At 41.0% G+C, this 116,185-nt stretch overlaps 1 protein-coding gene across 6 annotated transcripts; it reads left to right on the forward strand.

Annotated features, from left to right (window-relative positions):
• The first annotated feature begins 17,131 nt into the window (after window positions 1-17,131).
• Window positions 17,132-105,368, forward strand: Eea1 (early endosome antigen 1). Of its 6 annotated transcripts, none has more exons than XM_050135475.1 (31): window positions 17,132-17,413; window positions 42,588-42,671; window positions 47,166-47,291; window positions 50,926-51,053; window positions 51,952-52,006; window positions 52,095-52,160; window positions 55,582-55,621; window positions 56,543-56,656; window positions 57,217-57,338; window positions 58,518-58,673; window positions 63,894-63,949; window positions 64,073-64,139; window positions 67,723-68,061; window positions 68,790-68,939; window positions 69,964-70,083; window positions 75,205-75,408; window positions 76,342-76,542; window positions 77,767-77,880; window positions 80,818-80,973; window positions 82,854-82,993; window positions 84,770-85,100; window positions 85,258-85,359; window positions 86,241-86,435; window positions 92,869-93,051; window positions 96,068-96,253; window positions 96,998-97,129; window positions 98,422-98,607; window positions 99,422-99,660; window positions 100,102-100,222; window positions 100,956-101,054; window positions 102,071-105,368. In XM_050135475.1, the coding sequence occupies exons 1-31, from the start codon at window positions 17,390-17,392 to the stop codon at window positions 102,191-102,193; spliced, it is 4,359 nt and encodes a 1,452-aa protein (XP_049991432.1). In that variant the 5' UTR covers window positions 17,132-17,389; the 3' UTR covers window positions 102,194-105,368. The 6 variants fall into 6 exon arrangements, with proteins under 6 accessions (XP_049991432.1, XP_049991434.1, XP_049991433.1 ...); XM_050135477.1 differs by having other exon boundaries at window positions 47,166-47,252; XM_050135476.1 differs by lacking the exon at window positions 64,073-64,139 and having other exon boundaries at window positions 63,894-64,010.
• The last annotated feature ends 10,817 nt before the right edge of the window (window positions 105,369-116,185 follow it).

A 116,185-nucleotide genomic window follows, 5' to 3' on the forward strand; every position in this document is an offset into this window, starting at 1 on the left:
ATCTATCATCTATCATCTATCTATCTATCTATCTATCTATCTATCTATCTATCTATCTATCTATCTATCATCTATCTATACTCCCTAATAGCTCAGGCTGACCTCAATCATGATCTTCTATCCTTAGCCTCCCAAATGCTGGGAGTAGGTATATGTACTGCCATGCCTGGCTTGGTTAAATTTGGAGTAAAAGGAACTGCTTTGACTATTAGGGAAGAGACTGAGAATACCATTCCCTATAGTCTCATTCCACTTGAACTGCTGTTTGAAAGGTGATAGGAAACTCCTGAACAACGAAAGGGGCTGCGTGATGTGGAGAACACGCCAAACCTGGTTTCTCCAAGATACTGCTAGTCCTAGGGCAGTAGATGGGGGCAGTGTTCCGAAGAGACATTGCTATCAATTGGATGTGGAATGTCCGCCAGTATCTACATGTTAAAGATTTGATCCCCACAGTGGCACTAGTAGGAGGTGGGATCTGGTAGAAAATCCTTAGGTCAAGGTGAGCTTGAAGGGGATTGTGGGACCCCAGGTCCTTCCTGACTTTCTAGCTTCCAGTGAGAAAATTTGCTGTCCCAAGTCTTCTCTACGCATACCATCCATCAAGCCCAATGGATCTACCAGATTTTGTAACCAGAACCTTAACGTGAGCTTTATCAGTTAATTATTTCTTCTCAAGTTATTTATTACAGCAATGGAAAGCTGGGTAACTCTGGGGTCATCATTTGGGCATAAGAGGTACAGAGAGAGCAAAGAGAGAAAACACTTGGTAGATCAAGTGGGGTCTTGGAGAGCTTATTTCCGAGCTCAGACTTGCTCATTGCTATTATATGATAAAATTCATGCAGTCTCAAAGGACAGAGTGATAGAGCAATGCTAGATACATCATAGCTGACTAACAAATGACGAACTAAGATGACGGAAGCAAAGGGAGCTGGAAATAGTCTCTGAGTCATTTTAGGCCACGCGTCCCGATTTCCAAAGGGTGTTTTGAAGTCATGCTTTAATGTTCATCAAAGTAAGAGCATAGTAGTGGTTTGAAACTGTGTTCCCAGGGGGCAGAGAGCTACTTCTGAGGCCCAGAAAGCATCTTCAAAGCAGCATCTATGCCTGGAAGGTGTTTCGGTATTTTTCCATACTTCACAACACATTTTTGAGATTATTTTTATCTGAGGATTTCTTCAACTTCTGGTGATGAAATTCCAAATTCACCCCTGACCTCATGTGAATCAGTATAATAGCTGATTATTCCTAATGACTAATAAATTCTATGCTGTAGAACAAACTATCATAATACTTAACTACAGTACCAAAATTATCTATTATCTATCTATCTATCTATCTATCTATCTATCTATCTATCATCTGTCTATTTTTTTTAATCTATCGACCTACCCTTCTTTCTAGTCCTTGACTTCACTGATCAGGTATGCTTCCCTGATTTGATTATTCTGCTTTTGTACAATCTTTTCCTGAGCATATTTGATCTGTATTTGTATTTTTCCAGCAGCTGAACTGAACCCTGGTTGTCCAGAGTGTTAATATTCATATGGAGACCATATTATTGCTGACTATATGAAAAATATAGGTAGGAATTGCCACCATGGCAAATTGGCATATCTTAAAATTGGTTATCCCTTATAGACTAAACAGAGGCTTTGGTAGTATTTATTTATTTGTTTGTTGTTGTTTATTGGTTCTGGAGATTGAATTTAGGGCCTTGCCTGTGCTAGGCAACCTATTAGAGTTACAACCCTAACTATTCAGTGGTAATTTAATAGTAAAGAGAACAAACCATGCCATTGAGTCATCTAAAAATGTTCTTACTTGTCATTTTTTATTTACAATTTGCTTAAAATTGAATTTCTTTTTGCTTTTTTAATTTTTATTCACATCTGCATATTTTATTTTAATTTATTTATTTATTAAAGATTTCTGTCTCTTCCCCACCACCGCCACCCACTTCCCTCCCCCTCCCCCAATCAAGTCCCCCTCCCTCGTCAGCCCAAAGAGCAATCAGGGTTCCCTGCCCTGTGGGAAGTCCAAGGACCAACCACCTCCATCCAGGTCTAGTAAGGTGAGCATCCAAACTGCCTAGGCTCCCACAAAGCCAATAAATGCAGTAGGATCAAAAACCCATTGCCATTGTTCTTGAGTTCTCAGTAGTCCTCATTGTCCGCTATGTTCAGCAAGACCGGCTTTATCCCAGGCTTTTTCAGACCCAGGTCAGCTGGCCTTGGTGAGTTCCCGATAGAACATCCCCATTGTCTCAGTGTGTGGGTGCACCCCTCGCAGTCCTGAGTTCCTTGCTTGTGCTCTCTCTCCTTCTGCTCCTGATTTGGACCTTGAGATTTCAGTCCGGTGCTCCAATGTGGGTCTCTGTCTCTGTCTCCTTTCATCGCCTGATGAAGGTTAATATTCAGGAGGATGCCTATATGTTTTTCTTTGGGTTCTCCTTCTTATTTAGCTTCTCTAAGATCACGAATTATAGGCTCAATGTCCTTTGTTTATGGCTAGAAACCAAATATGAGTGAGTACATCCCATGTTCCTCTTTTTGGGTCTGGCTTACCTCACTCAGGATAGTGTTTTCTATTTCCATCCATTTGCCTACAAACTTCAAGAAGTCCTTGTTTTTTTACTGCTGAGTAGTACTCTAATATGTATATATTCCATACTTTCTTCATCCATTCTTCAATTGAAGGGCATATAGGTTGTTTCCAGGTTCTGGCTATTACAAATAATGCTGCTATGAACATAGTAGAGCATATACTTTTGTTGTAAGACAGAAAGGCAACCCACTGACTGGGAGAAGATCTTCAACAACCCCACAACTGACAAAGGTCTGATCTCCAAAATATATAAAGAACTCAAGAAACTAGACCGTAAAAGGCTAATCAACCTGATTATAAAATGGGGCACTGTGCTGAACAGAGAACTCTCAACAGAAGAAGTTCAAATGGCCAAAAGACACTTAAGGTCATGCTCAACTTCCTTAGCGATCAGGGAAATGCAAATCAAGACAACTTTAAGATACCATCTTAGACCTGTCAGAATGGCGAAAATCAAAAACACCAATGATAGCCTTTGCTGGAGAGGTGGTGGAGAAAGGGGTACACTCATCCATTGCTGGTGGGAATGCAAACTTGTGCAACCACTTTGGAAAGCAGTGTGGAGGTTTCTCAGGAAATTCGGGATCAACCTACCCCTGGACCCAGCAATACCACTAACTTGGGAATATACCCAAGAGAGGCCTTATCATACAATTGAATTTCTAGATACAATAAAATACTAAATACCCAGTTGAATTTTAATTTCCAAAGAAAAATATATGACGTATATTCATACAAAAACATTTACTTATTGTTCACTGAATTAAATGTTATCCAGTTGAGAGTATGCTGTCCATGATTTCTAACCTAGCAATTCTACCTTAAAAACAATCGGTTATTGAGGTCAGTGAGGCGATTCAATGGGTAAAGACCCTTGCCACCATGTCCAATGACCTGAGTTGGCCAACAAGTTGTGTTCTTACTCCTGCATACACCATGGCACACCTGTGCCCTTCTCTCCACATACACAAAATAAACAAATTAATTCATAACGCCAACATTAAAGACAAAACCCAGACATGGCCCTCTGCAACAGTCCCGGAATGGACAACACCATGGCCCCAGGTGACAGTGGAGGTCATTCAGATCCGCTTGGTCTTGGTGGAGGCATGGCTCTCAGGCACCAACATAGCTATTGGTTGTGGCCTACATCCCTGGCATCCATGTGGCCATGGTAACAACATAGGCCACAGACATCATTACAAATCCCCACTGTGGTAGGACCACGGACCCGACATGGTCTTGGAAGCAGCCTGGGCTCTGTTGTCACCGTGGCTCCAGGTGACAGTGCTGGCTATTCACATCGGCATGGTACCAGCAGCACAACCCCCTGACACCACCACGTTCACAGATTGAGGACTGGATCCCTGGCTTCCATGGGGCCTTCAGCGGCAACATGGGGCACTGGACATCAACACAGAACCCCACTGTGACAGGACCATGAACCCAGACATGGTCCTCGATAGCTGCCCAGGCCCGGATGTCATCATGGCCCAGGTGTCAGTGCATGCCACTCAAATTGGCATGGTCCCCATGGCAGCGTGGCCCTTGAACACCAACATGGCTCCAGGTGGTAACCCAGATTACAGGTCTTTGCTTGGTCCTCAGTGGTAACAGAGGCCATAGACTTCATCTCAGGCCCCCTTGGTTGCTTCATGGCCTTGGGCCAAGACTTGGCTCTTGGCTATAATCACCTTGGACTTGGGCAGCAAGCAGGCCGTGCATGTTGGCCCACACCTCTTCAGATCTGTCTCTCACCGGAGCCCATGAAATACTCTCTCTTCCTCCTCTCAACTCTGTACTCACTCACCATAACGGGGGCCTATAGCCTGCTCACAAACCCGGGGTAGCAAGTGTTCTTAACCACTGAGCCAACTCTCTAGTCCTCCACGCATTCTTACATTCTCTCCTTGGGTTCAGTTTACTATAATAATCTCCACTCCCCATCCAGATCTCTGGTCATTTATCCAAGCATATTGTTTCATCCCCTGTAGCTATTGCCGTATTGTCTCCTCCCTCTCTGGCTGAGGCCCGAATAAATTTTTTTTTTTTCTGACAGCTCTTCAGTAAGCCCGTAGAGCCTCCTTTCATTTCCCTTACTCTGGTTCTCCTTAAGGCCCCAGCAAGCAGATCTTTACTCAGTAATTTTAGTTAAAGCCATTAATTAGAGAACACACACCGAGATCTTAACACATCAATTACAATTCTGAGGTTGTAGCCAATAAGTCACAGAAGCAAACAAGTTTGCAGTCTTACTCACAGATCCAGAGTGTTAAAGAATGCAGCGATCTTCTCGTTTCATCCACGTTTGGAAGACATCAGTTGCTATGTCACGGTGGCCTGCTTCTTTATCTTGTTTTGGGAAGTGTTTTCTGTTCCTTGCTTCCGTTGGTGGTAGAATTTGCTGGGCCAGATAGGCGTCTTGAGGAAGAACAGAAGATGAGAATCTGTTAGCTGAAATCCCACTGACTACCTGGCAAAGCCTCCCAGGGAGTCTTGTGCCAGTTGGACCTTCTCTAAGCTCTTCACTTGAAAACCAACCAGGAACTTTTGTATAATTTTCCAAACTGAGGGGTGAAGTCACTGTTGTTTGGGGTGCTGAGGATTGAAAGCAGGGCCTTGCCCATGCTAGGTAATCATTCTATTCCAATCATTCTCCCTCAGCTACGAGAGGCCCCAGGTCTTTCTTACTAGACTTATGCGGATATAGATGAGGGTTTTCCCGTCTTCCAAGAGTTTAGACTCCACTCCGGTCATGACAACAATGTGCAAGAATTAACCAGTGTTTCAAAGAGGAGGGATACCTCCTGGGCTGCATTTGGATTACGACAGGAGGCAAGAGAGTCTGGGGAAGAAGTGGGAAAGGATTCCCTGGACTTTAAAAGGCTCTAGAGAAACTTGAAGAGCAGGTTGGAGCTTCTGCTGCTGGGGTGGGACAAGGAGGTAGTAGTCATGCTGCTACCTCCAGGCGGAACAGATGCAGTGGGTTCTGTGGCTCAAGAAGACGTCATAGGGACTGCTGGAATAAATACAGGCAGTTCCTTTCCTCCACTCTGACCCCTGCCTATGAGCTGCAGTAGAACAGGGAGGGAGGGCAATGTGAGTTGGGTGAGAAGTTAAAGCTTAATTTGGACAGAACGGAAGCGTTCCTCAGCTGAAAGCAAGAGTCTTCTTACAGTGGAGAGCTATACCGCAGTGGAAGGATGGGTCTGAAACACCATCCAGGAGTTCTAAAGGGAGCCCTGCTTGTTAGAAGGCAGACAGGGAGAGGAGAAGCGGTAGGCTTTGACATTTCAAAAGACTGCCAGTCCCAGTTGACTCTCTTAACATCTTGCTTGTGGTTCAAGATGTGGCTAGCTGCCTCAAGCTATTGCCACCCCTTCGGGGAGGGCAATTTAGGACTAGGGTTGGTATAACAGCAAGTTTTTGTTTTTTGTTTTTGGTTTTTGGTTTTTTTTTTTTTGTTTGTTTGTTTGGTTTTGGTTTTTTGAGACAGGGTTTCTCTGTAACTTTAAAGCCCATCCTGGAACTAGCTTTTGTAGACCAGGCTGGCCTTGAACTCACAGAGATCCACCTAACTCTGCCTTCCGAGTGCTGGGATTAAAGGTGTGCGCCACCACAGCCCAGTTTAACAGCTTAGTTGTGTTGGTTTGTTAGACATGCCAAACCTGAGCAGACAGTCCAGGACGGAAAGGGTTACCCAGAGAAACCTTGTCTCTGAAAAACAAAAGAGGGAGGGTCTATAATGCAAGTTTGCTCCACAGAGTTGGCTATTGACCTCATGCGCTCCCCCATATTGTGCACATACGTCGCGTATGCGTGTGTGTGTGTGCACAAATTCAGAACAATTTAAGTTTATTCCTATAAGATTCCCCCCCCCCTTTTTTTTTCTTGAGACAGGGTTTAAGAGGCTGACCTTGAACTCCTGATCCTCCTGCCTTCACTACTCCGGGGGATTACAGGTGTGCATTAGCATACCTGTTTTTTTTTTCACCATATTATAACACAGTAACAGGTTTCTCAATCCTTCCCTACTTAAGCACTATTAAACAGTTTCATCCAGGGTGAACACTGATTCTCTTGACTGGTGAATACTGGAAAAATAGTAGGACATAGGATTGTCGACTTTCAAATTTAAATAATGATATTATGCCTGGAGGCCACTACCAAGTTCACATTTCATGTAGAGACACAGCATTAAGGGTGAGTTACTATTCTATTTATGTATTAATCAGAATCACACTTAAAACTTTTTTGCCGTCATTGTTGTACTCTTTGTTCTTACTCTTTTGGGGGTCCGCCACCCAGCTCCCACATAAATCACACATGGAGTCTTTTCCTTCTTATAAATTTCCAGCCTTAGTTTGTCCTGTTTCTTGCCAGCTTTTCTTAACTTAAACTATCCTATCTATCTTTTACCTCTGGGCTTTTTCCTTTTCTTACTTCTGCAATCTTACTTTCACTCTTCCTCCATGGTTGGTTGGGTGGCTGGCCCCTTCTTTTCTGGCTCCTTGAACTTTCTGGTTCTTACTCTTTCTCCTCCTCGTTCCTCCTTCTATTTATACCTTTGCTCACCAGCCCCACCTAATCCTTTCTCCTGCCTCACTATTGGCCATTCAGCTCTTTATTAGACCAGCAGGTGTTTTAGACAAGCAAAGAATCACAGATTTAGAGTTAAACAAATATAACATAAACAAAAGCAAGACATTTTTACATCATTAAACAAATACTCCACAGCATAAACAAATGTAACACATCTTAAAATAATATTCCACAGCATTCCCCACATTTGGTTTAAGTAAAAAGAAAGGTTTTGACTTTAACATAGTAAAACTATATACAACAAAACAGTTACCACAATAATATTCCACAACACTTTCTAGCATAAGGTAAGGCTTTACAAAGTGCAGCGTGTTAATGGTATCAATTTATGAAATATGGTTAGGGCTCCAAAGTGTTGAGCATAGAGACCCAAAGACCACCCAGCATGACCAAAGTCTGAATTGAGAGTCTGTGTTAAGACAGTCTGTGACTTCCTGGAGAGAAACACTGCTCAAAGAGTCACCTTAAATGTATATTACAAGGAGTTTTTAGAGATAAAGAACACAGAAAAACTACATCACGGTTGGCAGTTATGTGGGGGGGGGGGAGCAATCAAGCAGTTTAACAGAAGCCAGGAACACACAGTTAGGTTGAGCATTTCAATCCCTAGTTTCCGACTGGAACAAGATGGAGAAACCTTTGCCCTGTCACAAATCCCAGTGTGTCAGGAGCTATAGATCTCTGGCCCCTTGACTTTCTTTACCTGCAGCTGCTCTGAGCACAAGACCTCGATGGTTCTGATGAGACCTGCACCTGAAAGATCCCGAGAGCTGGGCGTGGTTAAGGATCCCTATATAAGCTTTCCCTGAGCACTATAAAGGGGCATTGGCATTCTTGTATCAAGGATGACCTGTGTCCACGTGTCTCTGTCTCTGTGTGTCTGTCTCTGTGTTTTAAGTCTCCAGCTTAGTACCTGGCTCACCCATGGTCTTGTAGCGGCACGGACGCTACAGGACAGTACAGGACTATTCAGCTTTTTACACTATTGATCTTATCAATGACTCAAATTACGAACTTATCCTACTCCAAAGAGGTATAGTTGATCCTAAGGATCATTGATTGACTGTATTAACATTTATTTTACATAATTGACCATGAAATTTAAAATTCAGGGCCCTGCTCAATCCAATCAAAATGAGATTTAGAGGCCCAGACAGTGCTGGTAAAAGAATAGTTAGCCAGCGAGACCAAGAAAATAGAGACTAATACCAATTACCTGATTCATATCTTTCTGTCTCTAAGTTTTCCTCAACCATGGCAAGATTTTCTCTAAGTACTCCTGATTGGTTAGCACAGAAACAAGAGGTTTCTCTCAAAACCATACATAGTCCTCTTTGTCTCCTGAGAAGGCCAAACATCTTGAACCTTGTAGGACTTCTGCAGTGAGTCTGTTGTTCAGCTTCAGAAATGGAAACTTTTAATACCTCTAGGTTCTGATCAGTTTGTTTACTTAGTTCCTTAAAGTGTTAATTTCCCATGATCAAGGCTGATGTGCCTATGGCTGTTGAGCCAGCTTTGCTTGCTCTGACCAAGAGTGGGTGAGCACTGGTGATGTTCTCTCTTCTCTCTTTATAGTTCAGAGACCGTATTAAAATACATTATCCCTTCTTCCCCATCTTATAGGAGTACCCAGGGCAGAATGTGTACAGAGGTGCATTCAAGGAATTTCTCAGTTCGGAAAGCATTCGAAGGGCCACATTCAGTCAGACCATTAGTACATGTCCTCCAACAGGTCTCAGGGGCTCAGTAACATTGCTGTTTTCCAGATGAATGAACCTGGAGGGCAGAATAGCAGGCATAAGTGCCTAGGTTAAAGGTTTTGGATATTAGACAAGTTCCATTCCCTCCTAAGCCCTCTAATATTAATCCGGGCTATCTCCAGTCACAATGGATTTTATAAATCAAAGGACTGTTTTTCTGGTTAGTTCTTGTCCCTTTGTAGTGTGGGGGCTAGGGATCTAAGCATAACCAGAAATCATTGCCAATTTCGGGCCGGAAAAGATTTAATAAGTGGCCGATATTGTTGAAAGCAGGAAATAGGGATGGGGATCTCCAATTTCCTGGAAGCAGGAGGTGGGACTCTGGTCCTGGGTTCGAGCTGTCCATGCCGTCTCTTTGTATGCTCTATTTCCTCTTGGTTGTACATTGGAATCTCACCAGAATATCAGTAGGCCCCACTGATCTTAGGGCCTCTTGTTGGACAGCCAGGGTAGCAGTTCAGTTATCTCTTGCTTCCAGGGCAGTAATCTTTTTGATGTCCTCGGCAGGTGAGGATAGCAACTTCTAGGGGAAGCCAAATAGCCTCTAGGAGAGGACCAAGACTTCCTGTTTTGAATGTTTTAATGTCCTTTTCCCTAGCAGTGAGGAGCCCTCTCTTCCTAGGGATCATACCGTCATACCGTACATATGTGTGGTAGCGAACGCATAGTAACTGTTTATGTAGAAAGCCACAGACTTTCCTTTCCCCCATCTGAAAGCCTGGGTTAGAATGGTCAATTCTGCTTTCTAGGCTGAGGTATCTGATCCTAAGGCTTGGGCCCAAATCATTTCAATTGAAGTAACTGCTGCAGCTCCCGAGTACCTGGTTCCATCTTTAATGAAATTGCTCCCACCCGTGCAGAGTTTCTCATCAGGATCTTTTAGGAGGGGGTCCTTTGGGTATGGGTGGATCCCTGAGACCCCTGGTTACCTCAAGACAGTCATGTATGAGCACCTGCAGGCTGCCATGAGGCAAGAGGGTAGCGGGAGGTCGGGGTGGGGGGATTTTCAAATTGGACTTGAGGGTCCAGGAGCAGGGCTTGTTAGTTTCATGGCAAGACAGCTAGTAGCCTGGTGTTATTTGGAGAAGGGTCTCACCTTCGGGAGGTGCTGTGAGCTTAATTCTCATTGGACTGAAATGTCTTGCTTCTTTCATTAGAATAGCAGTGGGCACAGTTGCTCTTAGACAAGTGGGCCATCCCGAGGCCTCAGGGTCCAATCATTTGGGCTGGTATGCCACGGAGAGTTTCCATGCCCCAAGTTTGGGTTAAAGTTCCTTTTGCAATACCTTCTGTTTTGTGGACAAGCAGACAAAAAGGTCTGAAGACATCCGGAAGTGCTAGGGCTGGAGCCAAAGTCAGTGTTCTTTTCAAAGCCTTAAATGCTTTTCATTCAATCTCAGTCCAGGTTAGGGGCATAGTGCCTCCCTCTGTGCTGGTGTGTGGGGGCTTTGCTCTTTCTGCAAACTCTGGTATTCAGAGGTGGCAATACCTCACTACACCTAAGAATTCTCGAACCTCTCTCTTTGTCTTTTGGAGCTGGGATCGGAAGAATGGCCGCAATCCTACTCTTGGACAGGTTCTTTTGGCCTCCCCTCAGCTAGTAGCCAAGCTAAGTGGCTTCTGAAGCACAAAGTCGGGCTTTTCTAGTGGACCCTCTGTAGCTGAAGGTCTGTCACCCTTGCAGCGGTCCCTCAGTGGCCCCTTTACAATATATTTCCGTTTCCGAGGCTTAGAGGAGGTCATGCACATACTGTAAAATTATAGTCCCAGGAAACTTCTGACGGGAAGATACGAGCTCAGCACTTAGCTTAGCACATCAAACAGGTTGGAGAGTTTGTAAACCTGTGTGGCAAGTTGTTCCAGATGAGTTCCCCACTGTAACCCCTCACGAGGTCTGTCCATTCCAAAGCCAAGGTGGACCGACTCACGTCTCATTTTCCAGGTCCAGGATAGCATATACCTCTTTCTCTGAAGGACTCAGACTCATGAGAGAGTGTGGGTCTGGGACTGGGACCCATTCACTTCCTCCAGATCCTGGACTGGTATAGAATCAGAGGTCCCAGGTTAAGCCACAGGCCGGAGAAGTGTATTCTAGGGTGGCCGATGACACCAGCATGCCTGTCTCTCTAAGTTGGGCAAAATAGCCCCCAATTCCCCTTTGTGTTTCTTGATCTGGGTATGACTTGATCTGGATGGGGGTAGCCGAACTAATGAACAATTATGGGAACTTGGTGTTGGGTCAGTCCCAGGAGTGGGTTTTTTTTTTTTTACCCCCCAAGCCCCAGGAGTATTTGCTGCAAATTTGAGAGACAGCACAACTGTTTGATTGCGGGTAGGACCTTCAGCTGGAGGCTACTCTTCTGACAAACGACAAGACCCCCCAATTTTCCTGGTTATTTTTAAGTCTGTGTCTCATCATCAGAAACGACGTTGGTTTTCCGTTTAGGTTGGAGGAGCTTGAGGCAATCAGGCATGACCAAGAATGAGTGTGTTTCTGCCTCCTTTCCTTGTGGTACAGGGCTGTGGCTGTTCAGAGAATCACCAGTCTGACTGACCACAAAGCAAATTTTAACAAGGGAGAGTCTTTATTCAGATATTGGTGCCAGGACTACAACCTGAGATTTGGGGTTTTCAAGATGTAATTCCAAGTCACATTAGGCAAGAGTTTATAAATACGAAGACCACAGGGTTCCATCCTGACTGCCTGTGAGCCACACCTTGCCTGGAGGCAAGCATCCTGTGTGTGTAAGCAGAAGCTCAATTTAGCAAACTTGGTTCTCCTGAACAAGAAAAGCTGGTTTACAGAAGTAGCAAGCATTGTGGTTTGATACCTTGCAAGAACAATAGTTTCTGTTAAAATGTACAAGATCAAGCAACTATAGGAATAGCCCTTAACATTCCGGGATGTTACTTGTTTTTTGAGCAAGCTGGCTGAGTACAGCTTCTACGGGCTAGAGGCCGACAGGTTGCAGGTATTTGTCAAATCTCTTAAGCACAGTAACAAAACATAAGCCGTCACAAACTCTTGACCTGTGGTGGGGACTTGTTCATACTGGGAGCTAATATACATAGTTAAGACATTACTGATGCAAAGGCCAACATACAGTCTCCACACAGTCTGCTACAGGGCAGAGGGCACAGCTATAGTCTTGTTGTTTCCTACAGTATTTACATGAAACTTCCATGCTGTAGGGTCAGCTTTGTTGGCACAGGGACTGGGGATGGTTATTCGGATCCCAGGACATGTAGTCAGATAAAATAACAGCAATAGCTTACAGCTTATGTCAGTCTTGTCTTTAATGGGTCCTCACAGGTCTTGGTGATGACCAATTTCTCTGGAACTGTGTTGTCATTTCCTGTGACATGCTTGACCTGCGGCAGGGATATATCCAGGTATGGATGCCATCTACCTTGACAGCGATTAGGATGCTCAGGGTGACCAGATATGGCCCCTTCCGTCTGGGTTCCAGTGTCTCAGCTCAATGTCTCTTGATCCACACCTTATTTCCTGGCTGAAAGGGGGTATGGATGAGGCAGTGGAGTCTGGAAAACAGCCTTCAGTGGAGGGGGCCGTGGCCTCCCGCATCGTCTGTAGACTCTGTAGTTGACAGCTTACTGATTTCAGTGGCTAGTTCTAACCCTACTAGAGGGAGAATGGGAGGAGGTCTCCCCAAAAGAATTCCAAATGAAGTTAAACTTTTACATAAAGGAGTACACTGAGTTCTAAAAAGGGCAAAGGGAAGGAGGCCTACCCACCCTTCTCCAGACTCCAAGGTTAATTCAGTCAAGGCTTCCTTCAGGGTCTGATTTATCCTCTCTTTATCTGCCCTGAACTTTGTGGATGATGGGTACAATGCAACTTCCAGTTGATCCTCAGAATGGCAGAAACACACTCAGTAATTCTAGATATAAAGGTTGGTTCGTGTCTGATCCTCCGGACAGCAGCAGTCCAAACCTAGGTATTAAAAGTTTTTTGACTGTGATCTGAGCAGTCTGTCTTAGTGAGAACTTCCCCCCAACACCCATCCACAAAATGCATCCACAAAAATAATAAATACCTGTATCTGTGTTGCTATGGTCTTGATCTCTGTGAAATCTACTTCCCAGCATCTACCTGGACCTGAGTCTCATTCCCTGACCCCTGGGGTTTTTGACTACTGACAGGCTTGACACCTGGAGACATTGTCTGGTCCATTCCTGTGAAAAGGAATCTTTTCCTCATGATTTCAGTTAACTGCATTTTCCTAGCTGGAGTCCCTTGGAGGATTTGACATGCCAAAGTGTCTTCCTAGTGCTTGTGGGGGCTCTATCCTCTCACCAGTTAGCTTGAGTCATGCTTTGGTGCTGGCTTTTTTCTCTGTGCCCAGTTTTTCAGCTGTTCTTACGTCATCTTCTGAGTATCGGGGTCTGGTAGGTACGATGGGTTCTGGGATGCAAGGCGGGCATCTTATTGCTTATGGGGTAGCCTTCTTGGATGCCTCAGCGGCCACCCTCTTTCCAGTCACCTCATCTCCTGTTTGGTGTCTGGGGCAGTGGGCGACAGCTGCAGACTGCAGCTAATAAGTCCAGGAGTCTTTGCTTTTCATATCTTTTCCCTCTTTGGTCAGAAGGCCCCTCTCTAGGTAAGATGGCCTCATGCATATGTGTGGTGGCAAAGGTGCATCTAATGTCAAATATACACCATCTTTTCTTTCTCCAATTTTAGAGCTTCATTGAGCGCAATTAGTTTAGTTCTTTGAGCTAAGGTCCCTGGGGGAAGGGCTTCCGCCCAGAGGACATGTTCTGCAGTTGGTACAGCTGTCTGGATACCTGGTGCCTTCCTGGATAAAACTGTTCCCGTCTGAGAACATTACCAAGTCTGGCTGTGCCCATGGGCTGTCAGGTCTGGCCTTAATTCTTAGAATATAGTGGCTATATCAAGGCAATCATGTTGGATGGTAGAGTCGCTGGTCTCTGGTAGCACAGTTGCTGGACCTAGGGCAGTTATTTGAGAAATCTTGACTCTCAGTTGGTCTAAGAGCAAGGGTTGATACTGGGTTATATTGGGGTTTTAGTCATCCATATACCTGGTGTGGTCCTCAGTTTGGACTGGGTGTGGGGCCATGATCAACAGATCTTGCTCCAGTCAATTTATCAGTTTCCGTTGTCAAGGTGAGCTATGGCTTCGATAGCCCTTAAAGCATGCTGGCCACTCAGCTACCACAGGGGCCAATTTTTAAAGAAAGGCAGACGACAGGCTGCTACCAGGGCTGAAGTCCTTGTGTTAGGAACCCCTGAAAAGTGTGCTTTACCTTAATCACAAACAAGTGGAATGCCTTTGTAATGTCAGTTAAGGCGAATGCTAGAGCTGAGGCTGTGGCCTGCTTTGACTCCTGGAAAGTGTGTCTCTTTGTTGGGGACCAGTTGAAGACCTGTTCAGTGTGCTGGGTAGCCAGGTAGAGGGGCTTTGCCAGCTCAGCAAGTCCGAGTATCCAAAGCCTACAATATCTTGCAGCCCCAAGAAATTTCCGGAGTTATCTTTTGTTCTTAGGCTTGGGGTTGGGATCTGGCAATTGCCTGGATTTTGGGAGAGGCAAAGCCATCACTGACCTTCCTATGGTTTACAGCCCTAGATATGTTTGTTGCCTTCCGGGTGCAGAATTGAGCTTTCTCTGCAGAAACTCAATATCCCTGATGTCGCGGTGTCTCCAGTAGTTGCTTGGTGGCAATGGTGACAGTCTTTCTGTTTCAGCTACCAAAAGGTCACCCACATGTTGCAGGAGAGTTACAGTCCCAGCAGTGAATGCCTGCCCATCTCTGTGGAGCCCATCAAATAAGACTGGGGGTTTTTGCAACCCTGAGGCAGCCTAGTTCATGTTAATTGCCCACTGGTCTCTTTGTCCATGTCCACCCATCCAAAGCTGAGCACCAGCTGACTTGATCTGGCCAGGAGCATGCTGAAGAAAGCATCTTTTAGATCTAGCACAGTATAAACCTGCTTCTTGGGATAGATTGAACTCAAGAGGGTATGTGTGTACTGACTGGTTTTGTGTGTCAACTTGACACAAGCTAGAGTCATTGGAAAAGGAATTTTAGTTGAGAAAAGGTCTCCATGAGACCCAGCTGTAAGGCATTTTCTCAACTAGTGATCAATGGGAGAGGGTCTAGTCCATGGTGGCTGTTGCCATTCCGGGGCTGGTGGTCCTGGAGAGAGCAGGCTGAGCAAGTCATGAGGAGCAAGCTAGTAAGTAGCATCCTCCATGGCTTCTGCATCAGCTCCTGCCTCCAGGTTCCTGCTCTGTCCCAACTCTCTTCAGTGATGAACAGCAATGGAAATGTAAGTCAAACTCATTTCTTCCCAACCTGCTTTGTGGTCATGGTGTTTTGTCGCAGCAACGGAAAGCCTAAGACACTATGGGTTTGGAACCGTTGGGTGGATGTCCTGTACTCTCCTGTCCACTCCCTGGAGATCCTGGACTGGCCTACAATCACCTGTTGCCAGTTTTTTAAGAGGCAATAATGGAGTGGCCGGGGACCAATATGCCAGCTTCAAGAAGCCTATCAATTTGCACTTTAATTCACTGTTTGGCCTCCAATGTCACAGTGTATTTCTTTACCTTGACAGGAGTAGTGTTTTTTTTTTTTTTTTGTTTCACTATTACTGGGGTGACCAAAACCTCCAGATCAGGATGATGGGGGGCTGGATCGGGTGCCTGACCTAATTAAAGTCTCCATGTTGCACTTGGTGCGGAAGAGAAAGATTTAAGGATGCTTAGGTTGGCCAGCCCATCTGAAATGACGACCAATCAAGGGAACAAAAAGTAGTTAATTTTTTCCTATATGGGCCCATTCTCTGGACCCGTGGGGCTTTTCTTCGGAAAGCCTTAAACTGAGACTTCATCAGGTTCAGGGGAGTTGTTTGGGTAGAATTCTGACCCATCGTTTCACTTTTCTCAAGAATGATAAACAATCTGCACAATACAAAAAAAGAGATCAAGTTCTACAATCTGGTAGCCATCTAGAATTCTGAGCAGAGAGGGCTGCTTGTATCCCTGAAGTGCTACTAACTCTGAAATTGACACTGTGTTCAGTTTTTTCACAAGTCCCCAGTATTGTGAGCTACAGAGAAACCTTACCTCCCGAGATAAGATACCTCTTTTTGCACAAGCTAGGCATTGGGAACCTGCCGCAGGTATCCCACAAATCTCAGCTCCCAGGTCACTGGGCACCCTCAGGATCCCAAGGCTCTGTCGAGCAGTCTAGGCATGAGAGCCTCTCTCAGAGGCATCCCAAGCACTGGGACTGGCTGGACTAATAACAGAACAACCTTAAATGTATATTACAGGGAGTTAAAAGACAAATACAGAAAAATCACCTCCCCCGTTAACAGTTGCAGGGGGAAGCAAGCAAGCAGTTTAACAGAAGCCAAGAAACACACAGTTAGTTGGGGCATTTGGGCCACAAGTTTCTACAACACGGTTGGGCGCTTTCCCACCGGAGGGATTAGAAAAGGGGGTTGGGTCAGTTTCAATTTAAACGATAGATAGCTCCAGCTTTAATAAGATGAAGAAACCTTTGCCCCATGACAAAAAAGATAAACCCAAACCCTCTGGCTAATTCAAAACCCAGCCCCCTTCCATGCTTTATTATGGCTCTAGGTGCCATTAGAAGCAGGAAGGATGCGGATAACCCTGGGACTGGCAAAGCAGAGGGAAGCCTAACACAGTGAAGGAAGCCTCGGTTTCTCTGGCCCACGTTGGCGCTTAGCGGTCGAAATCAGCCCTTCCCAGCCAAGATCAGGATCCGGCTCCGGGTCAGCGCAGTGTCTATCTAGAGCGCAAGCAAACTTCCATCTCAGGCTGACGCTCGTCCGAAGGTGGCTCTGCAGCCCCGGGTAGGGACGCCTCCAGGCGGGACACAGGGATCGCCGCCCAGCTCCTCCGTCCGAACTCAGCCTTCAAACGCCCCGAACACGGTCCAGCGCCCGGACGCCCAGGCGCTCGCCGGAAGAAGCCCAGGTCCCAGCTTCCTGCCACCCGTCTGTCACGCTGTCCCCGCTTGCAATTGGTCGGAGCTCCGGGCCGGCCCTCCTCCGGCCCCGCCCTCCCCGCCGCTGGCCAGGCCGAGGAGGCGGGGCGGCGGCGACTCCGCCCCCCGGCCACGGGCGGGCCCGCCCAGCTGTCAGTTACAGGGGCGGCCCGGCAGGCGGGCGCTCGCAGGCTGGGTCCTCGCTGGCTCGTGCTCGTCCGCCGCCTCTCGCCGCCCGTGGGGAAGTCGGGGCCGCCAAAGCAGCGTCCACCGCCGCCTCGCCCCCCGCCCTCCTCCCGGCTCGGCTGGTGGCCCTCGCGCCCGCCGATCCCGAGTAACCCGCACAGGGCGCGGAGCGTCCCCGCGGCGGCGGCGGTGGCGGTGGCGGTGGCGGCGGCGCCGGCCAAACCATGTTTAGGAGGATCTTGCAGAGGGTAAGAGTGAAAGCGTCCTTCCGGCAGCACGTGAGCGCGAGCGTCCGAGCCCGACCCCGGGCAGCCGAGGCGGGCATGGTGGACTCCGGGCTCCGCTAGGCCCGGGAGTGGCGGCTGCCGAGGCCTGCTTGTCCTGCCGGAGCCGGGCCGCGGGTGGGGCGGGGCGCAGGCTGGAGCCCGGAGGCCCCGGGGATGGCTCCCGCTCCGGGCTGTCACCGCGGGCTGGAGGGTGTGGTGTCCGCGCGTCCCACCCGGCTTCCCGGCTGTGGCTGCGTGGCTGCGGGGGTCTGCGGGAGGCTGTGGGGGGGACTGTGGGGCCCTTCCTTGTCCCTTCGTGCCTCCACCTCCCCACGAAACGCACCTGCCTCGCCTTCCTCATCTACACCGCACTGGGGGGTAGTGGAAGACCCGGCCTAGCGCGGGCCCTAGTCTGGAGACTGAAGATGCTTAACTGACAAAGTCAGCGGAGAAGGAAGGAAGATCTTACTCACTGTTGGAAACTTTGAAAGAATTACAAGTGCCTTTTCCTCTCCAAGCCCCAGGGGAAAAAAACAAACAAACAAACAAAAAAAAAACAAAAAAAACCTTGTTTAGTTTTCCAAGAATAATTGGATCGAACGGCAAATGCGCTCCAGTTTGGTTCCTACCAGCGACATCTCAGTTTAAAATCTGGGAAATGTTGAGGGTAAAAAAAGATTAAGAGCATTGGAAAGCTGTAGGTGTTTTGTTTAGGTACCAGTTCCTAGAATAACATAATTAAAATCTCTTCTAATAAGAGTTGTCTACTCAAGTTTTTTTTGTTGTTGTTTTGGATAGCTTCCATTCGCTGCCTTCTGAGACTAGTACATGTGAAGAGATGTTACTCAGAACGTAGGAGAAGTAGTTCAAAGGACAAGAACTTAGTGCATTTGTAGAATTTGGTTAAGGAATGTGCCAAGGAGTGTTGAGTCACCCAGTGTACAGGAAGGGAAGGTTCCTGCTTAGACAGCTGCCATCAGAAGTTGAAGTCATTTGAAACTCGGTCCTGTATCAGAGGAGAAATGGTTAACTCAGTCTCTGAACCTCTGTATTGACATTTGATCTCCCCCTCCCTTTTGCAATTGTTTAGTCAGGTTTTTTTTGTTTTTTGTTTTGATTATCAGTGAGTTGGCAGCAAGGAAAGTCATGCCCTTTGACTCTCCTCAGCGGTTGATTGATTCCTTGATTTACTAAAGGACCTTTTATCAGTCTTGGAGTCACTGATTCCCTCGTGCCTCAGGCTGTATTTTTGTCATAGTTACCCCAGAAACAGGAGTCTGCCTGTGGTTTGCTTTAAAGTTTTATAAACAGCGGTTTCTGATTGGGGAGTTATTCCTGGCAGCTTCAGTGTGGCTTTGCAAAACTCAGTGATGCTTTGCAGTGCTCTTGATGCTCAGAAGCACTGTGTTTATGTGAAGGTCGTTTTTACCGCTGTTGTGGTGTCTGTCTGTCCAAGAAGTTTCTGCCAAAACTTAAAAAAATGGTATTGACTGTGGCTATTGTTGAGATGTGTTATTGAATCATTGTATTTGAGTAAGTCGGATGACAACTGGGCTTCCCAGCCTTGGACCGAGAGATTCTTATGAGCAACCCTACTCTTTGTTGTAGGGGTGCATTTGTCGATGGCTAACATTGTCCCTGGCTTCTAGTGTGTAAATGATAGTCACATTCCTTCCAATATTGTACCTGCCTTGAGGCAACCAAATGTATCTCCGGACTTTACTAAATGTCCTCTAGGAACTAAATTGCTCCTGAATGAGATCCACTGTGTGAAATGTTTATATTCTTCAATAGAACATTTTGAAATATGTCTCATACTTATCTTTGTCTTCTACAGTTTAAATGTTGAGCTTCAGTAGAATTTAGTCATTATACTAGGAGCTGGGATATGGTTTAATAAGATGTGGCCCTCCCTGTAGAATTCAGAACCTGATTGGGGAGGTGAACATCAAAAAGTAATTGCAGTGCTGTGAAGAAGAAGGAGGAGGAGCACTCCAGGAGCCTTTTCAGAGGGTGTCAGGCAGTTGTGATAAGCTTCAGGAAGGCAGGCGTATTTATAGCGTGAGAGGGAAGGACGTGTCAGGCAGAGGGAATAGCCTTTCTGAAAGTATGGAGTGATAAAAGGAGCAAGTGATGGGGGGGGGATGAAGAGTGAAGTTTAAGAAGTGAGATGTATTCAGGGATGGGTGGAAGGTCACTGCTACTCTAGGGGGCAGTGACCAAATTATGAGAGGTCCTGCATCTCTTTGAAGGAGTTCAGGTTTGTCTTGTGTCTATTTTAATGCTTACCATTTCATAGGGGTACTTTGATGAATCTTAAAGTTTGTGATTTATATTACTAATATAGATCATAGAACATGTTTTTTATTAACTCTACAGGTGGCTTTTGCTAGCAGATATAACATGGAACTCTAAATTATATAATCAATTCTTTTATTTATCTTACCCTGACAACCTTTTTTTCTCAGCACTGATATTAAGATATAATATTAAAACTGCTGATTTTTATGTCTTAAAATCTCTAAAAGTGACTGATTTAGAGGTTCCTTTGGAATGGTCTCCATGCTTTGAGTTATAGTTTACGTCTCTAACATTCTGTTTGTAGAAGATCTTTCATTTCGGCAATTATAATTTTCTTCTGATTCGATTTGGATAGCATCGTAAGAAAGAAGAAAAGGGCATTGCATGTATAGTCGGGTGTAACTCCGTCTTTGAACGTTACCAGCAAGGCCTCAGGGCACTTCACATAATTTTACTCCTCTTCTGTTTCTACTTTTCCTTCTTACCTTTCTTTACTAAAAGAAAGGTGTCATTGAGACTTAGAAAGGTCTGGGAAAACAATAACTGTAATGAAGGTACTCTGATATGTATGTATTGAATGTTTTGTTTTATGGTATTAGGGTCTCATTTACATACAGGTGGTTGTGAGCCGCTGTGTGCTTGCAGTCAGGGCTCTTAGCTGCCTAGCCATCTCTCCAGCCCTAGCTTGGTTACATTTCTGTTGCTGCGATAAAATACCCTGAGCAAGGAAACTTAGAAAAGAAGGCATTTAATTTGGGTCTTGCGATTCAGAAGTTAACGTTCATGATGGTGGAGCAAAGGCATGGGGGCGGGAACAGCTGAGAACTCAATCTATATGTATAGTTTGCAGGTGTAGAGGGAGACACTGGGACTGGCTGAGTCTTCTGAAACCTCAGAGCCCAGCCCCAGGGACCTACCTCCTCCAACAAGGCCACAGCCCAAACAGTTTCATCAGCCAGGGACCAAGTATTCAAACCTATGAGTCTGTGGGGCATATTCTTATTCAAACCTTCATGGATACTTTGAGAAATACTTGAACTTAAGGCTCTCAGTGGCCAGAAAGATGATCAGCATTTACGACATTAGGCAGTTTGCAAACTCGGTGCCATTTCTTTCTTAAAGAATATAGAATCATTTAGTAACAGAGCACTTGATTTTCTTTTGCTGATAAATATGAAAACATTTCTAAGGGAACAATGGATTTAATTCAGAATTGTGTAAAAGGACGGGCTGCTTTGCTGGTCATTGGGTTTATCTCTTTGGTTTTACAAACCAGGAAGTAGAAAGTGAATGAGATGCCGTGATTTGTCTACATCAGTGAAGTTGGTAGATTCCAAAGACTACTAGAGACTAGAGCCAAATTAAAAAACAATACTTATTTTATTTATATGTATTCTACCTGCATATGTGTCTGATTACCACATTCACAGCTGGTGCCAGTGGAGGCCAAAACTAGGCAGTGAATCCTCTGGAACTAGAGTTAACAGCCAGGTGTAAGCTGTCTTGTAGGTATAGCAAGAGAACTCGAATCCTGTTAATAAGTAGTGCTCTTAACTACTGAGCCATGGCTCCAGCTCCTACAGCCAAATTTTATGAGTTTCCAGTTTGTTCCCTTTTCCTGGAACTTTGTTTCCTTCCTCTCCTTAGTGCTCATTCGGTGTGGTTAGCACTGTGTCAGACGCAGGATAAATGTGAGACCCAATCTCTCCTTCTGGGTCGTCTGTGTGAAGTGCTAAAGTAAATGACAGAGTCCTTAGAGGCTCTGAAGTAGTACAGAGAAGGTCACCTTGGAAAACACTGTCCTTAGAGGGGGCCTTGAAGAATGCTCATAGCAAACTTTCCCTCTTATGGCAGGAAAGGAGTAGGACATAAGCAAAGATTTAGAAAGGATGAAGATTAGCTGCCCTCTTGTTGGCATTTCTCCCTTCAACTAATATCTTTTAACACAATAAGTAGCCGTTCTTACAATACTAGCTATGTAGTAGATACTCAAGACAGCAGGGACCAGGCATAGTCTTCATCCGTAAGTTGCTTGGAACCAGTGGTTTCTGTATTTAAAGCAGAAAGGGACAGAGAGAGAAAGTTGTAATGTAAAACCCAACACTTTGGGTTGACTGCCGAGCTCTGTCCAGTGCAAATTTGAGTCATTTGTAATCCAAGATTGGTAGTTGTCATATAAGTTGGAAGTATTCTTTTAAACTAGTATATTTAAACTATTTTTCTGTGTGTGATCCATATAAAATTATTATGATTTTGCATTTTTCATTCTTACGTCTTTGAAATGTTGGGTGTACTTAACTCCAATGGCATATTTTAACTTGCGCTAACCGCATGTCAGCCATTCAGGGGTCTCATGTAGCTAGGGGCACTATTTTGAACAGAACAGGTAGTTGGATGTCCGCATACCACTATTGGAACTAATTTTGAGCTTAGATAAAGTTGGGAGAATAAAGTAATACAAAGAACACTCTTATATTCTTTGCCTCTGTGGTGTTTTGAATGAGAATGGTCCCCACAGGCTATTATTTTTGAATGTTTGGTTCCCAGTTGGTAGAGTGTTTGGAAAGGACTAGGAGGTGTGGCCTTTGGAGGAGATGTGGTACTGGGGGTGGACTTTGAGGTTTCAAAAGCCAACACCAGGCCCAGGCTCTCTGCTCTCTGCCTGTAGCTTGCTGATCAAATGTAATCTCAGCTATTGCTTCAGTGACTTGCCTACCTGCCTGCTGCTGTATCCCCACCATGTTGGTCAGGGACTAGCCCTCTGAAATTGTAAGCAGGCCCCCAATTAAATGTTTTTTTTTCTAATTAAATAAATTGCATTGGCTGTGGTGTCTCTTCACAGCAATAGAACAGTAACTAAGACAACCTGTATCTATCTGACTGTTGCTGATATTTTACTCGATTTGCTTGAACATTTGCTTGTTTCTCTTACTTTTTCTTTTTCCTCTATTTTTCTCTTACTTTTTTTTTTGAGTCAGTTGAGGATCATTCTTGTCTCATTGACTCTTAAAACTTCAATGAAGAAAATAAATATTTTCTAATATTGATCCTCCTACTTTTGTTACTGAAACTGGAGTTAGAGTTTATGTTTTAATGATTTAAAAATTTTGTCACATTACTTTGATCTCTTTTATTTAATTGTTATACTTATTTATTTAGTGCATCTTCTGTGGAGGCCAGAAGGACAACTTGTGGGAATTGGTCTCCCCTTCTACTGGTGTGAGTCTCAGTGTGGGAACTCAGGTCATTAGGGTTGGTGGCAGGTGTCTTTACCTACTGAAGCATCTTTGCTGACTCTACTTTGATCTCTTTTAATCTGGGATATTTCCACAGTGTTTATTTGTATTTATAAAGTGCTTTAAAAACACGTTTCCCCATTTTAGTTGTTTTGTGTCGCTGTAATGACACAGTTTATAAAGAGAAATTTACTGGAAGAAATCCTTAAAGTTCTGTAGAGATGGAGGGACTCAGCATCTGGTGAGGGCTTGAGTTCTGTGCTGTCCCATGTGGATGTGGAAAAGAAAGAGAACGAAAGAGTGAAGAAGTGTGTGTGTGTGTGTGTGTGTGTGTGTGTGTGTGTATCATACATTCCCTCGCAGTAAGGACATCAATTCCATTCATGGAAACGGAGCCCTCATGATGTATGGCCTCACCTTCAAGTATTGTTGCACTGGGGATGAAGTTTCTTTGTGGCCTTTGGGGAACACATTCAAGCCATAGTACCTTCCTGCATGTTTCTCTTTTCTTTTCTTCCTCTTTTTAAACTGGAATGCTTCCATGTTGCATTTAATGTTTGCTTGTGCTTCTATTAAAATTTTGCATTCTCGGCAAGGATGTTGTTATGCTAAGGAATGTTATGTCCTCAGGTTGTCACATGGAGGTTCATAGTGTCACTCTGACATTCATAGATGACGCTAATTTATTTCTTTTCTTTTTTTAAAGAAAAGTATTTATCTATTTGGTGTTAAGGATCCAACCTAGGGGCAAGTATTTTACTGAACTGCATCTCAGACCTGATTTTTAATTTGGATTACTTGTCCAAAGTGTTGCTTAGTTTCTCCACTATACAACACTTATTATTATCTTTTCTTCTGTTGCAACCAATAAATAGTGTAGGGAGATACTTTAAGACTTTGAAAGTATTCTCCTCCTAATCAGAAACTTTCCTCTAGACTTACCTTGTTGATTCTTACATATCTAGTCAAGCACGGTTACTACAGACTAAGGATTTTCTCCTCCCCAGCTCTCCCCCCATGTGTCAGCCCCCCTTTCTGCCTCCTTTCTTTCCTTCATCTCCTTCCTCTCTCTCTCCTTCGGGTAGGAACCACCGCACTTAGCAGTGTAGCACTTGCTACGCCCTCAGTGTTCCGTCTGGGTGCTTGCCCTGCTTTCGATGTGAACACACAGGGTTTCCTTACAGTGGTTCCTGTGCACCCATAACACATGTTCTGAGTACTCTGACTTTGTGGCATAGAAAGTATCACAGTTTTCCTGTACCTACTGAAATCAGTGCTGTCTCTGAGTATACTTAATTTTTTTTTTTTTTTTAATGGGCACTTTTCTTTGAGTTCAAGGTCTTGAGTTTCTTTGCTTGTTTCTTCCAGCATACAATTCTTACTGAAACCTTCAGCTTCATTCTGCAAGAAGAGGAAGTCAATATCCTAGTAAATGAAAAAATATACCTGGGATATAGGGGGAGATTAGTAATTGTTGACTAAGCAGTGAGAGGGTTCTTTTAGGAACACGAACTTGCCAGTGTTGCATACAGTTAAAGCTATAGGAAAACAAAGCAGAAAACAGGAGTGATTTCAGCATTTCAGGCAATAAGTAGTTACCATTGCCTTAGAGTGATCCCTGACGAGAAGAGGAGAGGTGACAGAGAAGAGGGGTGATGGATGGGGAGGCCTTCATTCAAGTGACACAGTTCCTGTTCATCTATTGTAGGCCTTCTATGTGTGCCAGACACAGTGACGATTAAAGCAGACACAAACTCTTATGGGATGTGTGTGCACTGGAAGAGAGGCTTGCTTGACGAATCCCTAGCTATGATATGACTTACTTGGATAAGTCCAAGGAGGGAATGCATGGGGAGCCCCAGGAGTACCCATTTGGGGAAAACCATATTTAAAGTGATATACTGGGAGGAGTTTCTCGGGTCAGCTGAGGGCTCAAGTCTGATGAAGTTATTACTAATTTATTGAGAGTGAATTTTAAAAACAGTAACTATGGGGTTGTTTTCTGTGTAGATTTGGTGTCTGTATGTGTACCGTGTGGTTGTTCTTTGGCTTTGAGAGAGGGTCTTGGTCTGTGTCTCAGACTGGTCGTGGGCTCTTGCTCCTTCCTTACGTGTTCTTCCTCCTCTTGCTCCTGCAACTTAACTGCTTAGTTTTGGGCAAGTAACTTTTTCACGATTTTTCTGGAGCACTTTGTAAATATTAACTATTAATAATAAAATAGCTGTTTTGTTGTTTATACATTCTGAATTTCTTAGGGAACTCTTTAAAAAATTCTTCTGTCCCTACCCAAACTCAGTTTGAAATTTGATTCTTGCTGTGTTGGTGTTGGAAGGTGTGACTTTGGGAGGTGATTCTTGCTGTGTTGATGTTAGGAGGTCTGCTTTGGGAGGTGATTCTTGCTGTGTTGGTGTTAGGAGGTGTGGTTTTGGGAGGTGATTCTTGCTGTGTTGGTGTTAGGAGGTGTGACTTTGGGAGGTGATTCTTAGTATGTTGGTGTTAGGAGGTGGGGCTTTGGGGGAGTGATTAGGTCACAGGAGTACTGCCATCATGAGTAGGTAAATGGCTTTCTCAAGAGGCTGGTTTAGGCTGTGCTTTCACACCCAGGTAGGAGGATTGAGTTTCAGGTCAGCTTTGGCTAAATACTGAGTTAGAGGATAGACCTGTGTTACCTATCAGAGAACACTCCCTTCATTTTTTTCCTTCTTTCCTGTGCAGTTATATAGCCGAGTCTGGTTTTCTTCTTGAGGTCTTTCTGCTCCACCTGCCTAAGTGCCGGATCACGGCTCATCCCGGTGTTACTGCACCTCCTTTGCAATCTGTTTATTTCATCTCCCCTCCTAGAGTTTGGAGTGCCTCAGTCTGGAGATTTTTCTTTCTTAGTTCACACAGAGACTTAACAGTGCTTGATGCATAGTGGTCCAGTAATGTGACGTGAAGATTTGTTGGCTGTGTAGAGAAGATGATTTCATTAAGGGAAGGCCAGCGAGAATGTTATAATATTTCCTAAAATGGGAATCACTTGTATTCTTAAGAAATTCTTTCCCTTTCCTTTTTCCTTTCATTTCCTTCCCTACTCTCTCCCAACCCCCTTCCTGATTTTGTAATTCTAGGATCAAATTTCAGATTTTGTTCATGGTAAGCAAATACTTGCCTACCACTGAGCTATACACTTGCCAAAAGAGTCCAGAGTTTCTCCATGAATAAGCACTTATGGACTTCTGATTGTTAAGTCTAGTAAGTGATGAGAGCTTTGGGAATAAAGATTGACTTTTCAAGAAAATTAAGCAATAGAATTGATAGTTCTTTAATATTGTATTTTATTATTATTACTTTAATTATATGTATATGTCTGTGTGTGTTTGTTGCTTGTGAGTGCAGTAGTCACACCCAGACCAGGTGAGCATGGAATTGCCCCCTGTAGCTGCTGTTGTGAGCACCCTACATGAGTGCTGAACTCAGGGCCTCTGCAAGAGGAGAACTTGTGCTTGTTATGTTCTTGGGAGAGTCGATGGATGCCTTGCTTCCACCTGTGAGTTTCAGTCACCATATGATTGAACTCAGATCAGCAAGCTTGGCAGCGTGCATCTGTATCAACTGGGTATCCTCTGGCCCTGTACTTGTGGTCTTAACAGTTGAGTTAGCTTCTCCAACTTTTTGTCTTTATTTAGCATTGTGAAAATTCATTGCTACCAAAGTATTTGGAATTGTGATTGCTATAAACTTGGTGTGTTAGCTGTTATTATTAGTTTAATACAAAATATTCCCTCCAGTCAACTACCTCTGACACTTTAGTGTAAAATTCAGTTTTTTATGTAAATACGTTCTGAAAATGCAGATGATATAGAGGAAGTTGATATGTGTGCGTTGTAATAAGAATATTGCTTCAAAGTTACTTTGATTTTGTTAAGCTTTGATTTCAGATCTCAGAGAAAGCAGAGTAATCACCAAGTTCTGGTTTCTACCTTACCACTAATATGATATTAGAAAAATTTTCATCCTTTTTCTTCTCTGAAGGTCCTGCCTGGCAGAGCTCTAAAGCAGTTTTCAGGCTGAAGGTCTTATTTGAAAACCAAGGAAGAACAAGGCTTTCACAGGTCATTTGCAAGCCTCCAACATAGAATCTTTTGTATGTTATATATAAAAATCTTGACATGTTTTGTTCTTTTCTGCCTCCTTTACTGAGAAAAGACAAACTGTCTTCAGAAAGCAAGGCTTTACTGGAAAAAAAAAAATCTGATAACTAATGTAAGCTGACTGTCACAGCACTTGTCCATAGTAAACTCCAGAAGGGATGGGCTCCCTGTGCCCTGGTCTAGCTCTCTATGGTATCCCACCTCTCCATTTAGGGTGAAAACACACCCCTATTTGCCCAGAGTTATGGCTGTTAGTGACTCATAACTGTCTCACCTCTTACCCCCCAGGGTCTGTCATAGCAAACCGAAAGCTGTCCTCCCACCCCACCCCTAGCAAGATCATATCCTCTTTCTTGAAGCAGCCTCCATCTTGTTATTTATTGTCTGATGTCGAGGACGTAGAGGACTATCCCTTTGCTTTAGTGAGGGACTGGATCGTGCACCAGCTGTCATTGTGGTTCCATCGCTGGTCAGTACTGCTCAGCCTCTCCCTTCCCCAGTCACACTTCTGCCTCTGTGTACACACACAGGTGTTGCCCTCAAGATCACGTCCCCATGAGCTTCCTGCATGTAGAGTTCACTCCAAGTCTGTTTCCTTGGGAACTGGAATTGTGACAGCCACCTACAATTTGGGTAGATGTTGGTTTTATTGAGTTTTTTTTTTTTTTTACTTTTTGAGTTTCGTCTTTTTTTTTTTTTTAATTGGAGATCAGGAATTGGCCAGGCTTCATGGATTTGCAGGTGTTCTGCCACTGAGCACCTCACTCCTTTGTTGAAACTGATGGTCTGTGTGCCTTTATACAGGGTCTGTAGCCAGTAGATTGCAATTCGTTAGTTATAAAGTGTTGTGTAATAGTTTTCCAGTTCTGCTCACCGGGACTTTAAACAGACACATGCATGTCATGTTCTAAAATTTTTATTCAGGATCTTTCTCTGCTTAGTCCCTTATAGTTCTGAAAAGCATTTAGACAGGATCTTACTGCGGAATCCAGGTTAACCTGGGACTACGCGTGCTGGTGGTATGCACCACTTGCCTGAGCCTTAGTACATTGAAGGCTTTTTAAAAACGAGGTCTCTCAGAACTGGACTCTGAGTCCTTATTTTGGCTGCTGTGTGTCAGTCTCTACATACTTGCCTGCTTCGTTTACTGCACTACACTGAGTAGGTAATTGCTCTCTTGTAACTCTTAATAACCACTACCTTGTTTTAAAGATCGGAAAATGACTGCATGAATAGAGACTGGGCATATATTTAGATTTCGTTTCTGTGAACAATGTATAAATTAACTAAGGGCTCAAACGAGTCATGAAGTGAGGTTGTTGAAGCTGGGAGGTCTTAAGATCTTGCCCGTCCTTAGCTTATTAATTAAGAGCTAAGATCACAGAAATTAAATATTCCAGTTGCTGTGTTAGGTGAGCCATGAGAAATGGAAGGCTATGGGAGTGAGAAGCCCAAGTTTCGACTCCAACCCCACCATTAGGCAGCAGGAGGCATTCTTTCTAGGAGACTTAGTTATTCTTTCTAGAGCATAGATTCTCATCTATCTAGTGATAATCAGCAGATGATTTTTGCTCCAGCCCCCAAGTTTGAGACTTTATTTTACTATTGAGATGTGCTATGTACCCTAGACTGGCATCAAACTCACAGTGATCCTTCTGCTTCAGCCTTCTCCAAACCAGATTATTTCTGACTACCTTTCTAACTTTATAATTTAATGGTAGATATTTTGGGAAGGAGAGGTATACTTCATAGTAAGTTTTTACTATGTGCAATTTATCTATCACAGTTAAGCAACCAGGTGCTAACTTAAACATCTTATATTTTATTATATATTTACTTGCTTATTTGTTTGTTTATTTTTGAGACAAGATCTCATGTAGCCTAGGCTCACCTAGAGCTCATTCTGTAGTTAAGATTGGCCATGAATTCCTGACCTTCCTGCTTCTAACTCCCAAGTGCTGGGATTGCAACTGTGTACCTTCATACTCAGTTAACATTTTATACTCACTTTTTTATGTGTGTGTGCACCTGAGTACATGTGTGAGCTCCATTCACCTGCAGGTGCCCTTGGAGGCCAGAGGAAGGTGTCAGATGCCTTGGGGCTAAAGTTACAGGTAGTTGTGGGCCTCCTGACATGGTCACAGGGAGGCCAGAGGAAGGTGTCAGATGCCCTGAACTGGAGGCCAGAGGAAGGTGTCAGATGCCCTGGAACATTAATAATTTTACAGTATTGGTGGCACTGATAGATTATTGTTAAAGTTGTAGATGACTCTTAGGTTAAGTACAGTCAAGTACAGTAAAACAATAGAGATTATATTTAAGTGAGAGTGGATAGAGATGAGTTGGAGTTAAACGCAGTGAATTTGTGCAGACGCTTACTATCCATGCTTTATAGTGAGCTGCGGATGCAGCTGTGCAGTTATGGTGCTGTTAAGGTTTCCTCACCAGGCCATATTATAACAGAAGTCTGAATAAGCCTACGTGAGGATTCAGTGTTGATCAGGATATAGTTAGCTATAAGAAGAGAGAGATGAAGGCGCTTTCTATAAAAAGTAATTATTAAACAAGTTCAAGAGTGCTATGAATTAATGATGATCAGCTTGAAGAAGGTTAGTTTCTAAAGGGAAAATTAGAATAGAAACTAAAGGACTTAAGCTTATAGACATGCAACGCTTGATGCTGAAATCCAGGCAAGTGCTGGTCATTGCTAAGTCATTGCTAATGTCTTGCACATTTTCCATAATTGCTATTGCTAGTTATCCAGTAACATTATATAGACACATCATGTTGTTGTATATGAGATTTTCATTTCCCCCACTTGTTTGAAGCTCTTTTGGTGTAGATGCTTTCATTAATAGTGGTACTGTTTTATTTTAATAGTGATATTATATTGTGGCCATCATTGGTTCTCCTCCTTCCCAGTGTGGTGACATTTTAGTACAATTCTTTATGTTATGGTGATCCCCAGACATAAAATTATTTTTGTTGCTACTTCATAACTGTAATTCTGTTACTATCATGAATCAGTGCAAATATCTGTTTTCTCATGGTCTTAGGTAACCACTGGGAAAGGGTCATGGAGCCCCAAAGGGGTTGTGACCCACAGATTGGGAACCACTGGTATAGATTATCAAAGAACACTTAATTCACTCCCAGTTTTCTGGTTATAAATGACATACTTGTCCATATGTGAGTTTATTATTATGTAACTGAATAGCAGACAGGACTCAAAGTACTTTTGTGTGTGTGTGTGTTTGGTTTTACTCTCACTAGAGAATTGATTTCTGCAGCCCAGTGAGCACAGATACTTGGAGGCTGAAGTAGTAATGGGGCCTCTGACCCTCCCACTGGAGGAAGCTCCCTAACTTAGGGGCCGGCTTCCTCCAACAAGTCTGGCCTAGGCCAGACTTTAAGGCAGTCGTTCTCTATGGGCAGGCCTGGTGGGAAGTGGACTCCGCTTCTTCCAAAGAAGGGAGGACCCTGTAGGGTGGAGCTCATGGCTGCAGCCAAGAGAGCTTGGTTTCCCTTCCTTCTTTTCCTCTATTGGCCCCGTAGCAGTTCTGGCTCTAGCTCTGGAAGGTCCAAATTTATGGCATTACCAGGGTGCTAGCCAGGCCTTGTTTGCTTGAATGTGGGTATGCAAATGTGAAAAAGTAGGACCCAGCAGGGAAGAGCTGTCAAACTGATGGGGGAGGGAAAAAAAAACCCTGAGTTGGCCCAGAGTTGCTAAGCATTCATAATCAGCCACTGTGAGTTTTGTCTCTGCAGAGGTAGAGAAACTTGTAACCTGTTAGAAAGTTTTAGACAGTTCTTGTCTAGTGACTTGCAGGCTGCCAGTTGCTTCCCTGGTTTCTTCATCTAGAGGAGAGAAAGAAAGAGAGAATTTGCACATGTGCCTGTGTGCTTCTTGTGGCTGCTGCTACTGCACTGACATTTATCAGCACTCTGCTTTCTCTAGCTGCTTTGCCCTCAGACCTTGAACCTGCTAGTTATCAGAAAGAAAGCTCTGACAGACGGACACACGCACGCACGCACGCGCGTGCACACACACACACACACACACAAACACACACACACCAGCCTATGAATGTATGTATGAAGTCTGAAGTCTTCTGTGTCTCATTGGCTATTCTATTGTAAGCTGAAGAAAATTGCATGGACAGCTTTGAATTGATAAGAGAGCATTGTGTACGAGAGTTACAAGGCATTAAAACACAAATGAGATCTGAATCTAACACCACTTCGGCTTTGTATTTTAAGTATGTCTGCCGAGAAATATAAATAAACTACATAGTGGAATTTAAAGAATTAATGAAAGTGCTTCTTTTTAAACTTATTTTATACACATAAGTATTTTGCCAGCATGTGTATGTGGCATTTGTGAAGGTGTCGGATGCCCTGCAAATGGAGTTAAAAGATGGTTGTGAGCTGCCATGTGAGCCCTCTTGAAGAGAAGCCGGTGCTCTTAACCACTGAGCCATCTCTCCAGCCCCAGAGAGTATTTATTATTGAAAGGAGAGAATCAGAGATTCTTTTTTTTTTTTTTGATGTCATTTGAATCAGAAAGACTGATTTCACCGTAGCAAAATAGCAGTGAGTTTTCTAAGTTTTCGTTCCTTCTATACATATCAGTTGAAAACTTCCTGTAAAGAAATCTTTAGCACTTAGGACACTAAGGCAGGAGTGTCATCATTTAAGGACAATCCGAACTATACCATGAGACTTGCCTCCAAGTAACGATACGACTTTTATCAAACGACAGAGCTGCTTGTTTATCTTGAATTTCACTGTATCCCAGGAAGACAGAACAAACGAGTAATTTCTTTTAATTATTAAATTTTGGATAAGAATTGGTATACTAACCTTTTAGTGCTGATCACTTACTTTTCTATTCTAAAGAGAACTCATGTAGGTTTAGAATAGAATACTGAGTCCTGAGGGGAGGGAATTTGGTGTACATTCTATTTCGGGCTGACCGTTCCAAAGTCTCCCACTTTCTGTATAAGATCTGACTGTGGATCTCCGCAGGGCAGAGCTTCTCTGAAGATGGTTGAGCAGGCGCTGCTCTGCTTCCCTGGCCAGAGGCCCCTTCCTTTGTTCTTAGTTCTTAGCAAACACTAATCTTCAACTGGCTCCATCGATTTGCCTTGTCCAAAGCATTATGTAGTCAGAATCATACAGTATGGAGTCTTTTCATACTGACCTCTTTTAAAAAAATTATTTATTTATTTATTTATTTTTGTTTTTCGAGACTGAGTTTGTCTGTGTAGCCTTGGCTGTTCTTGAGATTCGCCTCACAGAGATCAGCCTGCCTCTGCCTCCGAGTGCTGGTTAAAGGTGTGCGCACCACCAGCTTAGTAACACCCCTTTGCTTCCTCCAGTTGATCCCACGTTTGGGCAGCTTTGACTAAACCGCTATAGATGTCTGTGTTCTGATGCGGCTAGCAGTTTCCAGATCATTTAGATTCCAGGAGGCTTCCACTGCACCAGGCTTCCACAATACCCCTCCCCCCACCATGGCCCTCAGTTCCAGCCTTCTCTCCCTGCACTCTCCTCTCCTTCAGTCTGACCCTCACCTGGTCTCTCCTGCTGCCATTTCTACCCCTGCACCCTTCCACAAAATCTGTTCTGTTTCCCCTTCCCAGGGGGAGCCATGTGTTCCCCACCCCCACTCCTTCTCTTTACCTAACCTATCAGGTTATATGAATTATAGCGTGATTATCATTTACTTAACAGCTAATATCCACTTATAAGTGAGTATATTCCATATTTATGTTTTTGAGTTTGAGTTACCTCACCCAGAATGATTCTATCTAGTTCCATTTGCTTGCAGTTTCTTGATGTCATTTTTTTTTAAGGAACTGATTTTCTTTATTCATTTTTCTGCTGAGGTTCATTTAGCTTGTTTTCAGGCTCTGGCTATTATGAATAAAGCTGCAATGAACATAGTTGAGCAAGTGTCCTTATAGAGTCTTTTGGGTATATACCCAAGAGTGGTATTGCTGGATCTTGAGGTAGATCAATTCCCAGGTTGCTGAGGAGCCACCATATTGATTCCAATGGAGGAGAATTTCCCTTGCTCTACATCCTCTCCAGGATGAACTGTCACCGTGTTACTGATCTTCGCCATTCTGACAGATGTAAGATGGAATCAGAGTCGTTTTGATTTCCTTTTCCCTGTTGGCTAAGGATGTTGAACATCTCTTTACATGTTTCTTGCCCATTTGAGATTCCTCTGTTGAGAATTCCCTGTTTAGATCTGTACTCCATTTTAATTGGATTACTTGGTTTTTGATATCTGGTTTCTTGAATTCTTTGTATATTTTGGATATTAGTCTTCTATCTGATATGGAGTTGAAAGTCTTTTCCATTCTTTAGGCTGCCTCTTTGATTGATGGCATCCTTTGCCTTACAGAAGCATCTCAGTTTCATGAGGTCCCATTTATTGGTTGTTAATCTTACTATCTGCGCTGTGTTCTTTTCAGAAAGTCTTCTCCTGTGCCAATGAGTTCAAAAAAATTCTCTACTTTCTCTTCTTTCAGGTTCAGTGTATGTGATTTCAGGTTGAGATCGTCGGTCCAGTTTGTCTTGAGTTTGTGCAGGGTGCTAGCTCTATCTGCAGTCTTCTGTATGCCAGCATCCAGTTGTATTAGCACATTTGTTGTAGATACTTTGTTTTTTTCTGGTGTGTATTTCTGGTTTCTTTATAAAAAAAATCAGGAGTCCATATGGGTCTTCAATTAGATTCCATTGATAATTTGTTTGTTCTTAGACCAGTATCATGCGGGTTTATTACTACAGCCTTGTGGTAGTTTGAAATCAGGGGTGGTGACACCTCCAGCAGTTCTTTCATTGTTCAGGATTGTTTTTAGCTAGCCTACTTTTGTTTGTTTGTTTTTCCATATGAACTTGAGAATTGTCCTTACAGGTCTGTAAAGATCTGTATTAGAATTTTGACGGAGATTGCATTGAATCTGTAGATTGCTTTTGATAGGATGGCCATTTTTACTGAGTTCAAATTCTACCAATCCATGAGCATCGGTGATCTTTCCATCTTCTGATATCTTCATTTTTTTTCTAAAAGACTTGAAGGTTTTATCATATAGGTCTTTAACTTGCTTGGTTAGAGTTTCCCCAAGATATTTTATATTATTTGAGGCTGTTGTGAGTTTAATGCTTCCCTGATTCTTTCTCAGTCTGTTTGTCATTTGTATGCAGGAGGGCTATTGATTTTTTTAAAGTTAATCTTGTATCCAGCTACTTTGCTGAAAGTGTTTATTAGCTTTAAGAGTTCCCTGGTGGAACTTTTAGGGTCACTTGTGTATACTATTATATCACCTGCAAAGAAAGCTACTTTGCCTTCTTCCTTTCGAGTTTGTATCCCCTTGATCTCCTTCAGTTGCCTTATTGCTCTAGCTAAAACTTCAAATACTATATTGAATAGCTATGGAGAGAATAGATACCTTTGTCTTGTTCCCTGATTTTAGTTGAATTGCTTTGAGCTTCTCTTCATTTAATTTTATGTTGGTAATAGGCTTGCTTTAAATTGCCTTTATTATATTTAGGTATGTCCCTTGTGTCCCTAATCTCTCCAGGACTTTTATCATAAATGGGTGTTGGATTTTGTCAAAGGCTTTTTCAGCATCTAATGAGATGATCATGTAGTTTTTCTTTCAGTTTATTTATTTGGTGTGTTATATTTGCTGATTTTTGTATATTGAATCATCCCTGCATCTCTGGCATGAAGCCAACTTGATCATGTTAGATGATCTTTTTGATTGTCCATGGATTCATTTTGTGAGTAATTTTGAATCTGTGTTCATAAGCAAAATTGGTCTGTAATTCTCTTTCTTTGTTGTATCTTTATGTGGTTTGGGTGTCGGTATAACCATGGTGTCATTAAAATGAACTGAGAAATGTTCCTTCTGTTTCTCTTTTGTAGAATAATTGAGGCGTATTGGCATTAACTTTTCTTTGAACGTTTGACAGAATTCTGCACTAAAACCATCTGACCCTGGGCTCTTTTTGGTGTTGGGAGCCTTGTAATGACTGCTTATATTTTACTAGGGGTTATAGGTCTATTTAAATCATTGATTATCTTGATTTAACTTTTCTAAGTGGTACCTATCAAGAAAATCATCCATTTCTTTTAGATTTTCTTGGTGGAGTATAGGTTTTTAACATATGTACTTATGATTCTCTAGATTTCCATGGTGTCTGTTGTTATGTCACCCTTTTCGTTTCTGATTTGTTAATTTGGATATTTTCTCTCCATGTTTTAGTTGATTTGGATAAGGGCTTGTCTATATTGTTGATTCTCTCAAAGAACCAACTCTTTGTTATATTGATGTTGATTCTTTATATTGTTGTATTTTATTGAAACAGAAACAGACAGCCCTGGGTTGCTTACTTCTTGCTCTCTACCCCCTGGGTGTGTGTGCTTCCTTCTTTTTCCTGAGCTTCCAGGTGTGGCACTCAGTGCTCCGAGCTCTCCTGCTAGCACCACTTCCATTGCTTCCCAGAGGTCTGTGTGTGTTGTGTATTCATTTTCACTAAATTCTAAAGTTTTTAACTTGTCATTATTTCTGCCTTGACCCATTTTTCATTTAGTAGAGATTGTTCAGTTTCCATGAGTTTTTAAACTTTCTGTTGTTGATAATCCAGCTTTAAGGTGGTCTGATAGGATTCAGGGAGTTATTGCAACTTTCTTGTATGTATTGAGATTTGCCTTGTGTCAAAGTCTGTGGTCAGTTTTGGAGAAAATTCCATGAGGTGGGTGAGGTAGAGTTGATTCCTGGAGCTCATTGGCCAGTCAGTCTAGTTGAATTGTTGAGCTCCAGGTTCAGTGAGAGAACCTGCTTTAAAAAGTAAGATGGAGAAAAAGTGATTGAAGACTCCTGACATTGACTTCTACCGTCTCTGCACTCAGGTGTACACATACATTAACACGCACACACATACACACATGTGCACACGATTTAGAGTCCTCTGCCCTTGCCTTTCCAGTCAGGCACAAACAGCTATACACACTTATAAAGGAAAAAACTATAAAGATCAAAATAAAATTAATGAAAAGTCAATTTAAAAAGCGTAACATAATATAAAATTTGTACTTTTGTTATTTTATATATAAGACTAAGTAACATTAATTAAATTTACATTGTTGTATAATAATTATTATTTCATCTTTATGTGAAACTTGGTCCTGATTAAACAGTAACTTCCCAGCCCTCCCTGCTTTCTCCAGCACTGGCAGCCAGTGCTCCACTATTACTGCATGTCCTGGCACTAATGATGACTAATGTTCTCAGTTGTCCCACGTCAGCACAGGCGTGTAATATTCGTCTCCTGTGTCTGACTCATTTCATGCAGCATGGTGCCTTTTAGCTTCATGTTGAATATTTCAGAGCTTCCTTCCACATAAAGCCTGAATAATAATCTCTCAAAGTATTGGCTGTATTTTGTTTCTTTACCCACCTTTTATTGCTTCTGCCTTTTTAGCTATTTCCAGTGGTGCTGCTGCAGTGAATCCTGGCTCATAAAAATCTGTTGCAGAATGTTTGTTTAACTATCCAAAGATGTGTTGCTGTTTTACCTCGTCTGCCTAAGGCACCTGCTTGGGAGTTGATTGTTTCCACCTGGCCCCTGCTAGGGGGGGGGGCAGTTAAACCTGTCACATTTGGTTCATCCAACCGAGCAGCAGCATTTCTGACTCTTGGGTCTGGCACAGCGGAAAGGGCGATGACGACGCTCTTCACATGTACCAGTGCCCCTCACTGCTTTGTTCTTGTCATGAAGACACGTGTATGTGATGGAGGAGGGCCATCTGTCTATGTGTTGCTTTCATTGGTTAATTAATAAAGAAAACTGCTTGGCCTGATAGGGCAGAACTTAGACAGGTGGAGTAAACAGAACAGAATGCTGGGAGGAAGAAGGCAGTGGGGCAGATGCCTCAGGCAGACGCTATAGCTCTCCTCTCCAAGATGGACCCAGGTTAAGATCCTTTCCGGTAAGCTACCACTTTGTGGTGCTATACAGATTATTAGAAATGAGTTAACCAAGATGTAAGAATTAGCCAGTAAGAGGCTAGAGCCAATGGGCCAAGCAGTGTTTAAAAGAATACAATTTGTGTGTTGTTATTTCGGGTGTAAAGCTAACCATGCGGGAGCCGGACGGGACGAAAAGCAGGCCTGCTCGCCTCATCACTACATGCATGTGTTATTCACAGTCTACCTTCTATTTATCACCATTTGCCAAGCTTTTGGCTCTTAATAAATAGGAAGGGAATCATGCTGGTTACATGATATACTCAGATAATGTATTTAATGTTGTCTTAGGGTTTCTAGTGTGAAGGGACCCCATGACCACAGCAACTTTTTTAAAACTTTTTATTCTTTATGAATTTCACATCATGTACCCCAATTCCTCTCATATCCCCATCCCTCATCACCCTCTGCATTTGCAACTTCTCCCCAAAGAAAACAAAAATAAAAAGTAAAAATGAAGAAACAGATCTGGCCGTGGAAGCTGCAGTGTCATGGTGTGTCACCTAGTATACCCTTGTGCCCATACAGCTCTGATTGCAGATGCTTACTGCTTCAAGATACAAGTCTTTAGTCTTTATAGAACTCTCAGCCTCAGGTATTTGTTACAGCTCAGGTTACCAGTTCATCCATAAGACCACCGTCATGGCTTGGTCAGCCTCTGAAGGTCCTGACTTTTAACCCCATCTCATAAGTGTCAACATACAAATTCTCAGCTTATCCGTTTAGACCTCAGCAATAGATGATCGTGTGTTTTTCAAAGAACTTGTTTTCAAAATTGAAAACTTATTTTTTTTTTGCCAGTTTCCTTGTTCTTTTAGACGATATGGGCTGTGAGTTGCTAACTTATCTTTTCTGCATGATAAACACTATTCCAGTTACCATCTCAGTCAGTTTCATTGCTTTCAAAGAAGGGGAGATTTCCCCAGGCAGTTCTGTATCCAGGCAGCTCTGTCTCTTTCTACCAATTAGACTGTGAAAGCGACTCAGAAGAATTTCCCACTGAAGAGCTTGCTTTTCTCTGTGTGGTCTTCTCCAGAGTCACATGCAGAGTTAGGGTACCGTGGGAGATCTGGGAAAATGTGACTCAGCGAGTCTCCATCTACTTGGAAAGCTTCCGTTATCGTATATAGAATATTTGTGTGTCATATAACTAGATGTTTGCTTTGTTTCTGCTAACTCCCTGTTATTAGATGAACATTTTCAGTTATGTTTGGAAGCTGACGCTGTTGGTTTCTTCTTACTTTTTATGATAACTGTCAACCTCCACAGCAGGCAGAGGAAGAGTGTCCACAGAATCCTCGTCATTTCTGTGGGAGTAGATTCCCATTGCGGTGGGAATACATGTGCTGCAGTCAGCTATAGTACACTCGAAGAGGCTGAGACAAAGGGAGCATTTTAAAGGCAAAGGCATTGGGACTATTGAAATTACCTGGCGCGAGTGAGAAGGAAACGCAGAACACGCAATAAACCCACTTAGTAGTTTATGGGGGCGGTGTACAGGCCTGGTGAGGTTGGTGTGCGGGGGTAGGGGAGCGAGCTGAAGATGGTGCCTCCAGCTTTTAAAGGCCGCCTAGTGCACGTGCACAAGGGCATGACGAGGCTGTGTCATACGCAGATGATGGAGCTCACGCATGCGCGCAAGGGCTCACGCTGCTACGTCATACATAGGTGATGCAACCATGCTGCATGTGGGTCATGCCTCAGGGCTTGTCCACACATGCGTGGCCTGGAAGCTGGAAGTGTCGGCCATATTGTGGCTGAAATCATAACAAATATTACATAAGATATTTTGAAATAAGAATTCGTGGCTACAAAGATTAATCCCAAGGGTGATTTCAGTCTAAGTTGCTGGGCAGATGTTTTTGCAGGAGTATTTTGTGTTTGTTTGTGTAAAGTTGTGCTGATCTTTGTGCAAGGTTGTGGTTCTTGTCACACCCTATCGTGATAATTATTACCAGGTGTGGGAGAATTCTTCTTTAATAATCTCACAGCTTTATTTTTCTTAGGGTTGATATAAGTGACTTCATTTTGATTCCGGCAACTTTCTCATAGTGGTGCTAGTATGATTCTGACATGGAGATTATGTGTGTATGTATTTTGCAGTGTTGGGATCTGGAACATGCTTAAGCAAGCACTGACCATTGAGTGATGTCCCTAGCCCAGATTATAAACAGTTGTAAACGAAGAAAACCTGTTTTAACTTTTCAGGGCAGTGGTCACCTTTTAGGTGTTTCTACAGCAGGCAATGATAACAGCCGTGTTTCTTTTTGGCTAAAAAGTGTTGTGTTATATTTGCTTGCTTGCTTTTGTGTTTCAAGCTTGTGTTTCACTGATAGCAGTCTTGTAGAGATTAATGCTACATTAGCTTAGTTTTTAGTAATACCAACCAATTGTATATTACTAATAGTCTAGGGTATTCTGTATGTTATAATCACTTGTTATTTATTTGAATAGCGTAAATGTTTTTGTTTCCTAATTGCAGTTACTAATGTGATATTATTTGTAAGAAATGTAGGGTTGAGTTCGTCCTAGTGTATGGCACAGACTATTAAAATCTTTGGGAGTCCCTATAATAGGAGGGAAAGTAGCTTGCTTCTTCCCTGGGTTATAGGAAGCCCTTTTCAGTTTCACCTTTAGTTCACCTTAATGTGGTGAAAACATTCTCTCTCTCTCCCTCCCCCCCTTTCTTCCTCTCTCCCTCTCCCCCCCTCTCTCTTCCCCCTCTCTCTCTGTGTGTGTACTGGGGATTGAACCTAAGCCTGCCTGTGCCAGGCAAGTGCTCTACCACTAAGATACTTCTTCAAACCCTGCCCTTCTGTTTTGAATTTTTATTTTAAAACAAGGTTTTGCCTAATAGCTCAAGCTGGACTTGAACTTGGGACAGTCCTGTCTTTTTATCAGGTCTAGCAAGGGTGATAATTGATGCTTCCCTTTATGCATCAGAAATTATCTGTTACTGGAATGAGTCTGACTGCTGGACACAGACAGGCTGGGTGGTAAAGTGAAAATACGGTGTGGAAAGGAAGGCAACGTGAGTGGAAAACTGCTCAAGGAGAAGACAGGCTCTTGTTAGACTCTTGTTACTAAAACCTTGCTACAAGTTTAGCTGAGACGCCGATTTAGGGATGGTTTGCATGGGATAGTTAATTACTTCTCTTGGCAGATGAACCAGGGGAGGCAAGTCTGATCCCTTATCACCTAGTCAAGATAAGTTTCAGTTTTGCAGATTTCAAGAACAAAGATCATTATCTCCCCCCTCCCCATTCCTATCACTGGTTAGTGTGCACTGTGCAGTGACACAAGGGGTAGGCTAGAGTGGGTAGTTTGTCCTGAGGCTCTCTTGCTGCAACTAAAGAAAACACCCATAATTCTTTGCTTCAGTTGCCAGAGGAGCTAACCAAAGCTTCTAATTGGAACTGTCAACTTAACCTCAAGATGAAGAGGGGTTAGAGGCTGAGTTAATCAACAATGGCACTGATTTAATCAATCACGCTTAAATATAGGAACTTCCATAAAAATCTTAAATTTGGAAGTCTGGAGTTACTCAACGCTTCCATTACTTGGTAAGGAGGATTGTTCCAAATGCCACTGGGACAGGAGCCTTTGCTCAGGACCCTTCCAGATCCGGCCTTAAATCCCTCTTCATCTGGGCAGCCTAAATATTTTTACTTGATCAGCATAAATATTTTAAATATAAAAATAATGAAAATATGATTAAGATTGTGGGAAACAGAATAGCAATATCAAAAGCTGAAGAAAACTAAAACCCAACCCCCCAGTAATTGTGTCTTGCTATAGTAATCATTATTTGCATTTTGAAATATTTCTTTTTAATGTTTTTATTATATATATTGTTATAAAGCATATATGTATTGATTTATAAAGGAACTCTATATATATATGCATACACACACACACACACACACACACACACACACACACACACACACGGTGATATCTTATTTGTATAGATACAGCTTGCCTGAAGATCAGAGGGCAGAGCTAGCCACTAGTTAACCATAGAGGTCTAGAGATCTGAAAGACAGACAGGAAGAGTGGTGGCCAGATGGAGAGAGGAAGAGATTTGAAGTGGAAGGAGACGGGGACTCAGTCTCTTTGGTGTCTGTGGTTTTGCTCCTTCATCTCTCAGATCTCCCAGCATTTTCCCCTATATATGACTCTATTAGAACTCGTGCTACACACACACACACACACACACACACACACACACACGCACATGCTCATGCACTTGAAGTGGATCTCAATATATACCTGAGGCTAATCTGTAACTTGCAGTACCCTCCCTGCCTCAGCCGCTTGTGTGCTGTGATTTCAGCTATTTTATGTTTTCTAATATAATTTTAGTGGTTTAACTGGTGAATTCAGATAAGCAGGACTTCATTTTTGATTTAGTATTTAGATAAAATATATACTATTATGTTCAGTACATAAATAAGGTAAGAAAAAGAAATGTGGACTGTCTGATTTGTCTTATTTTAAGTATATTTTAAAGTATAAAAGTTTTTGTGTGTTGAACAACTCAAAGTTGTATGAGTTGTTCTCAGTCTTGGGTACTTGTACATTTCTGCACTGATTTTTAACAGAGAAGCAATATTGAACAGGGACTTAGAGCCACATAATTCCAATGAAACCCTTTCCCTCTATTTATTAGTCATATGTCCTCGGCAGGTCTTTTAGCCTCTGTGCCTCACATACACGTATTTGAGGACAATTATTGAGTTAGTTCTTGTCCTTTGAATCTCTTTTTAGTGTTTTACTAGATTTCACATTAATTTACTCTAACACGTAGGTATTAATAAACAATGTTAGGGGATAAGTGCTGCTGGAGCCGAAAAGACACTGAACTTGTGCACTTGTGCGCTGGTGCAGCAGGGTCGCAGATGGACTGACAGTGGGCCTGGTGGGGGATGATGGAATGGGCGAGCAGACGGTCTGGTGGTGTTTCCCTCCATGGCCTGTGCTGACAGGTTATGCAGTAAAGAGAGCAGCGCAAGAGGAATCGGAAGACGAGCATTTCGGTTTTGCTTCTGTTTTCTTCTGTTTGTCGCTGTAGTCTTGGTAGTGGTTGTTAACCATCAAAAGCAAGTATCACAGGCAAGTCATTTAATCACTTGAGATAGTTTCTCTCAGAGACAAGATGTCTTACCTGTCTCAGAGATATCATTGTGATTAAATATGTTTTATGAAAGTGGATGGAAGGTTATGAAACATTGTATTTAGAAGCTTTATTTAAGAGAATGAGAATTGAACATGCATAGAGATCCTGCTAGGCACAGAATGAAGGTCAGTCCCCAGAAGGGATGCTGTTGCCACTGCAGCCTGTTATGAAGACACTTAATTTCCTTGTTTGACATTCTTTATTTTGTTGTACAGCTTATGAATGTATTCACACATACTTTGATTTTTTTTCTTGTTTCAGACTCCTGGGAGAGTTGGCTCTCAAGGCTCCGATTTAGATTCATCAGCAACTCCTATAGATGTCAACAATGAAAGTTCCTCAGAGGTATGGAAATATAATAGAGAATAAGATTCACTGTTATTTAAGGAAAAATTAGCAAATACTTATAGTAATGATTTGAAAACTTAAATTATGTTCATAGGGAAAATTCTCATAAGTTTTATTATTAGAATGTGACTTTTGGGTTATGTTTATACAAATATATTAATGTTTGGTTGTAATAATGAAAACCTGTCTATTAAGATTGAAAATTGAAATATTACTAGTTTGTCTTTTTATGTTGTCATCTCAATTTAATGAAGCATATTTTAGTCTTTTAATAAAGAACTTAACACCAATGTGTATGTGTGTACCGTCATAAACTGGGTTAGATTATGTATCACATTTTTTACAGTATTTTCTGTTTTCATTTATGACCTGTTAAATTTTATTTTATTCTTCTTAGCTTAGTAAAAACTAGTGAAAATGTAAATGATCTTAATTTCAATTATGAAGCCTTCTAAGTTGTATTACTATTTTTAATTTTAAGAAGAAAGTGATAAAGAAAATCCATGTTTATTATCACTTAAATGTTAAGGTAAAAGCTCTAAATGTTAGGTTAATCTTCCAAGTCCCAGAACAAAGCAAGGTACCTGCTGGCCACAATTCTGCTAGATATCACAGTGGTGTATATGCCACCTGCTGCCTGCCCCTCCCTCCTCCCTTCCTTTTTCCCTTTGAATGGATCTCACCTGTGCAGGATGCTTTTTCCACATGTACTGACATGTTGGTGCGATTCTTTCCTTTTGTTCTTCAAGGAAGTACATACATTGAAAATAGTATTGGCGTACCCTTGTATTCCTAGGGTATTTGTAATCTCACTTGACAATGCTGTGTTGTTATCACTATTTTAATACGTTCTTTGTAAAAAGCCGAGTGGCCCGTGCCACTACAAGACAGTATGTAAGCTGGCAACTAAGCTGGAGACTTACAAACACATAGACAGAGACACATAGAGAGAGACAGGGACACGGGTCATCCTTGATACAAGAATGCCAAGTTTATTGTGCTCAGGGGAAGCTTAGATAGGGATTCTTAGCCACGCCCAGCTCTCGGGATCTTTCAGCTGCCAGAACCCTCGCCCCTGCTATCAAGGCCTCGTGCTCAGAGCAGCTGCAGGCACGGGTGTTTTGCTCTCTTCACTCCAGCAGGTGAAGGGTCTAAAGCAAGCAAAGAAAGTCAAGGGGTCAGGGGTCTGCAGCTCCAACAGTTTTTGGGTTTTATTTGTTAATTTTTCAAGATGTTTACATATGTTTATGATAATGATTTGCTATTTTTTTTTGGGGGGGATACAGCCCTCACTCTGCTCCTGGATGGCCTGGTATTTGCTATGTAATCTTCTAAAAATGTACCAGGATAGATAAATTGGTGTTTATTTATCTACAAAAATAGAGTAGGCAGGAAGGTGTAGAACATCTTTTGTGTAGCTGTTGTTTTATATAGTTTTCACTGTGGAGTTCTCCAGTGGAAAAAGGAGGTGGTGGCTTGCCTTAGAACTGAGGAAGGTGAAGAAATGAGCCAAGGACAAGGGATAAAGCAAGTGATGTCCTAGATATGAAGGACACACGGTAATTCTTAGCGCTAAGAGCATGTCTGGCATGGTGTAGACCAGCTAGGACGGTAGTGTAGCTCTAGAATACTGAGTGAGCACAGATTGCCTCAGGGAGGCTCACCTCTTGCAGGCCTTGTGGACGTTATAGTCACTGAGTGGTTGAGTCTCTGGGAGGTAGAGAAGCCAAGCTGCTGGAATCTTGAGCATGGAAATGGTAAGATTGGCTCATATGTCTGTCGTAGAACACTCCGTGTAGCTGCTGTCTTGAAAATAAACTTGGTGGTATAAAGGGTGGGAGCACAGGGGCCATCTGTGTGCAATGTGATCATTGTGGCATCAGGGTGTGACAGTGGAGGGGCTGAGCCTGTGGCTTTGTTCTGAAGGCAGGTGAGAGAAGTTTTCTGCTTTTGTGAAGACTAACAGAATTTTCTTGGTAACTTTCTCCAGAAGTCTATAAGTTTCTTGATGTTGGAGAGTTGGCAAACACAACACAGCACCACATCTAATAGCTCAAGCGCAACAGTCACTCAGTAATGTGTTTTAATGAAGGATTAGATGACTGGGCGAGACATTTGCCATTGACAGCTGTGAGCAGAGTAAAGCACACTTTAAACCTTTAGTGGCTGAAGAAAGCGAAGCAGGCAGGAGTCACCCTTATATAAGTGCTGTTCCCCAGTTCTAGCATTGGGCTGTGTGTGTCTGGAAGGTAACTCCTTGACCAAAGGTAAATTCATGTTTCTTGCTTTTACCCTCTGGGTAATTAGTTTTTAAGGGATGTAAACAAAGGAATAATGAAATCTGTAGAGATCGCTAAGCTGGTAAAATACTGGAACTGAGTTCTGTCATCAGAATGTTAAATTAAATGGTAGTGATGTGTGCTTGTAATCCTAGCGGTAGGGAGGTAAGACAGGCAGTCTGTGGAGTACACTGGAGAGCCAGCGTAGTCTGAGTCTGCATGTGAGTGCTAGGCATGTAAGAGAACTGTTTTAAAATATAAAAATAAAAATTCTCTTTTAACTTCCACATGTACTTGCATATACATGTGTGTATACCCCGTAATATACCACACATGCCCCTTCATGCATATACTCATGCTCATAACCCACGCATGAACACATGCATGCACGCATACACACACAGAATAACGATGGTGGAACTAGATAATGTTTACCAAAAGGTTCCTTTGTACTGGGTGATATGTGTGCTTTACATGTTGTGTTAGCTTTTCATTACCTGAACTTAAACAACAAAAGAGAAAAGTCTTCATTGGTGTTCTATTGCTGTGAACAGACACCATGATCAAGACAACTCTTACAAAAGAAAGTGTTTAATTAGAACTTACGTATAGTTGCGGAGGTTTTAGTCCATTATCATCATATAGGGAGCATGGTAGCTGAGAGCTTTACATCCAGATCTACAGGAAGCAGAGAGAGAGAGGCAGAGACAGAGACAGAGACTGACTGATGACCGACCAACCTGTCTTGGGCCTTTGAAACTTCAAAGCCCACTCTTAGTGACACGTTTCCTTCAACAAGGCCACGCCTACTTTAACAAGACCACATCTCCTAATTTCTCTCAAGTAGTGCCATTCCCTGGTGTTCAAATATATGAGCCAATGGGAAGCCATTCTTGTTCAAACAGTCACAAAGAAGATATTTTTTCTTTTCTCTTTTTTTTTTTTTGGCTTATAGTTTTAGTGATCTCAGACTATGATTGGTTAGCTCCTTATTGGGCTTGTGTTGGGTAGAACATTGATCAGAGCAAAGGTCATTATCTCAGGGTGTCGAGAAGTGGAGAGAAAGACAAAGACGGAGTAACAGGACGGTGCCAAAGACAAGACCTCCAACGCATGCCCCACTAACCTAATACTCTAGTAATACCCAGGGCTCCAGGTCTGCATTTGTTTTTACACAAAGTTACAAACCTTTGTTCCTACTGCTGTATTTTCTTTACTTTATCCATCATATTCTCAACTCCTTTATGTTCTTATCCTTTCATTATTGTATGGCATAACCTCAAACTTTAAATCAGTGAGATAGCCCTCATTTTAAAATGTGGTATTGTTAGGGATAGTTTTTGTCTTAGTCACTGGTCTGTTGCTGTGAAGAGACACCATGACCAAGGCAGCTCTCATCAAGGAAAGCGTTTAATTGGGGGTTTGCTTACAGTTTCAGAGTGTCAGTCCATTGTTATGGCAGGCAGCGTGGTGGCACACAGGCAGACACTGGAGCAGTAGCTGAGAGCTGCATCCTGCTCTATGGGCAGAAAGAGACTGTGGCTGGCATGGGCTTTTGAAACCTTAGAGCCCACCACAGTGGCACACTTCCTTCAACAAGGCCACACCTCTGATTCTAATCCTTCCCACATAGTGCCACTCTCTGGTGACTGAGCATTCAAGTGTATGAGCCTGTGGATCCTTTCTCATCAAACCACCACAGACTGACTTAGCCCAAGAATCAGAAAGAAGCATCCTGCACTGGGGATTATTGATAGGGGAAGATGTGATCTTTGCTGAGTGGAACATAAAGACTAAAATCATTTTGATTAACATAATTTCTTTGTTGAGAATATCACATAAAATATCACAGTATTTTTGTACTGGCTGAAACTTCTTGATCTAAAATAAAACCTAACTTTTCAATACTGGGGTTCAGGTAACTATGGACAAAGTGCTTCAACAAAAACAATTTAAAATGCGTAAGCCAGAGTATTTGAGTCAAATCAGCTGGGTACCACACTGAGCAAATGACCAGGGGAAATTTGTAATGGAAGATGGCACGAACTTTTAAAGTTCTGTTTCAGAGATACCTTTCGTGTTTTGCAGCTACACCATGAACTCTCCCTGATCCATATCAAAAAGCAATTGTTTAATCTCTTCTTATACATGTTTGCAGTTTGCATGCTCATGTTTTGTTTTACTGAAGACAAACTGAAGTTGTTATTCACAGGGTTTCATCTGCCCATTGTGTATGAAAAGATGTGTAACTGCTATTGACTTGTCGGAACATTACCAGGAAGTTCACACTGGACACGAGGCAAGAGGACAGGAGCTTCTTAGTGACTCCACTGTGACTGTGGGTCCTTACCTTTTGCTTTGACACCTTGGTTCTGGGTTGCTCAATATCGCTTTGTTCCCCTGCCTTGGTGTTGGTTCCCTTCTATGCTATAAGGGAATGCGGATGGTTTTAGTTATGCATGCTTGAGAAGAATTAGTAAGGAAGAGGCTCTTAGGTCATCTGCTTGGTTTCTTCTATTGTTTCCAGCCATCTTCTTGTGAATGCTTAATATGTATACATACATTTTGTCATGAAATTTGAAATATAAAGCGGTATTTCAATATTTGTAGGATTATCTATTCATGCTTTATTAATGAATTATTAAAGCACTTACGTTAAAATGATTCTTGCATAGAAACATTTTGTGTCTGAATAGCATTAGAACCTGAATCTAAGACTGGTTTCATCTTTGTTTCGCTTCATTGGAGGTGATGCAATGCGCATCCTCACCATGGTGACGTGTCAAACCTTCCTCTGCAGCAGCTGTCCTCATCCTCCTAGTGCTAAGACCCTTTACACAGTTCCTCATGTTGTGGCCCCCCCATAACATTATATCATTGCTACTTCATGACTGTAGTTGTTGTTACTGCTCTGAATTGTAATGTGGATATTTGCATTTTCCAGTGTTCTTAGGCGACCCCTGTGAAAGGGTTGTGTGACCCCCAAAGGGTCATGGCCCACAGGTTGAGAATCACTGCTCTGTAGGGTAGACCTGCTGCATATGTAAGGCTGGGTGGGTGCAGTATCAGGAGAAATTATATTTAGATTGGAAAGAATTTCTCTGATGATCTTGCTAATATGTTTCTTTCAAGAGCTAGTTCCAGGACAGGCTCCAAAACCACAGAGAAACCCTGTCTCGAAAAACCAAAATAAACAAACAAACAAACAAAATTTGGTATTAAAAAGCAAAAAAGCATAACTTTTTAGTTCTTTCACAAATTTCATAAAAGAATGAAACTTGGTACTATGTAAACCTATGAAGTATGACGAAGTATGCCTTTTTCTATGAAGCATTTATACATAAGAAGTGAGTCAGGCCTTAGATTTACTTCTTGTGTGATGCAGTAAGTAGGGATATGGTTTCTAGATGTACAGCTCCAGAACTGCCCTATAGAGTACTGGCTGGATGTTTGGGTTAGTGTGTAGCCGATAGTTAAGATCACCTGCACGATTATAATAGGGAGAACTGAGTGCTGGTGGGAGAGCCAAGGAGAGCATAGTGGGACAGCTTTCTTTATTTAATCTTTATTGTTTATAGTGTGGCAAGGACACTTTCTCCAAAAGCAAAGTGATAGTTGTGATTAGTTGTTGTAAAGAGAGCATTGCACTGCTTGAGTGAGCATACTCACAGACAGCGGTGGTATCTTCAGGGGATGTGGTAGTTTAGTTTTTATAGAATGAATAAAAGACGGTTATTCCTGTATCTCCATAAACAGACTCTAGTCACATAGACTCCTCAGAGTCAGAATGTACTTACCAGTTACCTCAGTGCAGCTGTGCACCCAAGTGCCATCCTCGTATACTTTCTGTGTAACCTTTGTACTGGAATAAAGGAGCGTTTAGACTCACCATGCACTTACTGGACACAGTGATTTATTTCTTCCAGTCAAATTAGTATAACGTATAAATGTAATAACTTCATGAGGTTTTCACTGATATTCATCTTTTATTCAATGAATTTAAATGTTTTTGATGTATGACATACTCTTGCAAAATGTATTGCATGAGGGGTCTTCTTATAGTTTAGAGTGAAGGATGGGTTGGGCTGGTTGAAACTGGGAGTGGTTTTGAATTGACATCCTTTGGTAGTTTTTACGAGTAAGACAGCCTCAGAACTCTTGTGGGGTGTACGTGGGAGTGCAGAGGGTGGGGAACTAGTTCTTCATTATTCATAGGAACTTTTGAGTGCAAAAATTTCAGAGATTAAAAGTTGAGTGAGACTTCTTTTGTCTATTGGTTAGTGCTAAAATAAAATAAAATTTAGTACTTTGAATGCTACTAATAATTTATATACCTCTTAGACAAATAATTCTCAGAGAACCATGAGACCATTTCTGAGAGTTTTTGTAGCCTTTAACTTGCTAATATAGTTTGCAGTTAGATAGCCATGCAGTGGTAAATTTAATGCTATTTGGTTAATCATTGATTCAGTTCCATGAAAGATACTTTTCCATAAGTCCTTGATTCTTTTTTTGGAGGGGGATTGGAACAGTATTTTACAATTTGTATCTTCCATAGAACTAATATTATTACACTCAAACAATAATGAATACCTGTTGAATTAGGTCATTGTGAAGTTAGAGATAAAGGGTTAGGTCATCGAGTTCAGGAGATAGTATAATATTTTGGAAACATGGTAAATGTCCAACAGATTTATAGATATCTTAGTCATTTGTGACCTCAGGAAATTCATTTAGTTTGAGTTTCCTGTTCTATAAAATAGGGGTAGTAACACTATAAATAAATAGGCACAAGTTTTAAATTAGATTGTGTAGGGTAAATATCTGGTACATAGTATGGATCCAATGGAAAACAATTTTTCTTATTCTAGCTTCCTCTAACAGTTAATCTGTAAGGATGCTTCTTAAATGTTTTTGATGATACCCACTGTAATAGATATTCCTTTTAAAATTTAATTAAATGCTGTTTACTGTTAGTAAAATAACTCTATTGTATTCTGCTGTGGAAAATTAAAGTTAGAACCGAGTGTGTCGATTTCACTCTTCATTCCTAAACTGTAACCCCAAACACAGGTAGCCTGGGTCTTTACCGCTATTGGTGATAGTTGATTGATAATCATATATTAATTCTAGGATCACCAGGTTTTTATGTTATATTAGGCTTTACATTAGCTTTAGACTTTTATCATGTTAGTCTCCTGCTAGCAATTTTTATTTTATTTATTTATTTCGAGGCAGGGTCTCATGTAGCCAATGCTGGTCTTAAATGCACTGTATAGCTGAGGATGACTTGAAACTCCTGATCCTTCTGCTCTGCTTCCATAATGCTGAGATTAGAGATGTGCGCATCACAGGTAACTATACTTTCTGATTAGAATACTTCTCTGCAGAGCTTTGTGTAAGACACTGACAGTCTTGATTTTTTCCTTTTAGTGACAAGAATGTTCCATCATTTTACTTTTTTTTTTTCTATTTCTGTGAACTAGATTAGAACAAGTGTTGCTTTACTAATGGGAATCTACAGAGAATGAAAGATTGATGAAAAATGTTCTCAACTAATTTAGACTAGACAACATTTTAGCTGTCTGTGGTGGCACGTATCTTTAGTCTTTAATCACAACACTTTGAAGGCAGAGGCAGACTGATCTCTGTGAGTTCAAGGCCAATCTGATTTACATAATGAATTCCAGGCCAGCCAAGGCTCCCTAGTGAGTCCCTGTCTTTAAAAAAAAAAAAAAAGGAAGAAAAGAAAGAACTAATAATATCTCTTACTAGAATTCATTTCTTTAGCTATTAAGTGCAGCCTAAAAGATGGCTGTGGTTTGTGAAATACCTTTGATTGATATAAAAACTGGGTCTTAACATTATAAATTACACTTCATGTAATGACATTTGATCATATTTCATAAATACAAAGTGTTATCCTCCAAAATAAAATATTTTAAAATCTTTTTTTGTGCTTATTTTTATAGGGTTTCATATGTCCCCAGTGTATGAAATCTCTTGGCTCTGCCGATGAACTTTTCAAACACTATCAGGCAGTTCACGATGCCGGTAATGACTCGGGCCTTGGTGGAGAGGCCAATCTTGCTTTGACACGGTACAGTATACTAGTTTTGAAGTGTAATGTCACAGAATGTGCACGTGTTATAAGATTTATTACTTTCTGAAAATTGTAATGTTTTCATATTACTTAATTTAACTGTAGCACAAACTCTGCTCTGCGTACTATGCGCTACAGTTTGCGTGTCAGATAAGGGGCTGGAGACTGAAACACACACACAGACACACAGAGACAGAGACACGGGTCACTCTTGAAACAAGAATGCCAAGAATGCTCCCTGGAATTAAGAATGCCAACTTTACTGTGTTCCAGGGCAGCTTATATAGGCTCTCCTTGACCAATGGTCATGCCCTAACTCGCAGCTGCAAGCCCACCAGAAACCACTTCCCTGTCTCGTGCTCAAAGCAGCTGCAAGCACAGGAAAACAAGTTGTTTACAGGAAATTCAGGGTCTGGGGGTCCACAGTCCCCAACAGCCATCCTCATTTAGCATGGCCTTCCTCCCATTTCTAGCCCATTTTGCTTGCCTTGTTGTCAGTTTGAGTCTTAGGTGAGAGTAGCAGAATGGGAGAAGGAGCAGAGGCAAGTCAGTGTTGCTGCAGCCAAGTGAATGAGGGGAGAGCCCGGCCAGGCCTGCACATCCAGAGTGCTGAAAACTGTGAGGAAGCCAGCCGCTCGTGCTCTTGTTGGTAAACAAGCAGAAGAGAGTTTGTTTCTGATCCAGGCACTTGACAATTATCTGATTATTTTCGTGAGAATTGTTTTCATTTATGTGCCTTAAGAATAAAATTATTTTTACGAAGGCTTTCATACATAAAGCTTTCAGTGTTTTTTAAAGTACTCGAGAAAGCTACGAAATCATTAATAGGTAGGTGCTGGTTCTCACCTGTGGGGCTTGTAAAAGAGGCTGTTTCCTCTCTCCCGTGCACCTGCAGAGATGACATAACACTACTCAGACAAGAGGTCCAAGACCTACAGGCGTCCCTGAAGGTAAGAAACATGGGAACGCTTGTTTATTTTCAAAGTTTCAGATTAAAAACTGTTTTCACATTTACTAATTAAAATCTTTTTTTATTAGGAAGAAAAATGGTACTCAGAAGAATTAAAGAAAGAATTAGAAAAATATCAAGGGCTACAGCAGCAAGTAATTGCATTTTAAATTCTTGAAGCATGTTTATTAATTGTTTATTTTCATTCTTGAAAATTAAGTGTTACATTCTTTTGTAAGAGTCTTGATATAAATGATTTCCTATTTCCTTGTTTAACAATCTATTGGATAGTCTGTACAATTCTAATGAATGGAAGCAAATATGGGGGGTAAAGATAAAGCATCTTAAACATTTTCCTTAAGAATTTGTTATGTCATGTGTGATAGTGCTGAAGGCTGGACAGAGAATGAGTTCAAGGACAGCCTAAGGTATATAGCAATACCCTGGCTCAAAAAGGTGTCAAGAAGTGTGTGTGTATGTGTGTGTGTTTGTGTGTGTGTGTGGAGATGGCTCAGCAATTAGATGTGCCTGGTGCATTTGTAGAGGATCCAGGTTCAGTTCCTAGCATCCACATTAGGCAGCTCACAAGTGCCTGTAACTCTAGGTCCAGGGGATCCAGTGCCCTCTTCTGCACACATGTGCTCGTGCATTATATAATTTAAAACCATGTCTGTCTGTCTATATCTATCTACCCATGTACCCATCCATCTACCTAAAGCCATATAAATTGCTTTAAAAAAAGAAGCAGTTAGCAGTTTTTAAAATATCAAGCTATGTTATTCTATTTTTCTGACAATATACTTAAATGACTAAAGAAATTAGCTCAAATCAAAATACAGGCCTCTACTTTCGCGTCTCGTCTCACTGGTCTCACTGGAAGTGCAGTGGACAGTAACAGTGGAGTCCCCATTTCTTGTGATCACAAGGCTGTCTTCTGGGAATGTGCATCAGAACTTGCCTGGTGATTTTTCACTCTAAACTTTGTTTTGATTAGACACTATATTCTGAAATACCAATAAAATATAATGAACCATATACTAGCCACAATGGCTTATAAAATTATCAAATCTTAAGTACTACACATAATCGTATGCCAGTGATAGCGCGGTAGGTTTGCTTTACCAGGATCACAAGCAAGCTTGGGCAGTCACGTCACCAGGATGTTGCTTTGTCACTGGGCCCTAGAACAGGTTCAGCTCCGTTTTCTTTCACACAGTCAGCTGTCGACTGAAATGATACGTGGTATGGGACTGTTGTATTCTGTACAGGTTTATCTGCATAGAAATTCTTAATGAAAAAATGTTGATAGAGAGGGGATTATCTGTGGGTTCTAGGTACATTATCAAAATGTGATTTTATGAAAAATTTCTACCAGTTATATTTTGGAAAAAGAATAATGATTTTTTATAAATCCAGAGATAGCCTGTTTTTTAAAAATAAAGTAGATGCCCCTCAACAGTCTTTATAAAGTCATTAGTGATCTGCATACATATTGTCTCAGCACGCTGTAACTCTGTTAGGACTTTTCTTCTTCAACCTTTGTACCAAGAATTACTGTCTGAATTGAAAAAGGTAGACGCAACTCCGTTAATAAAAAGATAGCAGTCTTATTTCTGTTCAAAGACTTCAGTGTTAGTCAATTATTTATAGTTCACTGGCCTATCTAACATGGAAACTACTGCATTAGAGATTGTGTGTGTGCCTGTGTGTTAAACAAGGTTTCAGTCATTTAGCCCAGCTGAGACTAGCCTTAAACTCCATCTCCAGAGTGCTGGGATTATAGGCCTGTGCCAGTGAGTCATATTTCATAAACGTAAATAAATCCTCACTACTGTAAGTTCTAACTTGCCTTTCAGTGACTTTCATTTGGAAGCAGATACATTTTAAATATTGATTATTATTAGCAGCCAATAGGTCTAAATCTAGTGTGTAGTAAAACTTATGATCTAGTTTATTGGGAAATCCTTTATTCTTTGAGATAGGTTTAACCCTTTAAAATAGGAAAACAATGTAAGAGATATTAATTTTTTTAAAGATTTAATTATTTTGTATACAACATTCTGCCTTGATGTATGCCCGCATGCCAGAGGAGGGCGCCAGATGGTTGTAAGCCACCATGTGGTTGCTGGGAATTGAACTCAGGACCTCTGGAAGAGCAGCCAGTGCTCTTAACCTATGAGCCATCTCTCCAGCCTGAGATACTAATTTTTGTTTCCAGTTCCAGGATGACTTTAACCTTAAGGGTTACAATCTTTTTTGCTGTTTGTTTTCTAGTTTTTGTTTGTTTGTTTTTGAGACAAGCTCTCGTTTTCCTGGAACTCACTATGCAGACCAAGCTAGCCTCAAAGTCTCAGTGTCTGCCTCTGCTGGGATGAAAGGCATGTACCACTATGCCAGGTTTTCTAAGGGTTAAAGTCTTTATTTCTATGTTTTACATTTATGTAGTTTGTGTGAGTGCATACATACATGTGGGTACCTTCTTACATATGGAGGTCAGTTAGCAACTTGTGAGAGTAGATTTCTTTTCTTGGGCCCTGGAAATTGATTTCCGGTCTTAGTGACAGATGTCTTCACCCAATGAGCAATCATGTCAGCCCTTTATTTCTCTTTTACAGCTGATTGATGATCCTGAAAAAAATTAACTTTAATTAAAATTTTAAAGGGCTGGGGATGGAGCTCAGGGGCCTCTGCAAGTCTGTAGCACTGACCTGTGCTCCTGTGTCAAACTGCCACCCCCAAACCTGACACACACACACACACACACACACCCTCTTTGGTTGTGATAGTTGATGGCACCTATAAAGTTATTAACTTTGAATTATTCTAGGTGTTTTGTGTGCTGATAGTAAGGGTATGATTGGGACAATAATCACTTAAATCACATAGTTTATTTCTATGTATTTTCCACTTTAAGTTCACAGTGCTTAAAAGAGAATATTTTGAACAACCTCAGAGGGAATACACTCAATAGATGAACATTAGCCATGTAGTGAATACCATAATTATTAAGGTCTTTTAATAATTTCTCAATGGTCTTAGAATCAGGCTCCATGGTAAGGACAATCTCATTAAAATTTGAGGTATACTTTATGAGTGGTTTCCTAAGAATGACACTGTCCAAAGAGAGCAGTAATGACTGGGACCCCTTCCTGATTGACAGGGGCCCTTCCTGATAGTGCTTCAGGCCTTGGTGGGCAAGACTAAAAGGCTAGCGAGTGTGACCGGTCACACGGTTAGGCTTGTGTATTTGCAGGCTAGCAACTGATGCTAGAAGCTTACATATGGAAGGTGAGAGAGTGAACACTGCGTGCCGGAGGTGGGGGAATTCTGTTACTCATTTCCTACTGAATTTATGAAATTTGCATGTCACCTAATGCACAACACTAGATAGTTTTATACAAACATGAAACGTTCTTGGGACTGGCCAACCACAGTGAAGCCGTGCTGGCCCTCTAATGGCACTGTATAGCTATGAAAATAGAACTTCCAGATCTGAGTTTTACCCCAATCCTGCTGCTTACCTTGACAGACATGGCAGTTGTGTGGTGTTGATTTATGTGTTCTGTTTTAATTAAGGAGGCCAAACCTGATGGATTGGTGACTGATTCATCAGCAGGTAATTAAGACTTTTTTTCAGTTGTCTTTTTCTTCCTTCTCATTCTGCTTTTTATTTAATACCTGATAAGGGAATTTTGTTTATGTTTATACTTGATGTTTATAAAACAGTAAAAATATTGTTTATGCTTTGGGTTTAGATAGCTGTGTCATGATTTAGTCAGTTAACTAGTTCATTATATTCTGAAGTTATGGATAAACTGGTATTTGACTACAGTATGATTGCTTAAAAAAATTCAAGTTTATACTGGGAATATGTCTGTACCTCTTGAAGTAAGTGATGAGATTAGCATCTTCATAGCTGCTTTTAAGTGGATGGATGCTCAGAGAACAGTCCAGGTTAGATGCAGAGATTACCTGTTACAGTTAAGGGTTTATGTAAGAATGAAGTGTTAGTAGTGGATGCTCGCTCAGAGAACAGTCCAGGTTAGACGCAGAGATTACCTGTTATAGTTAAGGGTTTATGGAAGGATGAAGTGGTAGTAATAGGCCTTGACTGCACATTTTGATTAATAAGTTTTAAGGCCATCATTGTTCTTAGTTACTTGAAGATTCCCTTTCTGCCTTTGTCTGAAGAACGTTTGATGGTGCATGTCTGTAATCCTAGCACTTGGGAGGCTGAGGTTCCACTTTATCCTTTAGCTGGAAAGTAAGATCTTAATTTTAAAAAAGCAAAAGCAAACTTCTAACAAATATTTATAGATATTAGAGGCTATCCTAATTATTTTTTCATTTATAAATGGTTTTTTACTTGTACTCTAAATGAATTGTAAATACTCCATATTTTGAAATGTGAAAATATTCTTATAAAATTAGAATTGGATTTATATTGATTGTCTTTACCGCTACATGATTATGATATAAGTACTGAAAATTTAGCATATGTAACTGACATTAAACACATTGCTATGGTCTTTTTTAGAGCTACAGTCTTTAGAACAACAATTAGAAGAAGCCCAAACAGAAAATTTTAATATTAAGCAGATGAAAGATTTATTTGAACAGAAAGCAGCCCAACTTGCTACTGAAATTGCAGGTATATTAAATCTGATTTTTTTTTAGGTAATAAATAATCCTTACTACCGTTTCCTCATCATATGCCCTAGAAAAACCATTGAATATTTTAAGTGTAGTGAAACATTTGTTGTGGACAATGGGAGTGATAAATAGACTTTGATAATATGAGTTTGTGTAAATTATTTTGTTTGTCCTTCAATTTTTTGATAGATTCTTCTTGAAATTTAAAGAAGATAAATTTTCTTTTTTGATATGTTTGATGATTAAAAAGTAACATTTTAAATAAGTTGATCATATAATCTTTAAATTTAATGCTTGGTTATGCTATCAATTATTTGCTCTGTATTTTTAAAAATTATGTGCTGTTTGTAAAATACTTCATGTATGTACATAAAATGCATAGTAGTATAGTATTCGGTAGAATTTAACGTCATATTTTTGGGTATATTTGTCGGCACTTAAGGAATGTAAATTGGACTTAAGTGTGTTAAAGCTTACAGATTAATATATGGAAATTTAAAAGATCGCCTTCAGAGTTAATATTATGAAACTAATATTTGTGTTGCGATCTTTAATTAGATATAAAGTCAAAATATGACGAGGAGAAGGGTCTCCGAGACGCTGCTGAGCAGAAGCTGACACATGCGACAGAAGAGTTAAGCAAACAGACAGCTGTCATTCAAGATCTGAAAACCGAGCTGGTAATTTAGGGACATTTATTACCATGTTAGTTATAGCTTCCTAATTAAAATGCCATCTATATGATGCTGGGCTTACAGTTAGGCGATAGAGTGCGCGCCTAGATATATATAGCTTTGAGTTGAATATCCAAGGGAAGAAATGTCTAAAAAATAGTTTAATGAACTGGAGGCAATAAAAATTTCCTTATACCTTTCCACCTACATATTATACTGTATATGTTTTAAAAAGAAAACAGTTGTTATGAAGCTGTGCCTTTGAACTCCTTTACCCATTATTGTTTCTGTCCAAATGTTGCTGCTCTTTTCCTTAAGCATCTCCTGCATCTGCATCCCCGCTGCTGTCCTTTCCTCACTATGCCGTCTTTGTTGTATTTGAGACAGGATCTCACTATGCAGCCGTGGCTGGCTTGGAACTTGCCCTGTAGACAAGGCTGGCCTCCGACTCATGGAGATCCTCTTGTCTCTGCTCCCCGAGTGCCGGGACTGAAGGCTTATGTCACCATACCAGACATTTCCTCACACTTCAGTTTTATAAATCCAGCTGGTTTTAGGATTGCCTCCAGTTGGATTTCTTGCTTTTATTTCAAATTCTACAAGTATAAAATTCAAGTTGCCATATTCCTTCCATGCCTGTATTTGTCATTGGTACCACGACAGTGTCCATGGCTCAGTGCTCTCCTAGGGCTTTGCAACCTTGGACCTGTCTTTGGCATCTTTATATAGCACTCAGTAAATGCATGGATGAATTATTTATTGCACCACAAGCAATCAGCCAGAAACCCTACACAGGCTTATGTCTGTCTCTTCTTCATGTAAACGGGGTTGTGATAGCAGTACAGAGGGTTGTCCCCATGGCTCCATGCTGGCAGGAGCTCCACCAGCAGTAGCACTCCTTATTACCATTGTCAGCTTTAGTGGAGAGAATGAGTGTTCCATTTATCCAGTCATTGATGAATATGCAGTCTGTGGAGGAAAGCAAACATGGAATGGTTAGGATACTTGTTCATTTGCTAGAGTGCAGCTTGATGATTCTGTTAAGTAGGATGGAAAGTGGGGGCTGGCTTCTTGGCGGAAGGTATCATTGTTTGATGTTTGGAGTCTAAAAGTTGTTCATAATGATTGTTTTTTTTATTTCCTTTTAGTGAGTTATTCTAAAATGTATATTATATGGTTTCACAGCTTCAGAGACCTGGCATAGAAGATGTTGCTGTGCTAAAGAAAGAACTGGTCCAAGTCCAAACACTAATGGATAATATGACTTTGGAACGCGAGAGAGAATCGGAAAAACTTAAAGATGAATGCAAAAAGTTACAATCAGACTATGCTAATTCAGAGGTAATGAAAACACTCAGAGAGGAATGCTTACATTATAGATCACTATTTTGCCTAATAAATGAAATATATAGTTAAATATGGAAGGCTAGATGGTAACTGATGATTGGCTTTTTCTTAATTTGGTCAAAATTAAGATAAAAAATGGAGATGTAATTTTCTACAAGTACAGTAACAATTTTGTTTTGGAAAACTATTTAGAAATTTCTTTTCTTTTCTTTCTTTATTTTTTTTTTTAAATTGTTTTGACATGTGATCTCTCCAGGCTCAAGTCAGACTCGGTCACCTGAGTGGCTGAGTTGTCAGGAGCGTACCATGGTCCCTGGGAAAAGATTTCTTTTTAAATAGTCTTATTTCTAGTTGATAGACATTGAATGGTATGGATGACATAATCTCCACAGTGTTCTCACTGGGACTGGAGAGATGCCTCTGCATCTAAAGCACATACCGCTCTTGCAGAGGACCAGGTTTTGGTTCCCAGCACCCACATGGTGACTCACAACTCTCTGTAACTTCACTTCTAGGGGATCTGATGTTCTCTTCCTAACCTCTGAGGGCATCTGGCATACGTAATGCCCAGACATACACGAAGGCAAAACACTTATACACAAAAAATAAGAGTAAATAAATCTTTTAAAAAAAATTCCAATCTAGGTGGACAGTGGTGGCACACACCTTTTTAATCCCAACACTCAGGAATCAGAGACAGGTGGATCTCAATTCAGACCAGCCTGGTCTATAGAGAGAGTTCCAGAACAACCAGGTCCACACAAAGAAACTCTGTCTCAAAAAAAAAAAAAAAACAAAACAACAACAAAAAGAGTATTAGCAAAGAAAAGAAATTTTTATTTATATTTGAGAGATATACACAGGAACATGCTACAGCTTGATAATGGGAAATATTTCTGACTAATATTTATGAATTACTGTGAATTTCTACTTTTATTCATTTAGATTAAAATAATTTGGAAAGCAATAAGGAGAGATACCTCAAGGTGAAAATGTTAGAACTGCAGTTAAGGATCTGGAGTGGACTCTAGTCCTTTACCTCAAGTAAACAGGGATAATTGAGGAGTCAATGAAATTGTTTTCTAGGAAAAACGTGCCTGGGTGAGAGGAGACTGGAACTGGGGAGGGGAGGCACGTGGCTGCAACATATGCCTGAGTGCAGAACGCAGGCACGGCGGAGCCCTGACTGTGAGGACAGCCCAGTCTACATAGTGAGCTCAGATCAGTCAGGGCTGTAGAGTGAGACCTTGTCTCACTCTACATGAAGACAGACTTAAAATGAGGAGGAGGAGGAGGAGGAGGAGGAGGAGGAGGAGGAGGAGGAGGAGGAGGAGGAGGAGGAGGAGGAGAAAAATGACTTATAATTTAGTCTATGCACTCAACTTTGCTCAGGTTTTTACAAAAACTATGTCAGGCATTTTGAAACAAATTTAGAAACGCATTTATTCTTTTTGATTAATTGAAGAAGTTATTTGTTACTTAGACTGTACGTTTAGAGAATCAAGTTCACATTTAATTTACTTCGGTCACAGATACATAGTGGTGAGTAGAATGCCCAGGCACACCAGATTTCTTAGTAACTTGAAGCGTTAGACTGAAACTGCCATCAGACACGGAGGTTCTCGACATCACTAGGTCATTTCAGATACCTTGTTAGCTTTAAACTATCTAATTTGATCCTATAAAGTTACTCGATCTGTCTTACCTATTAGGAATGTGAGGTTCAATGAGGTGTAACTTGCTTTCAGGACACATACCTAAAATAGAGAACCTGGAGTTCCTCAAGCCCAGCCTTCCTTCTGGAGCATCCTGTCTTCATTTCATCTCGTAATTGCCTCATAAGGGACTTTGTGCTGCTAATCTTTTGTTTGCTTGGTGTTTGTTTTATTTTAAGACAGGATCTTAATCTAGCCCAGGCTAACCTGGAACTTATTGTGTAGCCCTGGCTGGCCTCAATCTCGTGTGTGTCTTACTCTGTGGCTGGCTGTGTAGCTGTGTAGCTGGGTGGCTGACTGGCTGTGTAGCTGACTGTGTGCCTGGGTGGCTGTGTAGCTGGGTAGCTGGCCTGTAGCATTCTCCTCTCTCTGTTCTGTCACTCGTTCCTCTTCTTGCTCCACACTTCTCCTTTTTATTCTCTCTGCTGCCAGCCCCGCCTATCCTTTCTCCTGCCTCACTAGTGGCCTTTCAACGCTTTATTAGACACCATCAGGTGTTTTAGACAGCTATGTAACACAGCTTCAGAGTTAAACAGATGCAGCGCAAACAAAAGCAACACATCTTTACATCATTAAACACATGTTCCACAGCATAAACAAAAGTAACACACCTTAAAATAATATTCTGCAACACCTGGGCGCACCCTCGTTCTATTCTTCTCCTCCTTCTCTCATGTTCTTTTTTCTCCAGTGTAGATTCCTCCTCCTCTTTATCCTCTTTCCCTGCCAACCCCGTCTGTCCTTTCTCTGCCCAGCTACTGGCATTCAGCTCTTTATCAGCTTTTTATAATTATACAAATCCATCATAAATTAAAGTAACACACCTTTGCCTAGTTAAAATAATATTCTAGGGCTGGAGAGATGGCTCAGAGGTTAGGAGCATTACCTGCTCTTCCAAAGGTCCTGAGTTCAATTCCCAGCAACCACATGGTGGCTCACAACCATCTGTAATGAGGTCTGGTGCCCTCTTCTGGCCTGCAGGCATATACACTGACAGAATATTGTATACATAATAAATAAATAAATATTTAAAAAAAGAAAAAATAATATTCTATAACAAAGTATATTAATGAAAAACTTACTAGAAAAAAATATAGATGTGGTTTCTTTAAGTCAGAATAAAGGCACATTAAAAAGCCATTAAGGAAATTAGAGATTTATCAAATATTTTCTACCTGGGATTGACTCTCTGTAATCTGAAATACATTATTATTATTGCATTATTATTATATATGCCTTTGGTTTATTTCTATTGAAACTTACATACCTTATGAACTCAATAAATTTTTGTCTAAATGTTTATGAAAGTTTAGAATGAAATATTTTTTCATTCTAAAGCATTTGAAGTACTTATAAATGGTTGGCTGTTTTATAGATTGGAGATAAATGTTTAAGGATTCAAAATTATTCCTAAAAGCCTTCATTGAGGTAAATACCAAAGAAACTTGCAATGATCTTAGATGTGGTGTGATATTTAATGGAAGTGATTTTTAAAGAATCTTATTCCAAATCATCCTACTTGAATCCTAATTTTATGAGCAAAAATGTTTCTGCAGGTATGGAATAAGTGTGATTATAATCATACATAGCTATTTAAGAGTACATTTTAATATCAAGTGTGTTAGTCTGAGAGCATTTGTAAGTGTGTTTGGACATTTTATTGTGTTCTCAGTGTGCATGTTTGTCAGTACTGCCTTCCATCTTTCATCCGTCATTTTATTATTTTTTTTCTGCTTTCTCATGGAGATGCTTAAATGTGAGGTAATGTGCTTTCGGAGACTTGTGAATTTTGGTGATATTCTCATCTGTCACTTCCTGTTGTCAGTTGCGATCTTAGAACTTCACGTGTTCATTTTGTTAATCAAGTTTTTATTCTTTTAAATGATTTCTTGATAGTAGAATATTTAAGCAATAATTATAATTCTTTAGCACTAGCAGAATGGTCTGGTCAAAATAACAGACTTTTTATTTTCCTTCATGCTATGTTACTGAACTTAACACAGTATTTTTAGTAGAATCTTTACATTACAAACAATTAAGAAACAATTGTTGCGGAAGATCTTGATGCTTGAGTAAGGAGAGTATAGTGGTGGGAATCCACATGAAGTCCCGTGCAGAGGAAGCCTGGACCGATTGCAGCGGGTGCTACACTGCACCCCAGATGTGCTTGAGCTCTCGGACGGCAGGAAGGTCAGCACAGGCAGAGAAAGACCCTGGTGCAACAACTGTGGTACTCTGCAGAGAAAACATATTATGTCCTTTGAATTTCTCTTTAATCATTATTTCCCCCAAATCAGAACATGATCATTTTGAAAGGTAGAAATGCCTGATACTGTGGACTGGGGAAGGGGAAAGTCTCATAGCATCCTCCTTCCCTCCGTTTCCTTACAGCTAATGTCTTTCTTTTGGTATATACTCTTCCCACATGGTTTTTCTTAGTGATCACATTTAAACATTATTCTAAACCAAATATGTTTTCTTAATTTATGGTTATCATAATAAATCCAAGTGCTTAATCATGCAATATAGTCATTAGCGTGCTTAATTAACTCGTGACATTTGAACCTTTGTTTTTAATGAAGATGCGGCACCACTGAAAGTGCTTCAGGAAATAAGTCAAAGTAATGGAAGGGTCTGAGCAGAGCTATTCCTGCCTCAGCACACCATAGCCCTCCAAAGTTATGTCTAGAAGCAAAAAATTACGATTACACGCATTATAAAGTCTTTTCATCTTAAAGAACATGTGCAATGGAAATTACTATTTAAGTATGTATAAAGTAGAGCCAACAAGAGATATTAGAAATACAAACTTGATTGTTAATATCACCTGGAGTAGCATTCTGATGTTTGAGCTTTTGTGTATTACAGGTGTGGCTTTCCAAGATATTTGCCCATCTGACTTTTTTTTTTTAACTGTTTTTAAGTGATCAAGCTTTCTGAACGATCAACATTAATTGATGTTATGAAAATGTTTAAATTCACTAAGACAGTTTTCTTTTCATCTGTTATACTTGGCTATAAGGTCATGGTAGCTTATTTGGATAAATACACTCAATATAATCGTAGAGGTGATTCACACAAATCAAACCATATTGTATGTTTTAATATGCGTGTCTTAAAATGAAAAGTTTTTGCTGTGGAAGGTTGGAGAAATTCTAGACATAATTGTTTTTCCTTTTTAAATTTGGGAAGTCAAAAGTATAGATTTAAAACCATGAAATTAAAAATGCAGTTTGATGTTAGTTCAGGCAGATAAAAATGCCAGCATTTCTATTGCTATATTATTAAATAAATGAACTTATGCATCTTGACTGTATTTGTAAAATTAATTTTAAGCAAAACATTTTAGGTGGGAGTATTAATGGTATTAGAATCAAGTTTTATTAGAATAGTTTCAAGTATTACTTCAATTTAACTGCACCAGTGAAAGAAAGCAGACTGTCTTCAAATCTTCATGCACCTCCATTTTGTTTGCATTAATTTTTATTTTACTTTTCAGGCTACAATAAACCAGCTAAGAACTGAACTTGCCAAAGGCCCCCAAGAAGTTGCAGTGTATGTTCAGGAAATACAAAAACTTAAAGGTTCAATTAATGAATTAACACAAAAAAACCAGGTAAGAGTTTTAAAGCTGCATAAAGTGAATAGGTTTTATCTTCTGTTTTATTTATACCACAGGACAAGATCTCTCTCTATTAGTAATAAACGTTCGGAACTCTTCATATTGCAAAAGTGCATCTTACAGGTAGTTCATTTTAAATATTAACTTTTGGTTTTTGGAAGTTTTATGAATTCATGTCCTATATATTGATAATACCCATTATTATAAGTAGACACTGTGAAGGCAAATTTTTCTCTATCCTTTTCTTGTAAAGGTATAATGAAGAAGCAATAAATAAGAGGCCATCCTTTTGGCAATAGAGAGGGCAGAGGAATTAGATTGTACAGGTCCCATAGGTTGACTTACCTTGTTGACAGTTCTTATATCTGTCACCATTCTCTATTTACCAGATTTCTTTTTAACAACAAATACAGGAGATTTCTAAGATCTGGTTGATTCTTCAATATGATGAGCATCTAGTTGCTCCTGTACCAGGCTGCTTTGAGGTATAGGGACAAGATTTGTTCATCGTAAAGAGCTCGAGCCTGTGGGTCAGCCTATGTACCTTCACCAAGGATTTGATCTTGGGAAGTCTCAAGTCCTTTTGCTTTTCCCTGTTCTAAAATTTTAGCCTCTTCTCTGAAATAACATTTATACATCAGTTGAGGCCTGCTGAAACTAACTGAAGCCAGTCGTGTGGTGTCGCGCCTTAATGCTAGAATCCCATGTCTTTACCATCTCCCTCACAAGTGTGGAATGCAAGCCATAAGTTAAGATAGCTTGCTTAATTTCTTTTAGATCATTCATTCCTATAGGTATCCATCTACCTTCTTTGGGTCTTTTTGGGTATTTAGAACTTGATGTTTTGTTAGTGTATATTACAAGATAGGAAGCTAAAACCCTGGGGAAGTCATCTCTGGCAGCTACTGGTATATTAACTCCTGTCCTTGTGCCTTCTTTCCCCGCTCATCAGCTCCAATAATTTCCTCAGTCGTTTTGAACTTTTTACTACTGTCTTTTGTAAAGCCTGAATCTCCTGAACTGTATATATTTCTAGTGATTTAATTGAGGCACCCAGCCTCTGGTTCTCATTCTGCACATGTGATTCCAAGGTCTGAAGTTTTTCTTTTAAAGATAACACCTCATCCTTGGACATTATTTGGATAGTGTGCAAATTGCCATCCTGGAGAGATACTCTATCTGCTAGCCTATCATAACTTGTAAACAAACTTTGATTGCCAAATTCAACAGTATGATGTCTTTCAGATAATTTCTCAGTATCAATTGACATGGATTCAATTTGTCAAATTAATGTTATGCTTTTCTATATACCTTCTGGCTAAGTACAGCAGTGTCTGCTTGTACAGTCTTCAGGACAAATCAGATGAATAATGTTAGGCTTTTCAATAGTATTAATTTTTTCAGGTAACTTTTGATTTTCGATGGTATTGTGTCAGCTAGCTGTTCATTACTAGTCTGTAGAGACTGTATCATTTCTAAAAGTGCCTCATTGTTGGCTCTGTTAGGAAACCATTTTCTTAAGGATATAATATGAAGAAAAAAACTGAGTCCCAATATCCAATAAATGGATGTATCACTATAACCATATAAGCCTTGCAGAATACAATCCATAGTCTCAGCAAAAAAGTTACTAAAAGTTTCAATGGTAATGTTCTCTGCCATTATATAACTTTCAAGTTTATTGATTAACTAATTGTTAAGAAATCCGGTAAATTGTTTTAGGTGTATAATCTTTATTGTCCAGCAGGTGTCGTGGTTGCAGAGTCATGCCTAGAGGCACAATCTGGTGCCAGGAATAGTCCTGAGCTGCTTAGGTTTCCCTGCCTTGGTGCTGGCTAAATACTGAGAAATATGCTTTGCTTGACAGATTAAAAGCAATTAAATCAATTCTGTACAGGGAACAAGAATCCCAGAACTCAGGAGCTGGGAGTACAAACCAGAAGTTGCAGCAGGGAACGTGCCACAGAGGGGGTAGCGCTTGGGAAATTTCCAAGTTGCCGCAGGCAGTTCCACTGTGGTGGGGGTTTTACAAAAAACCGCTTAGTAGGTAAAAAAGTCAAGCCAGTGGGGGTGGGAAAGTTTCTGGGCTGTGACCATTTAGGCCTTTAAGCTGATCCACCAGGTAAGTGTAGAGTTTGGAACCACGTGGGCGCTAGATGAAGAAGGACATTTAAAAGAAATCCCACACTAGGTCAGAATTGAGAATAATACAGGGTTATTTATTTAGGGGTAGACTTATAGATCACAATCCTTTGCTGGAACCGGGAACAGCAGCCGAATCCAGCAGCTAGAAAAGAGGCCGGACGTGCACTTTACCTAGGCATAAATAGTATAAGAGGCCACGCCCACGAGGGCGGGTAACTTAAAGGCTATGGGGGGTAGGAATTCCTACAGCAAAGAAGAGACTGAACTTGAAAGGGAGCAGGGAAGACTTTGAAGGAGCTTGGGGAGAATGTGGGTAGGAAATAAATGATGGAAACACGGTTCCATGCAGTGAGTTCTCAAAAGTTGTAAAACCAAAAATTCTTCTCTTCCTCTTCCCCTCTCCTGGTGTTTATCTGCTTTCAAACTCAGCTTTCTGCATGTTAAAAAGGTGTTTGGCTGCTACTAATGACATGCCCAGTTCTTTTAGATCTGTCTGCAAATTATTTTACCTAGTTTAAAAGGCTTTTTTAAACACACTGTCTAATTTGTACAATAGTCTCTAAGCTATGGAGGGTCAGGTTGTCCGTATTCCTGTGCCGTCCCTTCTTGCACAGTGCATAGCAAATGTCCAGTGTCCAGTGACAGAGGAGGCAGAGCATGTAAGTTAAAATTGTTCTTAATTTACTTGTTTAAAAATAATTCATGTCAGTTGTAACAGCAGTACTGAGAACAGTCTTTGGATTCAAGTTGGTTGATCCAGATCTGTGATTGACGGTGGTATTTTATGTTTATTTTGCTAGTTCAAGTAAAATAAAGTGTGAGGCAGAGAAATATTATCTTTAGAGCATTTCTTTATAAACCAAGAAATTTGAATTCATTTTGGCTTATAACTCAAAAAAAAAAAAAAAGTCTTTATCAGAAGGGACAAAAGAGGCAGCAGTGGATCAGACACTGACAGGGCACACGGCCCTCCTTGCTGCGCTGAAACTGCCCCTGCTCAGGAAGCAGCAGAGCCCACGTCAGCATTGCAGTTCCCTAGTATTCAGAATAATTTTTACTCAAGGAAAAGTAGTTTCAACTTTTTTAACTTAAGTAGGAACATTAACATGTTGCATTTCTCCCAAAGAATATAATTTATATGCTTTCAGGTTATGACAGTATTTTCTTGGTAATTTGTCGTGTATCAGTATATTTTAATCATTATGACTAGTAACAAAGTTATGTCATAATTCTTTCCTAAAAGTATTTTCAGGGGCTGGAGAGATGGCTCAGTGGTTAAGGGCATTGCCTGCTCTTCCAAAGGTCCTGAGTTCAATTCCCAGCAACCACATGGTGGCTCACAACCATCTGTAAAGAGGTCTGGCGCCCTCTTCTGGCCTTCAGGCACATACACAGACAGAATATTGTATACATAATAAATAAATAAATATTTAAAAAAAAAGTATTTTCAGTTTTACACTGTAATACTGACTTCTGCATATACACACACACATATTCCAGATAGAGAACCTGGAACAGTGAAAAAGTATTAAAAGGTAAATTTTTAAATTTGCTCTTTCAGAACTTGACTGAGAAGCTGCTGAAGAAAGACGCGGACTACGCGCACTTGGAGGAGAAGCGCAGTGAAGAGTCAGCGAGTAGGAAGACTGTCCAGGCAGCCCTGCATCAGAAGGACCTGGACTGTCAGCAGCTGCAGGCAAGGCTGGCTGCCTCTGAGGGCTCGCTGCAGAGGGTCCAGGCAGAGCTCAGTGAGAGGGCAGAGGCTGCTCAGAAGCTCAAAGAGGAGCTGCGGGAAGTGGAGAGCAAGCAGCAGCATCTCAAGGCGGAGTGTAAGCAGCTGCAGCAGCAGCGTGAAGAGAAGGAGCAGCATGGGCTGCAGCTGCAAGGGGAAGTCAGTCAGGTAGGCGCCGCGGCAGCCGCAGCCCCTCATGCTGTTTCTCACCAACTCTGATGGCCAAGTGATAGTAATTTGTTCATGCTAGAAAAATGGCCCCCTCCACAGTTTGGCTTTACAACCTGTCGTGTTAGATATTTTTCATTTTAATTTCCCTTAAGGAAAAAAAAAGGTACCGTTTACATAACACCATTGTGAAGCATTTATTAATTAACAAAAATCGCTTAGATGGTCCCCAGAATAGGGGATGTATGAGTCAGTTCAGATTGTTCACTATTCTTTACTTAGGAATTCTTAGAATGCTTGAGACAAAGCTTTATTGTGTGTGTGTGTGGGGGGGTGGGTTGCTGGCACATGCATGCCTGATACCTGCAGAGTCCAGAAGAGAGCGTCACATCCCACAGACCTGAAGTTGCAGACGGCGGTGAACTGCTGCTGGGAATCAAACCAGGTCCTCTTAAACTGCAGAGCCGTCTCTCCAGCTCGAGTCTCCTGTGCTTTTTAAGAGAAAATAAAATAGGCACAAAATATGCAATGCTTACAGTTTTGTGATTTATTATAGTTTGTGATTAAAATTCAGTTGTAGTTGAAGTTATTCTGTAGTAAAATGTGTGAAGGGCTGTAAAATGAAAAGGTGCCTGCGGTTAACTGGTAGAAAACAGTGTAGTAACGTAGGTGGCACTGTGTGTATTTACACGTACATACACACACGTGCCTTCACTTCTCTTTTAAAGTTACATAGCCGACTTCTGGAAACGGAGCGCCAACTCGGGGAAGCACACGGTAGGCTGAAGGAACAGAGACAGCTCTCAAGTGAAAAGCTGATGGATAAAGAACAGCAAGTGGCTGACTTACAGCTCAAGCTCTCTCGGTTAGAAGAGCAGGTAAGCTAGCACAGTAAATGCGTTGATACTAGGGCGTTTCTAGACTTGATGCCGCTTACACATAGTAACAGTTAGCTTTGTGTCAAGAACTTTAATTATTTGCCATTGAAACATTTCTTTCTCCCCAGTTAGAATATCCTACTTATTCACTACATTTTAAATTTACTATGTCTTATCGTTACTGTGTTCCTCAAAGTTCCCATTGGAATGCACAATGTCCATTTTAGCTTTCATCAGGAAGCCTTCTTGACCTGGTCCTCCCCAAGGCTGCTGTGCTCCTCATACCCAGGAGAAACGACTTCCTAACTGACCAACACACAGCTGGTGCAGATCCTGAGTAGCGTGTAAACACTTAAGACTTCAGTTTTCATAATTAACCCCATAGGGCATGTAGTGTACCTCAGTGGACAGTTTGCCTAGCTGTATCAGGCCCTAAGTTCAAGTTCTAGTACCACAAACAAATGCCGCCAAGCCGTCTCATTGGCTGTTACCCCAGAGGAAGTCGTGGTTGCTCAAGTGGTACCTTATGTAGTTAAAGTAAATGCTATGACTGAACCATGACTTTTATTTGAATTGAACAAATACTCTGATTAAAATATTAGTTCAGCTGTAGGCTTTTCTTTTAGAGGTAATGTTTTAAATGTGGTAGCAGATTAGATTCCTTCCTAGAATGCCGTAAATGTAACTATTAAAAGTAAAGGAAATGCAGACACTGTGGCTTAGATTATCATTACACATAAATTGTATATTTATTGCTTTAACACACAGGGATGCAGAACTACCATGCTGAACTAATGCGAGTCTGGAGAAAGATTTGTTTTCTTTTTAGGATGAGATTTAATGGGTAGAGGATGGCTTCTTAAATCATGAAATTAAGATTCTATAAGTAAGAAACTGCGTTAAAGCTATTTCCCATATTGTTTGAATTTATTTTTTTCCAATTTGAGAATTGGCATAATGCCAGCTATTTACGGGCGATCACATTATGTCTCCAGTTCTCAACTAACCGTCTACATTTTCTAAGTTGAAGGAAAAGGTAACAAATTCCACCGAACTGCAGCATCAGTTAGAAAAATCAAAGCAGCAGCATCAAGAGCAGCAAGCTCTTCAGCAAAGCACCACAGCCAAACTCCGAGAAGCCCAGGTGAGTGTGCTGTAAGCCTGAGCTTTGTCAGTCAAAGTGGACAAGATCCGCTTCTTTGTGTGGTAGAACTGCGATGCAAATGCTTGGTGGGGAGTGCTTGTGATGGTCAGGAAAGTCTTACTTCTGATTTCTGTGAGGACAATTCAAAACGGTGAAATTTATTGCAAGCACATTTGTTTTATATGATTCATAAACTATTCAAACATATTTATTAGATTTATCTATTAAATGGCCTAGTTAGATATAAAGATGGGGAAATGGCTCAGCTGGTAAAGTGCTGACTGTGCAAGCTTGGAGCAACTCATAAAACTTGAGTTCATATCTCTGCTGTGCACGTGACAAGCTATGCATGGTAGCATGCAGTCACCTGCACTCTGCTGTGCACGTGACAAGCCATTCATGGTAGCATGCAGTCACCCGTCCTCCCAGTGCTAAAGAGGAGGAACATGCTGGCCTGCCACTCATTAGTCAAGAGAGCTCCTGCCTCACAAACTGAAGTGGAGAAGTAATAGAGGAAGCCTCCCAGTGTTGCTTTCTGGCCTCCACATGCGTGTGTAAGCACATGAACATGCACACTCATGCACATAGTATTTAGTACTTTATAATATAATTAACATTGCCTGAACACTGAAATTATGGGTACAGAAAATATAATTGATTGGGTTAAATTAATATAGATTCTATTATTACATGGCCTAGAAGATAAGAGAAATTAATTTTGTTATATAAAAGCAGGATACATGTTTGAAGTGAATTTGCCTTTCATATTCCTTTATTCCTCCGTTTGTCATTTGTTGGCTATTACTGGGTGTGGTATAGCACTGGCTGTCAGGCCCTGCTCCGCACTGAACATGAAGCGTCACAGTGCCCACCTTCTGGAAAGCTCAGCCTCGTGGTGTGTACATAGGAATTTTGTGGTGTCTGTGGGGGACAGTAAGTCATTTCTGCAGTATGTAGTCTTTCCTTCTGACACAGGAGTCAGACACAGAGATAAAAATAGTAGATTTATTTATCACTTCTTTTGTTCAATAAATGATAATTTTGTCTAGTCTCAGCCAAGGAACTAATTCTGTATTTATGGCAGTAAGTGAAACACACAAAAATGTCTGCTGTCATGGAGTGCTCACTGAGGGAGGCGAGCAATAGGCATGATGAATAAGCAGAGCTCAAGTTATCTAAGTGCTGCCGTCCTGTACAAAAGGAGGGCCAAGCCAGGAAGCATGCATAGTGTTGAAGTGTTGGGGTTGCTAGGGGAGACTCCTGTGAGACGAGAGGCCTGAAAGGGAGGATGTAGGCACATCAGGAAGAAGAGCATCAGGTGTGCTAACAACTCCTTAGGTCACGGTAAATCTCAGAAACCAGAGGAACTGGTTGGAGTAGAGTGAGCAGTATTAGTTAAAAGGGACAAGATCACAGAGATTACATGGCTCAGAACATGTAGAACTTCATAGTTTACATGTTTTAAGGTCTTAATTTTATTTTTGTCTTTTTGAGAAAATGGGAGGCCCTAAGGAAAGGAATGCTGTGATCCGGCTGTCTTCCCAGAACTTGTGTACTGCTGTGTTGGGAGGAGACTGAGAAGAGCATTAGCAGAGGCATAGAACTTGGCTGGGAGGTTACTGTCATTCAGACAGGAAATGTGATTTGAGCTGGAGCAGAAGCAGTACAGGTAGTGAAGAGATGACTGTAGGCAAAGCTGATGGAGAACCTCGAGAGAGAAGTGTGGCTAAGGATTTTGCCTGAGTACCAAACTATGAAAACTGTAGATTGTGTTGTGTTTGTCAGCAGGAAGGTCTTGGTCTTTGGCCTTGGTTAGAGAAATTTGGATAGAAAGATGGATGAGCACCAGATGGGAGATTCATGAGAGAAGGGTCACTAGATTATGTGACTGTGGGTTATGCTGGGACTCTGCTGTTAGGAGTGGGAGAGGTCAACAGCTAAGAGGGCTTTCTATAGTTCCTCCAAATTAGTTTATTCATCTACTGTATAGACCCTGCTGGAAATGGCAGCCGACTCTGAGGGAGAACAAGGGGCTTGGGTGAACATGCTCAGTTCCTCATTCCCTACTCAAAATATGGCCAGGAAAAGTCTGAAGAACTAAAAACAGTAAATATAGTTCTAATCTTTCGTACATTTAAAAAGTAATTATGGGAACATAGATGACAGTTATCTGGCCCAAACAGTCTGGAAAAGTTAAGTTGCAGGAGACTTCTTAGAAATGGCAGCCCGAGTCACTGAATCTGTTATTCCTGGGGTAGATGTAGAGATGATGATAGAAGTAGATCCCAGGTAAAAGTTGCATGGACACGGGGCTGGAGAGGTGTGGTTCAGTGGTTAAGAGCACTGGCTGCTCTGTCAGAGGACCGGGGTTCAATTCCCGTACCCAGATGGCAGCTCACAACTGCCTATAAATCCAGTTGCAGGGGATCCGACAACAGACATGTATGTGAGCAAAACACTAATGCACATAAAATAAAAATAATTACTTTAAAATTGCATGGTCAAGGATACTGAAGCTAGTATAAATTAAACTGTTAGACTTTGCTGGAGCTTAAAATCTAAAAACTGTAATGTAGATGAGTAGAGATATCTAGTAGGTAAACTTTTAAAATAAACAATCTTGCTTACTATAATTTTAATAAAGTGATAGAATTGAAATATATATAACTGATAAGTGAGATGTGTGGGAGCTAGGAAAATAAGTATAAATTATGTTTGAAACTTAAATGTGAATTATATGAAGAGTGGGTAGAAACTAGAGGGAAACTTGGTTCAGGGAGAATTTTGAGAAATGAAGAGATGTGACTTCATGAGTTTCTTGTTCATGATGGAGCCTGAGAGATTTCAGGGGGAAAGAAGGGGCTAGGGAATTAGATGATGGGAAGCTGTGGTCCCGCACACCGTGGGGAATATACTCTGCTTACCCACTGAAGCTTAGAGGAAGGGAGGAAATATGGGCACATTCAGGGAAAGGAGGTAAATATCAGCCATCTACAGGCACAGTGCAAAGGGAAACAGATGTAAAAATCAAGGTAGGTCATCTCTGGAAAGTCCTATGTGTCAGGATATATTTGTAGATAGAATAGCTGTGTCAGGCAAGTAGGGGCTGAGCGTTTGGGGGCGTGCTGAAGCTCAAGGAGTTACAGAGAATGTTGAGGTGAGGGTTTTATTCCAGTAAAAACCCGGCTGGAAAGATGATCCTAACTGTTTAATGGAGTTTGGTGCTTTAGTGATACAAATCTGTAGAGATTTGTGTTTTTATTCTAGAAATGTTCAGAAGTTCGGGAGTGAAGAAAGAGGTCAGTACTGATCTAGTTGGTATTTTGTGGGGTGGTTGCCTGGGGTATTCCGAGGGACAGGAAATGAAGGGTGTGACTGCAGGAGTAGTCTCCTTTCATGTATGAGGTTTAGACAAGACAGCGAGGCTACCGGGAATCATCTAGAAGGAAACTGAAGCGATTGGCCTCAGAGATGGAATGGGAAGATATGAAGTTGTGGTCAGAGTAAGACAGCCACACATTTTAGCTTTCATAATGTCAGACTATTACAAAATTTTGTATGTGGGTGATTGCAATAGAGAGAGAGTTCAGCCCAGGAATGCAGGCGATGTGGGTGTTGAGGCTGTGCTCTTACTTCTGTGTGCATTTTATGTTCTGTAGAAATTTGGCAGAAATTGAGATTAAGACAATGACTAAATCTGGTCTGAGTTCTTCAGTGAATCAGGTAGGGATTTGCAGATCCCAGGAGAGGGTAGAATAAGGAAGGATAGCATGCTTCCACACCACCACGGGGCTTTTAGAAGAAGGGGCGGCAGTAAAAAGGCAGGGGAAGGCCAGCCCCCTGACCTGCTGGCAGAATAGCCCTGACCCCATAGACGGGAGATGGGGTGATGGAGTCTGCGCAGTGAAAACCAGATCTCAGTGCTGAATGGAAGCACTGATTTCTGCGGAGAGCTCTGCCCTGGCACTGGGATTCCAGAGGAGTAGTAAAAGGTGAGACAGTTCCGGGTCGGGGGAGGTGGCGGGAGCAGAGAGCAAGTAGGCAGCATGGCTTTTCATGACCGAAGCTTATGAGAAGCGCACTTGAAAGTGACTGAATTTTCAATGTCTCAACACTAACAGAAATCAGTAGACATGCTGGGCATCTGCTGGTCACTAACACGCATGGACTACTGTAAAGCTAGGCCTTTATTCTGGGCAATGACTGCTTGACTGTTACAGAGAGGAAGGCAGAGCCAAAGGCATTGGGGCCACATAACTTGAGAAAGTGAATATTGTAGGAAGAAGAGGGCTTTGCTGATTTGAGGTCCTGTTGGGTATAGAGTGAGCTTGCATACTTGACCAATTTTGAGAGTGCAATGATCTTTTTTTGAGGGTGTGGTGGCTCAAGATAGGGTTTCTCACCTGTGGATCAGGCTGGCCTCGAGCTCAGAGACCTGTCTGCCTGTGCCCCTCAAGTGCTGGGATCTAAGGTGTGCGCCACCGTACCCAGTGCAGCGGTCATTTCCATTTAGAGTTAATTTTATAGCATCTATGTCATATCTCAGATACATAATAAATAATAAAGTCAGGATACTCACTTGTGTCGCGTGTGTTCTACTGGGATGTGGAAGGAGGTAAATAAACACGAGAGAAATAGCCATGAGTTAGAGGTTAAGTGCAAAGCAGTGGAAAACCAGTATATAGAGTATTGGAAATGCAATGACCAGGGCAGCTTGAGCTAGACATTTGAGTAGACATTGAAGAGGAGGGAGAGAATCATTTGGCTGTTAGGGAAGCATTGCAGGCAATAAGGTCGTTAGTTTAATGGCTCTGAGGTAGGAGTGTGCTTGGTGCAGGCACTGAGTAAGTTCTACATCTGGAGAGGATCCGATGCCTAGGAAGTAAGGTCAGAGGACTAGGGAAAGTGAGATATAAGCTTTTCTGTTAAATTCATGAATGTAAATAATGTAGAGTTATGTTATTAAATATGATTTTGATTAATTTACCACAGTAAAGTGTAATAGTTTTTAAGATGTAGGACCAACACTTTGGATGATTAAAATTATTATCAATCTTTTTACGTTTCAGGAATAACTTTTTAAATTTTTCATCCTTAAATTAGTAGTTTAATTCTTTACAGAATGATTTGGAACAAGTGTTACGTCAGATTGGTGATAAGGACCAAAAGATCCAGAACCTTGAAGCTTTACTGCAGAAGAGTAAAGAAAACACTTCCCTGCTGGAAAAGGAAAGAGAGGATCTGTATGCAAAAATCCAAGCTGGCGAAGGAGAGACTGCCGTTCTTAAGCAGTTGCAAGAGAAAAACCACACGCTGCAAGAGCAGGTGCGTGTGCAAACTGCCAGTGTGGTTCCGAGCTTTGCTCAAATCCCTGTGAATTATATTGAATGTTTTTTAAAAACAGTTCATGGTCCTGGCTTTTCTTGTTTTAAAGTGTTATTTTTTGTACCATCATATTTGACATCAAGGTAGGTCACTGTATACTGACGGCTGCTACCATGCTCTGACAACAGATGTCCCAGGAGGTGATCTATCACCTGTGTGACAGCAGGTAAATCACTAGGTCTCTGGAAGAGTGGAGATGTGACTGATGGGACAGATGTGTCCTCGGCCTTTGTGACGGTTCAAAAAGAAATGAGCAACAAATCAATAAGTTAAATGTAGTAATCAAGTGGTAGCTACTACTAAGTACTGCATAATATTTCAAAAACTCAGTTGTTTATATTTTGATAATGTATTTGTCTTTAGATAATATATAGCTTCATAGTAGCTTTAATAAATTATTACTCCAAAATTCATATGCAATTTAAGAGAAATGCACAAACATTTTAACTGAGGCTGGGTACAGTAGTGCACGCCATTAATCCTAGCACTCGGGAGGCAGTAGGGAACTGGGGAACGAGAATAACAAGGGGCTTGTGAAAATAGTTTTGTGTAATGAAGATATTCTCTACCTTGATTGTGTCAATATTGGGTGTACACCTTTATCAAATTTCAGATTTTGTACATAAGGTAGGTTAATTTTATTGTATATAAGTTTTAGTTGAATAGAGATGATTTAAAAATAACTGAATTTGATAGTCTAAGGATTTAGAATACTAGATTGACTTGTTATTGAAGATAGGAATATTTTAGTGGAAAAAGCTTGATATTTATTACCTAGTATAGAGCAGTTCCATCTTCTGTGATGCTTCAGTGGGAGCCTTCCTTTCGCTGTGGTGTGCACACTTTGTAATTAGAGTCTCGCATGTGCAATAGCTGGCTCAGCTCGTGGAGAAGCTGAAGAATCAGTCGGAGAGCCATAAACAGGCTGAGGAGAACTTGCATGACCAGGTTCAGGAGCAGAAGGCACATCTCCGGGCTGCACAAGACCGCGTTCTTTCCCTGGAAGCCAGCATCAATGAACTAAGCAGTCAGCTAAATGAAAGCAAGGAGAAGGTCTCTCAGCTTGACATCCAGGTAAGTGTGCTATCCAATGAGTGTGCGTGCAGTAAGCATCAGTTTTAGATTTTACACGTTGCACGTTCTTTCTACTTTACCTGTTAGTGGGAAAATGAGACTACAAATTATTTAGTCCCTTGAGGTTTCCTATGTCCACAGATATTTTTGTTCTTTCTCCCTATACAAAGGTAATTTCTGTAACATAACTTTTGATTCCTACTTCCAAGGTACTTCCTAGTAGGATAGTCTACAGTGTGAAGGTAAATTAGTACATTCGGTGAGCCTGCTCTTAGTGCCTTACTAAGTAAGGGCTTCAGTGCGTAAGTTACAACAGTGTAAGTTGCAGCAATGGCAGGATCTCTGATCTTCATGCATTTTTGATACCTTATCAAACATTATTTCTGTGAAGATCAAGTATTGAGTTATTGAGAAATTTGGAGTTTTTCTGCTAAAAATTACAATTATGTACATTTTAGATTTGTGTTTGCTGATATTTTGATATATTATCATTTTATTTCAAATTTATTTTTTCTATTCTTTGCTTTTCTTAGTAGTGGATTTTGCTAAAGTTTTTAATACTTATACATGTCACTTTTGATAAAGAAGGCACAACTTTTAGCTCATTTGATCATTTGATTCTTTAAGAACTTACTGTGGAAAACCTGAAGTTTTAAATGCGTAATTTCTGGGCTTTTTATGAGCATCAAAAATAAAATTTTATATGAGAAATTACCTGGAAAGAGTGAATTTTAAACATACCTCTAGTTTGTACTCCACACTGATGTCCAGATCTGTGGTGCCATTATTTTCTGTGGCATAGTTCAGATTGTTGTGATCCCAGGGAACTCTGACATTTCTTCCTGAATACAGTGGCCTAACCCTGAAAAAGAGTGTGCAGTTTGTCTTTCTAAGCATGTAGCATGAACTAGAACTCAGGTTTTTCACCTTTGCCTCTTACATGTCAGGCCACAGATCTGTGTCCACAGTCCAGGAACCATTTTTCCACAAAGGGGCCCCCACAATGGTGTGCTGGTGTCAGAGGGACAGCTTCTCGTTGTCGCCTGACCAGCACCAGGTGTCTCCTCCTGTACCTGTTTCTCTTGGGGAGACTTTCACATAGAAGTTTTTCAGTGTTGCAGTTACGTAATTTTTGAATAGTTTTGTGACAAAACTAATGTGTCTTAAGAGAGAGAAGGACAGCAGTCAAATTTGGGGTTCAGTAATCTGTAAATTTTGTTTCAGATTAAAGCCAAAACTGAATTATTACTGTCAGCAGAAGCAGCAAAAACTGCGCAGAGAGCTGATCTGCAGAACCATCTGGATACAGCTCAAAATGCATTGCAAGACAAGCAGCAGGTGGGGGCTGGTACTGGCACAGTATAGCCTGTGTTTCCTGGTTACATTAATTGCTGATTTGTTAAAACAATGACCCACTTTATAATCCTGTAACAGTCTTTCATACCCTCTTTTTTTAGAATTTTTAGAACCAGTTGGGCAGGCACTACAGGAGCCAGAGGAATGGATATAAAAATATTATCTGTTTTTTATAAGACTAGTGTGCAGGTGTGGTTGGGCTTCCTAAGATTGTTTTGTGTATCCTAGCTAACCTAGGCCATAGTAGGAGATGAAATATTACTTCTAAGTGTGGGATTGTTGCCTTTTCACCTCAAGACCCAGTGGTTGGGGATGTGAGGTAGGCCACCATACTTACTTTTAGCATACAAACTTCCTGGGGCCCAGATGTGCTTGCCCCTGAAATAGAGGAAGATGGTACTGTTTCCATCCCTGTTCTAAGAGCCTCATCTTCTTGAGGACGGTTAGATGACCTTCTCAGGTAAGTGTCGAAGTGCTCGTGACCTTCCTCAGCTTTTGCGAGGGAAGAGTTTTAGACTCTGTTTACTAAGACGTAATACTGAAGTTTTAAGCCATTTTAAAGAGAAATTTAGAAGTGTATCACATTCTAAAAGCAAATCAGCTTCCTATATTGACCCTCTACTCTAATTCAGTCTTTCCCCTTAGGTAGAAATGTTTTCGTTAGAGTTGGTATGTATCATTCCAGACCTCTGTAAGCACTGAAAACATAATTATGGGTTTTGGTTGTTGCACACACACTATTTTCCTTCATACACATGAAATCACATGCAAGTGGTTATGGTGCTTGAATGTACTCACATCTGGAAAAGTGTTTTGTCAGGTATGTGACCAGAGTTGGAAATGATAATGTGGAAATATTTATAAGAGTGACCATGCAACAGTGTAGTCTTTATCTGAATATTACCAGAGCCATTCGTGAGCAAGAAGAAAAAGATAAAACAATAGCAGTTTCTGGCACATGCTTGATGAGGTGTTAATATCCTTGTTATTTAAAACATTCTAAGAAGGAAATGAGCCTCTAGGGAAATTCAGGCTGACCATTGCTTATCTAAAAATACCCCCAATACAAAAATTTTGGAGCAACAATGATGGATTTGGAGCAAGTAGAATTTTAAGTTTCTTACTAAGGATTATTAATCTGTAAAATCTATATTCCAAACCTGAAGTCTCAAAAATTCTGGTTCTGAGCATTTCATCTGTAAGGAATACTCTACTTGTATACAAATATAAATCTGTATTATAAAATATTCAGGCTTCTTAAGAATGAGTTACAAGTTGAGGCAATAATGAGATAATACATTTGTCACTATAGAAACTGTGTGTCTGTCTGCACAGAGATACACAGACAGGCAATACAGTATGTATATCTTTGCATGAAAGTGTCTGTGTGTATATATATTATGTGTGTGTTCTGTATGTATGTATGTATGTCTGTCTGTCTGTCTCTGTGTGTGTGTTTCGAGAACTTGAGAACTGGGTGGAGAATGGGGAGCAAGTCTGGAAGGATGATCAAAGCAAAGTATTTAAGAAAATGCCATAATGAAACTTATTTTGCTAATTAAAAGTAAAATAAAATAACTAAAAAAACTTCAGAATTTCCATATTTTGTAGCCTTTCATCCTAAGGGAGTAATAGTTATAAAGATTGCATTTGCATCTTTGGCAGTAAATGCAGAAAGTGTAGTAGTAACCTAAGAATTTAAACTAGATTAGTAAGAAGTAGATTGGCTAAAAAATGAGTCATACCAATAAGATGGAAATTTATGCACTTATAATGTAGAAAACAATATCAGAAAGTTAGATGGTAAATTATTGTGATAAAAAAGGACTTTTAAAAGCATTCAAGGTAGGATTCTATTACTTAATGTATATAGTTATTTGTTCATTTATTGTAGTGTTGAAGATTGAACTGAGGGCCTCACACTTGCTAGGAAAGCTATCTACTACTGAACTACCTCCTCAGCTTGTTCTTATAAGCTCATAAAATGAGTAGAAGATAAATATGCAGACAAGACAAGAAGAGTTATCAGAGTATTAACAGTGATTACCCATGGGTGGACTTAATATAATTTTTATTGTATTATTTCTGTCAAACTGTATATTCTAGTGATTCTGGTAAGTGTTACAGATGTAACAACTACAATATTTTTAGAATTTCTAAATAGTGTTTTGGAAATTGAAAATATTCAACTACAGTATAGTAGTCACCATTATTAACTTATTCAATGATCTGTCATATGCTTTAGCTTTTAGATAATAATTCTAGAAAATTATTAAAACATTGTTAACTGACTAGAGAAGTAACCCAGTGGCATTGCACCTACATAGCATGTATGAGGCCCTGGGTTTGATATAGTTGAGCCTTTGTTGCTCTTGTAGAGGACCCGGGTTCAATTCTCAGTACCCACATGGCAGCTCACAACTGTCTGCAGCTCCAGTGTCAGTACATTCGATACCCTCTTCTGGCACCAGCTGTGCATGTAATGCTTACAGGCAAAAAATCTCATGGACATAAAATAATCTAAAAAATGTTTTAAGTTATTTAACTATTACACAAATAAGCTTGGGACCTTACATTATGTACAACTTAATGTTTTTTGTTAGTGGGCATGGATAACCTCTGATAAGTCATTGGATGTATCTGAAGTCTTACTCCAGATATTTATTTGCCTATATAAAATTACATTTTTTTTTTTTTTTTTGGTTTTTCGAGACAGGGTTTCTCTGTGGCTTTTGGAGCCTGTCCTGGAACTACCTCTGTAGACCAGGCTGGTCTCGAACTCAGAGAGATCCGCCTGCCTCTGCCTCCCGAGTGCTGGGATTAAAGGCGTGCGCCACCATCGCCCGGCAAAATTACATTTTTCAGTTTCACTTTGAACATCGGGGTGCTCCAGCTTTTCTTCCATGTGTTTTTCTGCAGGAGTTGAATAAGGCTGCTGCGCAGCTGGATCAGGTCACGGCGAAGTTAGAGGAGAAGCAGGAGCACTGCAGTCAGCTGGAGAGCCGTCTAAAGGAGTACAAAGAGAAGAACCTCTCTTTAGAACAGAAGGCAGAAGACTTAGAAGGCCAAATTAGGGTTTGTATACAAACAGCTGAATTTGTCGTGCTTCCTACTCGGCCACTGTGGAGTCTGATGAGCTCCACAGAATGAGACTTACGTAACAGAGAAAGGTGAAGTGGTGTCAGACTTCCAAACTGCTGTATCAATAATCTTGAATTCCATCTTCATTTTCCATTCCTTCATTAATGGGCGACTTGTCTAAATAACCATTAACAGAGTGCTGTTTTCATTGTAAAGGGTGAGCTGTTTCCAGGAGAACCAGATAGTAAATTCTGTTGGCCCAGACTCTCCTTTTTGATATTTTCCATTTCCCTACACCTTATTCCAAAATAATACTGTGTATATTGTGACTTTTTTCCCTTTCAAAACGTAGTTACTTTTTGGATTTTGCTTCTAATTTAGTAATGTATTTAAACTATTATAAGCTGAACCTTACCTTCAGATAATTCTAAATGAGGTCTTGATTTACTAAAAAGATGAGCTAATTAGGCATATCAGAGAAATCTGAGTTTAGAATTACCAACAGTTAAACAAAATATTTTTAGGTTTCCTGTTCACCTGCCCTTCCATAATCAGTCGAAGCATGATGTATGACTACAGAATTATAAGGATTACAGAATTATTACATGGATAGCTATACCAGTATAATATGAGAGAATTCTGTATGGGATTTTTTTAATGCCAACAGTAATCATAATAACAAATTAGACATGGTTGAAAAGAATAGGTAATGATATGTTATATAAAAGTGAGCAGAGAGAACTCTTATTTGGAAACCTTTCTCAAGTAGCTGTAATTGGGGCAAGAATCTCTGGGGTGCGGTCACATGATGAGTGGCTATAGGTAACATCTTATACTGCCCGTTTCAAAAACATAGAAAATGAATTTTGAAAGTTTCAGCAGAGAGAAAAGGCAAACAAAGATATATGTCTAACTCGATTTAAGTGTAACGTTAGTAGGTGCCCAGGTGGCATGTATAATGTCTATGTTTTGTGTTTCATTTAGGAAAATAATTAAATGAGGGCTAGGATTGCTCAGTTAAGGCCTGCCATGCGAGCATAAGGACCTGAGTTTGGAGACTTGACATCCATGTAACATGCCAGGCATGATGATAAGGGCAGACAGAAAAGGAAGGGCCCCTGGACTTAGTGCTCAGCCAGGCTAGCAGTGTCTGCAAGCTTCAGGTTTAATAAGAGATCCTGTCTCAGAAATAAGGTGCAGTTATTGAGAAAAACACCCAGTTTTGACATTTGTGTCTTCCACCCCCCCAAGGCACGCAGACACACATACACACACAATGATAAAAAGCATATTACTTTTATTTAAACCTGTTTGATTTTATAAATTTGAAAAATTAGACACATGGTAATATGTATGAACTTCCTAGTAGTACACTATAAAGATAAAATCTAAACTAAGACACTAATTAAGCAAAGTCAGGAATTTTGAATGCTGTCTAATTAGGGTAAGTGGGTGTCAGTTCGAGGACTGCATGGCAAATCTATTTTTATGTTAAGCATCTTACTATTCCATGGTTGATAGCTGCATATACATAGATAATATATTTTAAGTGGGTATAGGAATGGCCTGTTAAGTTTTTCAAGCTTGAATGAACAGACTTTGTTTTTTAATAAATATTTGTTTAAGTTGATTCTTTATCATTAATTTTAAAAATAACCACTGACTTATGTAATACCACTGACTTATGTAAAAAGCCTAATCTAGATTCTGACAGATTCTAAGAATAATTTCCTCATTCAGTAGTGGGTTTAGAAAGTGTTTCTGTAAGTATAGTTATTTTATCAATAACAATTTGAATGCAGACTAAATGTTATATTATTTGATAATAGATTAGTTATTGTCAAATTCAAGTAGATGCTGTACTTCACCCACAGAAGCTAGAAGCTGATGCTCTTGAACTTAAAGCAAGCAAGGAACAAGCTTTGCAGAGTCTACAGCAGCAGAGGCAGCTGAACACCGACCTGGAGCTCAGAACTGCAGAGCTGGGTAAACAGCTGGAAGAGGAGAAGGAAACGTAAGCTGACTGTCCACTTTATTTAAGCCCCCAAAGAAAATCACACCAAAGTCTACATTAGATATAAACTGATTGGCCCTTAGTTCAGGCTTCTTGTTAACTCTTGTAACTTAAATTAATCCATTGTTCTTATCTGTTAGCCACATGGCTCAGTACCTTTTTCAGCAGGGCAAGTCACATCCTGCTTCTTTGGTGGTCTGGGCAGGACTGCGAAGGGAGCTTCCCTTTTTTCCAGACTACTCCTGTTCTCATCACTCCACCTCTACTTCCTGTCTTTGACCCGCCTATACTTCCTGTCTGGCCAATCAGCGTTTATTTAAAACATGATTGACAGAATACAGACAATTCTCCTGCACCACTTTGTCTCTTACGATTTTGTGTGTTCTCACTGTTCTGAGAGACAGTGCTACTTTGGGTGGGTGTGTGTGTGTGTGTGTGTGTGTACACGTGCATGCGCATGCACATCCACTGGTTTTATATACTACTGATGTTAATGTAATTGAAACAAAGTCATTGTTACTTAATTTCATTTCTCGTTATTCACTTAGTTCTGTAAAAATTGGTTTAGTCATTTTTCAGCAGTAATAATGGTACCTGTTATTCATGAGCATTCATTGAGTTGTTGGCCAGTTTGAAATAGTTGATATAAAATTTTGAAATACTGGAATGTGTATATGTTTCACTTAACAGTCAAGTTTCTGCTCTGAGATACTAAGTACAGAATGGGTTCTCATTAGGAATGATTTGTTTTTCACTCTGTAGTAAATTTTTACAGCTTTGATGTTAATTGAGTACTTAATTTGCTTTCTCTTGCTGTGCTGAAACACTGAAGAATTTGGAGAGGAAAAGGTTTATTACCTCTTACAGGTTAGGTTACAGGTTAGTAGAAGCCAGAACTGGAGGTCAAGGTAGGAACCAGGAGGCAGGAGCTGAAGCAGAGGCCATGGAGGAGTGCTGTTTCCTGGCTTGCCCCCAAAACTTGCTCAGCCTACCTTCTAACACCGCTAAGAACCGCTTGCCCAGGGCTAGCACTGCTCACCATGGGCTAGGCCTTCATACATCAGTCAAAGGCTTGCACCATAGACTTACCCACTAGTCAGCTTGTGTCTTGTTGACAATAAGTAATAGCCAGTACTTTGAGTGTAAGGAGAATTCCAGAATCAGTGTTCATTCTTAAAGTTGGATTTCACTTCTCATTCGTGGAGGTCCTTCATTCTTGCATTAACAACCTGTATTTACGGATCAGTGCTAGCAGATCACTCTATAATCTGATATATGTGAGTTAAAAAATAAAGACAAATTGTTAAGTAAAATGATTCCTTTAAAAATATCTTACTATATTATGGTAAATGCTTGATATTCAGATTCATCAACATGAATGTTTTATATTTCTAAGGGAACAGGCAGAGTTCTGTGTCTGCTTAGGTACTTTAGGAGACTAGAAAGCCTTTGCTGGTTGTTGTCGACTTTGTAGGATTTGTTAGCTGAATTTCTCTGATAACTTACTATTAATAACAGGACTGGATTAAGTTAGAAAGTATAAATAACTTTTCCCTTTCTAAGGAAATCGTGTATCTGATGTGATGTTTCAAGGCAATTTTCAGTGGTTTAAATTTTGTTAGTGGTACACAAACAACAATTTTAAAGTAGACATATGAGCCATTAACATTTTAGAGAAATAAACATTTCATTGATTTCCTGGTTCTTTAAATTATTTCTTCTGGGACATTTGATTGGTAAAATTTACATTAATTTAAAAAATTCTTTAATGTCCAGAGTATCCAGTACAAAATTGGATCTGCAGAATAAATCTGAAGCCCTTGAAAATATTACACAAACTCTTACCAAGAAAGAGGAAGAAAAGGTGATCTTGAAACAAGAATTTGAAAAGTTAAGTCAAGATGCTAAGAAGCAGCACAAGGAGCTGAGTGACAGACTCCAGGCTGCAGGCTCAGAACTGAAAGCACTGGAGGCCCAGAAAGCAGCTCTGATGGCGGAGCTTTCCACGGCGAAAGAAAAACTCGCACAGGCTTCTGACTCTTTGAAGAACTCCAAAAGTGAATTTGAGAAAGAGAATCAGAAAGGAAAAGCTGCTATCTTGGATTTGGTTAGTGGTTTGCGATTACTTCCTTATGCAGAAATCATTATTAAAATGCCAGCTGGCGTGTGCGCTGCGGTGGGGGCTGATTTCCTTCTATTTCTCTAAGCCGATAAACCACTTGTAAGTTTTTACTGACATTTTCTGTGTAATGTTCCTTTATTAGGAAAAGGTTTGTAAAGAATTAAAGCATCAACTTCAAGTCCAGACAGAAAGTACACTCAAGGAGCAGAATGAGCTGAAAAAGTCACTTGAAAAAGAGAAAGAGGTAATTCTCTTTACTGTGAATATGTAAAGTGTAATAGGTCTTTGAACTTTCCTTTCATCCTGATATGAACATCAAGGGGATGTTTATTTCTCTAAAATGTAATGGCTCCCATGTTTATTTTAAAATTGTTATTTGTGATCTGTTTACCACTAACAAAATTTAAACTTGTTTAAAATGTAAGAGCCAAATTAAGGAATATAAGTAAGAAAAGGAGGAAATTGAATCAACTCACCATGAGAATTTTAATTAGATAGGGTTAAAGAACATTATAGTTGAAAAAATTAATAGCTTCTTAAACATGACTTATTTTATAGCTTTCCATAGTTTTCATTTTTAATGCTGTGATAAACACTGACCAAAAACAGGGTGGGAAGGAAAAGATTGGCCTACACATCCCGCTCACAGCCCACCCTTGAGAAAGCCAAGACTATGGAGAAATGCTGGTTACTAGTTCGTTCCACAAAGTTTGCTCAGTTTCTTATATACCAAGGACCACTTGTCCAGGGGTGGCAGCACCCACAGTGGGCTGGGCCCACACACATCAATCCTGTATCAAAACGCCCACAGATTTGCCCACAGCCCAGACTGGACGCAGGTCCTCAGATGAAGCTCTTTACAGATTACTCCAGTTTAGGTCAAATTGACAAAAAGCCATGGAGACAACGATAATATTTGATGACTAGATAGCAACAAAAAGATATTTCTGTACACTCAATACAGTTTCTAGCTATTTCCTATTGTTGTTTGTAAAATAAGTCATGTTTGGAAGGTGACCGACAGGTTCAGCTATACCTGCCCAGAGCAGTGTGTTCCTTTAGCAAATGCTCAGAAGATGCGCTTGAGTGAGTGCATGAGTCAGACAGGTTTTTCATTTCCTTCAGACTTCTCAGCAGTTGAAGGTGGAGCTCAGTTCACTCAAGGAAGAAGTCACACGGGCTCAAAATACATTAAAACAAAAGGAAGCAGAAGAACAGCGGCTTCAGGGCAGCATAAATCAGCTCACACAGTCGGCCGAACAGAAGAAAAAGCAAATTGAAGCACTTCAAGGAGAACTTAAAAATGCTGTTTCACAAAAGGTATCAATGAAAATTTATCATTTTAAGTAGGAAGAAAAAATTGGAAGTGAAGGTAAAAATTGAGAGATTATAAATAAGTTAGTATATATTTAAATTGTTGTTAAATATATGGCTCATGTTTGATATGATTTAAGTCTGCCTGTTCATTCATTGAAAATGTCAGCTAATTTATTGTTTAAAATTTTGATGTTAATCATTTGTCTAATAGTTGATGTTTTTGTATAAAAATACATAGATATAATATTTGACATGGGTCAATTATTTATGCAACACTTCTACTGTCTTAGGGAAAAAAAGTTAAAGGAATTCACAATAAATCATCTTTACCTATGGGAAAGTAATGACAGAAATCATGCTGTGAAATGTATTTTAGAAATTCAGCAATGTCAGATTTTGTATAGTATAGCTGGCATTTTATATTATACCAGAATGTTATTTCCTAGAATAAGGGGACAGTCTATTGCTAATCATCTGGTTTACACTCAAACACATTCTCATCTTGTCCAGAATGAGTTGTAAAACAGACCGTGTTTAGTGTAAAATACTGGAGCCACACAAAGCTCTCTCATCAGTGTTAGGTTTTGCATATTAATTGAGAAAGAGGGTACAATCCTTAGTCTATAGAATAACCTAAAAATGTCCTAGAGGAAAAAGAATACAAATTAAAAACAGTACATATTTAGCTTTATGTTTACTAGTTTTTCTGTTATGCTATATTACATAAAATTAAATTTCTAAAAATATAGGCAAGTATGGAAACATTTGAAACATTTTTTGTGCTTTCACATGTAATCAGAAATTAGGATATAATTGTATTTTTGAACTGTTTCTTTATTTTTTAAATCTTTCCTTATTTTATATACCAATCCTAGTTCCTACTCCTTCCCCTCCTCCCGCACCCTCCTCCTTCCTCCCACCCCACATTCATTCAGTCTTCCCATGGGGAGTCAACACAGTCTAGCACATCACTTTCAGGCAGGACCAAGGCCCTCCCCCTATATCTAGGCTGAGCAAAGTATCCCTCCAAAGAGAATGGGCTCCAAAAAAGCCAGTTCAAGCATTAGGGATAAATCCTGGTCCCACTGCCAGTGGCCCCACAGACTGCCCCAGCCACACAACTGTCACCCACATTCAGAAGGCCTGGTTTGGTCCTAGGCTTGTTTTTCCTCTCAGTCCTGAATTAGTGAGCTCCCCTTAGTTAGCTCAGGTAAGCTGTTTAGGTGGGTATCCCCCCATCATGGTCTTGACCCCTTTGCTCATATTATCGCTCCTCCCTCTCTTGGACTGGACTCTGGGAGCTCAGCTCAGTGCTTTGCTGTGGATCTCTGCATCAGTTGCTAGTTGAAGGTTCTATGATGACAATTAAGATAGTCATCAGTCTGATTACAGGGGAAGCCAGTTCAGGTACCCTCTCCACTATTGCTTAGGATCTTAGCTGGGGTCATCCTTGAGATTCCTGGGAATTTCCCTAGTGCCAGGTTTCTTGCTAGCCCCAGAATAGCTCCCTTAATCAAGGTATCTCTTTCCTTGCTCTCCCCTCTTTGTCCTTCCCCCATCTTGACCATCCTATTCCCTCATGTTCTCTTCCCCCCTCCTTTCCCCTCCTCCTCTTCCCTCCCTTCTTCCCAAACACCCATGCTCCCAATTTTCTCAGGAGATCTTGTCTATTTCCCCTTCCCAGGGGGATCCATGTTTGTCTCTGTACCTAGCTTCTCTGGGGTCGTGGACTACAGGCTGGTTATCCTTTGCTTTACGTCTAATACCCACTTATGAGTGAGTACTTTGTCTTTTTGGGTCCAGATTACCTCAATCAGGATGTTTTTTTTATAGCCTTATCCATTTGCATGCAGATTTCAAGATGTCATTTTGTTTTGTTTTGTTTTGTTTTGCAGCTGAGTAGTGCTCCATGTGTAAATGTGCCACATTTTCTTTATCCATCCTTCAGTTGAGGAGCATCTAGGTTGTTTCCAGGTTCTGGCTGTTACAAATAATGCTGCTATGAACAGAGTAGAGTAAATGTCCTTTATGTATAATTGAGCATCCTTTGGGTATATGTCCAAGAGTAGCATTGCTGGGTCTTGAGGTAGGTTGATTCCCGATTTTCTGAGAAACTGCCATACTGATTTCCAAAGCAGCTGTACAGGTTTTCATATCCATTCTGTTAAGCTGTGTCTTTTTTAGGTGAATTGAGTCCATTGATATTAAAAGATATTAATGGCCAGTGATTGTTAATTCCTGTTATTTTTCAGTGGTAGTGTTTGTATGTTACCCTTCTTTGGGGTTTGCTGGTGTGAGGTTATCTGTTGCCTGTGTTTTTTAGTGGGTGCAGCTAACTTCCTTGGTTTGGAATTTTCTTCTAGTACATCTGTCCAGGGCCTTCTTGCTTTCAGGGTTTCCATTGAGAAGTCAGGTGTAATTATGATATGCCTGCGTTTATATGTTACTTGGTCTTTTTCCTTTTCAGCTCTTAATGTTCTTTTTTTATTCTGTATGTTTAGTGTTTTGATTATTATATGGTGAGGAGACTTTATTTGGTTCGGGCTATTTGGTGTTCCATAAGCTTCTTGTGCCTTCATAGGCATATCCTTCTTTAGGTTGGGAAAGTTTTCTTCTGTGATTTTTTTGAATTTATTTTCTGTGCCTTTGAGCTGGAGGGTTCTTCTATCCCTGTTTTTCTTAGATTTGGTATTTTCATGGTGTTGGATTTCCTGGATGTTTTGTGTTAAGAATTTGTTGGATTTAATATTTTCTTTGACTGATAAATCTATTTGCTCTATCATATCTTCAATGCCTGAGATTCTCTTCCATCTCTTTTCTCTTGGTTATGCTTGCATCTGTAGTTCCTGTTCATTTACCCAGATTTTCCATTTCCAGAATTCCTTCAATTTGTATTTTTTTTATTGCCTCTATTTCAGTATTCAAGTCTTGAACTGATTGAAGTGTTTGCTTCACTTGTTTGATTTTTTTTCTTGGTTTTCTTGGCTTTAAGAGATTTATTGATTTCCATTTTTTGTCTTTTCCTCCATTTCTTTAAGGGAATTTTTCATTTCCTCTTTAAGAGTCTGTCATCTTCATAAAGTTATATTTAAGGTTGTTTTCTTCTGCTTATTCTGGGTTAGGATGTTCAGGTTTTCCTGTTGTGTGACCACTGGGTTCTGGTGTTGCCATGTTGCTTTTTGGGTTGTTGAATGCATTCTTGCATTGGCGCCTACCCATCTCTTCCTACAATTGATGCAAGCAGCGTCTTTGCCCCTTGGTCCAGTCTTTATAGTCAGTGTCTGTCTCTCTTGGACTGATCATTGCAGTTGCTGTCTGTGTCTCAGGGAGCCACTGAGGTCTCAGATTTGGGGGGGGTAGAGTGGGACTTGTAGATTACAGGGTCTGATCGATTAGGGATGAGGTGGTGTTGGAGCAGCCTGTCTGCAGAAGGCTTGCCTGCTGGCCGGCTAGTGTAGCTGAGGCTGGGGTTTTGGCCAGGGGCCTAGGGCCTAGGGCCTAGAGACTGGAGCAGTCCAGCAGGGGAACTGATCACTCACCTCTTGATCCACTCTGTGTAGTTGCAGCCCATTTTTTTTTAACATTTTTCTGAATCTTTAGTCTTAAACAATTTCACACACGTATCTAATCTATTTGGTCATGCTTGTATACCTTATTCTTATCTTTCTCCATCTTACCTTTGCCACATCTTCCTAATAGAGGTTCCTATACTGCTTTTTCCTTTTATTAATTCTTTTTTTTAACTTATACTAACATGATCTTTCCCCTCTATCTCCTTCCCCCAAATCCTCTCATATAACCCTCCATGTTCTTTTTCAAATTTATTCCCTTTTTTCATTAATTGTTGTTACATATATAAATGTGTAATAGTTAATAAAAGACATGTCCTTTTTCAAAATGCCAACTGAGTTTAATTAGGTTCCTGGCATAAACACGAGTGTGGGTTACTTACTGAAGCACAGGCCACTCACTAGTGGCTATTCCCCTGAAAAATGGTTCCCAAGCAGCCATTATCTGCCAGTGGCTCTTCAGCTAGGGCCAGGGCCTTATGAGCTGTTTCTGTCTATGATGGAATGTTGAAGGAGTCTATCTTGTACAGGTGTTGTTAGCTACACCTGTTAATGTCTATTTTGTTTTGATCACACACGTTGATGTTTGAAGTCAGAATTTAGTGTCATAACCAAGTATTTCTGAAACTTCATCTTTATGTCATCAGAATTTAATGGATTAAAAATACAACTATTTTGCATGTTTTCTTTTTATTAAATGATTACAAGATTTCTTTCAGATTTAGAGTTAATATATATTGTATATGCTCTATCAGCTTCACTAGATGATGCCAGAATCAGGTATATGACTAACAGGAAATGCAGGGACGAGGAGAGGTTGCTGGAAATGCGCTGCAATGACCAGACAGTGCTATGCTGGCATACGTGTGGAGGAGAATGGGCCACAGTGTGGAGCCTTCCTGGTAGATAGAAGAGTCAAGGTTTGAATTGGTGCACGTGGATAGTTTCAGTGCCATTTATTGGAATGAAATAATGGGGTTTTTTGGTGGCTGTTTTGTTTTTCTTGGTCAGGGCTGCTCTCAAGAATCAGGAGTTCAGGTTGAGATAGGTACCTGCAGATTGTTCAAGAGGAGAGGTCATGGAAGTTCCTGGATAATAAGAGTTTGAAGTTCGGGGAGAGAGGTTAAAATTACTTGTTAAATAAAAGGTGTTTAAAGTTGGAGTTCTAGAAGAGATCTTTTTAATACATACTAGAATAAGCCAATGCCAGAAGTTTGGAGTTCTACAATAGTGAGAGAGACAGTTAACTAAAAGCAACCAGTAAAATAATTTGAGGAGAAATGACCAGCAAAATAGGAAGAGAACCTGTGTACCATATGTCCTGGAAACTAGGCGGAAGAAAGTCCTTTAGAAAGGGACACAGTTAGCTATCAAACACCACTGAGTGACCAGTAAAATGTGGATAATGGCAGGGTTTTGAAACGTGGAGGATCCTGATGCCATCAGCTTCATATTTACTAAACTAACGCATCATTTTATTTGTATAGAAGTTTAATGGATGCAGGGATAATTCTATTCTTGTGTATTTTCTTTTTCTTTCATTGAAAATAGCTTTTTCCCCTCACAGATCCTGATTGCAATTTCCCCTTCTTTCACTCATCCCACTTCCTTCTCCCCTCCCCTCCCATCTGGATCCACCCCTTTTGTGTCTCATTAGAAAATGAACAGGCTTCTGTAGGAGAATAATATAATAAGATAAAAACTCATGTACAAATAAGTATGTACAAAATAATGTTCAAATTAGATTAGCATTTCTGTTTCCTTTAAACATCATTTATTCATGTTGAGAACCCCCAAACTCTTACCGTCTAACTCTTTGTAAAATACAGTAAAATACAGTAAATTACTATAAATCACAGTCCTGATGTTTGTTTCTCCTAGGAATCCTACTTGGTACCCACCCGTGGGTCTTTATTCTCCCAATGCCCCATCCTTGTAAGCCTCTGTCAGAACTGCCTCATTCTATCAAAGATATGTATTTAAAAGCCAGGCATATTTTTCTAAATGAAATGCAGGCATATTTTAAATGCATCATATTTTTATATATCTCCTAGATATTCTTAAAGATAAGTTGGTGTCTTAGAGCTTGTATCGCTGTGAAGAAACACCGTGGCTCCAGCGGCTCTCATAGGACAGCACTGATAGGCCGCCTCCCAGTTATCATCTATCATTGTGGCAGGAAACCTGGCAGCATGCAGGCAGACATGACGTGGGGGAGGAGCTGAGAGTCCTGCATCTTGACCCACAGGGAACAAGATGTGAACGGTCTCACTGGATGTAGCTTGAGCAAAGGAGATCTCAAAACCCATCCCCATAGTGACACACTTTCTCCAGTGAGGACACACCTCCTAATTGGGCCATTTTCTTTCAAGACACCACAGTTGGTTTTAGAGTAGTTTGAACTTGTGAAGTTTTTATTCTCTGTCTTGTTATTAATGATGCCTTATAGAAATTCCCAGAATTACTTGAGTTTTCAAGAGTAGAAACTATATACTCATTACAGCACAGTAATGACTTCTTAATTTCTTTCATGCAGAAATTTCTCTTAGTTGAGCCTTAAAATGTCATCTGAGAAATCCAGCTCTGTGTCCTCTGTCTCACATTGTTTCTGACCCCAGAGCAGCTCCCGCTCTACTGGTGGAATCTCTCACTTACTGTGACCGCTTTTACATTTGAAGCTGGAAGTTGTTGGTTTTGTAATTCTTTGACTTTATAAATTTAAAGTGCTCTACTCTTTATTAAAATCTAATTTTAGGACATGGATGCAGTTTAACTGGTTTTCCGACATTTTAACTGTACAGATTTTGTTTTCTATGTGGCTGGCTTTGCACTTGCATTCTCCTTTAAACCACGGCTGCATGTTTTAGACAGAGCTGGAGAACAAGCTGCAGCAGCAGTCCTCGCAGGCAGCCCAGGAGCGTGCAGCAGAGAGAGAAAAGCTGTCGGCGTTACAAAGCACCTATGACAAATGCCAGGCAAGCCTGAAACAGCTGCAGTCTGATTTCTACGGCAAGGAGTCGGAACTTCTAGCCACAAGGCAAGACCTTAAGGTATGGAAAACTGGTGTTAGAACAAATCCCAGCAAGCTGTGTGTAGATGCCCACTGCACAAGTTCCTGAGGAAGCACAGGTGTCTGTAGACCAGGAAGAGAGATGCTATTGGCTGTTACTGTCCCTTGCTTCCCTGCGCTGGTCTCCTGTGTGAGAAGAAGGGTGAGAATATTCTATAACGTGACACTTAACCACGGGAGGGAGTCCTCTTGTGGCTGCTGTCGGTGTATACCTCAGGGTGACAGTGTGGACTTGGACACCAGTAGGGTTGAAGAAGTCTGGCCTTGATCTGCATCATGAGCCCCATCTGCTGGATCGTTTATGAAATTGGGTATTTTTGTTGGCTACACTCTGTGCTATTTGTTCAGAAAGAACAGAAATGGAATTCACTTATAAATTTGTGCCCAGGTAAAGTGAAAATTGTAGGACTATCCAGAATTAAACCTAAATCTTCTCATCCCAGTACTTTCTTTTATGTCACTTTATCAGACATCAGAAAAAGTAAGAATGAACACTGTAAAGGTTAAGAAATATGGGAAAGCTGACTTAATGAACGTTATTCCCAGTGGGATGCTATGTTTGGTGCAGTCACTCTGAAGTTGGTAGTTGATGCACTCAGTGATTTACCTATTGCCGTGGGTGTGGCTAGGTTACAGACAGTAAAGAACAAAGATGTGAACCAGGAGGAGCGTTCCAAGGGAAGCAATGCTGAGCAAGTGGGAGTGTTTTAGTAGATGTTCAGACAAGAGGGTAGACCAGTAGCCCTTGGCATCTCCAAAAAGACTTCATGACAGTCTTTCACCTTGACTTCAAAGAACTGATTAATGGGTTTCATAAATTTACATTTTTAGAGGCCATGCATTTGAAATCTCATAAACTAATGACACTTGGAGTGTTTTGTGGGCATTTGACATTACAGAATTTCTTAGGGGTACTACTGCTTTTTAGGATTTAGCAAGCTTGTTGGGCCAGAATCTCTATTACCCAATTATTGTTGTAGTAGATTTATACGGTAGGCTTTGAAATGCACTTGTTTATTTCAGTGCTGAGATCAAACTCATGGTCTTTTGTATGTCAGGCAAATATTCTACACTAAACTCTACCCCTCCAACCCAATAAATTTTATTCTTTTAAAAACCTTTCTTTCCTTGACAACATCTAAGCCTGATGTGGGATTCCTCTATGTATGCTGTGAGTACCATTGGTCAATAAAGAAACTGGCTTGGCCTGATAGCTAGGGTAGAACAGAGCTAGGCAGGGAAAACTAAACTGAAGGCTGGCAGAAGGAAGGCAGAATCGGAGGAAAAACCATGGATCCGCTGCCAGAGACAGATATGCTGAAGCCATGAGCCTGGTGGTAAAATATAAAATAATGGAAGTGGGTTAATACTAGATGTAAGAGCTAGCTAGCAATACACTTAAGTAATTGGCCAGGCAGTGATTTAAATAATATAGTTTGTGTGATTATAGTGAGTGTCTGGGTAGCTGGAAAAACAGACAAGCGGCCTCCTCCAGCACAGGGCAGTTGCCACACGCCTCACTTTGCACAGAGTCTTACACAGTTTTCCTGTGTGTCTGTTCAGTTTCTGCTTTACATGCCGCTCTTCTATGCTAAGGACCATGTTATGCAGGGTATTCAGTTAATAATTGATTAATTATTTAAAAAAATCCCAAGGTGACTCTGGGTATTACCTGACTAAATCTGAAAGGGTTTAGACTTCTACTGGCTGTTATTAAAGATTGAGCTTTATACTGAAAGAATTCTGAACTGATTTACTGGTAAGAAGTAACCTTCCTTTTTCAGAAGCATAATCTTCAAATTAGATATTTACTCATTTTAGTTATTTGTTTGAGTCAATGTTTCACCGTGTTTTCTAGGCTGCACTCAAACTCATGTGCAGTCCTCTTGCCTCAACCTCCCAGTACTGAGATTATAGACATCCATGCCCAGCTTCACTTAGTTTTTTATTAACTCTGCATTAGGTACAATCCTAGCTGTCAGAGATCCTTTCTTGAGTTGCATCATCTGCCTTGTTTTCAAGGGAAGTGTTTCTCTAGTGAGAACTGGGTGCTTCCATCAGTCAGGTCTGGTGAAGTATGTTACCTAGTCGTCACCTCCTACAAATTCTTAGCAGAAGCAGCTGGGATAGGATTTCACTTTTCCTACATTCTCCTCCCGAATGTAACTTAACAGGCACTTTGGCTTTCTTCCACCTCTGCTTCTCAAAGGCGAGCCTTAGTAACTGTGATAGAAACGGACCTCACTCCTTATTGGTTATTGTCCTCATTGTTCTCATAAAAGCAGCTCAAGAACAGAGGGTTCCTTTTGACCCACAGTAGAACACCATGATGGGAAGACCTGGATCCAGGAGCTCAGGATCAAGCCTCATTGTCTGTAGAGACAGATGCATGCTGCTGCCCGGCCCCCTTGCTTTTGTCCTTGCCATTCAGTCCAGGAGCCCCACCCATGGAATGGTACTACCCCCATTTAGATGGGTCTCCCTGCCTGAATTAACCTAACCTAGAAATAAACTCCTTCACAACATACTCAAAGGTTGGTTTCCATAGTGACTCAGAATCTATTAACACGACAATATTAACTACCACATGAGGGACTTAGAGCAGTCAGTGGCTCTAAGTATGTTTAAGTATGACATTAACTACATCCTGTTACAGCCCCGAGAAAGGCAACTCAAAGGATGGGCCGTTGGCTGATCAGAAAACAGCTTTAAATATAAAGACTAAGTTCATTTCCTTAAGTTTGTTATCGGATTGACAGTTTTGAAATATTCCCTATGACAAAACTGTCTTGTTTATCAAGGTGTTTATCAAGGACATAATAGATCCTAGAAAATGTGTGTAATGTATAGCATTCAACTGTATTTCCTTTTAAACTGTTTTCTTTCATGTCTCACTGACATGTGATTATGTACTGTTTGCTATTGTACTTTTATTAACTATTATGCTTGTTTAAATTTACTAATCATATTAATTTGAGGATATAACTTTTTATAAGTCTGTAGAAGAGAAGCTCTCTCTGGCACAAGAAGACTTGATTTCAAACAGAAATCAAATTGGAAACCAAAATAAATCAATTCAAGAACTGCAGGCTGCCAAAGCTGCTTTGGAGCAGGACTCAGCACAGAAAGAACAGCTACTGCAGGAGCAGAGTAAAGCACTGCAGGACGCCCAGAGGGAAAAGGTAAGCTCCTTCAGCACTGGACTCGCACAAGTCTTGAAGACCAGCTTGTCAACCCCGGCTCCAGCGTGGTGGCTCCCTGCGGGTCTGAGACTGTGAGAGCGTGTGTATCGGAGCTTCTGTGCTTTATCGCCTCTTCTTGCGGTGTCTATCCAGTCTTCTTACTGCTTTTTGAGGGTCTATAAAACATGTTTTTCACACAATAGAATTGTTATATTCCCCAAATTGAAATTTTCCCTTTAATTATAGAAATCATGAGTGTTTTTAGGAGTGGGGACTGTGAAGCAGGGACAGCATTCAGGATTTATGTCTCAGGTTCTGACAGGTGATATTTAATTGGTGCTTAACTGCAACAACTTTAGCTCAAACATCTTGTTTTAGTGTTAACTCTATCCCTAGTAGATTTTTTTATAAAAATTATTTTTATTTATTTAAAACCTGAAGATTGAAAAGTCTACCCAAATTAGAGAACCATATATAAAAACAGTGATAGCAACAGCAGTTGTGGAGGTGAGTGCTATCGCTGTATGTCACAGCCTTACTCTGCCTAGGCGCCGGTCACATCACAGATTTACTGTAAGTCTAACCTCAGTGGTGACATTGCCAGGTTAGGTAGGAGGGGAAGATGCATATTCTGCCCTAGTTAACCTCGTTAGAGAGGCACAAGCTGGGGTCATAAATAAACATTTTAGCATACTAATTTTTAAGAAAGTAGATGCTTTAAATTTATTTATAATTTCTCTACAGTCGGTAAAGGAAAAAGAACTAGTAAGTGAAAAGTCTAAGTTGGCAGAGATGGAGGAAATTAAATGTAGACAAGAAAAAGAAATCACTAAACTAAATGAAGAACTCAAGTCCCACAAACAAGAAAGCATGAAGGTAAGTCACAGTATCTTTTTCTTGTCTAGGCTGTGTGTTTTCCTTTACATTCATCTGTAAGTGTATTAGAGATTGAGAAGGGACTCACCATGTGATAGACACAGTATTTACATTCATCTGCAAGTGTATTAAATTAGGTTGAGAAGGGACTCACCATGGGATAGACACGTTATCTTATTGTTTTTGGAAAATACTATGGCCAGAGTTCTTTATTGCACGATATGCAAGTCCGTATTGAAACTCCTTTTGTTCTCTGATTACTGAATAGAGCAAAGCAGACACAGAATAAGTTTAGATCTGAAATGATGAAGTAGAACACTGTTTTAGAAAATTATGTTTAGTAATTTATAAACTTGTATGACTTTAGATTTAAGAGAGTCTGGTTTTTAAATTATTTTTCTTCTTTAAATTCCTCAATAATCTTATGGTTTTAACATTTTATCCCTTAGAAACTTAGCTAGGATTCTAGTTGGAGAAACTTTGTACCATTTGCTTTGTGGAAGTGTGACGCAGTTTCGTGAGAAAACTCGATGCTCTCTCGGGCTCCCCTCAGCTTCTCCTTGTCTTCCAGCGAGTGTGATTTTTGTAACTCGCAGAGTGGATCTTATTCAGTATATACTCGGGAGTGTAATGCTATGTTTGCTGACTAAATGATCCGACAAACATGTTAAGTGAGCAAACAGAGAAAGGTGGAGAGACCTGTTTCAGATAACGTAATTTACACATGTGCATGAAAAGTATGACCCGCATGAAAGACTCGTGAGTAGGAAGTAAATCTTGCCCTTCGCATCAGTGGTTGGAAATACTGAACTTCAAGACTTGTATGTGATGTTCTGAAAAGTTGCATAGACTTTAGCTGCCATTTGACATGGTGATTAAAAGTTGTCTTAGTGGGCTTTCTGTCGCTGTGATGGACACCATGACCAAAAGCAGCCTGGGGAGGAAGGGGCTATTTCATTCTATGACTCTTGGTTCACACTCCATCACCGAGGGAAGTTAGGGTAGGAACTTGAGGCAGGAACCTGGTGACAGGAACTGAAGCAGAGCCATGGAGGAACGCTGGGCGGTGGCTTGCTCAGCCTGCTTTCTTATAGCACCCAGGGGTGAAATCACAGTCAGCTGGACCTGCCCGCACCAGTCAAGAAAATACCTCCCAGGTTTCCCACAGGCCACGTGGGGGTTGCGTTTTCTCAATTGAAATTCCTTCTTCCCGAGTGATTTTTGGCTTGTGTAGACTTAACAGAAAATGAGCCCGGGCACAGGGATGAATTGTTTCTGGCTCTTTTCAACAGGAAGTATCAAACCTCAAGGATGCCAAACAGCTTTTGATTCAGCAGAAGCTAGAACTTCAAGGCAGAGTGGACTCGCTGAAGGCGGCCCTGGAGCAGGAGAAGGAAAGTCAGCGGCAGCTGCGAGAGCAGGTGAAGAAGGAGGAAGAGAAGCAGAAGGCAGAGTTTTCCGAGAAGGAAGCGAAGCTGGTAGGGGAACCAACTTAATGGTGGGATACGTGCTTTAAGGTGGAGCTTTGAATCAGTCCAGAAGATTTTCTACCTAGAGACTATGATTTTTATACTAGAATTAGAAAAAAACATCAATTTCATTCAAATAGCTGCTGTTTTAGGAAAGATTTTATTCTGTAGTCTAAACTAAGATGTGACAGGTGAAAATCCAATTAGATATAAATAGCAAAGCATCTTTAGTATAGAAACAAGCAAGCAAGCACACAGCCGTAGACATGATGGTGTGTGAGCAAAACTGGACACACTGGACACGCTCAGAGTAATGTTGCAGACTGGGAGCAGACACTTCGGGTTGGAATTCCGGTGCCTGGAGTCTGCTTTTCCTTCCCTGCATTGCATTTACCTCCTAGGAAGCATCTGGCTTTCCTTGACTGAACCGACTCTACATCTCAGATAACTTTGCCAATTTTTTAGTCGATCTGGAGGGTTTGTGTTACACCTTTGGTGGGTTGATGAGACAGGATGCATTGAGGCAGGAGACTGGAGCCTTGTCAACAGGACCTCTGTTTTCTCTTAGCATGTGCCTATTGCTTTGTTCTGCCTGACTCCAGGGTCTCCAGTTGTAGCCTGGCTGATCGTCATTGCTGCATTATGACATCTGAGCAAACCTACTTAGGGCACACACATGTGCAGAATCAGGATTTTAGTGTGTGATGTAATACATCTCCTGTCTCCTTTCCAAGCAGTATGATTTGCATCTTTGGTATTTTAATTTCAATACATAGAAACTTATTTCTCACTATAACTCTCCCTCTTTCCCCCTTTCCCTTAGCATTCTGAAATAAAAGCAAAGGAAGCAGGAATGAAGAGATACGAGGAGAAGGAGGCCAAGCTTACCGTGCAGGTCACAACACTGAATGAGAACTTGGGCACCGTGAAGAAGGAGTGGCAGTCCAGTCAGCGGAGAGTCAGTGAGCTTGAGAAGCAGACGGACGACTTGCGGGGTGAAATTGCTGTCTTAGAAGCCACGGTTCAGAATAATCAGGATGAAAGAAGAGCGCTGCTAGAAAGGTGACTGACGCCTGATAAATTAGTTTGCCCCTGCTGGCGGTGGTGGCTGGTGCAGGCTTTTAATCCCAGCTGTCAGGAGGCAGAGGCAAGTGGATCTCTGAGTTGAAGGCCAAACTGGTCTACAAAGTGAGTTCCAGGACAGCCAGGGCTACACAGAGAAACCCTGTCTTGAAAACAAAAACAAAAATTTAAAAATTAGCTCGACCCTATTATAAGTAATAGATTGTCTTATGCCACATTTCCCCACTAAACACGGAATGGAGGAGAGTGTATAACCTCTTCAGGTATATATAAGCAGCCATTAAAAAAAATCAGAATTTAAAAGAAAATATATTTAAAATGTATATTTAAAATTACCAAAGTAGTCCATTAGCTCTATTCCAGAAAGGTCCTTAATGGTTTCTTAAATGTTGATGCTCTCTTTGCAATCTGTCCTGTAAGATGCCTTAAAGGAGAAGGAGACATAGAAAAGCTGCAGAGCAGAGTTCTGGAGCTGCAGAGGAAGCTGGACAACACAACCGCAGCCGTGCAGGAACTGGGCCGGGAGAACCAGTCCCTGCAGGTAAGGTGCTGCTGCTGGGTGCTGCACCCATCCTCCTGTTTTTCTCTCAGGGAAAAATATTCCTGCTTTTAGAGCTGAGAATGTAGCTCAGGGGTGGAGAATTTGCCTGTCATATGCAAGAACCCGAGTTCAGTCTCCAGTACTGAATACCACTCAGAAGCCACGATGACAGTAAAACCCATGTTGAATATTTTCAGATAAATACTATCCATGTAGAGATAGCCTATGGATTTTTTTGGGTGATTATATGAAATATAAGACATTCCAGATGTCTCCCACCTGACAGTGACATCATTCATGGATTGTCACAGAAGGGAATTGAAACATTCAGGAATGCAGAACAACAAGCCAGTTGGTAAGTATCTGAAGAGGTGATCTCAAGCAGACTTGCTGGTGCAGACTTTAATCCCAGCACTAAGGGGGAAGAGGGAGGGAGATTACTTCAAGTTGGAAGGCAGCCTGGACAGGGTCAAGACCTCATGTCAAGGAAAAGAGCATGAGGAGACATTGATTACTGTAACACAATGAATGTGAAATTGCCAGAGGTTTGTAATTGTGTCTCTGAGGAATAAAACTATTAATTTGATTTTGTCATTCAGATTTAGAAATTAGCTATTTTGACAACTGGAAGTTAAAGCATCTGACTTAAATTTGTTTCAACAAATTAGAAATAAGCAATTCATTATGTTGCGAAATATTAGTATTTTAATGTATCAAAACTTTTTAAAAACAGATCAAACACACGCAAGCATTGAACAGAAAGTGGGCAGAAGACAACGAAGTACAAAACTGTATGGCCTGTGGGAAGTGCTTTTCCGTCACAGTGAGACGGGTGAGTGACCCCTACAGAGCAGATCCCTGCTCACTGTCTCCCGAAACTGTCATTAACTCAATCTTGGTTCAGAGGACCGAGTCCTTGTTCCGCTGACCCCAGTAAACCGAAGAGGTTTGTCTGTTGGACTCAGGTGGGGAGAGGGACACGGAGAAAGGAGGAGGGGCTTAGGACTTTCGCTGGCCCATTTGGATCTTGGAAAAACAAGGGAGGGTCAGCTGGGCTTTTCTCTGTCTCCTTTTGGATCCACCAGGTTCATGCTCTACTGTCTGACTCCCAAGATTTTCATTAATAATTGAGTAATTTAGATAATCTGTCGCTAAGAAAAGGAACTGTAAAATTTTCTAAACATCAGTCGGTGCTTGCTAGTTTTGGGTTAGCATGTGTTTGACTTTAGTTTTCCTTTCCATCATATGTTTCTGTTATCCCCTGAACAATTGTTTTCTGAGGGAGAGGGCAGAGAGCACACTCATGTGTTTTAGTTATATTTGAGATGTTTTTTGTTTGAGACAGGGTTTCTCTGCATAGGCCTGACCGTCCTAGAACTCATTATGTAGACCAGGCTGGCCTCAAACTCAGAGATCCGCCTGCCTCTGCCTCCCTGGGAGCTGGGATTAAAGGTGTGCTCCACCACCGCCCAGCATATGAGTTCTTTTAAAAGAAGCAAAAGCAGAGACTTTAATGTGTATGAACAATTCCCTTACGTTTAATTCCGAGTGAAGCTGGAGTCCCGAGACTGTCGGGGACGAGGACTAGTGTTCCATTTGATAGGGATGCTCTAGTGCTTTAAAGAAGGGATCCTAGAGTTCCTCGGGGAATTCTAGGATATAAGCATTCTAAGGCTACCTAGAAAGTTACCACAGTGTTTGATCAGTTTAAGGTTTAAATTACATAGGAAATAAATTCATGTACTGAAATCTGTTAGCACACTTTGATGGTGTGGTTTGTAAGAGACGTATTTTATAAGGCTCTTGCTATAACTTGTGCTTGAAATGGTTTAATTTTTGTCTTAACAGCATCACTGCCGACAGTGTGGAAATATCTTCTGCGCCGAGTGCTCAGCCAAAAATGCCTTAACCCCTTCTTCGAAGAAGCCTGTCCGTGTGTGTGATACATGTTTCAATGATCTGCAAGGCTGACGAGCGTCCCGGCCGCAGGAGTGCACACTAACGCTGGACTTGCAGTACAGTTGATTCGGACTCTGGGTGCACAGCAGGCCAAATGGGAATGCTATGTTTTGGAATGTTACCAGTATCAAGTAAAACTCTATTTTTGTGAGACTTTGGTTTTGATTACTTTTCTCCATTTAATCCCCCAGACAGCTTTCATGCCAAGGTCAGAATTAGCCAATGAAATGTAAATAATCTTTGGATGGAAAATAGAAAAGTATTTTTTTAAATATAATTTAATTATTCACAAATGATGAACACAATTCCTTAGTTTCTTCCTCTCAAATTATATGTACAAAGTGTATGGATGGTTGGTATCATTTGTTGTGCTTCTGTTGCACAATAACAAGTGACTTTATTATGTGTCCTCTTGGTGTTCACTCTTACAGGAGTGTAAGACGTTGTTTTCTCCTTGGTAGGTCTGTGGCTCAATGATGGTGTTAACTTTATACACTGATTACTTGAGTGTCCTAAATGCAGTTTATGCTAAAATGACGTGCTAACCATGAAGTCAAACATCGTTTTTGTTTTGGCAGTATTGATTAAATTCAAGTGGATTTGATGAACACCTTATGTAAAATTAAATGGTTTATTTTATGGTACTTCTAGGGTTGTATTTCTAAAACTAGAATTACTTTCCATTTCTTTATCTTATTTTAGACACCCACACACTGTTCCCTAAAATACTGTATAAAACTCTCCGTCCTGAGCTGGAGGGTAATAGCACTGTGTGGTGGCCTGGTCTTGTTTCTGCTGGCAGAAAGTCTTCTGGAATTAGCTCACACTACAGCCTTACTTTGTACTTCTAGCCTCTTCATGAAGTTTGCTTTCTGAATGAATCTTCTGCCCCTTACCTGGCTCGGTCTTGGTTAGGGTAGCTCAGCTTCACTGTGACTGTGTATGCAGTTTAGCCTTTTTAAAGATGGGGCCGATACGGCTATTGTCCTGTCTGTGAAGCCCCTATAAAGTGCTGAGAACAGTTAGAATTCTTTACACTTTCTCTGACCAATAGGAAAGAAAGACTACTTGGAGAGGTGCAAGGTGAACTTCATGTTTCTGATGAGGGCTCCATGTTAACTGGGAAATCTTTTAACTTTGCATAACCAGTGCTAATGGAATTACATTACAGCTAAACAAGAGTGTGTGTAGCCCCGAAATCCTAAACAATGATTAAAGTAGAAACAAGGTTGTTAGACCCCATCAGGGTCATCTGTCTGTCACTGTTGGACTGAGCTTTAGCTTCACCATCCTGTAACCTGGAGATGGGGAGCATCTGAAGACTGAACCTACCACATATGGTTTTCAACTTTTGAAGAAATATGAAGTTCCACATTCAGTCAGTACAGTCATTTCATAACAATAGCAGAGAAAGAGAAGAACTAATATTTCATCTACAAGAAAGAATTTACAATACACACTTGCTGTCAGGGTTATGCATACTTACAACATATACAAACAAGAAGAGACTAACATGTATCTTTATTAAGCAAAGTTAAACCCTGCCGTCAGCAATTGATAAGGAGACTAAGTCCCAGGACTTGGATAGTTATATATCCTTGAGCTTATATAATACAGTGATGCAAGGCTCCTCATTAAAAATAGTTGGATAATATAAACTGAGCTATTCGTGCATTTTATATCATTGTAAATCCTTTCAAGTAGTCTCATGCTTTTGGTTTTTTGCTTATGAGTACTTTGAAGTATGTTTTTAAAATGCAGATATTATTCAACAGCACTGCTTCACAAAAATTCTGTGTTAAAATTCATCCTTTAGTTGAAGCCACTGAAGCCTTCCCTTTGTTTCTCTCCACTTCACAAAAAACGGGGCAGGTGGCAGCAAATCAAACCATGTGTTTTTAGGTAGTCTTGTTTTGCCCTGCGTAATCTCATGTCGTAGGTCCCAAATAGCTTCCCTCCCACATGCTACTATACCAGACCATTGTTTTCTCTTAACTATTACCAATTTAGTATGTATTGGAAACATTTAACATTTTTCTTGTTTAAATAAAAAAGTCCTTTTGGCTGCATACTTTAGATGTTTGCTAGTAGCGTTCTGTTGTCTGTGGGTCAGAGCTGGCACATACAGAGTTCCAGTTCTTGGCTACAACGCAAAATGTATTGGCATCAGGCTTGCAAGCTGCAAACCCCGGCACGAAAATCAAGATGCACTGGTTTGTGTCCAGTCAACTGTATGTACAGAGCTGTTCTAACAGAAAGCAGGCAAGGCTGCTGATACAGGACGTAGTCCTTCTGAAGAAAGAAAAGGAGGAAACACAAAAACCTCAGTGCAGTGTGCAAAGCAACATTTTGTTCAACTACCTCTGAAAGTGGAATTAGCTGGTTTAATAGTTTCCTTACGGTGACATGAGACAGCAACTGCCAAACTTATGTTCCCACCCCACTTAAAAGTCCTTACGATTATTTTATATAGTTTCGAGGTCTTTCCGGCTACTTTTTTACTCTTGCATTTGCATAAGATGTCTAGCCTGCAGTGGAAGGCAGATGACAGCTGTATATTTTGATATTTGTGACCTGCTTAACTCTAGCAGTTTTTAATGCACTTTGGCTATGAAAATCACAGGTAACTTATCTGATTTAAATGTGCCATCAATTTAGTATTCCTATACATAAGCTTGATGAATGATCTATCATTACAATGTGCCACATGTTGCCGTGTCTTAATTGCCCTTTGCCTGAATTTTAATGATCAAATTGTTCTTGTTGCACATGTGAATACTGTGTATAAACTTTCTGAATTTATGTAAAATTGTATAAAATAGAATTGAAAAACCACTGTGTCTGTGAGAAGTAATGAACTTACTGTAACATGGTCCAGCCACAAGTCTGACATTCTGTGCTTTTCTGAACTGGGTGGGGTCATATATCCATAGCCTTTGTACAGACTTTTGCATGAGTATTTTCTCCTTTAAGTTTTGGGGTTCATTATTTTATTGTTTATACTTGTGATCATGTAGTTGTGCCTTATTTTCTGAAAGAGTTTGGCTCAGTCAATACTGTAATTTCTAATCCTGCTTACAACTGGCACATCACGAGACAGTGTTTAGGTCTGTGTAAAGTGGAAGGACCCTTGCCACGTGGGTTTCATATGTCAGAGATGATATTAAAGACCGTTTCTTTCCAGCAATGCTATCCCTAGGACTATGATTGTTTGGCTTGCTTTAAAAGAGAACATGCTGTTAACTTTTTTGTTTGTTTGTTTGTTTTGTTTAACAAATTCACCAAATACTAGGAGTTTGCACTTCAATACAGAGAGTGGCCATATTTTAATGTTGTCTAACTTAAGATACTGATTAAGTTCCCGATCAAGAATTCACTAGTGTCATAATTGGTTGAGAAGTTCTCTTATCATTCAGACTAAGTTTGTGAAGAATTAACAAAACCAAAAAGAATTAAAAATATATTTGATCCTTTCTTTCACTGTGTATACAATAACCACCTAGACATTTAAAGATACTTTTGTGAAGATCCAGTACCCAATTGTTTTTATTACTGTTTTTCCTGTATCCTACTGTCCTGGAAATGAATTATTTATTTCCCTATTTAATTCAAATGTTCGTTAAACTCAGGAATTTAATATGCACATTTAAAGCATGTGATCTATCATATATTAAACATTTTCTGTGCTGTATAGAATTTATATTTCCATGTGATTAGTCCTTGAGCTATTTTTATCTTTTCTCTGTACTTTTATGCTAACTTTCTCCTTAATGATATTCACAGAGAAAACCTATTTGTGTAAATGTGTGATTTCTGGGCCAAAGTAATCCCGAAAATTACCTCATCTAGTTTATTGCCAAAGCTCCTTGAGGAGTAAGCATCACACTTCCTTCCTAAAGCCAATTTATACAGCCGTAAATTCCCTCATAAATCTTACCTTGCAAAAATTGCTTTAGCCTCTCTTTGGATGTAATTACTTTAGCTCCAACCAGACGTCTCTAGAAGCTCACTGGATGTGTATTTTCCTCTTCCCCTATACTCCCCCCCTCACTCAGTTTTCTGTTGAATTTTTAAAGCTCTCATGGAAACGGTGTTTCTGTCCTTGTACTTCGTTCTCGCCCGTCTGTTTCCCTCCGCTCCCTTGCTTCCCCTCACAAGTCACTGTCCCCTTAGTGTTTCTTTGGTTTTCCCAGGACTGACTGGCACTCCCACATCGACTGGCTCTCCGCCGTTGCAGTTCTGCGCTCCTGGTCCAGGTGGTTAACCACACATGCGTTTTCCTCAGACACCGCCACTAAATCCACTAAGACTTTTTGGCTGTCCAGCAACCAAATTTGACAAGTTTGTCATTTCCGCGCTGTGAATTACAAAAGGTAGCATGCCTACAATTGACATGTGTAGACTTTCATTGGTATAGTCTGACCCTAAGACCTACTCTCTTGAATGAAATTAGTAGCATATTCCTTCCTGATAAAGATGTAGTCTAGAAGGCAAGAGTGAAGAGGGGCGAATGAAAACGAAGCATCAGGAGGGAAACACATAAATGTATTAGTTCAAGTTGCTTCTCTGGATAATTCTAGTGACGTTGTAAATCCTCCCAGACACTGGGAAGCCACTGCGGGGTTAACACGCACGCGCAACTCCAGTCCAGACCGTCATTTTCTGACGAACACCATTCAGAAAATGAGGTCAAGACAACATTACCTCCCTGTTCCAACTCTCATGAGAAAGTGCTAACTGGTAGATGGAAAACAAATTCTTCCTTTAGACAGTTTATTTCCCCCTTGGAGTTCTCTACTTCCAAGTTAGAACATTTTAAATATACCCAAGATATACTTGGAGAATATACTTGGAGAATAAGAATTTTAAAACTGTTACTAAAGCATATACATTTATTTCTTGTATTAAAAGAAATGAAACCTTGTATCCAACATGCCCATTGTGTTGGAGGTAGAACACGTACAAATCTGGTATCACTGGGGACATCTGCAGAGGGGGATGGTGGATGCACTGGACACAGTAGTGGGCGTGGCTTTCCTACCGCTACTTCGTATCATGCCTCGCAGACTGAACCAGACTGGAGCTTTAAAGACTGTCTTGGATAGCAGTATACATTCGCCAAGAGGTGCTAGGCAGAGCTAGCTCTCCCTGTGGCGTCGTTATTTCTCTAGACTTAGGACTCTCCTGGCTCAAACTCTCAAGTTGTGGAGAACACTTAGAGCACGTGGGTCTTTTTTTTCTTATCATAGATGAGTGTTAAGAAAGTTTGAATGAACAAACACCCGAATGCCTAACCTGTAAGAATGTTTACCAATTATTTTAGGTCCCTCAGTTTGACTCTTGGTAAAGCCAGCGGTGCTGCTGTTATTTGAGCCATCATGAAACAAGTATAAACCCCGATCGGAATTGTAACTGAAAATTTCTCACATGTTTGTATTGTTGCTACTTTGTTGGTTCTTTTTGGCATCTAAACACTCTGATCAGACAGGAGATTGCAGATGGGGTAAGCTAGTTTTGGTGTGCGAGTTGGACAGGCAGACTTGGGCAGTTAAGAGCTGCAGTATTCAGAGATAAGCAATTAGGAAAATTTGTGCTGAGAACATAAACCATTGGAAAGCTGAATTTCTTGAATGCCAATGAAAAGGGAGTTTATTTACTAATGCTGTAGTTTTTAAAACACTCTGGTGTGGGTGAATTAGCAGATTGAATTCTTAGGAATAATGCAAATGAGGAATAATTTTAGCCCTTGGGAGTGAGGCTGGAGGATCCCGAGTTTGATGCCAGCTTGGACTATGTAGCAAGTTTCTAATCACTTGGGCCACATGGTTGGGCCACATGGTGAGACTAGATCTCAAAAAAATGTAATAATAATAATATATTGCACTTATTATCTGGCCATATTGTTGTCTTGGTGGAAAACTCAACAAGACAATGACAGGAACCTTTAAGAGATAATGAAGCTGGGATCAGTCAAGTGCTCACTTCTCCATAGCTGTAAAACAATGGTCTGAATTCTGGCGTAGTTCCTGGCCGCCTTGGAGCCTCCCATCAACCCATTCCACATGATTTCCCCTTTAGGATTGATTGTGGCAGCTAAAAGTTATGTGATCCAACGCATGTTTTCTCTTAAGAAAGGAACTGGGGCAGCAGTTGGTTGTGTGGCAGGAGAGGGTATGAGCCCACGTAGGCTGCCCGTGAGGTTTCTGAGCAGGATATGGACTGGATATCTTCTGCTCCTCCCAGCATCCTCTTTCCTCAGAGCTGGGGGGCGGGGAAATGCGCAAGTCCCAGTTCACCGTTAAGAATGAAAACCTTGAAAAGTGAACACATACTCTGATGTTCTCCATTAGGACTGTAACAAGAACGCGGCTATACGCTGTTCATACTTGTTTCCATATTGTATAAGACAAGTGTTTCTCGGCCCCGACACTAGGAAAAAGATACTTAAGAAGACTAGAAAATCATTTAATATGAATGTCAAGCAATTTCTTAGTACAAGAAAGTGGTTCTTTTCTTTTCTTTGGGTCTGTTTTGTTTTGATAGTGGGATTTCACCTAGGTTGCATAAAGAAATTTGAATGGAATTTGTGTCCTGCAGTTCTGTTGAACTTGTCCATATTGGGTTTCATTATCTAAGTTGATGACTCACCAGTTCTCTTCCTCAAGAGGGCACCAGATCTCATTACAGATGGTTGTGAGCCACCATGTGGTTGCTGGGAATTGAACTCAGGGCCTCTGGAAGAGCAGGCAGTGCTGCTCTTAAACCACTGAGCCATCTTTCCAGGTTACCGTTTAGTTTGGTATTTGTGCTAATGAATATAAGTCTTGGTAAAGCAATGCAATTGGATACAGCGCTTGAAATGGTCTCATAGTACAAGCTAAGCATGATCAGGTGACTTTCCTGCATACATGTGTAAATTTGCACAGTAGAAGGATGGTTATGTTCCCAAAAAATAGGAAAGGAAAACTACATTCTGGAAGTGAAAAGAAAAAAGAAACCCAGGTTTTATTTGGTTACATTATTACTTTAAGATTGAAAGAAATTTGGAATCCCAATCTTAAGTCGCAGGTTTGAGCCTGGAGTCTGCTGCCAGGTGACTTAATGATTCGGAGGGGCCCTGAAGCTAATGCTCTTCACCTGCAGGTGATTTTAAGCCTACCATCTCTGTATTCCTCCCAGGAAGGAGACAGGGATGGAAACTTCTTGGGTAAGAAACACTGAGCATCTCTGCCCCCTCTGTATTTGACAGCAGTCAGTGCTGTGAGTGCTAGCCATCCCCCAAACACAACGGCCTCCAGGGCCTGTGCTAAAGGAGGAATTACTCCCAGAACCTTTTTGTAGGCTCTCATAAATAGGCACCGTTGTATCCCTAAATATTTCACTAGTAGGTGCCAAGTCAAGATTTTGTGCAATAGAAATTGAGTATTTCTGACAGGCAGTCCCTCTCACCATTACACTGCTTATGGAACACAGACTTGTATCCATAGTTTTATGAAATGTTTAAACTTTTATGCAATTACTCATTCCTCACTACAAAGAGGGAGGCTGAAGCAGCGTAGGCCTGTGACTGGCACAAGGTTAGACCAAGAGAAGACTGAAGTGTGAGTGGGCAGGGCGGGTAGCTGAGCATGCCTGGTCTATGCGCTCTGTTAAGAGTCCGTTCTTGGGCCAGGTGGTGATGACACACGTCTTTAATCCCAGCACTCGGGAGGCAGAGGCGTCTTTGTGAGTTCGAGGCCAGCCTGGTCTACCAGGGATAAGTCCAGGACACGCTCCAATGCCACAGTGAAACCTTGTCTCGAAAACCCAGTCACAGTTCTTGGTTGGCATCTGCCTAGCATCACCCACTGTGTTCCTCATCTTCCTGTCTTTGTCTTCTGACCAACCCCACACTTTCTGGTTCTCAGAGCTCACCTCTTCCCCATGTTTAAGCCTCTGCCAGGCATTCGGGGTAAAGACTCTTACGCGGCACTGCAGTCTGATAAAATTAGGATAGACTTCCCAACTAGAGGGCAAGGATCACATGGAGTTATTTTATATTTTCCAGAAGTTTCTGCTCAGTCCAGTGTGTGGTATTTAAAGCGTCCTCAGCAAACACTTGATAGATTGCCTCTGTCACTGGAGGAGGTGCTTGCTGACACAGAACGCCGTTTGCTGCATGTCAGACTTGAGGTAAGTCCCTCACGGATGTCCTTCTCTTTCAGCAATGATTGTTCAAACTAAATATAATGATCTTGCTTTACAGGGGAAAGTGGAGTGCACATAGCTACATTGTGACGCCTGTTCAAGCTGGACAGCGTCCATTCCTTTGATCACCTTGGAGCAAGGTGTAGATACGGTTTCTCCTGCACACCTACCCACAGCCATCGAATAAGCTATTAAGGTGGCAAAGATGTTGGCTTTTTAAAGAAACCATTTGTTTATCCTTGAGAGTTTGTTTTCCTTTCTAGAGAAGGTGCCCTGTTGGTTGGCGCCAAGAGGTTTTCTATTGGGCGGTCTTTGAAAACGTGCTTCAACCCCTCACAAAACAAGGGAGAATATAAGAACTTGTTAGTAAATGAAAATGAACGTGTTCTAGAAAGTCCAACATACTCGGACATTCTCCCAGGTGGACGTGGGAATGGGATAGGATCGGAGTTGCTCAGTCCAGAGAATGGCATGATGACATCCCTGTCCCCACATCTAAGACCACGTGGTCAGAGATGAGTTTAATTAGACTGTTCAAGTGGACATCTGATGACTTTCAAACACTGTTCTCACCCGAGTGTCAGACATCAGAAAAAGGACAGGAGTTCTAAGTGATCCTATTTGTACCTCTGGAATGACAAAATCTTTTTATCTCTATCCCGAAGTAGAGGGCATACTATAATCTCTTGTAGATGTTCAGATTTTGGAAAATTGTCAAGCACTTCACTTTTCCCTTCAAGATCCTCTGAAAGCCAAGACATTCCGAGTGTAATTTTTAAGTGCATGTAACCTTGGAGCATAAATTCTAACACATACACTGCTTACCCCTAGAGACACCATGATTTAGGCTCTTTAGCCTACGCTTTGTTTACATTTATTAGGAAACTTGAAGTAAAACCAGCTGCTTTTGGAAAAAAAAAGTATTACCAAAAAAATGTATTGATATCTTTATATACAACATCGCAAACCCTGAAGGGTTAAAAGACCAGTGGACTTCAAGAGAGACAAGTGTAGTGTTCTTAGTCTTGAAGATTCAGTCTCTATGACAGGTGTTCATTCTGGTAAGAACTCAAACTTTGCATTTATTTTCCAGAACTTCCTAGCAGAATGTTGCTTTGCGATTTGATTCTGGAAACATAGGAGTAGGGCATCGAGCTGTTGAATCCCGTGGGCAGTGGAAGCCTTCAGAATTAGTCTCCTTTAAGACCAGATGCTTAAATTAGGCCACCTGCCGCTTACCCATCAACAATGAGAATCTGTCATTGAGAACTATCCTGAGAACTTGGTTTGGTCTGCCTCTCAAACCTAACTACATGCACAATACTAACATTATATTTCTAAAAGTATAACTGAATTTGTTTTTATTAAAAATGATAAATTCCAAATCCCTGGATCATTTTGAAATTTGAATTAGAGATAGGGGAGGGATTATTTTCCCTTTTCCAAAGGAAGCGGTCATTTTACTTTTAAGTTTGCAAAAGAACAAATAATATCTTCTGTCCTAATATTTGTCAAGTTCCCTTTTGATGCGTGGTAAGAACTGTTGCTTTCCGGGTCCAAATCAACGGCTTGTTTTGAGTTTAAATTATGCAGCGATACATAAATAAGCGGTTCTTCCTAGGGCTTGCTCAGTTCCTGTGCCCAGTTTTAGTTCTAAAGCTCATAATCGGCATTATTTTTACAGTGACACTTGGTTCTAGAGATTGTTTTAAAAAGTGAATGGCAGTTTGTCATCTGAATGGACTTCTTGTGTTTACTCTCGTTTCTGGGGTGAATGAGCACCGATGTTAAAGACAGAATGCCTTCAGTCATATTAGAGGTACAGTTTCTTCTGTGAATTCCCTTGCAAAAGCCTTGGAGATGGAGCTGGGTCCTATATGAAGTTGGTAATAGGGTTTCCCCCAATTGCCAAGATGTGATTGGAGCCCACTGTTGTGATGTTTGGTTTATTGTTGTGGGATAATCCTTTTGCACTCTATGAAGATGTGTCTCTGCTAAGGCATTTTGATTGGTTTGGTAAAGAGCTAAATGGCAAATAACTGGGCAGGAGCAGATTAAGTGGGACGGCAGGCAGAGATAGGAGCTCTGGGAAGAGTCTGAGGTGCATGAGATTCACCAGCGAGAAGTGGAAGGAGTCGGACATAAAGTATGGAGGAGAGGCATGTGGCAGAATGTAGATTAATATAAATGGGTTCATTTAACTTATAAGGGCTAGTTGGGAGCAAGCCTAAGCTAAGGTCAAACTCTCATAATTAATAAAAAATTTGTTTCATTATTCGGGAGCTGATGGTCCAAAGTCCGACTGCAATTTACAATGCACTTAACCCTGAATCGTGACCTTACATCAATGGAATTACCTTCTAGGATGGAAAGCCACATGGGTTCCGGGAACCACGGAGCACCCTGACATTTCCCTCAAGTTCACACACAACAAGGACTTCTGATTGACTTCTGCACCTTTTCCTTAATGGAGTAGATCATGATCTCAGTGAATCTGTACTCCTTTTTCAGACAGCTCACCACAAGAGTGCCAGGTAACCCTGCACAGTGGAGCCACCAGCAGCTCAGGCAGATAAAGCCGTGTGCATTGCTCCTGTTCACACCACTGGGAAAGGCAAAAGTAGGCACCTGAGGACATCACACCTCTGCTGTGGAGGCTTTGCGAAGTCTACTCACGCCTATACTCTGTAATCCAGGATCGTGTAGAATTTATGTAGACCAACTGGCCTTGAATTTAGGACAGTCTTCTCAGCTCTACTTTCTGAGATTACTGCAGTTCACCACCACCACACCAGGCCAGGGAAATCTCCAGATTTAACAGGATATGCCTATGAGCTTGCTGAGAAAATTCCTAAGCCATGGACTCACTTTTTAATCTGTCTGTCTGTCTGTCTATCTAGCTGCCTACCTACCCACCTATCTACCTCTCTGTCTATTGAGATTTGGATGAAGATTCGGACAGGGTTACCAGAAGCTTTTGGTGTTTTGGAAAGCCCACGAACAGAGCAAATAAAGCTGGGTGACAATTGAGAATGAAGCTGTGTGGCTTTTCTATCTCATTACTGTCTTTATTTCTCAGTTACAAGAGGGAAATCAAAGACCATTTCCATCCAGAGAGATTAGATACAAAAGACCTTGCACTGGTGGAATTAGCTCAATGAGTCTATTCTTATTTCATAATAAACATCCAGTGTTAGGGAAACAGTGAAAGAAGTTTAAAAGACATGAGACAAAAATATTTCTATAATAAATTTGTCTTATTGGGACACACCATTGGAGTGGGAAAGCCAGTCTGTGGAAAACCTTGGGAAATTTGGTTAACCCTCTTCTGCCATGATTGCCAAATGTAGACAGTAATAGTGGTCTTGTTAGATTGGTGATTAAGGTTTTAATGAGTCAGTCCATACCACATTTATACCTGTAGTGAGCAGATAAAAATCACAAGTGAATGGGTATGTTTGACAGGAGCACAGGCAGCCATGCCAAGGACCCATGAATGGCAAAGCCTTCCCATGGTCTGAATACCAGTAAATAGGAAGGGTTGACTGTTAGCTAGAACTGACATTTGCAGGAACTGTCAAACACAGCTTCCTCCTGAATAACTCCATTCTAAGACTGCTCCCCATACAGAGACCTCCCACTGAGATGAGCTAGCCTGCCTCCTCCACTTGCTGAATTTCTGGAGGCTGCCGATTTGACAGCTTTCCTGTAGGTGTCTGTCCTTCATCCCTGTCACCACAGCTGAGTCAATCCCTAAACCATGCCTGCACCAGTGCCCGTGATGTCTCAACTGCTTAGCACCCCAGATTCCTAAACTCTGGGGGTTCCCGGCTACTGCCAGTTGAGCTGCATTAAAAGACATGCTACAGAGGTCCCAGGCCCCTTCCCTCTGCACTGTTTTAAATGGTGGGAAGACATACTGCCATCACTGTGAGTCAGACTGACATCATAAAAACCCATCTCCACATGCATGGTAGGCGTTAGGTTGGGAGCCTAGGCCCTGGTCCCGAGCATCTATCTCAGCCACCAGGCCTGGTCTGGACTTCAAATCCCAGCAGGCCAGGTCCTGACCCCTCCCCTTGGGGGTGGGGTCAGGACCACTCCCCAGGGTACTTAAGTGATCCCCCTTTCTTCCTCCTGGGGGGTCACGTTCCTGTGGCTTCCCGGTTTCCCCCTCGGGGCCACCCGAGAGCGCAGATCTCCCATTAAACCTGGATATTTCTTAATTCAGCTGTTTTTTGATTTGGCTTGATTGAAAATCTTTGCATTGGGAATCTTTGCATTGTCAGAGAGCTTGCTTAGGAAATATTCCTAACAGTAAAAATTCACTCCAACTCCAATTTCAGGCAGGCAGCAATATGACTGGCTGAATATCCTCTAGGAGTGTGTCAGCTTCAGAATTCTAGAATTCTCCCTGTGCTTCATGCCTTATTGATATCTAACTTCATCTAAGCTTCTGATAACTGAGGAAATGTCAAATTCCATCCCATGTAGGCTGATTGTTGAGGATCCAGAAAAATGCCCAGCCTACAGTGAGAGCTCAATACCTGTGGAGCCTTACAAAAATGTAGGCCTATTTCCAACTCGACCAAAGGTCGGAGAATTCAAAAACATACTTCTCCTAATTCAAAAGAAGGAGCAGATTTGCTGTAGGGAGAGCAGCTGCTGTCAGGATACTTGGTCTAGGGTGGGTTCACTGACTTAAGAATGCTTTTCTCATGAATTAATGGCTTGATGTCTCAAAGTATTGAAGCAAGTAGCTGTCCTGGTTGTCCTTTGTATCATGTTAAAGCAGTCTTTTTGTCTTCTTCCCCTTTTTGTATTGGGGTATGAAAGTATATGGAAAATTAAACATAGGCAGTTTCAGTATTTACTGGAACTCCCTTCCTGGTACTGTCCTATGTTTTATCATTTTCACTTGCATCTTTGTTCTTAGTTTTTTTAAATCCCCATGCCCCCTACCCTGGTAAGTGGTGTACTTGTCGAAACTGGTTTCCAACACATTCAGTCACTTTTAGTATGTGTGAGGGTGCTTGTTGCGGGAGGTCCTTCCGCCCCTCCAACCAATAGCTGCTGTGATACCAGCCCATTGGGGCGTGGTCTCTCTCCCTTTAAAAAAGCGGCTACTTCCTCTGCTCTCTCTCTTCACTTCCTGCTCCGCCGGAGACTAGACTCCCTTCCTGGTTGTGCAGATGGCTATTGTCTGGGACGGTGATCTGTAAGTTTTTTCCCCTTTAAATAAATAACACCCTATTAATCATAACTCCAAACTGGTGTGGCATTGTTCGTGACTTACTCCTTCATCTGGCGCCCGAACGTTTGGCTTTTAGGACCTCTCCTTCCCCTGCTCAGCTGCCGGCCACGAGTTCGGCTTGGCGCGAGCCCTCCCTTCCTCAGCTGCGGCCTGTGCCTTGCGGCGGCCGTGTGGCCTGTGCCTTGTGTGTGGAGCCAGCAGTTTAATATATAAATTATCACGCACTGGCTTTTCTTGCTGCAGTTTTTTATTTTTTTAGACACCTCAGATTGACTTCAAGTCCCCATGCACCCTATCGTCTGCCTCCCCACGTGGATTTAAACTCCACAGGCCCGCGTAGTCTCTGCCTGCGTGGTTTACTCTTTTCTGAGTCGTTTTTAAATCTCCCTTGCAAGTACAGCTCTTAAGTGGTGCGAACCAGAGCACGCAGTTGCCGGTTGTGGAAGCTGCAACCCCTCAGGGTGACTCTGTCACGTGGAGGCATACACGGCTTCCGGGTTACTCTTCTCTACCCCTGGATTCTGGGTTTATGGTTCCCTGTACGCCGTTTTTTGTTTAGTTCG

Source organism: Alexandromys fortis, unplaced genomic scaffold, assembly GCF_014885135.2.
Source record: "Alexandromys fortis isolate MF-2015 unplaced genomic scaffold, M_Fortis_MF-2015_v1.1 scaffold_24, whole genome shotgun sequence".
Lineage (NCBI taxonomy): Eukaryota > Metazoa > Chordata > Mammalia > Rodentia > Cricetidae > Alexandromys > Alexandromys fortis.

Coding starts and splice junctions, on each gene's coding strand:
- Eea1 (XM_050135475.1), top strand. CDS start 17,390: ATGTTTAGGAGGATCTTGCAGAGG. Junction 55,622..56,542: donor GGTGACTGATTCATCAGCAG/GTAATTAAGACT, acceptor GGTCTTTTTTAG/AGCTACAGTCTTTAGAACAA. Junction 63,950..64,072: donor GGCCCCCAAGAAGTTGCAGT/GTATGTTCAGGA, acceptor TTTATACCACAG/GACAAGATCTCTCTCTATTA.